Source organism: Abrus precatorius, unplaced genomic scaffold, assembly GCF_003935025.1.
Source record: "Abrus precatorius isolate BTA unplaced genomic scaffold, Abrus_2018 Scaffold4, whole genome shotgun sequence".
In the NCBI taxonomy this organism is placed as follows: Eukaryota; Viridiplantae; Streptophyta; class Magnoliopsida; order Fabales; family Fabaceae; genus Abrus; species Abrus precatorius.
This window is the reverse complement of record NW_020874384.1, coordinates 1,475,737-1,617,534: the sequence shown is the minus strand read 5'-3', so window position 1 is coordinate 1,617,534 and position 141,798 is coordinate 1,475,737. Positions and strand designations below refer to the sequence as shown.

The 141,798-nt window shown below is 32.5% G+C and overlaps 17 protein-coding genes and 1 non-coding gene across 30 annotated transcripts in view; 9 read left to right on the top strand and 9 right to left on the bottom strand.

Moving 5' to 3' along the window:
• The window catches only part of LOC113864354 (GTPase Der), a 6,130-nt gene extending 3,398 nt beyond the window's left edge, over positions 1-2,732 (bottom strand). The window contains exons 1-5 of one of the 2 annotated variants that reach the window (XM_027497964.1): positions 2,280-2,731; positions 2,113-2,183; positions 1,575-1,658; positions 1,137-1,430; positions 581-720 (exon numbers count right to left, since the gene is read on the bottom strand). In XM_027497964.1, the coding sequence (XP_027353765.1) occupies positions 581-720; positions 1,137-1,430; positions 1,575-1,658; positions 2,113-2,183; positions 2,280-2,589 (899 nt within the window). In that variant the 5' untranslated portion in view covers positions 2,590-2,731. Of the gene's footprint in view, positions 1-580; positions 721-1,136; positions 1,431-1,574; positions 1,659-2,112; positions 2,184-2,279 lie in introns of both variants that reach the window. The other variant, XM_027497965.1, reaches the window with a different exon arrangement.
• A 574-nt stretch (positions 2,733-3,306) lies between these two features.
• LOC113864355 (tRNA-specific 2-thiouridylase MnmA) lies at positions 3,307-6,993 on the bottom strand. Its single transcript, XM_027497966.1, has 10 exons — positions 6,596-6,993; positions 6,442-6,516; positions 6,311-6,364; positions 6,067-6,145; positions 5,839-5,966; positions 5,532-5,615; positions 4,918-5,001; positions 4,497-4,648; positions 4,031-4,181; positions 3,307-3,946 (listed from the first exon to the last, which is right to left on the bottom strand). Exons 1-10 carry the CDS (start codon positions 6,923-6,925, stop codon positions 3,614-3,616), a joined length of 1,470 nt encoding a protein of 489 aa, XP_027353767.1. The 5' UTR covers positions 6,926-6,993; the 3' UTR covers positions 3,307-3,613.
• A 5,927-nt stretch (positions 6,994-12,920) lies between these two features.
• Positions 12,921-15,430, top strand: LOC113865397 (transcription factor MYB46-like). Its single transcript, XM_027499904.1, has 2 exons — positions 12,921-13,238; positions 14,434-15,430. The coding sequence occupies exons 1-2, from the start codon at positions 12,964-12,966 to the stop codon at positions 15,104-15,106; spliced, it is 948 nt and encodes a 315-aa protein (XP_027355705.1). The 5' UTR covers positions 12,921-12,963; the 3' UTR covers positions 15,107-15,430.
• A 9,739-nt stretch (positions 15,431-25,169) lies between these two features.
• LOC113865319 (dicarboxylate transporter 1, chloroplastic) lies at positions 25,170-28,657 on the top strand. 2 transcript variants are annotated; one of them, XM_027499783.1, is made up of 4 exons: positions 25,213-26,503; positions 26,670-26,891; positions 27,850-28,208; positions 28,308-28,600. In XM_027499783.1, coding segments are annotated over exons 1-4 (1,665 nt in total). In that variant the 5' UTR covers positions 25,213-25,420; the 3' UTR covers positions 28,309-28,600. The 2 variants fall into 2 exon arrangements, with proteins under 2 accessions (XP_027355583.1, XP_027355584.1); XM_027499782.1 differs by having other exon boundaries at positions 25,170-26,503; positions 27,850-28,657.
• A 3,533-nt stretch (positions 28,658-32,190) lies between these two features.
• LOC113865217 (serine/threonine-protein kinase BSK5-like) lies at positions 32,191-36,268 on the bottom strand. Its single transcript, XM_027499626.1, has 10 exons — positions 35,929-36,268; positions 35,590-35,813; positions 35,345-35,480; positions 34,950-35,083; positions 34,755-34,860; positions 34,518-34,603; positions 34,165-34,353; positions 33,842-34,006; positions 33,087-33,200; positions 32,191-32,658 (listed from the first exon to the last, which is right to left on the bottom strand). Exons 1-10 carry the CDS (start codon positions 36,008-36,010, stop codon positions 32,416-32,418), a joined length of 1,479 nt encoding a protein of 492 aa, XP_027355427.1. The 5' UTR covers positions 36,011-36,268; the 3' UTR covers positions 32,191-32,415.
• A 13,247-nt stretch (positions 36,269-49,515) lies between these two features.
• LOC113864824 lies at positions 49,516-54,105 on the bottom strand. 3 transcript variants are annotated; one of them, XM_027498975.1, is made up of 4 exons: positions 53,746-53,989; positions 50,303-52,825; positions 50,008-50,212; positions 49,576-49,929 (listed from the first exon to the last, which is right to left on the bottom strand). In XM_027498975.1, the coding sequence occupies exons 2-4, from the start codon at positions 52,730-52,732 to the stop codon at positions 49,919-49,921; spliced, it is 2,646 nt and encodes an 881-aa protein (XP_027354776.1). In that variant the 5' UTR covers positions 52,733-52,825; positions 53,746-53,989; the 3' UTR covers positions 49,576-49,918. The 3 variants fall into 3 exon arrangements, with proteins under 3 accessions (XP_027354775.1, XP_027354776.1, XP_027354774.1); XM_027498974.1 differs by having other exon boundaries at positions 49,516-50,212; positions 53,746-54,105; XM_027498973.1 differs by lacking the exon at positions 53,746-53,989 and having other exon boundaries at positions 49,577-50,212; positions 50,303-53,069.
• A 3,396-nt stretch (positions 54,106-57,501) lies between these two features.
• LOC113865839 (18.5 kDa class I heat shock protein-like) lies at positions 57,502-58,974 on the top strand. The gene has a single exon (XM_027500612.1). It carries the CDS (start codon positions 57,568-57,570, stop codon positions 58,015-58,017), a length of 450 nt encoding a protein of 149 aa, XP_027356413.1. The 5' UTR covers positions 57,502-57,567; the 3' UTR covers positions 58,018-58,974.
• Positions 58,975-60,861: 1,887 nt separating this feature from the next.
• On the bottom strand, positions 60,862-62,595 carry LOC113865138 (UDP-glucose iridoid glucosyltransferase-like). Its single transcript, XM_027499518.1, has 2 exons — positions 62,087-62,595; positions 60,862-61,745 (listed from the first exon to the last, which is right to left on the bottom strand). Exons 1-2 carry the CDS (start codon positions 62,562-62,564, stop codon positions 60,862-60,864), a joined length of 1,362 nt encoding a protein of 453 aa, XP_027355319.1. The 5' UTR covers positions 62,565-62,595.
• Positions 62,596-67,848: 5,253 nt separating this feature from the next.
• On the top strand, positions 67,849-68,523 carry LOC113865984 (copper transporter 6-like). The gene has a single exon (XM_027500831.1). The coding sequence runs from the start codon at positions 67,926-67,928 to the stop codon at positions 68,385-68,387; it is 462 nt and encodes a 153-aa protein (XP_027356632.1). The 5' UTR covers positions 67,849-67,925; the 3' UTR covers positions 68,388-68,523.
• A 7,009-nt stretch (positions 68,524-75,532) lies between these two features.
• Positions 75,533-77,604, bottom strand: LOC113865891. The gene is made up of 5 exons (XM_027500685.1): positions 77,267-77,604; positions 76,962-77,162; positions 76,575-76,869; positions 76,104-76,211; positions 75,533-75,653 (listed from the first exon to the last, which is right to left on the bottom strand). The coding sequence occupies exons 1-4, from the start codon at positions 77,423-77,425 to the stop codon at positions 76,168-76,170; spliced, it is 699 nt and encodes a 232-aa protein (XP_027356486.1). The 5' UTR covers positions 77,426-77,604; the 3' UTR covers positions 75,533-75,653; positions 76,104-76,167.
• A 3,429-nt stretch (positions 77,605-81,033) lies between these two features.
• On the top strand, positions 81,034-83,039 carry LOC113865061 (universal stress protein PHOS34-like). The gene is made up of 4 exons (XM_027499415.1): positions 81,034-81,378; positions 81,510-81,619; positions 81,734-81,852; positions 82,225-83,039. Exons 1-4 carry the CDS (start codon positions 81,204-81,206, stop codon positions 82,313-82,315), a joined length of 495 nt encoding a protein of 164 aa, XP_027355216.1. The 5' UTR covers positions 81,034-81,203; the 3' UTR covers positions 82,316-83,039.
• Positions 83,040-83,643: 604 nt separating this feature from the next.
• TRNAD-GUC lies at positions 83,644-83,715 on the top strand. Its single transcript has one exon. It is a non-coding gene; the product is annotated as a tRNA-Asp (tRNA).
• Positions 83,716-83,925: 210 nt separating this feature from the next.
• LOC113866004 lies at positions 83,926-84,545 on the top strand. Its single transcript, XM_027500865.1, has one exon. The coding sequence runs from the start codon at positions 83,967-83,969 to the stop codon at positions 84,543-84,545; it is 579 nt and encodes a 192-aa protein (XP_027356666.1). The 5' UTR covers positions 83,926-83,966.
• A 2,335-nt stretch (positions 84,546-86,880) lies between these two features.
• LOC113865699 (protein THYLAKOID ASSEMBLY 8-like, chloroplastic) lies at positions 86,881-88,953 on the bottom strand. Of its 2 annotated transcripts, none has more exons than XM_027500420.1 (3): positions 88,483-88,953; positions 87,888-88,278; positions 86,881-87,227 (listed from the first exon to the last, which is right to left on the bottom strand). In XM_027500420.1, exons 1-2 carry the CDS (start codon positions 88,855-88,857, stop codon positions 87,889-87,891), a joined length of 765 nt encoding a protein of 254 aa, XP_027356221.1. In that variant the 5' UTR covers positions 88,858-88,953; the 3' UTR covers positions 86,881-87,227; position 87,888. The 2 variants fall into 2 exon arrangements, with proteins under 2 accessions (XP_027356221.1, XP_027356220.1); XM_027500419.1 differs by having other exon boundaries at positions 86,885-87,227; positions 88,465-88,953.
• Positions 88,954-94,698: 5,745 nt separating this feature from the next.
• Positions 94,699-96,671, top strand: LOC113864431 (ras-related protein Rab11C). 2 transcript variants are annotated; one of them, XM_027498118.1, is made up of 3 exons: positions 94,699-94,898; positions 95,009-95,201; positions 95,794-96,590. In XM_027498118.1, exons 2-3 carry the CDS (start codon positions 95,037-95,039, stop codon positions 96,277-96,279), a joined length of 651 nt encoding a protein of 216 aa, XP_027353919.1. In that variant the 5' UTR covers positions 94,699-94,898; positions 95,009-95,036; the 3' UTR covers positions 96,280-96,590. The 2 variants fall into 2 exon arrangements, with proteins under 2 accessions (XP_027353919.1, XP_027353920.1); XM_027498119.1 differs by having other exon boundaries at positions 94,699-95,201; positions 95,794-96,671.
• Positions 96,672-97,880: 1,209 nt separating this feature from the next.
• Positions 97,881-100,127, bottom strand: LOC113864430 (metal tolerance protein B). The gene is made up of 2 exons (XM_027498117.1): positions 99,874-100,127; positions 97,881-99,188 (listed from the first exon to the last, which is right to left on the bottom strand). The coding sequence occupies exon 2, from the start codon at positions 99,167-99,169 to the stop codon at positions 98,027-98,029; it is 1,143 nt and encodes a 380-aa protein (XP_027353918.1). The 5' UTR covers positions 99,170-99,188; positions 99,874-100,127; the 3' UTR covers positions 97,881-98,026.
• A 2,507-nt stretch (positions 100,128-102,634) lies between these two features.
• Positions 102,635-107,337, top strand: LOC113864358 (elongation factor 2). Of its 3 annotated transcripts, XR_003504828.1 has the most exons (5): positions 102,656-102,789; positions 103,549-103,592; positions 103,687-103,774; positions 104,062-106,588; positions 106,843-107,313. XR_003504828.1 is itself a non-coding variant. In XM_027497973.1 (4 exons), exons 2-4 carry the CDS (start codon positions 103,590-103,592, stop codon positions 106,500-106,502), a joined length of 2,532 nt encoding a protein of 843 aa, XP_027353774.1. In that variant the 5' UTR covers positions 102,635-102,789; positions 103,549-103,589; the 3' UTR covers positions 106,503-107,337. The 3 variants fall into 3 exon arrangements, 2 of the variants coding, with proteins under 2 accessions (XP_027353774.1, XP_027353775.1); XM_027497973.1 differs by having other exon boundaries at positions 102,635-102,789; positions 104,062-107,337; XM_027497974.1 differs by lacking the exon at positions 106,843-107,313 and having other exon boundaries at positions 102,719-103,592; positions 104,062-106,795.
• Positions 107,338-108,172: 835 nt separating this feature from the next.
• LOC113865555 (tropinone reductase-like) lies at positions 108,173-125,922 on the bottom strand. Of its 5 annotated transcripts, XM_027500201.1 has the most exons (6): positions 119,077-119,156; positions 118,509-118,716; positions 117,587-117,806; positions 117,391-117,497; positions 117,114-117,287; positions 108,173-108,425 (listed from the first exon to the last, which is right to left on the bottom strand). In XM_027500201.1, exons 1-6 carry the CDS (start codon positions 119,154-119,156, stop codon positions 108,240-108,242), a joined length of 975 nt encoding a protein of 324 aa, XP_027356002.1. In that variant the 3' UTR covers positions 108,173-108,239. The 5 variants fall into 5 exon arrangements, 2 of the variants coding, with proteins under 2 accessions (XP_027356002.1, XP_027356003.1); XM_027500202.1 differs by lacking the exons at positions 108,173-108,425; positions 117,114-117,287; positions 117,391-117,497; ... (1 more) ...; positions 118,509-118,716; positions 119,077-119,156 and adding exons at positions 124,478-124,648; positions 124,736-124,842; positions 124,924-125,143; positions 125,302-125,509; positions 125,843-125,922; XR_003504999.1 differs by lacking the exons at positions 108,173-108,425; positions 117,114-117,287; positions 117,391-117,497; ... (1 more) ...; positions 118,509-118,716; positions 119,077-119,156 and adding exons at positions 108,772-108,791; positions 108,876-109,092; positions 125,302-125,397.
• Between the last annotated feature and the right edge of the window lie 15,876 nt (positions 125,923-141,798).

Here is a 141,798-nt window from a genome sequence, read left to right as displayed (position 1 = left end):
CCTTATAATTACACGTGCGAACTAATAAGAGGGAACATGAAGTTACACGTCAAAAACAAAGTAAATTGCAACAAACAAGGAGATTCTGTCATATCTGTTTTGAATTTACACATTTAAGTAGAAATGACCAAACTTGGTTTAACAACTAACAACATCACATCATAATTAAAATAATTGCTTACCACTGGAACTAGCTATTTATTGATAAATTAACCACTTGTACTCATGTTAACCACAAATTTTAACCTGATTCCCTTCAATGTCAAATAAGATTAAATGTTGATAAAGTCAAATTAAGTATCAATCCCACCTTTGACCTCAATTGTAACTTAGAAGCAGTACACAAACTATTAATGCTTGCTGAGACACATTCAAATTCATACCTACAAATTTGACACCAAAACCAAACATAACATCAAGTTCTAGTCCTAGATATTCATGTCAAGAAAACATCAGATTAAGAACATTATTTACTAAACCAGTTAATTATCATGACCATTTTCCACTGTGTTTTGCCACTCCTTAGGCATGTAAGCTACCTACCCATTCAGGGGAGTGCATTGTCACAGAAATAGCTTACCCAAGGGACCAAAATTCAGACACCTGCATAATTCTTTTTCGTGGAGATTCACACTTGTTAACTGCAAGAAGGACACATTTATCTGAGTAGTTTTTACGTAGCCAGTCAGCAATCTCCACATCAGCTGCTGTTAGACCTGCCTGTTCAGCATAATCATCTTTACTGTCTTTGGGTCATGATTTGGAGTAGCTTCATGAAATAGTTGATAATATCATGCTTTTAAAATAAGTCTAGAAACAAAAAAATTTGATATCCCTTTTTAATGGTGTATAACTATGTTAAATAAATGTAGCCGGCTGATACTCAATGCAGTAAGTAAAATACAGTTAAAAGCTTCCAAGATTTGACTAGATTCCAGAATTACTAAAACTGTCTAATAATGCCAGGGGCCTGAGAGGAAAGGAAAACCCAGCCAATACTCAATACATGAAAATACCACTTTTTTACATAGCTTGTTATCCTTTTCTACATATTTATTATATTATAATAAAAATTAAGAAAAAAAAATCCTGGAGAAGGGAAATTACAAGATATTATATGCTAACATACACAGTACCTGACCATCAACCAGGAAAATAATAACAGATGATTCTTCCATAGCTGCAGTTGCTTGTCTCTCAATCATTGAGGGCATCCTGGCAACAGCTGCCTCTCTAGCGGCAAGTGGAATACCATCCATACCAACGGTAGTAGTAATAGCTAGCTCTTCCATAACATTATCTTGTGATTTTGAAACAGTGAGAACCCCCCCTGTGTCCACTACCATGAATTCACTCTCTCCCCAATATGATCGACCATATAAACGATCCCTGGTAACCCCAGGTTCATCCACCACAATTGCCCGGTTTCCCTACAATTTAAGCAGCAAGGAGACGACTATCATGCTGAATCAATTTCAACATTCAGATTTCAGACACGTTGAAATTTCCAACTAATTTCCCAAAAACATGAAAACATAAAATAAGAAATTAAAGTTGGAAGAAATATTCAATACCCCAACAAGACGATTAAATAGCGCTGATTTGCCAACATTTGGCCTTCCAACAATTGCAACCCTCGGGAGAAGATTGTCAGGAATCTGTCATTCAAATGAGAAAGGTTCAGCATGTGACCCTATTTACTTCAATTTCTTCCAAAGAAATGATTGAAGTTCCCCTAACTAGTATCAAACAATAAAGAAAAATTATCTGTCTAAAATAAGTGTTCCATGTTGTTGAGACGTGCACTTGAGCAGGAGAAAGTAGTTAATTCAAGTGTGGGTGATAAAGTCCCACATTGATTAGAAACGAGTTACTTAAGAATCCTATAACTGAAGGGAACCCATGGCTTCAAGACTTCTATTGTGATTTGACGCCTGATAAATTCATGGGAAGAATTGGTATCATAATTTATACACACTATTGTCATTTGTCGCTTGGCCTCATACATGCAACTTATCAACGTCCTGAATTCTTTCAGGTTGCATAGAATTGTAGAATTTGCCAAGTTGGTCAACGTAATACATATTTTACAAAACTGAATGTTATACTAACATTTTTTGTTCTACGCGCACTCCTCCTGCGGGTTTGAGCTGTTTCCTTGCGACCATTTTTCTCCCCATCTTCTGAAAATTGTCAAATATAGAATTTAAGACCAGCTTCAAAGAATCAAGATAAGCAAAAACTCAACAACTGCGAGCCTTGAATGAAGGAAGACTCACCAAGACTCAGAATTTGAGACAGAGAGCTTGCATAGGCTAGGACTGTGTCCTTTGCTTCTTGCTCGAGCGCGATGACATCAAGGTCCTCCAATTCCTCCGATCCTTCTTCATCGTCGACACTGCCAGAGAATTCGCCGGCGCTAAACCGGATGACGGAGCGTGACAGGCTCCGGTAAGGGAATGAGGTGAGCTTCGGGTGAGAAACCGAACAAAGGATTGAATGGGAGACGGGAAGGGTGTGGTGAAATGGAAAAATGGGGTTTAGGGTTTTAGTGAGAGTGTAAGAGATAGGGGTTAGAGCGCGTGCCATGTGTGAACTTACTATATCTCAATTCTCAAAGATTTGGCGGGTTTTATCTGTATTCTCGTTCTCTCACCAATTTGCCTTTTCCTCGCCGCATGCATAACAGTTTTTATTCGGTACGTTTCTAACAAATATCGGGGAAAAATCTTGTTGAGGCAACATAATGCATTTCATGTATCCTTTTCTTACCTTTGATAAGGTTTTAACGAGAATGTATGGTTCAGATTTCAAAAATATGTAAGCCTAACAGGAGAATTCAAATTTCAAAAACATGTCAGCTTAGAAGGAAACGATCCCAATACGGATCGAATATGATCACAAAAGCGTGTAAGTAATAATAATATTTATCACACATATTAGCATTTATTTATAAACTGACAAAGGTTTGTTATTATTGAAAAATAAGACTATAGAAGTGCTTATACAAAACATCATTAAGAGTGTTTTCGTCAGACAAAAATACAAGATAAAATTATTTTCGTATGATGTCCTTGTTGTACAGATAACAAATGATGGAATGTGAGCGAAAATTCTCGTTTTATCCTAACATAATGCAGTTTTCATGTCTATTTGTATTTATATTTCTCCAATTGTCCCTCTCATTTTCACAACAACCAGGGAAAGGCTAATCCATGACAAATTATCAACCTTTGCTCACAATACTCAGGCAACTGGCAAAATCTGGGAGCAATTCAATCGGTGAAAACTACAAATTATCCATATCACAACACTGGTTCTTTTTTTATTGATTAATTCCAAATTAAGAAATTCTTCATTTAATAATTATTATGGTTAGAAATGTATTACGTCTTAAGGTATATTGTCAATACACATTTAATTCAAAACACCGAAGAATGGAAGCTACTAATTTCCTACAGCCATCTACAAAAAGTACTTATGATTTCCCAGAACATGTATATAAAAAACGTTCCCGAACCAAAGATCAGAAAATCTACATGTATTGATCACGCTTGCCCATGTTTTTTTGTAGCCAATTGGAAGGGAATACGGAAGGGAATTTCTTATTTCCTTATGATGCCTTACTTGCTAACTCTGAAGAATCACACACTTCTTGCGGATTATCTGGTTTAACCTTTATCTTTACCGGATTCCCAATCTTTGATTTATCTTCAATTCTCGCAATTTCTAAAGCTTTTGTACATACTGGAAAACTCTGATCATCCCAGGACTCTAAAATCACACCCGAACCTATGCATGCTCTTCCCTCATAGAAGGCCGCAAACTGGCCAGCTGCTAGGCCTTGATCATCTTCAGATATGCGGACAACAACAGAGTGATCTTGGCCATCTTCTTCCATTTCCATTTCTAAGCTACAATCATAGAATCCAGGACCATGTCTCACCTGAAAAGGTTATGATACCAGAAGTTTATTTACTATTAAATGGAAAATATTTCTAATAACAGGGCAGGAAAACTGATGTCTCACCTTGCATTGGAGCTGACTTGTCTGGCTTGGGAGCAACCCACCAAGCCATTTTACAGAGCCAACACGGAATATGCGCCTTCTTTTGTCAAAGGAAAAGTAATTTCTTGACACAAAAACTACATTGTTTTTGACATCCTTCTCAACAACATACCTGCGTAAGATAACAAATGGGATTAATGTCTCTCTTTTTTTAACAAGGCCAAAGTTGACATCTGGGTAAGAATGCATTGAAAGAAAAGTTTCAAGTGACTCAAGGTGGAGAAAAAAATTAAGGAAAACAATTGCACCCTTCTAAGTGAATGATCAAAAGTTGTGAACTACAGCAAGCTAACACATTCATAATTTCATATTTCTGCACCTACATTGTGGATCTATCTTCAATACAAAAATGGAGTATATAACGACATGATTGGAAATTTATCAGATAAATACATTAATGTTAGAAAGCAATAGAGAGGCAACAAACCATGGACCTCCAGGTAGTCGTAAACCCTGGCGCTGACCAATAGTATAAAACCAGAACCCTCGATGTTTGCCAAGGAAATCTCCTGTTTCAGCTTCCAGTATGATACCTTCTCTCTCCCCAATATGTCTTGCAACAAATTCACTGAATCTTATCTGTAACTCAAAAAGTGAACAAAGTTAGAGAGAGAAATAAAAGAAATCTATCTTCAAGACTTGCTTCAAAACAAGAATGACAAAAGTTTAAAATAGAAAATTAAACAATGGTTATAATAATTCATAATGGACATTGCAATAAGTGTCATTTTCATTTAATCATTCACTTTTAGAACAGTCTGAAAGATCAAGAGTGATTTGTCATGAACCACATATTTCTCAACACATTGAAACCGATATGAATTAAAAGAACTGTTCATTATGCATACCTTGCCCAGAAAGCATATTCCCTGGGAATCCTTTCTATCCTTATTAGGTAGATCAAATCTTGTGGCAAGCTTGCGGACTTCATCCTGTAGATGAAGTGGCAGGAGATAAAAATTAGATTAAAAATATCTTCAAGACATCATTCAGTCTTCTGAAAAAAAAAAGGTCTTCATAAAGAAAAAAGATAATTCTATGGCCTTTATAAATGGTTTACTGCAAAACAGCGTCCAAGTAGCAACCTCAACCACAATTAAGGGCACTTATAAAATTATTTAACAAATATATTCTGAAAACATCCAACCTGAATTCTTGTGTCAGATCTCATATAAAAAATGGATAGTAAGTGATGTTTTAAAGGAAGAAAAGAATGCCGGGCACAAGATGAAACCAACAAAAATATCTTCAGTCACAGCAAGATATTTTGTTGGCCTGTACAAATTATTACTGCAGTGAAGCATCCAATTTTTAACCCAAACAACGACTAAAGGCAGTCAAAATTTTAACAAATATATTCAGAATGCATACTGCTGAGTAATGTTAGATGCCATAAAATTATTGAACCTTAGACAAACTAAACACAACTTCAGTATTGAAAATGGTGCTAGTCACAACAAACCTTGGGAATACAACCAAGTGGAAAAAGAAGTCGCTTCAGCTGGGATTGTGAGAGGTGGGAAAGGAAGTATGTTTGATCCTTTACCTAAAATTTCAAAACCACATTAGAAATTAACATAGACAATTTAAATTACCATTCGTCAAAGAAATAATTAAAACTTAAAACCACCATAAACAATTTATACAAGTTATTAGTTAATCAGCAAAGATCCTTCAGACAGAGCTGACAGTACAGATATATCACCTATATATAAATCACAAAGACAAACAAGGTCTTTTAATCATAAAAGTATATCCAATATTGGTACCATGTCTTGTGATAGTTCCAATACTGAAGGCTCATCCATCTGATCAGCACATGGGTGGATAACATTCGCATAATGCCCAGAGGCAACATAGTCAAAACTCATACTACTGATTGCATCCAAGAATGCACCTAATGAAAAAGAAATCATTAACGAAATAGAAAGAAAGAAAACAAATCACAAACTGGTTAGACTGAATTCATTGCATGTAACAGGATGACAGACTCATACCAAACTTTATTCTTGTATTGCAAAGAACATCAGGGTTAGGAGTTCGGCCACAACGATACTCTTCAATGATGTAAGAAACCTGATATGGAGATGAGCAAGTCAAAAATAGGAGAAATCAGAAACCTCAACTATTTCAATTTGGAATACATTAAATAACTTTAAAATCTGATTACACAACCAGGTACTTAAATAACAGGAAATGCAATTAGTCGAGTATAGAGGAAAAGTGAATAACCATGCATACCACATTGTTCCAGTATTCATCGGTCAAATGAACAACTTCTAATGGCACTTCAACCTGCAAATAGAAACACCGTTTTCAATTACATTGGTGGTCAAGATCATCTACAATAAGGATATTGATAAGAAAGTGACCTGATTACAAACAGCTTTGGCGTGCTTCAAATCCTCTTCCCACGGGCATTCCGACCAAAAGTTCTCGAAGTCTTCCTACAGAAAATCACGCGCGAAAAAGAAACAGCTACCATACGAATAACCTAATTTTGAGATGCAAAGAAAGAAGGCATACTTGGAACCATATCTTGAGGTAGAACGCGGTGCAGGAATGGCCGGCGGCGTGGAGTAGGCGGAGAGCGACGCTGCTATCGACACCGCCGCTAACGAGAACGGCAACTCGGAGTGATGACTTGTGCGGCAGGCAACAGCGGAGGTAGGGGTCCAAGTCGGTGGAGAGAGGAGGTGAGGTGTGCGTAAGAGGAGCAGAAGAAGAAGAAACGTTGAAGGAGGGTAATGGAGGGGTAGGGTTGAGGGTGTGGAAGTGTTTGTATGTGAAGCGAGTTAGAGGCAGAGAAGAAGCCATTGGCCTCCAATTCCATCGCACGGCCACCCTCAACATCATTTCCAAATTTCATTTCTCATCTCATCTAATCCATTTACAGTTAAACCACCAACATTATTTCTTAGTTCCTACCTTTCTTTCTGCTCAACATTTTCTTTTTTGGATAATCATTTTATACAATATACTGTATCTACGACTACTTCCTGATTTAAATTGTATATAAATAATTGTTTAGTTGCAGCTAGGTTTTACTTCTAAATTTCACTTTTTTTAATCAATTTTTGTACAAATTAAAATTTCTTCTACTAAAATTAATATAAAATAAAATAAAACTTTATTTTTTAATTCTAATTTTACATATTATAAAATATTAAATTTTTAAAATTTTAAAATTAATTTATATTCTTATTCTATGAAAAACTCCCCAATATTTTGAACAGAACAACTTTGAGGCTTTTAGTTGAAGAAAAATGACAAAGGAATAAATTTGTACAATTTGAAAATTTGAGAAGCTTAATCAGTTTGGAAAAATATGTTGAAAACCAAAATTATATATATATCCAAATGAGAGGGTTAAAGTGCAGTTAAACTAAAAGATTAGCTAACATTTTTGTTAGGCAAAATTTAGGCTTTTGTCATGTAATTTTTAATTTCATTATTTAATAATAAAAAGTTTTAATATATGGATATGGATAAAATTAAATTAGTTTAATATATAGTTTGTTATCTCATGTATTTGACACATAAGTTAAATTATATTAAATGCACACTCATTAAACGTATTAATTACTTAAATTTTAAATACTGTCATTTTTGTTTTAAATATTAGAAATATTTGTACTAAAAAAATATATGTTCATTTACTTGACTTATGAACCTATTTATAAAACAAAAATTTCTTAATAAACATTTGTCAACAATATAAGTAAAGATTATTTGAATTTTTTAATAATGGTTTTTAAAAATATTATGCCATAAATAATCTTGATCCATCTGTGGATAAATTATTTTTTATTATAAACACAATTTTATCTTATGTACATTATTTTTTCTTACAATTATACATTTTTAATAAAATATAATTTAATATATTATATATTTTTCTTTTTTTGTTTATTTTATGATATTGGTTTGTTTCATATAGTAATTTTATAAGAAGGGGGTTTTTTTTGCATTAAATCATATCCTAATTTTCATATTCAATAATAAAAAAATTGTTATCCAAAAAAATGAAAATATGTTTAATTCATGTTAATTTTGTAATTAATCATATCATTGGATGAGATTGAATTGGGCCAGATTGGGCTCTTGGGGATTGCAACTCACGAAGCCTTCCCTCCTTCAACCTAAAACCCTTACAGGCTGATGCAAAACGAGGCCTTGTTTGACACAATCCTCACCAACGCTGTGGACCGAAGATATGCAATTATACGCTTCTTCAATTGTATATGCGTAAAAGTTATTATAACCAAAGTTTCAACTTTTTTATTATCAGTGTAAAAGTTATTTATATATTTAAATTTTTTTACTTATTCAAATAATTAAAATTCAATAAAATTATACTTTTCTCTAAATAACATATTTTTACATCTTATTTTTATTCTATTTTTTACTCAATTATTTTTTTTCTTTTTTTTACTCTTATTTTAACAAAATGTTAAAGTGAGATTCAAGTTTCATATCTTATAATTAGATATTAACTTAGCGTTAGAGTTTATGTCATAAGAAATATAAAATATCTATTAATAAAAATGATGTATTTTGATTTTATAATTTAAAATTTTCATTCTCTTTTTTAGGCTTTTTAATATAATATAATATCAATTATTAATAGTAAAAATAAATATTAAATTAATATAAATGGTTTCAACTTAACCTATAATTTTAAATTTCAATAAATATATTTATATTAAATACTTAAAAAAATTATACTCATAATAATTTTACTCGACTTAAATAAGATTATCTTTGATAAAAGATTATTATAGTTTAAGAAAAAAATATTTACTTTAATTTTTGCTTAATTATTAATAACTTGTATATGAATTAAAAAAATACTTGTACTGTATATACAAGAAATTTGTTAATTACTGTCGTAGTTATTATTTATAATGTATTCAGGTTTAGAATGTAACTTAATATGTTTTGTATATTTTTTTAATCGTAAATTAGTCATAATGGTAATATCATTAAACGGAATAAATATATATTATAACTAATAATTATCTTGCATAATTTTAAAAAAACTATTCTATCATTTAATTATGGCTTTCATTATTTAAATACTAGATAATTATTATTATATATAATATTATACATAATCATCTTTATAAAATAAAAATACAGTGACAGTGTAATAAACTTTGACACTGTCATCTAATTTTTATTTGACATATTACCAAACATCATTAAACTTTATGATATTTAAATTAAAAATTATATTTAAGCGTGCTCTAATTAGTTAATAGTGTAATTTTTTTATACTAACATTACACATAAAATTAAACTTCATTTTGTATACATAAACGCACATCTTTGAAATACATCTCAAAACTGAAAGAGACAATATGTTGTCATCCTATATATAAAACATTTTCAATCAATTACATATAAGTTCTCACGTGATAAATCGTTAATTTGATGCCAACTTGTTTTTTTTAAAATGAGGCAAATATAAGCTTTTTAATAACTAATTTTTATAAGCACAGAACTTAGAACATTTCATTGTTCCCTTCCTCTAAGATTTAATGTACGAAAAAGAATATATATTGTAAAATTCTTGAAAAGAAAAAAAAGTTTATATATACAACTACTTTATAATTGCGTATCTAGGTCGTTGAGCTTTACACTGTTGAAGTGCATCTGAGACAAATACTGATTTTCAAATATATACACATTCATAATTCATAATCATACCTACCACATAATCTTTTTCCACGTCGTGTTTCAAGCTGTTTTATCAGAATCATGTATACTAAGAAAACGTTCCCCGTATCATATGCCCAATGGCTTTGGAGATAGCTAGGCCGTTACTATGGTGGTTGCACTTTCTTAATTTATTGCTAGGTTTCTAATGGAAAGTTGTTGTTGGTAGGACCCCTCTCATCTAACTAAAGTCATGCTTGCTTATGTCTGAGGTAATCAACTTAAATAGGGCTAAACTTTGGCAAGAGAACATGCAGTACATAGAAAGCATAGAAAAGATGAAGCTTTAGGAGTTTGGAAGTTTTATGACTAATTTTATCTAGCTAGCTAGTGTTATCCCATAGATGTACGTATATGGAAGCTAATTCAAACACGGATTAAGACATTCCATGCTCATGTTTATGCTTGTTTCTTTCTCTACTTTCATAATACCTTTCTACCCTTTAATTTTTATTGATTAAGGATGCATTTCGAAGCAACTTAAAAAATGGGTCAATTCTTATTATGTCATTTTGTGTGAAGGATTTAGGATTTGTAGTGGACACGAATCCTTCCACACACATATTCTCTTGAGCATACAGTAATTGCGATTAATCATTATATTATTTGAAGTCAAAGCAATATGATGTGTTGTTAACGACATAAATTGGAACTCTGAGGTGGACAAAGTGGTGTTTTTTTCTTCCCTTTAATTTTTTTTTTCTAACTTAACCTAAGCAAATATCCCCTGCCACAATTCTTACACCCAAACAAATCTGCAGCCACTTTCATAGTTCCTTAAACACATGATTCTATGAAAGAATATATCATCCACCCTCCCCTTATGCCCACTTGGTCCCTCTGAAGAGATCCTTGCCAATTTATTAAATTGATTGCTTCTTTTAACTTTTTCTTGTAGTGTATTGCAACTTTTTGACAATCCTTCTAACCTTTTGAGTTTGTAGAACATGTATAAGGTGTTGGTTACAATGAAAAAAAATCATAATAAATATCTATAGAATAACCATGGAAAGTGCACCCATTATCCTTATTCAAATCTAGTCTCCTTTTTACTTGGGAAACAGTGGGTCTCTACTTTATTCCTTATTAAAAAGATTTTGGATGTTTTATTTTGACACATTCCAATTAACTTAGTGCACACCAGTTACGCAGAAATGGAGGGTCCTTTTATGGTTTCTCCAATAATCCAATGCGCTTTTGAGAAGTGTTTAGGCTCTACATCCTCCACTTTAACTACCACAAGTCCTCTAGGGATAGTTTTGAAATAAGGAAAATAATTTAACCCTCATCGCTAAGATATTATCATAAGTACGTCAGCAGAATGTGTTAACCTCCAAATTCAAACAAACTGAAGTTGGGACTCTTCATTTCAACTTGTTTTGGAGATTGTAATGTTGGTTGATTACATAAGGAAACTGCAATTGTCCATATATATATTGTCCTTGCTTTAAAAAGATGGTCCGAAAAGTCAATTATCTGTTGCACCATTTCTTTCTTCTTTTTCTAGCATGATTCACCTTTGTGTGGAAAAGAATATGCATGACTAAATCAAAGAAGGCTTAAAGTGAATCACTTCCTTCAATCGCAATTTACTAAACTCGATCTTTTCGTTTACAATTTATGAAAGTCAGCATTAATTCCTCTGCAAAACCACACCATCCGAGAATACGTAGTTATATACGTACCCTACCCTTGGACCTGACCTTCATGTACCCTAGCTAGGAGTAAATAAATAAAATTGATAGAAACAACGTATAATACATAATTAACGAATCTTTATTTCTATTTGGTTCGTGAAAGTAACAGCTTCATTAACGCATAATTGGCTTAACCTAGTCAATTTATAACACCGAAGTCACTTCTATCAGACATCAAACGGTAGTGATTGCGCTAAAAATTCCCTCTCATTGTCACTACCTGCTGATGATCATGGTAGCACGAAATGCGTATATACACACACACACACACAGAGGGAGGGGTGTACATACACATATATTTGAGTGTTTTAACAAATTAAAGTTACAAGTTACTAAAATACTCTTCTAAAAATTAAATCAGAATATATTAATACATGTAAGTGCTAATATTATCTATTGAGATATGATATTCTTATAAAAGCTTTTAAATTGATATAAAAAATCATTATCTATTTTATTCATTAAAAAAATGTATTAAAAATTATGAGCTATTTTATCGTTTTATACTTTTGTACATGTTGCCATAAATAACTTTTGTAAGAATATTATATTTATATATGTTTATATAGAGAGAGGGGGGAACCTCCAAATCTCTTCTTTTGTCACTTTTCATGAATGATGAGAGGAGGCGTATATAATATATGTTCATACATTTATTGAGTCTGTTTTACTTCATTTTATGTGATGAAGGTTAAGCATGTAGATCTTATGTGCAAAAAGTACTCAGCAATGTAACCTACATAAATTATTGACCAGGATATGCCGTCATAACTTTATTATCTTTTATATATATGTTCAATATCTTAAACTACACGTGTGGGGGTAGAGAGGAAGGGATTATGTGAAGTGGAAGCAAATAACTTGTCTTGGTTATAAAACAAGCTCATATGTTTACAATATATATATATATATATAATCTATTTTTAATATAATTTTTTAACATTTCTAATTATTTATTAAAAATTATAAAAAAGATTACATGAATTATGCTCTTAATTCATTTATTCTTTCACATAGTTTTAATTAATAATAAAGAATATATAAAAAAATTGCACTTAAGAACGTATTTAACGCTTCCTCACATATATATATTCGTGTGTACCCTTTGATGATTCACGTATATGATTAGCTTGAGAGGGAAGAAAAAAATAGAAAATAAAAAAGACAAGTGTCATGGAGTCAAAGACAAGAAGACACCTATCTTTCTCAATCCCTCGAGTCCCTCTCCAAACCGTTTTCCACTAGACTCATCAACCAATTCTCTCTCTCTCTCTCTCTCTCTCTCTCTCACTCTTCCCTATTTTGTAAGCAAACCCCACAACCATCACCATCATTATCATCATCATTCCCACCCTATGAAGCTTCTTTGTTATCTTTCTCTCACTATAAATCCTTCTCTTATCTACATCGGACCAGTTGGGAGAGGAAATTGGCCATCAGGGTAATACTCGGGTCCGGATCAGGCTGTACTGTACAATGAGGAAGCCTGAGCCATCTGGAAAAAACAACTCCAATAACAAGCTTAGAAAGGGGTTGTGGTCACCAGAAGAAGATGACAAGCTCATGAACTACATGCTAAACAGTGGACAAGGTTGTTGGAGCGATGTGGCCAGAAATGCCGGCCTTCAAAGGTGTGGCAAAAGTTGTCGGCTTCGATGGATCAATTACTTGAGGCCTGATCTTAAACGAGGTGCATTCTCACCACAAGAAGAGGAACTCATCATCCATTTGCATTCCCTTCTTGGAAACAGGTCCACACCTAGCCATCTTTTCTACCTACATATATTTGCATGTTCTCTCCCACAAATTTATCCATTTTATTTTATACCATATTTGGATCCTTGCATCATTAACAATACCGAGTACTGGTAATTAATTGACAGAATACTATAATGTTTTCTAAACTTAATTCTATATGATCTTTAAGAACTCTTCCCCTTGCACGTGTGTATTATTCATTTGTAAACCTAAGTATGCGCGCGCGCGTGCCGTATCTCTTATATCTCTAATTCACATATAAGTGTACCGGACATCTCTAACATCCACTAGCCCCTTCTAACATGTATATCCATCATCTTTATCTGAAAAAGTGAAAGGGTGTTAGATGCATGAATTGTGTTTGAAATTAAAGAAAAATGAATGAATCTTATTTAATACCATTTCAAAAGAATAATGTTGTTCCCTGTACAATTTAAGTGGGCCAACTTTAGTTTTCCTCTTGGATTTTAATATTTTTTTAAAACTTATATATATATATATATGTGTGTGTGTGTTTTCAAAGAATGAAATTGGATTCAATATTATATATTAGTTACGGGTGTGGTAATGAAAAGTGTATGAATAATTTGCAAGAGGTCTCAATTTCTATGTGTGCCATCATTTTCCTATATCTAGAAGTGTACAAGAAAGTTCAGAGACACACTATGCTCAAGTAATTATATATATATATATATATATATATATATATATATATGCATATATATACCAAAGTACTTATTCTAAGATACCTTGCATTTACAAAAATCAGACAAAATTTTGAAAAAGATTTTGTTACAAGTCTTTGGATGTCAAAATCTGGCTCTCCTAGTCTAAGATACGGCACATAATTCAAAATTAAAAAATACATGCACAACGTGCATTAAATATTATATATACTATATTACGTCTAGGCGGCTACTTGTAGAGGACAAGAGGACTAACTGAAAACAACATATATAGGCATTGTGATTCGTCTGTATTTGGACTTCGAATTGAAGACAACCCATTATCTGAATTGTTTAAAAAACCTTATTCGCTTCCATGCAAAGCATGCATTATTTTTCTGTCACAGAATCGACAGACAATGATATTAACTGACAAAATTAATTTAATTAGTCACCCACCAAACTCGATTAATTTTTGCTGTGCTAAGCTGACAAAAACATTCAATGGTGTTTCATTTTTAAGATGGTCTCAAATAGCGGCGCGCTTACCTGGGCGAACAGACAATGAAATTAAGAACTTTTGGAACTCAACAATAAAGAAAAGACTCAAGAACTTGTCTTCCACAACCTCACCAAACGCAAGCGAGTCTTCATATGAGCCTAAGTTTACTACTTGTACGCAAGATCATCATGCTGATTTTATGCCTATGTTCAGTTCATCATCTCCATCATCATCAATGCATGCCACAGTTCTCAATTCCATAATTGACAGGTTGCCCATGCTAGAGCATGGACTAAACATGCCAGTTCCTGCTAGTACTGGATTCTTCAACGCTACTGGGCCATGCTTCTCACACAGTAGTGGAGTTGACAACAAAGGTTTTTATATGGAAAAAGGAGGAGTATTTGGAAGTGGGGCAGAAGGGGATATGTATATTCCTCCTCTAGAGAGTGTTAGCACTTTTTCTGACCATAACCTTAAAGTGGAGAGTACATGCAACACAGATACTAACAATAGTTACTTTGATGACATAAATAGTATCGTTAATAATTGCAACGTTAGCAACAATAAGAAAGGTGAGAATAGAGCTGGGGTGGAAAATTTATTTCAAGAAGAGTTAACCATGGGAGAGTGGGACTTGGAGGAGTTGATGAAAGATGTTTCATCGTTTCCTTTTCTTGATTTTTCAAACTGATGATCCAATCAGTGCTCTCCCTTTAATTTCCCTTTTAAAGTCTTCCGAGGTACCATTGGCTGCTTGCATATCATTATTGGAACGTTCAGCACCACCACCACCACCATATATATCCTATGCATCTTATTAGGTACATTTGGTGATCTCCTTAAAACCTTGTAATATTAATTTGTATTTTTTTTCCATTATACTAGAGGAGCAAATTATTCACTGATTAACAAGGTAGGTCTGAAATAAAAGTCAATCATATGTATATCTGGATTGGCGATCATGTAATTAGTCTTGCAAATTTGTCATCATGATGAAATTGAGGTCACTTTGTATCCCGGATGCCAATGTAGTTAGAATCTGTCATACTTGTAAAATTAGATGTGAATAGATTGTTAAACATTATTTTCGGTACAACTATTGGTGGATACTTCAAGATATTGTTTACAATTCTGTCATTTTTTTTATCTATACAAATCTCAAAAATACATTCTAAATATAAAGAAAGCATTTAAAAGTATATATTCCTCCTTTATTGTTTAATATATTACCCTGGGATGTACAAAAATTGTTGGTAAGTTTGCATTGCAGTACTTTTTGAACCCCTTTATTCAAATTAAATGGACTGCCACCAATAAGATCATAATGTTGAATGATTCTATCTTAGAACTTTGCAAGCACCTATCAGATTTGCGTTCATAAAATATGTCCACCATGGCGATGAATGAATCACGGTTAATGGGTACCTAGTCGAATTAGTTTTTAATTGGTGTGTGGATTTTCATATCATATTAAGCTGAGCCGTTGAATTCTAGGAGTAATTATAACTCCAGCTTTGGTTTTCAACTTAAAGATAGCTAAATGTTATTGGTAATGATCAGTGCAACGAGAAATTTGCTATTGTGAATGGAATAGTTATCATGAAGTGAATTTAAAGCAACTTAATATGAAATGACAAGTTGGCTTATCGAAGGGGAGATAGGTAAGAGAGAGTGCCTTACGATATCATTTCCCATTGGAATATTAACTCTCCATGCCATAATCATCACGTGTGTTTCAGAATTGTTTTAACCTACAAAACACAATCAATTAAAATCAATCATCATAACGAACCAGAGCTGGGTACGGTACACGAACCGCATTGGAAGTGCTCTTGCTTTTGAGTTCAAATCTTCCTCTTTTATTATTAAAATTATTACAATGTAAATTTTATTTTCAAATGTTTTAATAAACTAATAAATTTTATTTATTTACTTTTTAAGAAATGTATCCATTCTACTTTCTTATCAATCATGAATCATGACTCACGGCAAAAGCGAGTAGGACCAAATTCTAGATTCTTTTTTACCTAGAAATTAACAAAAGGAAAATTTAGGCATGTAATTAATTGAGAAACTGAAAATTAAGAAAAGAGTAGTAAAAAATTAGTACAATATAATAATCTCTCATTTTAATGTTACTCAATAAATCATTAATTTACTTTTATTTTTCTTTTATATTAGAAGAATAATTAAAATTACCAAGATTAATATAAACTAGCCGTATTTCGTATTTGATATCATTCAGTTTGAAACATTATATAACATTAAAATTTTCATCTCTACTTAATTCCACCTATAAATACCTGCTCAAATATCAAAATATAAATGAACGCTAAATGATTTTTGCTAGGGGATTGGAACCTGTTATGAGGGTGATTTTTATTAGACTGAGTCTTATAAATTTATACTCACATTCTTCATACTCAGCGTGTAATTATTGAATTAGACTTTGCTTATGGTCGATGTGACGACTCACACATTCAATAGCTGCTTGTGCATAGACGAGAGAATAGTCCGAATGTGGAAAGTAGCATTAATGATTCACCTTTTATTTAATTCCTAACAAGATATTCAGGTTGGTAACGTAACATTGTTTTCAAGCAACTATGGTCCATTAAATTAGCACATATATACATATATAAAGAATTTTTATGTTAAAACTTAAAAACATATGTTTAATGTTTATTTTAAAAAAAAATATTTAATGTAATTATTAAATGTTTCTGTATCAATATTTTTTAAACAGAAAGCAATGTCTACATAATTTTACTGAACATGTTGTCTCATATTTAAGCATGTGATGAAGGTACAGAAAAAATGACTGAGTACAAAATTATGTAACTATAATGATATGTACAAAATTAGGTTGATATTCAATAGCCGCTTGTGCAATATGAGAGAATAGTCCGAATGTAGAGTAGCATTAATAATGACTTTTTGTTTATAATTGCTAGGAGGATATTAAGGTTTGTAACGTGACATTGTTTTCAAGCAACTTTGGCCTATTAAATTAATACACAAAATATATTTAAAAAAAAAAAAACCTCACAATCATGGACCTTCGTCCTCTATAAAATTTGAAGCTAATTTTATTTTAAAAAAACTGTTAATCTTAATCTTTAGATTTGATTTTAAGAACTGAAAATAGTAAAATTTTATTTAAAAAATATATTATGCTTTTGTATCTTTAAATATAATAAATATTTTTAATAAAAAAAGGTACTAATTTTAAATACTTAGATACAATTTTATAACTATAACACTGTTATGTACTAAAAATGAAAGAACAATGAATGCTAAATAATTTTCTTAAGATTAAGAATACAAAAGCAAAAAATATTTAGCAGAAAATAATTGTTTTGTGTTGAGATTTTAAAATATAAAATATATTTAATATAATCATCGAATGTTTCTGTATAAAAAATTTGTAAACTCTTATTAATAATATTTGACATAATATTATTGAACATATTACCTGCTATTTAAAAGTACTTGACGAACGTGGAAGAAAAAAAAAATGGGTACTTACAAAACACACCGTCGCCTGAGATATTCGAATTCTCGCGGGGAAACCCCATGTACTTAGCAGGCACACGCCTTAACCACTCGGCCAAAGCGACTTTGTTGAGCATCAAATTAATATAAATAAAATTTAAAATATTCTATTTCGAAATCTAGCTTAAAAGACTAAAATTGATATGGTTACTTTCACTTAATCTTAATTTTTCCAAACATTTTCCCTCGTTCGCAAAATAGATATTTGATAATTGTCCCTCTCAAACCCATTGATTATTTTGGGTCTACAAAGTTCAATAATGTGTATTTAATTATTATATCATTGGCGTGTTTATTTTGTCTGCACATATTCCCATTTGATTCCACCACTTTGCAAATTGCTTTCTCATCATTCTTTATTGTTATGTTCAATATATGCTCTGATTGAAGTATCTCAAGATTGCAACATTATCAAGGATGTATGTAGGTAGCTATCATTATTCCTCGTCAACTCTCATAATGCATTTAGAAAGAAATAGATTGAATAATGGAAAATGAAATTGCATATGATCGAAAATAGTACAAGTTCCACTTGCGTTGCATGGATCTTTTATTGAGTTTTAGTACATTTTTTTCACAAACTATTTCAAAAAACGAATACTAAACATAGTTAATTAATATTAAGGGATATCAAACTTGTATTCGAAACCGGAAAATTGAGGTATTGGTTAATTTGTTATTGATTAAATTTTTTTATAAATTACAAAAATGACTTGAATCTCCCTCCTAATTTAACTGTTTTCATTTATATTTTTACTTTTTGAATAAGTTTCAATAAATAAACAAGTACATGTATTAAGAATGTGGTCACTCTTCTTAAGTACTTTTAGTAAACACAATCTACAAGATGCATATTTTACTTCTAAACCAAGAAGAATGTCAAGCGTAATAACTAAAAAGTTTATGAGAGTTCAATGATTATCCTTAATTTCTAGTTGCCTCCGTTTTGTTTTTCGTCTGGAAAAAAAAAATAGAAGATAAAAATCAGGAAAAACATTGTCTTTTTTCTTCTGTCATTTAAAAAATGCACATTCTCTTTGTTGAAAAACGTTATCAAATATTTGCATCTCAACCAGGCTCTCGTAGACCTAGGCCCAATTACTTTTCGCATAGATCTGAAGTAATGACGTGTATGATAACAGGCCATGTAGCCCAACTATTGAAAAATGGATTAAGCTCAATAAAATGGAGAATTTCTTGACCCAAAAAAAAGGGGAGGGGGGGGGGGGGGGGGGATTATGTGGGTAATATGTATTTCTTTTAACTAATGTTTTCAAAAGCCAACTATGAGTTTATTGATTATACTAAATGTATGATACATAGCTTCAATTATAAAGTGTGTTATGGATATCTTTACATGTCAAATAAAATGCTATGGGAAGAAAAATATATAACCTGTCAATTTCCTAGACATTGTGACAAAAATAACGTATATATAGTTTAAAATAACTTAAAACATGTTCCGTTGGGAAAATCCATAAAAACCAACATAAATTTCTCATGAAAATAATAACTTTTGTAGCATAAATATAAAAGAGAAATGTAAACGATGCAAAGTAAGAAAGTAATGATTTTTATATATCATTAATTTAAATTTAAATATTTTATAAATATAACTAATTTTAAAATAAAAAAAATTATTACTTTTTCACTTTACACAAATCTTCATCCTAGAAGAAGCAATTCTCAAACTAAATAACAATTACATGTTTTTTTGTAATTTTTTAAAATCATAATTATAAATTTAGAGGACAAATAAAGTGGATTTGTATTAACTGCAATCATGATTTGCTATAATCACTCTAGTTAGTCATGACTCAACCATTAGACCAACCTAACTATTAGGATTAGAGGATAAGAAAAACACGAGTAAAATTTATGTAGTTCAGTCAAGTTGAGCTACATCCACGAGTGACAGTAATTTCTTTTGTTATTTAGTTGAAAAAAAAATGGAATTTGATTACAAAGGATGAGAGGTTGCTATTTATAGGTATAGCACCATCAACTGAAAATAACAGCTTTTTCAATTAAAAAAAAATATCAACTAACTTTAACTAACTAATTAACTTGAGGCCCACAAGCTTGATCTAGAATGAGGAATCAAAGCTAATTATTAATGGTTCCAAGGCATATTAACCAATAATCCTCTACCTTGAGCTTAAACCATCATGCACTGAGATGAAGAACTTTGTAGGACCTTCAAGTTATGTTGTGCTGTCATCCATCATAGAGGATTATCCCCACTTATCAACATTAATCAAGTCAAGGCAATGCATGAACTTGCTCTTGGGAACTGGTTTAGTGAACATCTCTGCAGGATTGTGAGCTGTGTGAATCTTTTGCACCTTAATCCTTTTCTCTATCTGAATGAAATGGTACCTCACATCTATGTGTTCGGTTCTTTCATGATGTACTTGGTCCTTGACAAGACATATGGCACTTAAGCTGTCACAAAAGATGAGAGCATACTTTTGAGTGATGCCTAAATCAAAGACCAGTCCTTTTAACTAGATTCCTTCTTTAGCTGCCTTAGTTAAGGCCATGTATTCTGCTTTTGTGGTAGAGAGAGCAACTGATGATTGCAAAGTTGTCTTCCAACTGACTAGACAACTTCTTAAAGTGAATGCATACCCTGTAGTTGACCTTCTTCCATCAAAATCTGCAGCATAGTCTGCATCAGAATATCCTACAATAATGCAGTTTGTGTTAGCTCCATAGATGAGATCAACATCTACAGTACCTCTCAAATACTTGAAGATTCTCTTTACTACTTGTCAATGCTTCTTTTGAGGTTGTTTGAGAAACCTGCTAACTATATTGACTGTATGAGTTAGGTTTGGCATTGTACACACCATGGTATACATTAGGCTACCTACTGCACTAGCATAGGGAACCTTGGACATGTATTTTTCATCTTCTTGAGATAGAGACTGAAAAATAGCTGATAGTTTCTCTTTTCCTGATAGGGGTGTGCTTAGGGCCTTGGCATTACTCATGCCAAACCTATTTAGAATCTTATTGATGTAATCCTTCTAAGACAAAAAATATTTTTTTCTAAATTTTGTTTCTGTAGATCTTCATACCTAAGATTTTTTTAGAAGAACCTAGGTCCTTTATATCAAATTCTCCACTGAGAAGTTTTTTCAAATTATGTATGGATGACATGACTTTAGAAGCTATAAGCATATCATCTACGTAGAGAAATAGATATATGACATTTCCATTATCTACCTTATTATGGTAGACACAACATTCATATGGACTTCTCTTGAACCCTAAGCTGGTCATAAAACTGTCAAATCTCTTGTACCATTGTCTTTGGGATTGCTTTAACTCATAGAAAGACCTTTAAAGTTGACACACATGATCCTCTTTCCCTTTAGCAGTGAAACCTTTAAGTTGAGACATTAGGATGTCTTCTTCAAGTCTTCCATATAAGAAGGCAATTTTAACATCTAACTACTCCAATTCCATATTTTGACATGCTACAAGAGCTAATAGAACTCTAATGGAGATGTGTCTTACAACTTGTAAGAACATTATAATCTATACCCTCTTTTTGACTAAACCCTTTTGCCATTAGCCGTGCTTTGTATTTTATTGGCTTAACATCTGTAATTCTAGCTTTGAGCTTGTATATCTACTTGCAGCCAACTATGTGTCTACCTTTAGGTTGTTTAATCAGTTTCCAAGTTTGATTTTTCAAGAGGGATTCCATTTCTTCTCTCATGGCTAGAATTCATTTGTCTAAATCTTTGTGATTAATGGCTTCTTTATAATTGGTAGGTTCTGATGAATCTACTTCTTCTACAATATATAGAGCATAGGCAACTATGTCTTCAAAGCCATATCTCACGAGGGGTTTGATTGTCCTTTTAGGCCTCTGAATGTTTTCAGATTCAGGTTGAGTAGATGAGTTTGTTTCTTGAGAATTTGTTGTTTCCTTTTTTTATTGTTCCAACTAAGTCTCTTCATCAGATTTAGTTGCCTGATTCTTGTCCTGATAAGTACTTGAGGAGTCCTCAATTTCAGTTATCTTAGCAATATCCTGATCTTTACTTGAAATTGTTAACTCCAATCACGGGTGAAACATATGAGTTTCATAAAAAATAATATCTCTACTAAGAATGATCTTTTTCTCAACAGGAGACCAAATTCTATAGCCCATTACCCCATCACCATAACTCATAAATTGACCTTTCTTAGATCTAGGTTCTAGTTTGCCCTCATTGAAATAATAATAAGCATTGCAACCAAAGATTCTAATATTTGAATAATTTGCAGGTTTGTGTGACCATACCTTAAAAGGTGTTTTACAACCTACGGCAGTGGAGGATGACATGTTGATTAAGCAGCAGGCCGTGTTTACTGCTGCAGCTCAAAAGTTTTTGCTGAGACCAGCATTGGACAACATGCACCTTACTTTTTCAAGTAAGGTTCTATTCATTCTTTCAGCTATCTCATTCTGCTGAGGTGTATTTCTAACTATATATTACCTTGAAACACCTTTCTCTTTATAGTAGTTTGTGAACTTAGTGAAGTAGAATTCTAGACCATTGTCTGTTCTTAACCTTTTCACTTTGTTCCCAATCTGATTCTCTATCAACACTTTCCATTCTTTGAAGAACTTGAATGCTTGAATGCTTGATTCTTGTGTTTCATTATATATATCTAAGTCATCCTTGAATAGTTATCAATGATAAGAGGAAATACCTACCACCACCAAGTGAGGGAACCCTGGATGGTCCCCAACAATCTGAATGCACATAATCCAAAGTGGATTTGGTGGTGTGTTGTGCTTTTGGAAACTTTATCCTATGCTGCTTTCCAAAAACACAGTGTTCATAAGACTTGAATTTTGTTAGTGTATGACTTCCTAACAGCCTTTGTTTGGTAAGAAACATCATCCCTTTCTCACTCATGTAGCCAAGTCTCATATGTCAGAGTAGTGTATGATCTGGTACTTATTTGTCAGCCACTGAGACAGATTATGAAGCTAGAACAATTGATCCTTGCAACATATAGAAATTTCTATGTTTGACACATCTCATGACAACATTAAACCCTTTTCTAATCTTCATAACTCTACCTTCAGTATTGCTTTTGAAATCCTTTGAATCAAGTACTCTTATTGATACTAGGTTCTTCCTCAAATCAGGTATATGTCTAACTTTTGTGAGAGTTTTGATTACTCCATCATGCATAATTTGAACCGTCTCAATACCACTAATCCTGCATTTCATATCATTTTCCATGAAAACACTTCCTCCTTATTTTCTTTCATATTTCAAGAACCAACTTCTATTGGGGCACATATGATAAGAACAGCATGAGTCCAATATCCATTGATCAGAAGAAGCTTGTGGCTTGTCATCAATGGATAGAACTAGATCACCTTTTGACGAGGAAGCTTCTTAAATAGTGACTGTAGATAGTTTCTGATTCTTCTTCTTGGACAGTCTTTCTTCCAATGACCAAGTTCCTTGCAATAATTACAGATATCTCTTGGATTCACACCCTTTGTATTTTGGTGGCCTTTCTTCTTATTCTTTTCTTTCTTTCTTCTTGCCATTCTTGGCTGTGTTAGAAACTGTTAGACCAACACCATTCCCTTTTTCTGCATTTGATGATGCCTTCAATTGAAATTCTCTTGAATAAAGGCTAGATTTCACTTCTCCCATATAAATGCATTCTTTTCTGACACTGAGAGAATTGACAAAACTCTTATACGATAGAGGAAGTGAAGCTAACAGAATCATGGCAGCATCCTCATCTTCAATTTTCACATCAATGTCACGAAGTTCCATCAAGATGATCTTTTAGAGGAGTACCTGCTTTTATGTGCAGACCAAACAGACATCTCTTTAACAAGAGTTTGTTGCAAATTGACTTTGTCATGTAGTGCTTTTCCAACTTTAACCATAAGCCACTTGCAGTTTCTTAATCTGTCACTTCATAAAGCACTTCATCTAACAGTGAAAGCAAGATTAAGGAATGAGTCTTTTCTTCTTGTTCAACTAAATCCTATTTTTTTTTTTTTTATAGAAACTCCTTTATCCTTTGAACTTTTTGATTCATCTTTCTTTACAGCTACAAAAGTCAAAGGAGTCCACACCCGTTGTTCCTTTAGCAATGCATGCATTTTGATACATCACAAGTTAAAGCTGTTTTTCCATTAAATTTCTCTATCTTGATGGTGTTAGACACGACTTTTGATTGTTCTTCTTAATCTAATCACAACAGCGGAAGTTTCAAAAGAACACACAAGCTTTAGATCAAGAAAAAAAAATGAAACCGCAATCTTTTGGGAAAAAAAAAAACACTAAGATTGAATTATTCCCAAATTGCAACCATTGCACTCTTAATACCAATTTGTTAAGATTAGCGGCAAGAAAAACATAAGCACGATTTACATGATTCACTCAAATTGAGCTACATCCACGGAGTGACAGTAATCTCTTTGTTATTTAGTTGAAAAAAAAGAGAGTCTAATTATAAAAGATGAGAGGTTGTTATTTATAGGTATAGCACCATCAACTAAAAATAACATTTTTCCAATAAAAAAAAATGTCAACTAATTTTAACTAACTAACTTAAAGCCCACAAGCTTGATCTAAAATGAAGGATCAAAGCTGACTATTGATGATTTCAAGGCATATTAACCAACATTAAGAATTAAAATTTTGTAAATATTATTATTAATAATGATACACAAGGTAATTAATTTAATTTTTTTTGGTGAAAACAATGTAAAAGGTTCGAAATGGATAAAAGAGTTAAAGGCTCCCATTAGCGTAAAACACACAAGGTATTGAGAGACTTGATGTTATGTTTTTTTGTTAACCATTGAAAGAGGCAAATTCTTCAGTATCGAAAAATAATAAATAATGGAACCATTGCCATTTTCTATTTCTGGGCACACAATCCACAGACATTCACAGTATTTGATTCAGAGCCAAAAATCTGAGATTCGCAGTGGTGACTTTTGACTTTTGAGAGTTGGGTTGGGTTCTTTAAAACTTTATGTGGCCTTTTATACACTGGAAAAGCCCCAAAGATGTTATTTCATTGATTGGGCCAATGAGCACGTGTTGAGGAGTCCATTTCACGCAAAAGCAACAATCCGACGTGGATACGCATCCATTGACTTAACGCCACGTGTTGCCTGCGTTTGAGCAGAAGAAGATCTCATTCATTTCGCTGACACAGAGAGTGTTTACAGTTGTGGCGGAGATATCGACATCTCAGACGGCAATCACAAAGCCGATAGGGCACACAAGCCACCAATTTCTCACCAACAAACAACGCCGCATATTCCAATCACAATCTCCACCGTCCGTTCCAAATCCGACGTCCCAAACTCAAACCCCTCTCCCACCACATCACATGCTGCTACTCTATTAAGCTTCCATCGTCACCACCTCACCAGATCCCAATCGCGCGCAACCCCATGGCCTCCATAGCGCTCACAGCCTCCGCCACCACCCTCCCCTCCCTCCGCCTCCGCCGCAATCCACCACCGCTACGCCATTCCACCACTCTCAAACCCATCAAACCAAACCCTTTCCCTTCCATTTCATCCATCTCATCATTCCCAGCTAAACCCTTTCATCGGAAACCCCTCACTCTCACCGTCAGAGCCTCAGCCTCAGCCGCTTCTATAACTCCGGCTCCGGCGCCGGTTCCACCTCCGGCTCAGCCATGGCAAGGTGCCGCCATAAAACCCCTATTAGCTTCCATAGCTACAGGAGTTATACTCTGGTTCGTTCCCGTTCCCGCCGGTGTTAACCGTAACGCGTGGCAATTGCTGGCGATTTTCTTAGGCACAATCGTCGGCATTATCACGCAACCGTTACCCCTCGGCGCCGTCGCCATATTAGGGTTGGGAGTTTCGGTTCTCACCAAAACCCTAACGTTCGTCGCGGCCTTCTCCGGCTTCGGCGACCCCATTCCCTGGCTCATTTGCCTCGCCTTCTTCTTCGCCAAGGGATTCATCAAAACCGGCCTCGGAAACCGCGTGGCTTACCAATTCGTCTCGCTCTTCGGAAGCTCCTCGTTAGGGTTAGGTTACAGCTTGGTTTTCAGCGAGGCGTTGTTGGCACCGGCTATTCCTTCGGTTTCGGCGAGAGCGGGTGGGATTTTTCTTCCGTTGGTGAAATCACTGTGTGTGGCTTGTGGCAGTAACGTCGGCGACGGAACGGAGAACAAATTGGGGTCGTGGTTGATGCTTACTTGCTTTCAGACTTCGGTGATTACATCGGCGATGTTTTTGACAGCAATGGCGGCGAATCCCCTCTGTGCGACTCTGACACTGAACTCGATCAACCAAACCATTGGGTGGTTGGATTGGGCGAAAGCGGCGATCGTGCCTGGGTTGGCTTCGTTGGTGTTGGTGCCGTTGATCTTGTATGTTATATACCCTCCTACCCTGAAAACAAGCCCTGATGCTCCCAAGCTTGCTAGGGAGAAGTTGGAGAAGATGGGGCCCATGACGGCCCATGAGAAGATCATGACCGCTACTCTGTTTCTCACGGTAATCAAATCAATTCAAATGGCATATTTTAGATTTATTGTGGATTAAGGTGAATTGAAACTAATCATTTTGGTAGTAGTTGAATAAGGTGAATACTTATGTGGTATTTTATTGACTGAGAGTGTGTTCAATTGTTTGGTAACTTGTTCTCTCTATTGATTACCAGGTTGGACTTTGGGTTTTTGGGGGGCTTCTTAACATTGATGCTGTATCTGCTGCAATTCTTGGATTAGCTGTACTTCTTGTTACTGGGGTTGTAACATGGAAGGAGTGCTTGGCTGAAGGAGTTGCTTGGGATACTCTTACATGGTTTGCTGCTCTCATTGCAATGGCTGGGTATTTGAACAAATATGGTCTCATTTCTTGGTTCAGTCAAACAGTAGTTAAGGTATTTTAACATAACTTATGCTGCTCCCAATATTTGATCTCTAGTTCTTTGGGCTTTTATCTGTTCTTTGGGTGAAATAGTGAATGCATGGTTTTTTCGTTTGATAATGTATTTAACTTTATCATTATCAAATTGTTCTAGTTGTTTCACCAAACCAACCAAACACTGGAACCTGTTTCATTTTTTGAAATGTGCAGAAGAAGCTAATCAACCTTTCAAACTGCATATGATTATTGGAAATACTTGTCTCTAGTATACAATGATTGATTTGTTTGTCTGGAGTTAATCTCTTGGAATAAAGTCTTCATTATGCATCTTGTTTCGTTTCTCTGTTTTATTCCTACTTCTTAGTTTATCAACATCACCTTCATGGTCAAAGCTTGATAAGTGCCACTGAAGAAAGGCTCTTTAATTATTATACTACTTCCGGTCCTATTTATAAGAAACAAGTAGCCAATTCATCAAAACTAATAAAAAGTCATTATATGTCATTAATTTATACTCTATTCCAAAAATACTAATTGTATTAAATGGTTAAATTAATGGATTATATATTAAATAAATGAATATATCCACTTTTATGAATAAAAGGTTAATACCTCATTGAATAAAAGGTTAATACCTCATTAACACAAATCTCATAATAAATAAAGGTATAAAAATAACTTAGTAAATAATGCATATGAAAAAGAATCTTTGTTTCTTATATTTAGGACAAGAAAATTAGTTATTGTTTCTTATAAATAGGACTTGAAGTAGTAATAATTTGCACACGTACCTTGTATCGTTGGTACCTTCCAGATTTGTGGTATGCATACTTGCCAGAAAATGCTCCAGCAAAAGAGAACTTACATTGTGCAATGTGTATAAATAATTTTCCATTTTGACAAATTATTAGAATAATTTATTATGTTCCTTGATTATTTTAATGAACGATTTGCTATCGTTATTTATACAGTTCGTTGGTGGATTGGGTCTATCATGGCAACTATCCTTTGGGATTCTAGTCCTTCTCTACTTCTACACCCATTACTTCTTTGCAAGTGGAGCTGCTCATATTGGTGCCATGTTTACTGCATTTTTGTCTGTTGCCACGGCTCTAGGGACCCCTCCATTCTTTGGAGCCATAGTACTGTCCTTCCTCTCCAACCTTATGGGCGGTCTTACTCATTATGGAATTGGATCAGCTCCTGTGTTTTTCGGTGCCAACTATGTTCCCCTTGCTAAATGGTGGGGTTATGGGTTCCTCATTAGTATTGTTAACATTATAATCTGGCTTGGGCTTGGAGGAGTTTGGTGGAAAGCCATTGGGTTGTGGTAAAGGACCCATTATATAAATTTGCCTACACAAATTTTCTAATTGAAGATTTTTGCACACATTCTTATATTAAATAATCATTTTCCGATTCTTTCTAGAAATAATTTTCGGGAGGTTTTGATGGAGATTTAGGCGGTACCTGGATACAGTTGATCATTTTAGATCTTGGGTAGAACATTTACATTATTTATGAAATGTAAGGACATCCTGCTATTCAGGATATGGTGGAATGTTGTAGTTGTATGCCTTGAATGGGTTTTTCCTTAATTTTGCCGAACAATTGTTATATTCTTGTTTGGGATGGCAATATGTAGCTGAAATTTGGCAGTTATCGCTATCTGTTTAGCAAATTCTTTTGGGATATCCCAACGTTCCATTTTGCCGTGAGGGAATGTTCCGCACTCCTCAGAGTTAAAAGTGAATTTTTCGTGCACTTGGTCGTCTTTTTCACACGTATTTTACTATGTTCGTTAGCCATGTCTTTATCAACGTTGCTGTACAGAGCGTGCTTTTCAATGCTGTTAATCTAATATGCGATTTTTGAACGTGTTCAAGGATATAATTATCGGTAGAAAGAATAACAAAATACTTTTAAAACAATGAAGTCGGTAGAGTAGAGAGAGAAAAGTTATTCGATAGTAATTTTTGAATGCATGAACATTTTTCTTTCTGAATACTATTTCGGAACTAGACGTACGTGGATAACATTGTTGATAATTTACGGGAATATTTTGGATGCGTAGGGTAGATAGTTTTAATATCCTCGACCTAAAAAAAACTGTTTAAATGATGAAGTAAATACCAGATGTCTTCCGGTTTAAAAGCAATTTTTCTCATAGAAGAAACGTATTTACGGAGAAGTTGAAAATTAAAAAAAAAAGTTGCTAGAGAATGATCAGCCATCTAATATTTAATGTTATTAATATATTTTTATTCTATTTAAAAAGATATTTTGTATATTAATGTATTTTATTTTATTTTTTGCTATTTGTATATTAATGTATTAACCACTTCGTTTAATAAAACTGTATTATTTAATAATATTCTTTTGTATAAACATTTTTATTTGAGCATTGAGAAGCACTAACACCATCATTATAATTAAAAAGCACTAAATATGGTCATAACCCCAAGTTGGCAATAACTAGACAACTTAAGTAACGACGACAACATAAGAAAATTGTGAAAGCAGCCAGAATGCACTTCCAAATCTCTCCAACATCAACAGTCAGTCACGAAAAGCTTCATTTTACTTTGCCTTACACAAGCATTAGGTGTTCATGATATCATTTTTCTCCCTTTCTTTGTTTCCTAGAGATGGTAGTGATTTTCTGGACACTATATGCAAGAGTTGGCACTGCCACTTTTGTCTAAACTGCCACATGTTCCACCTATGTATGACAAACAACAACTGTGGTAGCTAACGAAACTGCTTTCATGGACAACAAGTTATGGCAGCTTTTAGGACATAACAAACTGTCTATGCCATTGCTAGCCCAAAACTTTATCTACTTGTTATGTTCTAGTGTTCTTCTTCCTACCCCATGATCGCACGAATGTATTGGTATATGATGATATTTGCATGAGGCATGCTAGCTCTATAGCTTTTATTGCTGTTTCAGATCTCAAAGCAAACATTAAATGTTTCAGTGCGGTGTTTCAAAGCTAGAAAGTGCAAGTATATGACGTGACATGCAGCATTTGTATTGGATGCTGTCATAGGGAGAATCCGAAAGGCAATTAAGTATTAGTTGCTGTCATTCTTTGTCTTATTTGGAATTGCGGGTTGGTGATGGGTCTGTTACTCTCTTTTTCCAGTTTCCACTCAGACTGAGGTTTCGGTTTCAACCCTCAATCGTCCAACTTTTCTCCGTTTGAAAGATGTTTCAAAGGAAATTTCCTGTGAACTTTCTCTGAAAGTGAGATAGGTAATTTTTCTTCTTCCTTTTTTATTATATTATTTCATTGAATCGTTTCCAAAGTTTTGTTTTTATCCCAGTGGGTCTAGTTGAGATACATTCTAAGCACTTCTTAATCAACTTTTCGTCATTGTTGAGCTGATCACTCTTCCTTGACACGTATTCCCTTAAACTTTGACTTTCTGGCGGGTACCTAACAAAATAAATATGGAGAATTTATGGTTTTTCTGCAACTATTGAATTATGATATCTTAGCATTCAAGCAATCAATGTAAATAAAATAATCAATGCATTTTTTTAGCTATTGGAGCTCATTTAATATTCTTTCATTGTGGGATCATTGTTGTTCAGTGGATTCCTAGATATGGCTAGAAAAGATGGGTGAATTCCTTTATCAGATGGGAGGAGAATTCCCATTTTTCAATTTCTTTACAGATGCTAGGTGGGAGCTTCTTCTTCTTTCAATTCCAATTCCCCCTCCCTTGCCAGATCTTATTTATTAAGAGGAAAGCATTTTGTAGGGACTAGGGTGGCTTTAACCTCATTAATTTTAGTTTTTTATTCAGAGTAATCGTGTTTAATTGATATTCTTCTTATGCAATTGTCGATTTCCGTCTTATTGGCTATTGTTGTGTTGCTTCACTGGTTAACACAGCATTCATTGGTCAAATAGGTATTGTCTAGCATTACTTTACTAGCTTTGATGTTAGTATAGACAATGAACACCATAATCTACGTTTGTCATGTGAAATGGCAAGTGCCACCTATCTGTTGTTGAATATTACGAGGTCGGTATTATTGTTTGGCAACGGATTAATGTTTATAACTTATTTTTAACTAATGTAATATTATTATAAATGTAATATTACGCATGATAATAAATTAATATAATAAATTTTTATTAAAATATTAAAATATTAAAATTTTTATAAAAACTTATTATATATATTTGTATTATGTGTAATATTACATATATTAAAAAAATTATAATATTTATGGTGAAGTCCAAGTCCACAGTTAACTTTTGGGAATGTGCTAATAAAATTTTTAAAAAAATAATACTCCAAAAGCTATCTATTGTAGTTAGAGTTTCATAGCTTATACATTTTATGCTAGAATTTCATATTTCAAACATAAAAATCAAATTTCATACCTGATAATTAAGTTTTATCATGTACTAATCATCTCGTTTTCAGGCAAACATATAATAATTTAATTTTGACATATTGTCAACATAATAATTACATACATTGTTAGCTAATTAAAAATTATATAACTTTTAAAATAATTATTATAGAAGCCAATAATTTTTAATGATATAACAATTTATGATCAAATAACAGCGTAAAATATATCTATATTGTTAATATATTTCAAATAAATTCATTATATAAATAATTATGTTTTTCTAAAAAAAAAATTATATCTATTATTTTTGTAATATATTTGTTTCTTCTTCACAATGCTCTATTGCTTTTTAATTTGTTCCCCATGGTACTTAGGTTATAACCAAAGCAACTGCAAAATTTGAGTGTTATGCCGTGCTGTGAGATCGCCTCTGCCATCCTTCACCACTTAAATAAAAATTGAGTCCATTTTTACTAATCTTTATTGCTTACATTACATAATATCTGCCACAAAGTAAAATAACGTGTATGATTAGAAAATAGTTTTCGTAGAAAAGAAAATGAAACACCACCTTGTTTGAAACTTCTGAGAATAATAGTATCCAAGTTACACAATTATTCATCATAAAATGTCATATCACTAAAAAAAAGTCATGGATTAACTTGTAACCTTAAAGTTGGAAAGAATCTAAAATTTAGAACTTCTGATTTTTTTAATTCACTTTCTCTTGTATGTATATTTCATCTCTTAACCTCTTTCAATCACTCTTGTTTCTCCATCGCATCTCATTTTCATTCTTTATTTTTTCTCTCTTCTACCCATCTCACACACTCACCCCTAAAAAGGAGGGTATGAGATAAACATTATTGAAAATTTAATGTATTCATGAAATTGGTTAGATTAGAAATCATGTGAGTTGGGTAGGAGGGAATGGCTGAAGAGAAATGACATCTTTATAAGAATCTGAGGAATTTGAGATTCACAGCATTGGGCCAAAAATACGAGAGAATGCAGGGTGGCCATAGCTGTAGCAATCAGAGTCTGAAGCATATTGGAGATGCTAAGAAAAAGATAAATTACATACAGCTAATAGTAATATTTAAAAATTTTGCTAGATCAATGAGGGAGAAAGGAGAAGAAAGGAAAAGCCTATACAGTTTCAATTTCTATACTTCCTTGTTTCCAGTGTTGTGCCATCTTTAAGACTTTCCTGTGCATCATTGTCCATGCCAAGGCTGAAGAGAGCAGCTGCTTGAAGATAGTATGCAGTTGGCCATGTGGGAGATACCGATTGAGCTTGCATGGCGTCTCCAAGCGCTTCTTGTGCCATGTCATTCATCAGGTAGCATAAGCAGCGCCTGGCATACACAGTTGGTGATACCATGGTCCCACCATCGATGAACTACACAAAACAAGTATTGTGAAATTCTAACAAGAGAAGGTCAACATGGTGGTTAACCATTAAGTGCTAATCAATCTTTATTTACAATGATGGAGGGGAACATATGTTCTATGGTGTTGGTATGGTTTATTCTGGGCACTTGTAGATACATTTAAAACGGATCATAAACTTTAAATTTCAAAGGCTTATGGATCGTTGCATAGCAATGATCCCTTTACCAACCCATGATTCTTGTTGTAGACAAAAGGTTCAATCTAGTAAAAGAGCTTTGTCAAACATGACAATAAATATTTCATTAAATTGACATGGAAAAGTATTTATTTATTTTGCAGAATTGTAGAATTGCAATAGCATGACGTTACAAAGAATTGAAAGACATTTAATTATTTGTGCGGATAACCTATTCCTGGCATTTCTAGCTGACTTACTTGTGTATAACATTCAATGGCCATAGAGAAGTCTTTGGCATGAAAAGCAGAATCGCCTTGCTTCTTACAATTTAGAGTTTCTTGTATTTGATTTGTCCACATTTGGAAGGACAGCTGTGAAACAATGAAAGGAAACAACTCCATAAATATCATTTTACAAGGTTTAGGAAGGTCCAGCTTTGCTAAGAAACATTGAAGAATTAGAAAACAAGACATTCTTTTGCCGTATGCTACAGCATCATTTTTTTCCCCCGAAAGTGATAGTAATGGAAAATCAGAATCAGAACCACAAGATGGCATTTCCTAGAATGAAGAAACCAAAGGTATTAATTTGTCATGGATAAGATTTACAACACAATGCCTTTAGTTACCCCATGATCGATGTCATTTAGAAAGATCATGCCTGTCAGTAAACAAATGCAGATGGTGTTATAAGAATGTGTTTTTAACACAGAAAGAAACATCTAGCAGTTCATTAAACATTGACCTCAAAGAAACTGAGCCAACAGGAAATCCATAGTATAAAAAATTTAAGATAAGACTTCAAGGAGACAGTTAAAAAGTTTCACATTGAAAACTGAAAAATGGGATGTTAAACTCAATAGCATGTCACAATGTGTTTGTGTGTGTGTGACAACACAAAAACATCTAGCAGATTTCAAATTTTTTGTGAACAGACAAAAAAAGCCTCATACAGTTAACGGCATTCTCTGAAAGAAAGTCTAATAGAGGAAGAAATAGAAACAATGAATTACCTCATTTGCAACATCTTCATCATCCTTGTAGCCCACCTTTTCCAAAAGTTCATGTATTGCGGTCAGATCTCTTCTTGAACAAGCTTCACCAAAAGGCATCAATGAAACTGTTTCCTTTGATGACAGATTCCTATCTGGTATGCCCATTAAAACATATGATGGTACCTGCAAAATACCACAAGCTGTAAACCAAATATCAAATAAATTTATGTTTCCAACTGCTTCATCAATATGTACCAGTCAACCAAGTAAACTATGAATCTCGATTAACTTGTAATAGAACAACTTGAGACAAAATCAGAGAGTGAAAATGAAGAGCATACTGAAGTTTCTTTCTGAAGAGAGGTTAGAGCAGTCACAAGTGACTTAACATTTGGTCTCTCACGTGGTTCATATTGTAAACAACGTGAAGCTAATCGCACTAACTCAGTTCCATCATCATTTGAAAAATGACCTTCCAAACATGAGTCCATCAGCAACAGAAAATTTTTGCCTCGTATAAGGTCAAGTGCCTGCATGTAAAGGGATTATCATACCTATTCATTTATGTTCTATATATGCTATGATCATTTTAAGCCAAACCAGCATACAACATTGCAACAAGCCAAAGATTTACTGAACAAAATACCACCTTAAATTAAAATTAAGACAAGAAATGGGGGGAGGGAGGGTATACATGACTGGGTGGGATATGCTTTCCACTCAGAAGATCAAGCAATAGGGTACCAAAACTGTAAACTACACTTTCTGCGGTGATTCTTCCTGCCAAATACCAAACACAAGTTAGCTCAGTTAGGGAATTGAATAAATAAGAATGCACCAAGTTTTTGAAAAAAATTAAATCTATAACGCCAAGAGAAAGTAATTGAAAAATATGGTATACTTATACTTTTCTTGGCCTTAGCCACTTTACCTGTCCTTAAGTACTCGGGAGGAGTGAATGCTAAATTTGTACTATAGCTTCTGCCATCTCTACTGTTTTTCATGAGTCCAAAACAAGAGAGTCTAGGATTGCCTTCCTGTCCACCATTGGTACCATGTCAGAGATAGTTGATACTTGATAAAACATAAATAAGAAAGGCACAAAACCAGTTAAAAGCTGAAGTACCTGATCAAACAAAACTCTATAAGCATTAAGATCATGGTACAATGCCCTTCCTCTAATGCTGCAGTATTCTAAAGCTTGTGCTAAATACAAGGCCACTCTCAGCCTCATTGCCCATTTCATGGGCTGAGTTTCCCCTGCCAGAGCATTCATAAAAATCACAAAATCGGGGAATTTGTATGAGATAATATTTCACAAACTATGTTAACAAAAACGGGGATGAAATTGAGGAAGCAAATTACTCAGATTTAGCTCTTAATGTAACTTCTAAAGCTAAATGCCTTATCCATGTCAAGCATAGAGTTTCAAGTTTCAACAATGACAGCAAAATTAGATCTTTCTTCCTCGTTGACAATTACAGAAATGTAAGGTAGATAAATAAATGAATGGAAACTCACAATGAAAGAGATGTTTGGAGAGAGTTTCATTAGGCATGAACTCTGCAACAAGCAATCTCTCTTCTCCTTCACAGCAACACCCAACCAAGTTAGCTAATCTTTCATTCCTTAGCTGCCCCACTGCCCGTGCTTCCTCCTAAAACAAAACCAAGAAGTCCAAACCAAACCAAAAATCAAACATAAACTTGCACTCACAAAAACACAATCACACTCATGCAAGAAAAGCAAAAGAAAGCAGCACGAACTAGGAATTGTCGAGAATCAGGCCAAGCAGACTTGTTGAAGCGCTTCACAGCAACCAACCTATCATCTTCAAGCATTCCTCTGTAGACAACATTGGGAGCCTTCTCACCATGCTCTGAGACAATGTTGTCTGGTAAAAATCCTGAAGTGGCAACTTTCAGCTGATCCAAACTGTACTCAGTGAACACAGCCCAAGAATCTTTTTCATTCTTCTTCCCATCATCATCTGCACCCACAACCGAATCCTTGTCAAAAAAACAAAACTTTACACTGAAATCACCTTGCTTTTGTTCTTCTGTTCATAGAAAGTGACTAATGAAGTGAGAAAAAAAAATGGTCACCATTATCAGACAAGTCATGAAGGTTTGATTTGATATGAGATGGCCACCAACACAGGGAGAATTTAGAGCAACGAGCTCCCATTGGTGAAAATGCAATCCCACAACAAAAGAGAAACACTGAATGAGACCCTCTCTCTCTCTCTCTAACAGTTCTTCTCTTTCTCTCTGTCTGTCTGTCTGTCACTTTTATGAAGGATAGAGAGAAAAAAGATAAGATTTTAAAAAGAAAAAAAAAATGAAGAGAAGTATGGAACAGAGAAAAAGAAAGGAGAAAGCGAAATACGGCGGTGTTTGGGAAGAGAGAAAGTGGGTGGGAAAAAATATGGCTTTTTTGGGATCCAAAGGTTCTTTTTTTGTGTTTGCTTCAGTGAATGATATCAGTCACTTCTTCTCTTCCTCATTCTCTCTTCTCACCTCTGCACTTGCTTTCCTCTTTTCCTTTTTTTTTTTTTTTTTTTTTCATTTTTGCTACTTTTTAATAAATGTTAACCAATGCGTTTAATATATACCTTTTGAGTAAAAGTACAATTAACTAAAAATAAAATTTTGAAATTCCTAAAATATGATTTAATTTTTTCTTAACAAATAGTATCTTAAGAGAGTAATAGTCATAACATTTATTTAACAAATGCTGCGTTTTCTGGATTTTTACTTACCAATACATCACACATCAAGACAATCTTTGACAAGGAGCCAAGAATTGAGATTACATATCCTTGTTTATCTCTTTCCTTGATTTTCAAATTAACATACTTTCTTTTCATAAATAACAATTTTTTTACTATATCCGATTTTATTTACAAGACTTTTAAAACTAAATTATATAAATTAAAAAATTAACTATAAAAAGCTATATTATTATATTAATTATTAAAAAAAATTAAAAACTATTTATGAAAGTAAGTATAAAAAAAATCAATATTTTACACATTTATAAAATATTATATTAAAGACCATAAAAAGCCTTTGAGAGTCTCTTAAAAAAACGAATGGGGGTAAATTAATGATTTTTTTGTTAACATGTTTACCAGGTTGTATACCGTGTCATAGTTTTATTTTTCATCCACTTTCACTAAATTTTTTTTTTTCTTATTAATTATATTTTTAATAAATTCTTTAAAACAGTGATAACACTTTTTTTTTTCAAACTGTCCAAGTAATGCGTGAACAAGTGTGTGAGTAAATATAATTCTCATGTTGTTAAGTTTCGTGCTAAGGTTCGTTTCATTCAATAGTGATGAAAAATATTTTGTTTTCTAAACTTTTTCCTACCGTCAAATAATAAATAAGTAAATATATGTATATAAATTATTAAAACTCATTCTCATAGTATTTTCTAGATTGAAAATTAGCCTTAAGAGAATAAAAATAAAAACATACTAATATTATAATTTTTAAACAAGAAAGATATAACTATTTTTAGTATTTATATTTTTACATAAAAACTTAATTTTTCTTTTTTAATTGTTATTAAAAAATAAACTCACAAGTGATTTATGTTTTTTATTTATTTTGTATGATTATTAAAGGTAATAACTTAAAAAAAATACTATTAACATGACCATTAAATGTTAATGAATTTAGTTGACAATTATCAAAAAAATATAATTATAATTAAACTAAAAACAAATGTAAAAATTGTAAAAATAAAATTATATACCTTATGTCTTCTTCAATAGTTTAATAAAAAAAAGTATGTTATTTATTTACTTTGAATTACTTAATTTGGTCTCAGTTTAATTTTATTATACATCTTTTAAGTTTAAATAATTAAATTAAAATATTTTTTATATTTAAAAATAATTAAATGATATTTTAAGAACTTATTCTAAGCCATTTATTACTTTTCAATATCGAACCATATACAACAATTTTGTGATTAGGAAAAGAGTTTTTTTTATAATTGTTGTGTGAATGGTCACAATATTAGTGCCCTGGTGTTCATCTCTTAATTGTGAGTGGGCCAACATAGAGAGTTCGAATATGAATATGAATTGGCCATGGAACGAAATCTCTACCCTGAGCTGAGCCTGCTATGTAAAGGGTCAGCGTCAAAGAAAAACATAAGTAGCAAAATACCCATTACATGTTTTATTATGCTCAACTTGTACCCACACTTGCATTTATCACTCCCATCATAATTGTGCTGTCCCTTTCACCCTAATACTAAAGAGGCCTCTCAAGAAAATTTTCAATGGATTACCTTTAACTCATAATTATTTTAAGTCTCAAATTATCCCATCAAAGGTACAATTAGTAATGCTAATTAGTTAAGAACGTTTGATTTAAAACTCATCAAATAATCAATCATTCAAATTTACATCAACATTTTATAGTGACAAGTGAGTTACTATCACTTTTTTCTTTTTTACCTTTTTTATTTAGTACGTATAAATATTTTTAAACACTTCCTTTGACTAATTATCAATATCATGAAAGTTACAGAATCTGTCAATGCATACGCACAGACAAATAATAACAAACGTAGCAAAGTTGAAGTTCGCCTAACGCGGAGGCGTCACTATTATTATTATATTGTTATTTGAATCTTGCAAATTAGTGTGTTTAGAATATTAATTAAAATATTAAAAGTGAAAAATGTATTCAAAATAGCATTAATATGCCTTGTTTATTATTGTTATTGATTTTTTAATAAAATATATTTAATATTACTAATGCATTGAAATACATGAGTTTTACTAAAAAAATATTATATAAAATTGTTTCATTTGTTCTATATTAAAAATTATATTATTTTTAATAGAATATTTTATTGTGTTAATAAATGATTTAATATTTTATAATATATGAAATCAATGAAACAATGTGATAGTATATATTTAAATATAAGAATAAGACTTTTTTCAAATTATATTATTATTATTTTCCGTAAACATGTGGGCGTTCTCCTCATTCGAGACTTCGATGTCTCTAAGCATGTACGACCAAACTTGGAATCGAATTTTATTTAAAAATTATTTATATTTAAAACCTCAAAGCAAGCGAAAGACGACACAATTGCAATTAATTAGTGAGTAGTGTGTATATTTTTACGGTTAATATCAAGTAGACAAGTACTTTTTGTAATTTTAATATATTTTTTATCTCACTTGTTATTCTCACGTTATATATTTTTGTTTTGTTCCAGTTAAGTTCGAAATAGTCTTAAATTATTTAATGAAGTTAGCACAAAAATCTCTAATAAAAAATTGCTAATTAGTATTTTAAAGATATAGTTTAAAAAATTAAAGAGTCATTTTTATGAAAATACTGTTAATACAAATCTATAACAAATTTTAATATTTTTAACATATTTTTTAGAGATGTCAAAGCTAACTTCCACCCCTGTGCTAATTGGTTCACCACGATTTACTAAATTGGGTTTAAAATAATAATAACCTATGAATTACGCAGATTTTTATGATTTGACTCACCCACTCCATCCTTTAAAACGGGTTAATCTATGATACGTTGAATGAATTCGTGAGTTTTTTTTTAAAAAATTAATTTTTATAATATAAAAATTTTGATGGTTTGAAGATTAGTTAATAACTTAAAAGTGTTAGTTATTAAATGGTAAAAGAAAATATTATATATATATATATATATATAACTTTTTCCACTTTTTTTTTATGAGTCAAATTAGCAGGTTGTTGAACTGGGTAAAATTAGCAAAAACTTTTTTACTCGCCACAAAAATAATCAATCACCTTACTGTTGAGTCCAACTCGTAATAAACAAATTCAAATGAGTCGAAATAATTTATTTTGAAAGTTTTAATACTTTAACGTAAATTTTATTATCTTTTAAGTAGCAACGTGTTCAAGTATTAGCAATATACATATGACAATCCTTTCGTCTTGTAAAGGTAGGTCTAACATTATAATTAAATAATTAATCAACAAAGCTACAGTGCTTTTTAATTTATCTGAAAAAATGCAGTGCGAAGATTCACAGGTGGACATGACATCCGAATCCAGCTATAATGGTCACAATTGTTCTATCATGCATCATAAGTGGAGGGAAACTTGACACAAAGGGTCCATGATTTTCTTTGAACACTTCAACTTATAATGGAGGTCTTTGGGGAGACACGCCCTACCTGGTTAACCAAATATTGAATAAAGGGTCTTTTTCTTGATCAACCTTTCCAGCTCTCACTTCCTCACTGTATCCTCAAGCACTGACCCTGGTGGCCCTATTTCCCATTATATGCCATACAAACATTTTTATTTATTTTTTCACTCTTCTCTAATAGACTACACCAAAACCTTATGACAACTAACCAAATTAGCAAGCAAGGGTTTGTATGACTGGGAGGTTTTTTTTTTAATATAAAATTTTTCACGATTTCAACATGAACATTGAGGATGCACTTTGTGATCTGCTACGGAAATGTCCAACATGGTTCTGAACAAAATTCCTCCTTTCGCATGAGCCTAGGAAGAAGGGACCTCTATTTCTGAATCAAACACAAGCCCGAATGTTGATCATAAAAATTAGCATGGTGAAAGATACAACATGCAAAAACTAATAACATATGCTATGCCATTATATATATAATTTGTTATATGACACATAATATAATATGAATACCTAATAACTTTGCACTAAAACATTTTTTTAATGGGGGGGAAACCTGGCAAGTGGCAACTTTTTCTGATGGCTGATGGAGCTAGCAGCAATACCCAGGCTTGGGTTTCACCAAACAGAGTCTGGAAAGAAAAGTACACACGCATGTGTAATAATCTCTTGGTTTGACGCCTTTCTCATGTAATTTGAGTCTTTGTCATTGAAAGAGAAGGACAGAGGAAATGTCATGTTATTAATACAGATATAATATAAAAGGTAAAACAGCAATGACTTTTGACAGTAAAGTAAATCACTAAAGGTATGTGATGTAACAACGAGTCTCCTATCTCATGCATGCATGCTTCATCCCCATCCTACACCTACAAGAGAAGAAGAATTTATATGGAAACAAAGGCATCGGGAATATGGAAAGTAAGAGGTAGAATGATGGAGAAATAAAGAGTCAACATTATTAAATTAAGAACAATAATGTTTACATAATCTGCATTATTTTTACGATAAAAATAATACTTTTCAAAACACTTGTGTTTCTCAAACAAGTCAATGAAATAAAATAAGTATGTTCAATTGTTTTTTTTTTTTTACTTTGCATTATATGTGGTTTTGTTTTTAAGTTATATTTGAGTTAATTAAAAAAAATTATTTTTGTAAATTAAATAAATTTCACTTTTTCTTATTTTTTTACTTGAGATATTCATAAATTGAATTAATAAAATTGTTTTAAACCTTTTGTAAAAATTCATTACCAAAAATCTCAAATTTATCCATAACCAAAACATAAAAGCTTCTCCCTTCAAATTGTAATCTCACTTTCTTGAAACATTTATCACTAAATTTGACTTTTAAACTTTTAAGAAAATCCCCTGTTTGATTGGCTATTTTTTGTTTTTATTATTAATAAAAATAGAAAATAGAAAAAAATAGATTTAATTAAGTTTTATAAAATATTTTTCTTGAAAATATTTTCAAAATACAATCATATTTGAAAATGAAAAAAAAATTATTTTCAATATTTTCTTTAAAAATAAAAACACTTCAAGACTAGAAGAATAAAAACACTTGTAAATATTATTTATTTTTAATTAGACTATATTATATTCGTTAACTTACGTTTTATTTTATATTTTGTTTTTATGAGTGTACTTTTTTATTTTTTTTACTCACGTACTTGCTATAGATCATTCTTATATTCTTTTTTTTTTCTTATTTTTCTTCAAATTTGTTTCTTCTCCTTGTTCCTTTTTTCTCATAAATTTTATTTATTTTTTTACAAAATTTTTTACTCTCACCATTTTTTTGCAAGGTTGACTATTTTTTTTTTGTTTCTATTCCTTTTTTTCTTGTTAATTTTTGTATATATCTTGTCATTAAAATTTTGATGGACAATATATTTTTTTTATATTTTACATATGAATTTTTTTAATTTTCTTATAATTTTGATGTCATCCTCTCTCTTAAATTAGTGTTTAATTTTCGTATAATATGAATGTTATCCTCTACATGAGTTTTGCAAAAATAATAATTGTATTCATTGGCCTGTATATAAAATGTGTTAATAAAAATTAAAAAATATAAAAAATTACTTTCAATATTAGCAAGACTGTATTCAAAAGAAATTTGAAATATGTTGTTCTAATAATAAATTATCTCTTTGCTTTAAGGTTTTTATTTATTTAACACATTTATTTTTAAAATCAATTAATGATAATTTCTATTTTCATATACTTGATTAATATAAAGTTATTATGACAAAATGAGAAGAAGAAAAAAATGAGAAGTGAGAGATCATGAGATGAACAACTCAAAATAAAAAAAAAAACTCATTGACATAATTTATGAATGAGCAATAATAATTTAAAAATCTTGTAGTTGTTATTTAATTTTTTTTATATATATTTACATTTTAATAATAATTTTGAAATGTAGAAATATACATATGTATTATTATAATACTATAATTAAATAAGACAATATTAAAAAGAATAAATAATTTTAAATTTTTTAAAACCTATTTTTATTAAAATCAATGAATATATAAAAAATTAATAAATTTATATTTAAAAAGCATGTGCATTACATAAAGTCTAAATTATAGTTACATTTATATTATGTTTTATTATTTTTGGGTTTTAAGATGCAATAGTAATAATATTTAAATTTTTTTAAAAAGTAGTACAGTAAAATTAGCATTAGTAAAGATATATATGATAAATATTTTATTATGAAATATATTTATTAATAAAATATTAATATTTAATCTTAAACTTTATATTAATAAATAAATAAATAAATCTATTATAAAAAATAGTTAAACCAAACACATATTTTAAATTATGAAAATAAAATATATTTTTATAAAATAAAAATAGAAATTAAAGACACAAAATATTTTTTGGAACCAAACTGGCCTTAATACATTAAATTTGTAGTAACTTTCAAATGTTTAAATAAAAAAGAATTAAAATTTGATATAAATAATCAAAATAAAATACAGTTACAATTAACAATTGAATTAATTAAAAATATATTTTATATAAAATTATTAATTATATAAAAAATTAGGATAAAATTTATTTTATCTCCCCTGATTGAGAGAGTTTTGTATCTTTTATTACACATGAAATAACTATCACAGTTAATTTTAAATTAATAAATAATAAAGTTAATAGTTTAATTAAAAATTTGTTAATACTCTCTAATTTTTAAGAATTACAATCTTTAATATTAAGAAGATATAAAATACTTTTTTTCATCATTATTAAATCACATTAGTTTCTTTCTCTGGTTACAACACACTTCCCATCCCTAAGTGGGCAGACCCACGCCGCATCTTCCCAGACAAAAATAATATAGAAAATAAAAAAAGAAATCCTGATTTTTTTAAAGTATTTACTATAATACTTATAAATTTAAGAATGTATTTTATATTTTTTAAAATTAACTATTGTGATTTTTCAAATTAAAAGATATTTATATTTTTTTCAAATATCACTCATTCTTATTATTTATCTACATATTTAATATAAAATTAACAATAATAATTGTTTTACATATAAAAAAGTACAAAATATTCTCTTAATCGCACAATATAAATTACATTTTTGGAATTTAATTCTAAAGTTTAAATTATGAAAATCATAGTAATGACTTGACTGTGGGCTTTATGGCCTCATTATTTATTTTGAGTATTTTGTTTGGTCAATATTATTGATTTTGAGTCGAGTCTGGAGACTTTTAATCAGAGAGGTTAACACAGTTTAGGAGCCCAAATTGATTAGGAAACAAGGGAGTAGGGAGTGGGGAGTGTGTTATAGGCAATTATAAGTAGGGGTTATTTTTGTAAATTTTGTTAAGTAGGGGTTATTTTTGTAAATTCTGTTGTGTGGATACCCTATATATAGATGTTCACAACATAATTTAAGGCAGGAAATAACAAAACTTTCTGCACTATCATTCTTTTGTAATTCAAACCAAATTCATAAAGTGTTTCGAGTTCCATTCCAATTCCTGGAATCCCTATTATCCAAGTTCTTCGTTTCTCTAGATTCTTAGAACTGTTATAACAAGTGGTATCAGACTGTTACGTTCCAGTTACTTCATCAATGGCAGATTCAACACGCAATCGAGTGGTAGAACGCGACTTGGAGGATCGTTTGGAAACACGTCGTAGCTTGAAAATTGACACTAAATTCATGGACCTCGCCAATACGATGCAACAATCACTGCATGAGTCATTGACTCAATCTTTGGGCCAATTTTTGTCTCAACAACTTCATGAACAGTTGCAAGATCTTCGCAAGAATCAAAATCTTGGGTCAACTCACATGCCCCATTCTGGACATCCAAGTCGGGGTGAAAAATCTTCTGCTTATTCTTGTAACACCTGATTGGCTAGGCTAGAATTTTCAAGATTTAATAGCGATGCTTTGAAACAATGGATCCTGCAATGTGAGACTTTTTTCTCAATTGACAATACCTCGGATGATTACAAAGTACGTTTGGCTGTTGTTCATTTCGAAGGAAGAGCACTTCAATGGCACAGTGCTTATGTTAAAACCATCGGATTACCCAATTTACCTTCTTGGTCAGAATACACTAGTCTTTTGGTTGACAGGTTTGGCGACGTCTGTGATGATCCTATGGCCGAATTAATGAAACTATGACAACAAGGGTTAGTTACAGATTATCATGAGGCATTTGATTTTATTGTTGCTCGGCTGAGTTTACCTGTTGAACACAAACTGAGTTGTTTCCTTGGAGGGTTAAAACAAGAGGTTCAAATGATGGTATGCATGTTTCAACCTGATTCTGTGCAGAGAACATTTTCCTTAGCCAAACTATATGAATCCAGTACCAATTCCACCACAGTCTCAAAATCATTTTCTAAGCCATTTAAACCTATCCTTGCCAATAAATCCCCTATACTGCCTCACCCACCTAAATCTTTGGACACCTTCAAACCTAAACCACAAGTTACAAAAAGCCTTACCCCAGCTTATATGAGTGAGCGGCGTGCCAAGGGATTATGCTACTTTTGTGATGAACCCTTCACTATAGAACATAGTCTAATCCACAAAAAATTACAAATTCATGTTCTGGAAGTTGAAGAAATGACAGAAACCTTGGATGATTTGTCCCTTGCTGCAGAAATTGTGGAGCATGACACTGCTGACCCTGTAATATCGGTGAATGCTATGACTACTCTAACTAGCTTTAAGACTATGAGAATCACTGGTTATGTTGGCAAGAAACCTTTGCATGTGCTCATTGATAGTGGCAGCACTCATAACTTCTTGGACATTGAAGTACCTAAGAAGCTTGGCTGTAAAGTTTCCCCAGTGCAACCTCTGAATGTCACAGTTACGGATGGCACTAAAGTTACAGTCTCTTCTAAGATTACAGGATTCTCTTGGACAATTCAAAGTACTAAATTCCATTCTAATGTTATGTTAATTCCCCTAGGGTGCTGTGATTTGGTGTTAGGAATTGAATGGCTTGTGATATTAGGGGATATTACATGGAACTTTGATAAGTTGTCAATGCAGTTTTTTGTCCAAGGCAAGAAACATGTCCTAAGAGGGGCTACAACTAATGTTAAAACTGTGAGGAAACAGCAATTGTCCAAGGCCTTGGAAAGTAGTGTACATTTCTCCATGATACAACCTTGCAGCTCAGAAACTGGTTTACTGCATTCTTTGACAACACACGCTCCTTAAACTAATATCTCTAGCGATTTCGAGCAATTATTGCTGGAATTTGAAGATATTTTCCAAGAACCAACAGAACTGCCTCCTTCAAGAGATAGACATGACCACAGAATCCCACTTGTGCAAGGGGCCAATCCCATTAGTAAGCGACCTTACAGATATGGGAAACTACAGAAAGATGAAATTGATAGATGGTATTATATAGCACAGTAACAGTCCCTATGCAAATCCTGTAGTTTTGGTTGGAAAAAAAAGATGGGTTTTGAAGGCTATGTGTGGATTATAGGGACCTTAATAAAAATACAATCAAAGACAAATTTCCCATTCCTTTGGTGGATGATCTTTTAGATGAACTGCATGGATCTGTGATTTTTTCCAAGATCGATCTCAGAGCTAGATATAACCAAGTTCGAATGCATCCAATTGATGTGCATAAGACTGCTTTCAAGACACATGGAGGCCATTTTGAGTATTTAGTTATGCCATTTGGGCTAACCAATGCCCCTGCGACTTTTCAGGGATTGATGAATGATATCTTTCAGGAGTTTTTGAGGAAATTTCTCCTTGTCTTCTTCGATGATATATTGCTCTACAGTGCTAGTTTACAGGATCATTTGCTACACTTAAAACTGGTACCACGGGTGGAATATTTGGGCCATTTTATCTCAGCACAGGGAGTGTCAACTAATCCAGCTAAGGTTTCAGCGGTTACCCAGTGGCCATTACTGCAAAATCGAAAACAATTAAAGGGTTTTTTGGGACTCTCGGGTTATTACAGGAGGTTTGTTAAGGGATATGGTGTTATTACTACGCCATTAACTGACATGCTCAAGAAGGATAATTTTACTTGGACCCCTGCGACAAAATTAGCTTTTCAGTCTTTAAAGGAGAAACTTGTGGCAGCTCCTGTGTTAGCTTTGTCGGACTTCACAAAAAAATTTGTTGTTGAAGTGGATGCTTGTGGGTATGGTTTGGGGGCTGTGTTGATGCAAGATCACCATCCCTTGGCCTTCATTAGTAGGAGTTTGAATCTTCAGTAGCAATCACTCTCTACTTATGAAAAGGAGTTGTTGGTCGTGATATTTGCAGTTCAGAAATGGCGACATTATTTGTTGCCTAAGAAGTTCATTATCAGAACTGATCATAGGAGCCTAAAGTACATTCTTGACCAGAGATTAACTACTACCTTCCAGCAGAAGTGGCTTGTCAAGCTCTTGGAATTTGACTTTGATATTGAATATAAACAAGGAAGAGATAATGTAGTGGCAGACGCTCTTTCTAGATTGGATTTTGAGGATTCACTGGCATGCCAACCTATGCAGGTTCATCAGCCCGATTCCGACCTGCTGCAAAGAATAAAATTGTCTTGGCAAACTGACCATTCTCTACAGAAAGTAATTTCAGAAATCCAGCTTCTCATAAGCACTTTGAATGGAGGAGGGATGAGTTAAGAAGAAAGGGTAAGTTGGTGGTAGGCAAGGATGATGAATTAAGGAAGAATTTACTTCAATAGCTGCACGAATCAACTGTTGGTGGGCATTATGGAAGAGATGTTACCCTCAAAAGATTGAAGGCTGTCGTATATTGGCGAGGCCTCACTAAGGATGTTAAAACTTTCATCCAAGGATGCAGAATATGTCAAACTTGTAAACCAGATAATTCTCCCTACCCGGGCCTGCTGCAACCTCTTCCAATTCCAGATCATGTTTGGCAACATATCACCATGGATTTCATTGAGGGATTGCCCAACTCTTATGGTAGACAGGTCATTTTTGTTGTAGTTGACAGATTGAGCAAAGCGACCCATTTCATGGCCCTTTCTCATCCATTTTTTGCGTCGGATGTGGCCCAATCATTTTTGGATAATGTCTTTAAATTGCATGGCTTTCCAGACACGATCACTTCTGACAGGGATCCTATTTTTATTAGTAAGTTTTGGCAAGATCTTATGGCTTACCAAGGTGTAAAGGTTCAGTTATCCTCAGCTTACCATCCACAAACCGATGGTCAAACTGAGGTAGTGAATAGATGTGTAGAAACGTATCTGAGATGTATGTGTTCTGACAAACAAAAAGAGTGGTCTAAGTGGTTGGCACTTGCTGAGTGGTGGTATAACACTAGCTTTTATAGTAGTATTCAGGCCACTCCCTATGAAATTGTATTTGGCCAACCCTCTCCTGCATATCTTCCATATCTGCCAGGAGAGTCTAATATTGAGTTGGTAGATAGAAGCCTTTAAAAGAGGGAAGAGATGCTCCGATTATTGAAGTTCCACATGAAACGTGCTCAGGAGAGGATGAAGCAACTTGCTAACAAGCATTGGACCGACAGGAAATTTCAAGTTGGGGATAGGGTTTATGTGAAATTACAATCTTATCAGCAAGTTTCAGTGGCGTTTAGGAGTAGTGTTAAGCTAGCTCCTAAGTTTTATGGACCTTTTCTCATTATGGATTGTGTAGGACCAGTTGCATATAAATTAGAATTGTCAGCTCAATCTCAAATTCATAATGTTTTTCATGTTTCTCAACTGAAAAAACATGTCGGTAATGTCTCTGTGTCTGGTACAATACCATCTGCATCAGTGTTGGAAGATACTGCAAGAGAATCTAAAGCTATTTTGGATGGGATGACAGTGAAAAGAGGGAATTGGGCGGTGACCAAGGTACTTGTAAAATGGAAACATCAGTTACCCGAGGAAGCAACTTGGGAATTCTACTTTGATTTGAAACAGAAGTTTCCTCAGTTCAATTCTTGATGTCAAGAATGTTGTTAAGAGAGAGGATTTGTTATAGGCAATTATAAGTAGGAGTTATTTTTGTAAATCTTATTAAGTAGGGATTATTTTTATAAATTCTGTTGTGTGGATACCCTATATATAGATGTTCACAACAGAATTTAAGGCAGGAAATAACAAAACTTTCTGCACTATCATTCTTTTGTAATTTAAACCAAATTCATAAAATGTTTTGGGTTCCATTCCAATTCCTAAAATCCCTATTATCCAAGTTCTTCGTTTTTCTAGATTCCTAGAAATGCTATAAGAGAGTGGCTAAAGTACACATATATGTCCGTACAATTTCATGATCACCAAGGCAAGTAAATTAGGATTAGGTTTCATTGTCTATTTTTTATCTTCATATTTAGAATTACTTTTTTTTCAAATGTTTTAAGGCTTCTTTAATTTATGAATATTTGTTTAAAAAAAGAAAGAGGTTGCTAGTTGAAAGTAAAATATTCATGCTGCCCCTGCTTCGCATTTCATGAACAAAAACAGTACAAAAGGGAAATATAAATAAGGGCATTTTTTTTCAAGTGTCATTCTTTCGCCAGTTTTAAATTTCTGAATTTTCTGGGCTAACATCTTTATGGATGAATATTAAAAGATAAAAAGGCCGAAATTATGAAGAAAAAAAAATCCTCACACATTTTTATATATGTATATATCTGTTTCAGACATGCATTTTATGATTTTATATAATAGCTTTGATATTAAAGATAATATTTTTTTGGTACTTATCTTTTTAAATATTTACTAAAAGATTTACTATTTGATGAATCTTTTTATCAATTCAATATTATTTTAATGTATATTACAAAGTAACGTTATATGAATTAATCATATATAAACAATACAAAATATCCATTCATAACTACGCTAGTTTCAATTATGATCCAAATAAATCTTATCGCCCTTGTTAATGAGAAATATATGTAGCAATACAGCTATCTTCAGCTTTTATTCTTTTGCGGGTTCTGTTGACAATTAACCATAGTGATCCCATTATTAAATCTTGAGGATTTCTTTGTGCAATTGTATCCGATGTCCATGCAGGTGGAATTTAATTGTCCAGTCTAAATGCATGTTTTTATACAATGCTCAAACAAGTGTCAAGACAACTCTCTAAGCTTGACCAGAAAACAAAATACAACTGACTCTTACTATTCACACTTCAATTAATAGATATTTGAGAATGAGGGTTTATCACATGGTACATTTTGAATACGAATACTAACTTTTGTTGAAAAAACAAAAATTTAAAAACGCAAAAATGTACTAAGATCCTACTCCAATCTTATACTCCAGGTTGCCATGATGATTGTGTGGTGAATTTATAAGGGACTTACCAATATGCATCTGATATGAGTAACAGTTGCTAATCCCTGTGACAAGTCCCCATTACATGTTCATTTCAGGCCCTACCTACAGGAGAGAGAGGTGGATAAGAAACATAACTGGCTGGAATATCCTCCAATTTACCAAAAGCCTTTAGATCCTCACTTTGAACCAATAGTGTTTCCCTTGTGTTTTTTCCTTCAATGGAGTTTCTTGATCCAGAAAGCTCATAAGACATCTTGCTCTCTACTAACGCTATGCAAATGGAGAATGCTTGCAATAGTGAGAGTGAAGAATCAAAGGCTATTGAGTATATTCCATGCTTAAAGTGCGTAAAAGTGAATGCTGGTGGCAGCTCTTGTTCATTCCCCTATAATTAGCAAGGAAAGAGATAAATGGAGAACATTACTAATCAATCAATAATAATGCATGCAAAATAATTTTAACTAACGAAGGTTACCTGGACAAAAAGATCAAGTTGATCCACAAAATAAGCTTTGGATGATTTTGGTTTTCTACAGGCTTGATTTTCACTTGCAAGAATTTTCAGTTTGCAAGCTAAATCCCAACCACCGCAGTCACATGATCCACCTGATTTCCAGCGCTGGATCAGCGACGATGGTCCACCTTTACTTGGAAGACTATGAATCCCACCTGGGAGAACAACAGTTGCTTGGAGATGGTCTTGACCATCACTTTGGCAACTGCTCTGATGCTGATCATTGATGAAATTAATAGCTTTAGGAATTTTGACAACAATAGCAGCAAGTTCATCGTTCAGTTGATAGTCATTCCTTTGAGCATCATCCTGCTCTAGCTTTAGGGAAAACAAAACAAACTCTTTCACAGTAGAGGAGTCCATGCAGTTCCGGCTGGTTAAATCGTAGTTGTGTGAATCAGAAACCTTCATTTGGGCAACAACATGGGGAATGTAATCAGGACCTTTGCTTCTGCTCCTGCCTGCTTGATTCATCCAACTTCCATTCTTCTTCTTAACCTCTTTGAAGGTGAAAAAAGTATAGATACAGTTGCATTCATCTTTTTCCAAGGCACCTAAGTTCTTCACTGTGGCTGCAAGAATGTTGCTATCAGTGTGGTCAACAGCAAATGTGAAAAAGGGCATGCCATTCCTCACAGCAATTCTCAGCAGAGCTTGAGTCATTGATGGGACGCACTTCTTTTCCTTTAATGAATCAATGGTGTTAACTTGGCTGCAACCAACCCTATGTCCCTTGTCCACTTCTTTGTCTGGCTGTAGAGTTGATAATTTCCCATTGGCTGGCCTATAATCCTTCAGTAGCACTGAATCCTTTTGAGATAACTCCAAGGAGTGACGACTCTTTGCTGTCTTTGATTTCAGCAATGGATCCAGTAACCTCCTTAACGGGCTTGATCTGCTTCTGCCTGTGTCACTCAGTTTATCATTGCTTGAGTAAGCATAACCTCTCACATTTTCTGAACTAGATTTAAGTGCTGCTACAGAATTCTGATGAGGCAAATGCTCAACCTCTTTACTAGAAGAGCCTTTGCTTGAATAGCCAATGCTGAAGCTTAATCGATGAAAAGGTGAAGAGCTTCTTGACTTTTCAGATGTTACTTTCTGGTCTAATACAAGGAGTGGGCCATTTGCAGATGAATTTTTGGCAATGGCTTGTTTCCTTTCCTCATCTTTTCTACATCTGGATGGGCTTACTCCCATTTTGACTGATAGAGGTGATGATAAAGTAGACATGGGTGATGAAAAAGTAGAAGCAGGAAGTTTGATGCTTTCCAGATCCATAGAACTGCACCCTGACTCTTTACGCTGAGAATGATCACAGCTGAGTTCATCTAGAGGAAGAGAGGAGTGTGAAATATCATAATGGATGTCTCTAGGACATAGTTCCTTAGGCTTTTCTGTAAAACTCATTCGACTATAATTTTCTGCTGTCTGAACTAAAGATGTTCGGGAAGGAGGAACTCCACAATGACTATTTCGAGGGTGGTCTTTAAGAGTAGGGGTATGAGGAACTCCACAATGAGTATTCCGAGGGTGGTCTCTAGGAAAATAAACATCTGGCTTGCTTTTCCTGGGTGTTACGTGCACAACAGAACCAATATTTGGTTCTTTCAAAGTCTCCACTCTTTTTCCCAATGCACCATTTTGAGTGAAAATTCCCAGCCTAGCACATGATGCAGTCCCATGCATTTGATCATTTGGAAAGATGCCACTTTCCTTATCAACATATGGGTCCAAGTATTTCCTGTCACTTCTTTTCAGTTTACTCTTAGGCTGCTTAGGGGAAAGATGATCGTCTGGTCTAACATATTTGCTCTGTGTGTCAATATTACCATGGCTACCTCTGAAATTCTGACAATTGGCAACACTCTCTCTCGAGGATTTGAAGGCTTGGGAGTGGCCTTGCATTGGAGATGCCATCAAATGAGATTGCAGTGATGTATGGAATATTCTTTGATCAGAAGGATAACAACTACGACCTCTGCTAGCATTACCAGGTAACTCATCTGTCGAAACAGAAGATGATGTAGAATTCCTGCCACTTTTATGTGACACATGTTTATGACAGTATTGCCATTGTTCTAGACGCCCCCAATCAAGAACCCCCACATTTAAAACTTTCTCACGATTTGGTTTCCCCCTCTCCAAATAACATGGCAACTTTGACATGTACTTAACCAACTCATCTTCTTCATTTTCTCTGCCATAATTCCCATGCTTGTGCTGATTCCGATAAGATTTTAAAGTGCTGTCTTCCTCACTTCTTTTAATTTCACGAGAATGATCAGCATATGACAAAGAAAACTTCTCTGACTTTAACTGGTCATAAAGCTTCCTACTCATGCTGACAGATAGTTCGCTGAAAATTATTTCAGATTTGACAACTATCATCAATTTTCTGAGCTCCAGCCATTGGACCAATCCACCACCTTCTTATCTTTGAGAGAGATTGCAGCCTGAAAAATACTGTTGCTTGCTTTTCTTCTGCACAATTGGATTATATTAAAACATCAAACTTCCAATTCCAAAACCAAGTTAAATGAATTATTGCTTTTTGCGAAAGAGAAAAACATTCAGCGGAGTCTTACGTAAACCAAATACAAAATCAGTAAGTACTAAGTATCATAACTACAGCACAATCAGATTTATACGGTACTAAACTAGATCAAAGACTTGAAAAGCAAAAACCATGCTAAGAGTTCATAAGACAGAAAAACTTATGCTAAACAAAGCAGAATAAGGCCCTAAGAAAGATCCTCTCCGGACAAGTGGACAAATGCTCCCTCTTCCCTTACCTCTCATCTCTGTGCAGACAGAGATATTAAGGGGCAAAGGCTGTGGGGCTGAAGTAAAGCTATTTTCATCAATGCATGGTCTTTCTTCTTTCAATTGATTTTAATATTAAAACACGTGACTGAGGTGACATAACATAGTCTCAAGATGAGAAAAACTATAGAAGTTGTGCACGAAGGCAAAGAGTTATGTATGGAAAATAGACTAAAAGCTAAAACACAAGCCACAACCAAGAGGAAGTGGTCCATGCAAAATGACGCAAACCCATTTTGAAAATGTAAAAGATAAGTCACATGGACCCGTCTTAATCTGAAATCAAGGTGTCACAAAACTAACGGAAGAGACAAACATCCCCAGCTATTAAAAAACTCTTAGTTGCAGGCATCACAGTAGAACTTCAGAATCAAATTGCAGAACAAGTCTCCACCTTGAAAGGGAAAAAAAGATAAGATTGCACATGCCAAGGCTTTCACAACTTAAAAAAATCTTTTTTTGCCTAATTTTCTCAGTCCCAGTTACCAAACATTTACCAGAAAGTAGTGTAAATTATGCCCCGCAACAACACAAAGGTGAAATTAGCTGAAACCAAATTTGAAGGTGGGAAAACATACCTGAGGGGCAACGAAGGTGAAGAGTGCAGAGAAAGTGGTCAAGCTTGGAGGTGAAGCAAGTAGTGTCGGTGTTGCAAAAGAACATTGCATTTGGCAACAAAGATAATAATGGAAGAGATAAAGAAGATAATAATGTCGTGGATATACCAAAGACCTCCCTTTTCTTCCTCAGTTCAGAGAATATCACCTGAAACAAGACACCTAGCTCAAAGACGCGTACACACTTATAGAGAGAGAGAGAGAGAGAAGGAGTTGAAATGAGGTGATTTGTTTTTATGTGTGAATGAGTGTGTGCCACTGCTACTACCACTCCTAGTAGCTGTTTGAGACACTGACAAAGGTTAAACTGAAACCTCTTATGGGATGCTATGTTATGAAAAGTGGTAAATATAAAAAGGTTAAGCCTCTTAACTTTATTGTTTTGTTTAGTTTAGGGGAAACGTAAGTGAGACACTTTTTAATATATTTATAATTATTAATTAAAATTATAAAAGTTCCTCTTAATTTAGTTTAATTTAACATTTCTCTGTGATGCTCACATGCAAAAATTAACTCTATTTAACATGTGTAAGAGGAAAAGGAGGGGCCCATTGTTTTCCTCAATCCAAGGGCTAGAAGCTATGGGTAAAATAATCGGACGGTGATGCTATCACAATGTGACAGGCGCGGAGACTAAAGAGAGAGAGTGTGTTTCTAGGCCCCACGTGAAGCCTTATTTTATAGGCTTTGCCTTTGATTCTCTTTTGAGAAGAAGTTTTGATTAAACTCGTGGGCCCGTCTGCCGAAGGGAGTGAGTGGTGGGCCACGTGGGACCCACTTAAGTCCTCTCTCTCTCTCTCTCTCTCTGTCTCGTATCTGGGCCGTTAGATTGGGCTCGAGCTGGGCTAGAAGAGGCTTTGTCGTTTTCTGTTGTCCTTATTGAGATCAATTATGATCGCCTTTAACTCTTTCTTTCGTTTTCTTTATTTTGATAATAATTTCATCATTGCCAGTATTCGCGTTTTATTGGATTATTCTCTTCTTTTATCTTTGACGTTGGCTTCGGCCACTGCAAGATGTAGCTGGCTTTCATTTTGGGATCCATATTTTCTGCCCTTTTAGCATGAATTGGAACTTATAGTACATTTAAGTAAATTTAAATTTATTTAAATAAAATATATAAAAAGGAAATTTTACTTATATTTGTAAAATTTGCTTAAATAAAAAAAAATTACTTAAAAGAGAGAAAAGAACAAGAGAGAGGAAAAAGAGTGGAGAGAGGGGCTAGTTGGCAGCTAGAAGAGTGGGAGGAGAAAGGAAAAAGAAAACAAAGAAAGTGCACTTTTTTAAAATTAATTTAATAAAAAAAACGACAAATTCTGTCATTCATGTTAAAATTTCAAGTTTGTAAGTAATTACATATATTTCATTACAAAACACAAAGAAAAAACAGCTATTTGCTTGTGAGAATGGCATAATGTACATATATAACAGGATATTAAATATTAAACATACATTAACGTGACTTTGCCTATAAACTCGCAAAAGACTGAATGAGAAGGACTTCAGTTCAAAACTCTTAAAATTAAACTGGTTTATGTCATCTCTGTTTGCGTGATTATCACCCTTGCATGAACATATATCATGTAAACTTCTTGTGATGCATAAGACACTAGAACGTATGATGTGGAACCAAATTTGCACTTTTAGTTGCAAAGTGAAATTATCTTAATTATTATTAAAGATAGAGAGGGGGGAAATATTCCCCTTTCGAGGCCGCGCTTGAGATTAAAGTTGTTGGCATTATGGAAAACAAAACCAAAGGGAATAAGAAAACATAGGAAAAAAAGAGAGAAGATAATAAAGAAAACGACAGATAATATGAGATTTAAGCATTAATTATACGATGAAGAAAAGATGATGGTTCAAAGCCAGACATTATTATTACGAACGAGATCCAAAACTGCTCTTGCTTAAATAATTCAATTGCGTTCCAAAATAATACTAAGATAATAATACCAGCACGCTGCATACCAACTCTTTGCGCACCATATGATTCATCTTGTTCTTGACATATGAACGGAGAATTAAGTGGTTGTTTTGTGTTGAAAATAATGAAGGCTTAGTTACAGGGACATCTGTATTACACATTATTAATTTAATGTCATCAACCATTTGGTGGAAAAACTGCTTATTCTCACCTAATTGTTAATGTTGTGGGACTCAATGTCAACAGTTGGCAGACACATATTAACAGTTAACAGTGTCTGAGATATGCATAATTAAGTCCTTGGCACATGGAATACACGTAAAACGTTACTATACATAAAGGGAAAAAGTAGTTAATTAAACAAGATATAGACAGACAACGATCTGAACCATAGTTTATAATAATAGCAAGGAAAATATCTTAATAACTAGTGGATACCGGTTTACTTTCAAACCCAAAAGATATGACCAAAGAAGTCATAGCTGCAGACGTCTCGAGCCCAATTATTCACAGCACATTAACACAATGATTCTTATGAAATTTTTCTCAGGAAAAGCGAGGTCTACATCATCTTTGATATGACTATGGAAAACAACATTGAACTTTCATAATTCTACATATTGGTAATCATAGGATAAAAACTCAGGGCAATACTAGGATCAGCTTTTTATTATACATAATATATAATCAGCATCGTTAAATTTTATTTTTCTTTTAATAAGATCACATAACTACATCCTCCATTGACAACTTATTGTGTGTTTAATTTTTATTTTTAAAAAAAAGCCTAACGTGATTTGTTAGAAAGCAACTAGTTATTACTTTGTCGTTTGTTTGTTTAAGAATTCATGTTAAAAAACCAAACACATTCTTAATCTCATTAATTCGTCTTCCTATTCTCTCATTGTCCCACATAAACTTGCCCGTTTCTGCATTATTTGGAGCCACATGTGGCTCTTTTCCTGTTGCTCAACGCCTCTCTTCCATGTTTGCAACACTCTTTCACCATCATAATCTCTTTCCTTTGCCCGTAACAAAATAATAATGAACAAACATATCCAAATTTACGATATCCTTCCTCTCTCTCTCTCTCTCTCTCTCTCTCTCTCTCTCTCTTTCTTTTGCAGTCAATGCATATGCTGCACATTGCAGAATTTTCCTTATAAAAAGTGAATAACTATGGCACGAACATGTGGATCATGGGAGGGAAATTCTATACAATCATGTCAGAAATGCCTAATAATTAACTGTAGTTAAAAAAGAGAAGAAAAGTAAATTGAAATAAAACCTAATAATATCATTTGTGTTTTCTCTTTTACATAACGAGTTTTTTTTTTCATTTATTTATTTTTCACAATTGTGTTAACTTCAATCCTCAAACTGAGTTTAAGCATTTAAAATTGGTAAGTTTTTATTAAGAAAAAATGTATTGTTCGAATTAAAGTTATAAAACTATAATAAAATAATTTTTTAATAAAATTTATTATTATCAATTTCTTAAACTCAACCTTTACAACTGATGTTAACATTTTTTCAATATAAAATCTGACTGTTTTGGGAGGTTGTTTTCATTTTTGGGGTCCTTTTGGGAGGATCATATTTTCCTGACTTACATTCACTAACCCATATTTTCAGTCCAATAATATTTGGGCCTGATGCAATTGTTTCTTGATTTGTTTATTCGTTCATCTGTCCGAAAAAAGAACAAAGCCCAAGATACATTCACTTTCAAGAGAAAACGAGAGAGTATGAGTAGTCTCTCACTTTCCAGAAGATTCACGTTCGGCCGTACATAGACAAGGGTAAATACATTAGAAACTACCTAGGTTGCTTGAGAATCTGCAGAAGGAAGGATGTCAATAGTGCCTGTGAACCAGGGTAACGGCAGTGGCTCAAACTCCTCTGTGGATTTTTGGGATCCAAATGGCATGGCTCTCTGGGATCCATTCATGGACTTTCCTCTCCCTCCTTCCCTTTCCAATTTCTTCCCTGATTTGGGATTCGGGTCATCTGTAAACACCCGTTTGGATTGGAGGGAGACAGCAAGAGCGCACGTGTGGAAAGTGGTGCTTCCTGGCTTCACCAACGAAGATGTGTTGGTTGAGCTTCAAGACGATAGAGTTCTTCAAGTCAGCGTGGAGAGTGGCAACTTCTTGAGCAAGTTTAAGATCCCTGACGATGGCAACATCCAACAGCTCAAAGCCAACATGAATCATGGGGTTCTCATTGTCACTGTTCCCAAGTTTGATCAACCCGCTGCCAATAGGAACATAAGGATTGTTGAAATTGATGGCACTGGCTGAATCTATCAACAATCCCCACAGGGACTAGTGAGGAAACCCTATTCAATTGTTCCCTCTAATCGAAATCTAAACAAAACAATAACTGCTGTCTTTCTTGTAACCTTTAGTCATACCTATGTATGTGTCTGTTTGTTTCGTCTTTCTGATGTTGTGTACTTTGTTACCGTGTTCTGTTAAGTCAAACCAACGTGTATTATATATGTAATTATATAACTCTTATGTCCTAATATGGCTGAGCTGGCGGTTTTCAGTTTGAGTACTTGGGATGGATTTTAGACTTGTTTAATGTTGCTTAGTTTTGCGTAAATTATCTAATTGACATATTAGACGAAAAATGTGACCATGATTGTTCAGGTTCTTGTGGAAAAATGCTACCAAGTCAAGAACGATTGTTTGGAATGAACCCAAGTATCAGATCCCTTGAAACATTTAATCGCCTCTACTCGATATTCGAGTTGTTGTTAAATTTATAGGGCTTGGATCTTGTGGACTACGAGTCTGCAAATGATGTGGGACTCTTCAAATGCGGCAGCGTATATGATGGATGATGCAGAAAAACTTCACGGACTTGGACTTGCTCGTCTCCATCATTTGAAGTAGCAACCTCAGTGCTCTGAACCAGGTGGCAATTGTGAGGCCTCAAGAATCTCACCAAGATGAAGCTTGGCATGTATATGTATGATTCACACCGACGCTTCTTCAATGGCAAGGATCTAGTGCTAAAGTATCATGAATGGAAGAAATTATTGTATAGAATAACAAAGCTAATTTTTTAAGAATTTAAAAATATAGCTAATTTCATTTTGTGATTGACCAGGATTATGAACATGCATGGTTTCAAATCATATAGTAATTTCTCCATGATGGAGAACAAGAACAGAGCATTTTGTTTTAGGACAGGGCATATTTCTATTTGAGCAAACAAAGAACGGTGCTCACTTTTACTGTGAGTGTTATTTACTTAGAATTTTTCCGTTTTACAAAACGTTTAATTTATTTTTTGATTAATATTGTAAATTTGTGTTTATTTTAGTATCTTGTTTCCGCTTTTATCACCAGCAATGAGGATCAAATGAATGAAATTTCATGATATTTTGCAAATCAAGGATTAAAGTAAAAACTTACGGTCTAGGCGAGAATATTAGAGACTAACATATACATTCAGGTTTCAAATCCTCAGTTTGACACAAATGACAGGACGTCGTGGACTTCTCATATGGTGGGCACGACCCTAGTGGGCCTTCCCATCCCCTCCCTCAACGGCTAACTCAGCTCAAGAACAGTAAAAAAATCAGGTTCAGATCATGAACCACCCTCTAAAACCATGTTTTATAATATTTAGGGCTAGTTCACCTGGTTCGAGGAAAACATTTGCCTGTGTGAACTTATAGATTAATATTTTATTATTTAAAACACAAAAATAAATAAATAAATAAATATTTGTTTCATACATTTTCGTTTAAAATTGTCTTTTTATTTTCTTCCAAAACTTCACATTCTGCACCGAAGACTCTGAAATAATTGATGGCGTGTTTAGAGAAACTTTTATATCTAAAAATATAATCACTTAATTTAAAGATAATTTTTCTAATACATACAACAGTGTACATGATAAATAAGTTTTATTAAAAATCACAAAACTCAATACAATTTAATGTACTGATACTATTAAGTATTATAACTTTTTTTTTATCATGAATAAAGTTCGGCACGATAAAATATTATTTAAAAAAAATCTTCTAACAAAGATATTTATCTCTCGACAACTATGTAAAGCAATGGTGAAGCTCGAGCAGCATCTTAAAGCACCTAGCTTCCTCAAGGCAAAAGACAAAGACACCAAAAACTTAGCTTTGTAACAAAAACCAAGGTTACAAATAAAGCTAGCCACGCAAGAACCTGGCACAAATCACAATCACCTCTCTTAAAACTAAAAGGTCTATACAAATGACTTGACCACAGGAGCATCCAGAACCATCTACATTGAGTTTGGCATATCTTAAAGGGGGAAACGTGGATGGATATTGCAAAACTCTTAAGGAAAATCCAGTTACTGCTTTAACATGAACTACGAATAAATACTAGACGTTGTCTTATGTTCATATCAACGTCAGCAGACAATTATGGCAAAAATATATTATTCTTTTCCTTTGATTTGATAATGTGAAACGTGTAAAATCAAATCTCATCCAAGCTGAGTATTAATATCCGAGATTCGATTTTGCTCTCAGTTGCACTAATCCTCTTCCCCCACCCACTTCAACATAACATGCCAAACTAAAAATGTTTAGGCTGGAAGACTAAAAGACCCCTAAAGACTTCACATTTCTCTTATCTAAGTGGGTGCTTGTAGGCCCACTTTAACTTGATGGTGGCCCCAAGGCATTTGTAGCCCCTCATTTCCCCTTTATAATAGTTGGGAATTTCCTCAGCAGTGTGTTTCCAGTAAATATACAACGTGTTTGTTTGGTTTGAAGTCCATTTATATTGATGAATTCACGTTATTTTTATTTTCGTCGCTAGACGGAATAATATATAAAAATTGGACACTCGTTTTTGGAATTTTAATGTACAGTTTGTCATATGCTAATTACACTCACATGTTTAAATGATTTTTGCAAGTAAATCATATTTTAAATGTTGAATCAAGGCTTTCAACTTGAATAATCAAAGCAAGAAACATACCTCTCCATGACTACAAAACAACCTCAAGTTTTTTTTCCTTTCTTAAATATTTCATCAGTTTACAAGCTGCTGCTGCCTTTTTCTTTTGGGTGATTTTACATATATTCAAGTTATATCACATATCATATTCTAAGTATATATATTTTTTGGGCTAAGAAATCAGAGATTCACTGATAGGATACTCTTTACCAAGCCATTCAAGGCATCATAGGAAGAACCACCTTGCACGGCTAGCCTAATCTCATTCTTCAATTTTAATGCTCTCTGCCTCATCTCCTTCCCTTCTGAATCCTCCATAAGTCTTCTCACTGCACTTTCTATTTCATCCCTTTCTATGATATTGGACCATTCTAGACCTACCTTCCATACATGGCTCAACAACCTAGCATTTACCCCTTGATCCCCAAAATGAGGTTGGCAAATAATTGGCACTCCTTCACTCAAACTCTCCAAAGTAGAATTCCATCCACAATGGCTCCAAAACCCTCCCACAGCTTGGTGTGCCAAAACTTCACCTTGGGGTGCCCATTTCACTATGCAACCCTTTTTTGCTATTGCTCCTGTAACATCTTCAGGCAATGATTGAAGCCACTCTGAAACATCATCAATGGTCCCGGGTCTAATAACCCAAAGAAAATTTTGTTTGCTATTGGCTAAGCCCCAAGCCACTTCAGTTAGCTCTTTCTCATCCCAGCTAGCTATGCTTCCCAAACTTACATACAACACAGATTTTCTCGCTTGGTTGTTGAGCCATGCTATGCAGCTATAATCTTCTTCCACAAAGCTACTACTAGATGAATCTTCAGCAATCATGTGTAAAGGGCCTATAGGAAAGAGTCTTACTTTGTACACATGGCGTAGCTGATACAAGGATTGCTCTTCAAGGCAATCCACAGTGTTGAATATAAAGCCCAAAGAAGGCCTCACAGCAAGTGTTTTGACTAATTGCTGCTGCAAAACATCCGAGTTTGTCAATTTGAAAATTAGTAGATCTTTGAATCGGAGCGGTTCAAGTTCTGGCACCAACTCCAACGACTTAGAATCTGCATGCAACGTGTAAATTAGTGCCTGATTCTTAACCACATAAATCATGCGGTGGCCAAGAAAGAGAAAAGTTAAGTAGAATCTTTGATTGTAGAAAAGTGAAAGTTTAGATGTTGAAAGCTGTAAAATTATAAAACACTACATTTTGAAGCTTATAAGTAAATTTTAATTATTTTAAATATAATCACTTATTTTCAAACACAAATCAATTAATTATTTTAACATCTTTCTTTCATCAATAAATAAATATATATCCCTAGACTTTTATCATTGACTGTGAAAAATGTGAAGCATTATTATTTAATTATCATCTGACAAAGTAATGAGTTTAGAACAATACCTTGGAAGGGAAGGCAACCGGTGCGTTGAAGATGAACAAACGCATGATAATAGGTGAGTACATTAGTAGCACTGGTGGTTCTGAGGACCATGCTGGGTAGTTTTAGTTCTCTGGCCACGAGATCAATGGAATGCATTAATCCATCATAGATAACACAAGCAATCTTTTCATGGCTTATATTTGCTTTTGCAATCTGATCAACTAAAAACTCTTTAAGTGGAGACACACACTTGGTATTTAAGGTCGCGGAAATATCCACAATATTCTTGGAGGAGATGTGTGTGTCGGATAAACCATAGGACAAAGGTAGAAAAAGCAAGTTAGGGTGATTAGAAGGATCAGGGGAGTTGAAATGGGCGTGTGCCACAGTGATGGAGAACCCTTTTGATTGAAGGGTGTTGGCTAATTGAAGCATTGGAGTTAAGTGACCTTGAAATGGTGGCGGTATTAGAACCAAACGGTGCCTTTGATTTTCCATCAATCTCCTATAAAAAGAGTAGTTTTGTGCTATACTTAGTCTGTGAAGCAGGGGTAGTGAAAGATCACATGGTAGTGTCTCCTTAAAAATGAATTAATTCCTCCATTGCCAAGTGCATGTATCTTTCACATAATGAAGTTTTTCTCCTCCACGTTTCTGATGACTTGTAACCAACGACTTTTCCATTACATTATATATTAATTACTATTTCTGAGGATTTGCTTTCACACGCAACGCCTATTAGCTTGGTTTCAATGAGCCTATGGTATCAGGACGCACGACACCGAAAACTCATGTCCTTGGTTCATTAAAATTATTTGACCAAACAAAGTCCATTTGTTACTATCTACACGGGTACAAGTAGCATCATAAGTCATTTTCACCACTACCTCATTTGAGACGCTCTTCTGGCCATTAAAGTACTACTCACATTAGTTTTTACTTTGTCCCAATATTTGACCTTGTGTCTCCTGAGAGAAGTTTAGAAAACTAACTGTTTCATGGCCATTTCAGTACTTTAACAACATTACGTAACCTACTCGTCTAATTAAACCTATAGTTAATTTATATTCCAGCCTTGATGTAATTTTCATGACTGTCAAAGTATGAACTTGCTGATTTCAGCATTATTTGACATGTGGTTCTTTTCCATTTGTTCAACTCTCCTTTGTTTTGCAACACCCTTCACCAACTTGTACTTAGCCAGCTCATTTTCTTCATTTGCTATTCCATAATTACCTTGTTTGTGGTGATTCGCGTAAGAGTACCGTGTCCTTACTTTTGTTAATTTCCTTAATGATGATAAGCATATGATAAATAAAAAAAGACTTCTCTCTCTGACTTTAACTGGTCACAAAAAGCTTTCTATTCGTTCTGACAGAGACCGCAATCACCTTCAAATCATGGGTATAAAACTTTTTGACTTACATTTTATTTTATAATATAATTATAAAATTTATGAATAATGGCTAGGACGGTTGAAAATTCAACCGCAGAGAAACTTTAATGCACTGCTGTGTAGATAGTTTCATGAATTATATTCCGGATCTGACAACAAATCATCAATTTTCTGAGCTCCGGCCCTGGAACCTTATCTTTGAAAGAGATTGCATTCTGAAAATACTATTGCTTGTACTGAATTATTGCTTTTTTGTGAAAGAGGAAAGGGTATGTTTGGTTCTACCTTTAAAGTATAATTTTAGATTTAAAAAATGAAAACTAATTTTGTAATATTAATTAGGTGAAAGAAGTGAAAAGCAAAAATCATGGTAAGATTTCAAGAGACAGAAAATCTATGTATGAGCTGAAAAGGCAGAACAAGATCCTTTCAGGACAATTGCACCCTCTCCTCCTTGGCTAGGGACCCTGTGCATGAATAGTAATTAGGGGTAAAGATGGAGTGTTTCGAGTATGGCTATACATCAATGCACTATCCTCATTCTTTCAATTGACTTTAACATGACAACACGTGTGACTGAGGTGACTTAACATATGTGATAAACCAGAAAAGCTTTGCACCAAGGCAATGAGAAAAGTAGTAAAAGTGGAAGCCAAAGCACCAGTCACAACCAAGTGGAAGTGTTAACTTCAGCTCTAAATTTAATTATTTTTTTATAAAAATATATAATTATAATATTAAAGTTATAAAAATATAATAAATATTTTTTTAATATAATTTTATTATTATTAACTATTTAAACTCAACTTAAAAACTGAAATTAATAAAATTTAATAAAATATTTAAGGTAATATTATTTGGACAAAATTCAATCTAAACTAATGTACAAGATTGATAGAGAGGATCCAAACTATCTGATTGGATTTCCAACAGTGAAAATTGATTTCACCAAAGAATAATAAAACTTTTACAACCTATTTTTACATTAAAAATTATTAACAATTTGAAAAAAATTAAAAAGATAAACTTCATTTTCTCTTTATTTTTAAATTTAGTTATATTATTTGTAAACACATTTATAATATTATTATATATTTATTATAATATAATTCGTTTTGTTATATTTTTTTCTCACCTTTTCTTGTCTCTTTTAATTATAAAAGAAATAAAAGTATTGTACAAATAGAATTTTTCTTTTAAGTTTTATATTTATCTAACAAAACGCCTGCGTCAATGTTTAGGCCCGTTGTAAAGCTCGAGGAATACTAATAATGCATTTTTTTTAAATGTACTTTTTGACAAATTTTTATAATGGGTTCATTTAAAAAATAAATAAAATAATATTGATTTTTTAAAATTATTTTGGATTTATAAAAGATAAACAAATAACAATGAAAAAATATTTTTCTAATCCTTTTTTTATTATGCATTTTTAATAAAATTAAAATATATTTATCAAAATGCTGCATGAGACTCTTTGTCAGTATTAAGTACTAATAATGCTCATGTTTGGTCTGGAACATGAGAATTTAATAAAAAGAAAAGATAAAGAACGCGTAAATTCCAATATCTTCCCTGTGGTTTGGAACATTAAAAAAAAGAAAAGAATAAAAAGAACTTTATTAGCATGGGACTCATTCAAAATCCTTTATCCTCATACTTGCCGAAGAAGAAGAGGGAGAAAATAAAATAAAATAAAATATTTGTTTCTTTTCTATCCTTTATTTTGAGCCTCTTTAATTTTTTGAGGTACAATAATAGTCGGCTTCACAAACAAATTACATAATAGTAGAATAGCTAGGGTCCCTGTTTGCACATCATGCTATCTTATTTACTTTTAAAAAAATCCGGCCCATAGTTAATTCCCATGGACTTTTTTATTACCCAATTAAAAGTGGGCCTGATCCAAGAACACAATGTTTGATTTACCCATGGAACATCAGGGCCTTTGAGTGACCAAGAAAAATATTGATTGCACTAACTAATGATATGGAATCGCTTTCATCAATAAATTTAATTATTTTATTATGATTTTTTTTATAAACTTTAATTTTTTTATTAAAATTATTTATATTTGCCGATTGGACTGATAAACTTAATATGTAATATAATATTTAAAAAGAATACTTTATTTCTATCAATTTGATCCCGGTTCAACCAGTGAACCATCAATCAGTAATTTCAATAGTTTCATGACGAATCAGAATTTTAAAATATTAAATAAAAACATAAAAAATAATAAAATGTTACAATCAGATGTTCTGGTTCTTTTTATAAAAAATAAAAAATTAAATTACTAAATCAAGAAAAATAATTAAGTCTATTATACTTTTTTATAAATATAAATTCTATTTTAAAAATATATATGATATTAAATAGTGTAGTTAGTAATTTGTATATTTAATGATACTAATAAAAAATATAAAAAAATTTAACAATTAATACATGTTGAATCTATCATTTATTTTTTATAATAAGAACTAAAAAAATACTTTATTTTATTTTTTTATAAAAATAATTGAAGAGAATAATATTGTAAATTTAATAATCAATAAAATAAAATATTCAATACAATAAGCTGTATTTTTTTCAAAATAATTTAATTATTTTAATTATATTTTCACGTAAGATTTTTCATTTATTATGAATAATTGTTAAATATAGAGATTGGGTACTTAGAATGATTGTCGTGACATTATTATATACAGTATATTAGATATTATGTTTTTGATAAAAACAAGTTGAAAAATATGATATTATAATTTATAAATGTAAAATTTCTTTACATTTTATAATTCAAATATTCTATCAGTTAGATATTTTAATATTTTATATAAGTTTTGATAATGAATTTTTTATATTGGTCATCTAACAGAATATTAATTGCCTGCCAGAAAATGATTTTTTTAAGTGACAAAAAATTTCATAAATATATAATTGGGAAATAGTATTTGTGTAAGAAATATTTAATTTATTTTATTGTTATTTTTAATATAAATCATATTTTTACTTCAATAACTAATGAAAAACCATCAATTTTGATAATTATTATATAAATTATCATAACAAAAATTTAATATTGACAAAAAGTCTCATAAAATAATGGGTTGCAAATAAGTTTTTGTTAATTAGGTATGTCTTGATAAGAAGAAAAGGAAGTGAAAAAAAGCCTAGCTTATTTGAATCTGTTTGTTTTTTGAAATTATATTTTGTTAAGTATTTTTATTTTTAAAAACAAAATGTAGAAAAAATATATTATATCATTACATGATTTTAAAAATAAATAAAGCATGGTTGTTGGGTGAATAATGAAATGGTGAGAACAATGAAGGAGCGGTGGTGGACAATTAAATACGTACGAAAGAGAAATCATTGACTCAAAATTGGAAAATATTATTCAAAGTCCTGATTTTATTACAATTTTTTCATTGATAAAATGAGTAATTTACATATTTGTCACTATAAAGAAATAGCAATTCTAAAAAGCATTTTAAACTTCTTGGTATTTTTATTTTTGAAATAAAATTTTTAATTTAAATTCAAATACTTTTATTAATTTTATTGTTTGAATTGTCTTAAGGATACTACTAAAAACTAAAAAAATTATTTTAAAAATTTAAACACGTTAAAAATTATGAAAATATAATAATTATATTTTTAGTTTTTTATTTTATTTTAAACTTTTTAACATTATTTTACTTATAAAAAATATTAAAATGAGAAATTAAAGGAGCTCTTAATTTCGCTTGAATTGACTGTACCAGTACAAATACGGTACCATATATATTTTTAACAGGGTTGAAATTGTACTATCGTTTTGCCTTTGTACAGTTGCAATTTCATTAACTATGAAGCAGATAATTAATATCCACATAATTACGTATGGTAACCGATGACATGGTCCAATTGAAAAGTAGAAGTAAATTGTGTATAATTACTATTGTCAGATATATTATTAAAAAAACTGAATAAACATGAAAACTTTAATGTAAAGTTATAAATTAAAAAAATATTTATATAATGCTCTTATTTTCAGTAAAAATTTTAGATAATTTGTTATTTAATAGACATTGCATAAGCAATTTTATAACAGATTTTTTAATTTGTGCAACATTGTACATGATAAACTTTAGTTTTTAAATTATTTAACTAATAAAGAGAAAGTAAAAAAATAATTTTTTTAAAAAAATATAAAAAACAATTAATACATATTATTTAAGTAGAGTATTTATTATGGTTTATCTTGTGTAAAGCTGCGTAGTTTAAAAAACTCCATTTTATAAAGTTACTTTTAACTCTTTTTGTTAAAGAAAAAGAAGAAAAAAAAATCTCAACTTTTTATAACTGCCCACCACCCACCATCACGCACGTACATATCATATCATCATCTTGACATCTTCCTGAGATCAAATCAAAAAACATTTTCGTATACTCTGAGCAGCCATATACCATACGGCAGAGGCATGAACATGGACGAGCACATGCACGGAATGGGAGGGATGGGACCAACGCAGCCATCAACGAATGGGAGCATGACGATGCATCATAAGATGATGATGCACATGACCTTCTTCTGGGGAAAGGACGCGCAGATTCTCTTCTCAAGCTGGCCTGGAGGCAAATCTGGCATGTACGTGTTGGCCTTGGTCTGTGTGTTCGTGGTGGCTGTTTTCGTCGAGTTGCTCTCTCACACACGCTTCATCAAACCTGGTTTGAACCATGTGGTAGCAGGTTTGATTCAAACCTTGTTGCATGTCCTGAGGGTTGGTCTGGCTTACTTGGTCATGCTTGCACTCATGTCTTTCAATGGGGGTGTCTTCCTTGTTGCTTTGCTCGGTCATGCTTTGGGATTCTTCCTTTGTAGCATGGCCTTCAAAAAACCCCACCAAGATCAGGGATTTGATCTTCCCCCAATTTCATGTTAATCCTTTCCCTTTTTAATTTAGTTATAACAATTTAATCTTTTTTGGTATTTTGTGATGCTTGTTTTCAGTTGTAGATGTAGTTTATGCAATATGTTTTGGTTAATGTTGTGAGGATGAATCAATTAATTTGCTGTCTGTCTATTCATTTAAGCCAAACTCATTCGCCATTCAAAGGACTAACAATGAAGACAAATCTAACGGCGTCTTCACCACACCCGTGTGTTGACAATAATAAGGACAAAATTTTATCAGTACAATACATCTCAACCGTTCTTAGTCTACCCATCAATGGACCCATTAGTTATTTCACCGTTTCCACAACTATCTAACATTCCAATTCAGAGCTCCACTAATCAACTACTTTGAAGGCAACTTTACCCACGACTCCACGTTGCAATCGTAGATTAATGTTCGATTTGATCCACGAAGCATATGTTTGGTAAAATTAATTTTATTTTTTAAATAGTAGTTATTTTATAATTTTAAAGTATAATTAAAATCTTCTTTTTAAAATAATTACTATCTCAAAATTTATATTATATTTTATCTCTCTAATCATTTATTATATAGGTAAATTTTAAAATAGATATAACAAAAATTGTATAATATTTTTATAAAAATAATATAATTAATATGTTTCTTGATTCTTGGGTTACAATTTGAAATGACTATTTTGCATAGACAGCAAGAATAAATATTTCAAAAAAATCAAATACACATTTTGGAGTTTGAGTTGGGTTTATATTACAAGCAAAATAAAGTTTTTAGTAAAGCAAGTTTGTTTTCGTTTCTCCAGTAACAAACTGTAGACACTGACTAGTTATTACCTTTCCTTAACGTGGTTGGTGTCAATTAAAAATTAAGTTCATTCTTATATTTGGTAACTTTTGTCTTAGATTAAAATGTTTATGCATTTTATATAAATTTACCTTCAATAAAAAATAATTTATTTCAAACTTATTTTTAAATAAAATTTATCTTATAAAATTAAAATTATAAAAATTACATTTTTACGCACTCATTCAAGTACACCCCAAATGTATGCAGCTGTAGGCAGGTGGGTGTTATAAAGTTAGTGGATGAAATTATTACTTGTTGCAGCAATAGTAATGAATCTGTTAGAAATCTTGAGGGAATGATTTTAAATTTAAGAATATTTTTAAAGACGTTTTTAAATTTTATCATTAAAGTATCTATTGAAAATTGAAATATAAAAAAAAAAGTCAAAATAAATGGTAATAATTCTTAATTCAATTTTTGTAACTGAACACAAAATAAGAGTTTATATATATATATATATAAATTTTTTTATTAAAAGTTATATGATTCAATTTATTAATAATATTAAATACTATTTTTAATAAAAATTATTATTCATTATTTTTATTATATATTTTTAGATACAAATAAAAAAATTACTCTTCATTTAATTTTAATCATTTCAACAAAAAAATTATATATAAATAATTTTCTTTCTTATGCACCGTCAATTTTTTTATTAAGTTATGTTACATCCATAAGTAATAAATTGCGTTCAAAACCACAACCTCTGTATATGCTTAGATACAGGTTTACAGGAAGTATATGTATGTTTATAAATGACATATTTAAAAAATTATAAGATTACATTTAACTACATTTTATAAAAAAAATAATAATAAATTTAGCACTCGATTTTACCAATTGTGAAATTATGTATTCACTCTAACTCCAATGCCCAAATTAACTCTGTTTTTTTTTTTAAATATGTTTGACTGGATTCATGGAGTCCACAATTAGCCTACTATAGAAAATAAAATTCATACATGTGTATTAAGTAAGGGAATATCTTTGTTAATATTAATTAATATTATTTAATGTAAAAAATAAAATGTTTAAAAATAATTTTTTTAGAAATTAAAATGATAAAACTCTTAGAATGTGCAGTCTGTTCTTAATCATTTTGGATCTAAGCAAAACAGTAAATTGGAGTCTCTTTCAAAAATATAATAGAACTAAATAAAAACATATGCTAATAATTTTATTAAAATAATAATTTTTTTAAGTGAATACAATTTTTTAATAAAATTATAAAAAAAAATTCATTCAAACAATTCTTATGTCATCTTCAATTACAAAAATACAATACAAAAAATCATAAAAAATAAGTTCTACGAGTATTCTAAAATGTAAAATCATTAATGATAACATTAACATTAATGTTTTTCAAAAATTTCTTTTTATTGATAAAATTGCATGACCATTCAACCATTCTTGTAATATGATGACCTTAAGAAGGTTTTGATCATCTTTAACTTTGAAAAAAAATTTTCAGTTAATGTTATAGTCACTGAGACTGTAAAAAAAATTTTATAAGCAATTGAAACATTTGGATAATAATTTACAAATTTGACAAACTCAAAAATTTAAGTAGTTGACATTAATTCATTTGGTAAAGTAAATTGCAATACTTTCAATTATCTGTAAAAATCATTTAAATTAACATATCATGAATTACCATGAGAAAAAGTATAGTGGAAATTAGCATAACATTTTTTCAAATTTTTTTCATCCAATAACTTTAACTTGTTTGAATCAAATAAAAAACCAAAAATATTTTCAAAAGCTTTTAATTGCTTAAATCGGTTTTTCAAATAAGTAATTGTCATGTTTACAACAACTAAAAAATATTTAACTCTAAATAATTTTTCAACCAGTTGAATTTCTTTGTCATCTTAGGAATTTTCATCAAATTATTTTTTTCTAATAACACGGTGTTTTGTTGGAAGGGTAGGCTCTATATCCATACCAAGTGCAATACTTTTAGCAATATTCATACTAGAAGTAAAGTCGTAATCTCTATACTTTTTAAAATATGACAATATACCTTCTAATCGTTTTATGGTGGTGTCAATGCACATAAATTTAGATTGCAATTTTTTACTCACCATATTTACAGTAAATAAAATTTATTGCCAAATAACCATACCAAGTAAAATCTCAAAACTCCTAAGTACATTATACAAACTTTCGCTTCATTCGTTGACTTTACATATTTACAAGATTCATATAATTCTGACAAAGCTAAACTTAATTGGAGAGTTTGAAATTTAATAGCTTTAATACTTTTAATTTGGCTCCCCTGATGAGTATTAGATAAATATTTCACAAGAAATTCAAGAATATTGTCAAACAAAATTTTTCATTTTTTTGTAGAACTCAAAAATAACTTGTATTGAACAATTTTAAAAAATAAAATAGTTGTAATGCAAGAATATGCCATGTCGCTAAAAGTAAAATTTAAACTATGACAAGTACAAGGCATATATAATACTCGTGTTTATTTTAAGAAATCACTTTTGAACAGCTTGATGCTTCCTTTTCATATTGGAACTATAATTGTAATCTTAACCCCTTACTGTCAGGCTAGAGATTTATTATTGAGTAATCCATAATATTTTATACTTGTTCAATGTTAATTGAAGGATTATTTGGTATTGGAATAGATTTAGATAGAGTTTGAAATTATTTTTATATAAAAAAAAAAGTGAACAGTACCGTATGAACAGTGTCGGATGAACAGTAAAATCGCCTATGAACAGTGCAAACCGTGTATGAACAGTGCAAACCTCGTATGAACAGTGCAAACCGTGTATGTACAGTGACTGTTGACGTCACATACGCGTACAGTGCATGTACAGTATGCGTGCACAGTTTTCCAGCGTGAATAGTGCCCTAAACAGTGTTTCCGGCGTGAACAGTAAATTCTGGCGGTGAACAGTAAATTTCGAAAATTTTCTATAAAAAGGGGGCTTCACACGAAATTTTCATTTCTTCACCCCTATCCAAGGTTCTCAAAGGTTCTAAGGCCAAAAACCACCACTTCTCTCATACTAAACCTTCCTAAACTTAAATTTCTCTCCAGATCTGAGATTCTACGTCTATTCTAAAGGATTTGAAGTAAGTTTCTTTAAGTTTGAAGCTAGATTTACCGTTCGTTTCTCTTCTCCTTCTCTTTCTCATAGAAGTTCATGGTGTTCTTAGGAGAAACTTCGTTCTAAAGTCAAATCTTCGGTGAATCTTGCATTAAAACAAGTAATATTCGGTAGATCTAGTGTGAATCATCTTTCTGAGGTAAGGGGAGTTTACTTTAACCTATGAACTACATTTTGAACGGTTTAATATGCTATTTCAAGATGTTTTGATATGACTTTGTTAGATCTTTTGAATAAAAGCTATTTTCTAAGCTGTAACTGCTGTTAATTGATTTAAAATGCTGAGATTTTGGCTGATCTATTATAAACTTGCTTTAGTTGAGCTGTTAAAATAACTTTGGCAGTGTGCATCATGCTGAGATATATATTTTGCATCATTATAGAGCCGAGTTACATGTTTAGGTGGGTAGACATGTAACGGTAAGTTCATGCTGAGCTACTGTGCTGTGCTGTCTGGATCCAGATACCGGAATGGGTCGCTCCCGGACCGACTCGGTTCCTTCTGGATTACTTAGGCTGTGAAACCAGTTGGAAACCGTATTCATGCTGTGCATTAGATGGGCTGGAAATGCATGGGGTTATTGCTGTGAGAAATATTTTGCTCTATATATATGATTTTATTTTATTTTTGTAAGCTCACCCTTGCATTTCTTTCTATGTCGTTGTGTGCGTGTGTACTGCGATGATCGTACGGTGGTACGTGAGCAGATGTAGCAGGTGTTGCATCTACTTTACGGGCTGCGGGGCCAGTGGAGAAATGATAGAAGCTGAAGTCGAGTAATATTGCATTTAAGTCCTTTTTCCTTATATTTTAAGACCTCATGTAGAGGGAGATACGTAGTATAATTTTGGGTATTTTTGAATATTATGAATTAAATGTAATATTATGTTATTCTGTTGGATATTTGTTGTAAGAAACTCTGTTTTATTTTGAATGAGACGAGAATTTCATAATTATATTTTCTATACTTTATTTCAAATAAGTTTGTGATGTAGAAACAATGTTCTCGGTTCCTTATAAAAGGGGTCGTGACACTTACATCATTACATTAAGATTGAGAGACTTCAGAACATTTTGTAATTCATTAAAAATTTTCAATTTTATATTTTAGAACTCTAAAATTTTTCGTAAACTTTAATGTTAAGAATAGTAAAATTTAGGAATTAAAAGAAGTTTTGAGTCTTGAAAAGTCAAAGAGTTGACTACGTTTATAATAAGCGAAGTGTAAGAAATTAAATGATCTTTTTTATTTTTATTTATTTTTAACTACAATTGAGAGTTAAAAAAAAATTTCCACGTAAAAGAAAGCAAATTTTATTTTGGGCTCCTTTTAGGCCTGGGTTGTGAGTGACTGCACTCCTAGACTACATTTGGTGTGTTTAGATGAGATAATTCAAGTGAGTAATTTATTTTTTGAAAAAAATAAAAATTTTATGGATTAAAATTTGTTGTTTAAATAAAATTTGTTTTAAAATTTAAAATTAAAAAAATTTTAGTGAGAATTTTTAATTGACTAGAATAAAAGAATTTTAATAAAAAAAAGTGAGAATTTAAAATTTTTTCATTTATTGTGTGTTTCACTCATATTTTTATTTAATTATGGTTAACTTAATAATTTAAATTTCATTTTTTAATTAGTTTTGTCACATATAGTGATAATTTTTTTTAAAAAATAAGTAATTAATTATTTTTTCTAAACAAAAATATTTGAAATGAAAGAAATTCAATAACTCTATTCAAACAAAATATTTTAAAATAATAGAAATTTAAACAATGTAATTGAAATTTTTAAAAATTTAATTGTCTCATCCAATTATAACCTTAATCTTTTATGATCTACACATAATGATTCACTTTGATAAAAGATTTTTAATTATAAAAAAAAATTTAATTATGAAAAAATATATATTTATTTAATTTTTGAGTTTATATTAGTGAAAATACAGATTAATTGGTTAAAAAAATTCAACTTAATTTATAGTGGTCTTGAATTTGAATTTCATTGAATAAGATTGTATTAACTACTTAAAAGAAGTAATAATAAAATTTTTCAATTTAAAGGTGATCCACTCTCATAAAATATATATATATATATATATATATATATGTCATTTAAAGAGAGAGAGAGTTGATGACTTTTTACTAGTTTATTTATGTAATTCTATTAAAGTCCAAAAGCACAAGTAGTCTATGCAAAAGATCAGTGTCCGTATTTGATTAAAAGGTCTATGCGCATTGCAATCCATAACCAAGATCGGAAAGCCCAAATCACGGGTTTGACTGAATGATCGGACCCTTTTATGGGTCATTTATGGACGAGTCATGAAAACCAATTTGATTAACTCATGCGCACTCGTATTTCTACTTGAACAGCAACTATCCTCAGTTTCCTAGCTGTGGGGCACACTTCATACTTATCGCAAGGCCACGGGGACGTTGTAGTGGTACAAACACGGACCTTAATTATGTCGTCTACTAGCAATTTAATGCTTAAGGAGGCTTTAAAATCTATCCTTTCTGTTATCCCATGTGGTGTTATTCAAGGAAAGAGATGCTACTTTGTCATATTGGATTGACGTGTTTTACATTTTCTGGAATGTCAACGATGATCACTCACGAGGTTGTCTAGATGGATTCCTCTTTTACATTCATTATTCATTTATAAGAAACCAAAAGAACTGCTCCTTTACTAACCCCCCCCCCCCCCCCCCATGTTTTTTTTTCTTCAAACAAGTTATGGAACATGTATGCACATAACAAGTGATTGAGCCCACATTACTGAGATTGGTGCCCTTTTACATATACATTAGTTTATTTTTGTATGATCCTCGGTCACTAGCTAGAACTATATAGACTTATCCGTAAAAGAAGCAAAGCACAAAACAAGATTATATTTGTAATCCATATACATATATATGGGGGTGTAAAAATTTTTACACCCAATCTAAGCCTATCCATATATATATATAATTACTATCATTTAGTCATACAATCTCTGTAAAAGACTTCCCCATGTATTGATCCAATCTGAAGATGGAAATAGGAGTTCTTTTTTTATTCCTCATCAACCTTTCTTTCTTTCTTTTGCTTTGGCAGAAATTGCCAATGCAGCATTACTATTATGAATGTGTTAAAGCTAAAAAGAGAAGCAGCTAATGCACGTCCCTCTACTACTGCTTCAATAGGTCCACTCTTGAGGCAGAACCATCTCATTCTGAGCAGGTGCTGGTTTTTTCCGTGATTGGCGCTTTTGTAGCGAATACATGCCATCCCTGTTACTAACTAAAACATCTGCAAAAAAGTAAACAATAACATCGAAACTCAATTAGTTAGATGCATATTCCAATTACGTAGTCAACAACAGTGACATCTCGCCAGTTGCTGTATTTTCTAAATTTAAAGTGGGAAATGCACCAATTTTCAAAAGAAAAATGGGACAACCTAGTCCTTTCCCCTTTTCACAGAAGACTCGCAATCAAAATATAATTGAAAAATAAAAAATATTATAAGATAGAATGTAGAAAAAGTAATAATACCGAAAATACCAGAGAGAAAACAATATATAATTCGATTGAAATAAGATAACTTATACCGACACACTAAAAGTAATTTTTTGTTTTTTTAAAGATAAGCACTTTCATTATTAAATAATCACATTTATGTACACATTAAAACAAAACTAAATCAAAAGCCAAATATAACTGTTTTTGGCCACAAGAGGAATGTTGGATAATTAGGTACCATGTAAGGGAGGGAAAGCACCAGCTTTGGGTCCGGACATTTGGTCATAGTGGAGTTGCAAAGCCTATACTACTCTGGCGGGTATAAGAACTGTAGAGCAACCTTTACCTAATCAAACCACAGACAAAACATTAAGAGTCGGTAAAATTGTTCACAGTTGTTTATTTTACTTTAGCCAAAAGAAACACCCAAAAGCATCAAACATGTGTGCACCACATAGAAGGTGGAGTAGAGAAAATTGCGGTTGAAAGTCTATAGAATATTTGGTTAAATGAAGCACTCTAGCTAGATACTGGATCACAACAAATCCAATAGAGTTGAAAACTAATTATATATGGTATGGTTTTGGTTGATATTTCATATCAGAAGACAACTAATTCAACGACTAGCGAACTGACAACCGTAGGAAATGACTCAAAAAACGAACGAGCGCCGAAATCTTAAAGCGACTGAACCGGACCGAATTATTACCTGGTCTCTTCCGTGACTCGGATGGAACGTTTTTTCTGCCACGTGGCAAGAAAACACCGGTTCCACAATATGTGCCTCTTGAACCGGATGAACCCAGGAAAATGGCTGGCATCTCCGAACCGGGTTGCTGGTGTGAACGAGTGTGCCACGGTGGAGTCGTTCGTTTGTGATCGCACCCAACACCAACCCCTCTACCTTTGTTCTGAAATTGCTTCGATATCTGCACATGATTTTCCGTATATGCACTCAGTTTTTCCTTCATAGACAGAATCTGCTCTTGCCTGAGCTGAGACAACTGTAACAGGGAAACACGTGAGTTGAAGGCATGTTGTTGGAATTGAATTTAACGGTAGAAAAAGGGTGTTGCTGATGTTATTGTTGTCTTACTTGAATCTCTCGAATTTGTTCTTGAAGGAGAGATTGGTAAGAGCAAACTCCAACATCTTTTGAGGTCTCCAAGTTCTGAATCACATAGCCAGAACGGTGTTTGAAACTTTCTCTTTCGTTAAGCTTCATCTTCTCTAACATCCCCCCGACGTCGTAGGTGCTGTCCCAACAGGAGTCGTGGCTATTAGGCGAGTCCCATGGCTTCATCAGAAGAAAGAAGCAAGAGCAAAAAGACCTGATAAGGTGGTAGCAAGAAAAGAAACCAAGAAATAAAATGGAACACCAGTTATAAAACAAACTAGTACCGATTCCAAGTTATTAGAACCATTGCCTGAGAGTTTCCCCTGCATCTGTGGGTTGATGTTGAAGTAATTGAGGTGGCGTGGTTGTGGGAGAATATTCTTGTCATGGAGGAACTGATCATGAGGAAACAATGTGTCCCCAGTGTGTAGCTCAATTGCCATGTTATAATTATCTCGGAGGATGATGAATGATAATGATGAGATAGGTAGGGTGGGGCTTAATAAATTGCAATTATGGGTGTCACTGGCGAAAGGAGCTTCAATGATTACTTTGACAAGGGAAGAGGAGTGTAAATACACCCCAAATGGCACTCTCTTGGTTGCTATTGCTAATGCAATGTAGTAAGGTGCCAGAAAAAGTGGGTGATTTAAGGAACCAAGCAAGAGACAGCATTTAAGGAGGAAAAAAAAACATTGGTAAGAGCAAATGAAGAAGATCCTCAAGCACGGACAAATTGAGAGGGGCCCAAGGTTAAAGCCCAAGAAAGGTGTCTTATGGGAGCCCTTTCAAGTTTCAAGCTGAAAGGTCGGCTAATATTAGTTGAACCTTAGTTTTAACCAGTTGTATCTCACTTGCCAATTGTTGCCCTCAGTAGAAGTTGCGACCACTTCATGCGAACTACTTCAACAGTATAAAATGAATAATTTTATAAAATAAATTCAACGCCGGTTGTTAACTTATTAATCTATTTTCTTGTAGGAGATTAGAGGGAACACCTACGAGGTGCTGTGGACGTTAGAGATTAATAAATAAGAAAACCTCAGTTAATAAATGTTACAATGCGTGTTCTCCCTTCCCTTTCCATCCCTCCTCTCATCAACCTGAAGATGTAGCAGAGATTGATAAATGCTACTTTTTGTGGACCCATTCGTGTATGAGATTGGTGCGGATTTCAACGGGATGCTCAAGCATAAGTAAAACTCATTTCTCATTTTACCCATCTTCCTATCATTCAATCTTCTTCCTTAATAAATTATTTACATTGATCCTAATCATAATTGCCATAGGAGATGAATAAACCTAACGATGGCTGGTGAAAATATTTGCTATAATTAGAATGTGCAAAGAAGTCATTTTCAAAATGTAAAAAATATGTATTTCTAAGTTACACAGCTTTAACTTGGGATTTGGAAAAATGTATTTGTAACTAATATTTTTGGTATTGAAATATTTCAACAGTAAATACTATGAATAAGTTAATAAGGTTCTCATATTAGTCACAATCACAAAAGTTTTGATTCTATTTTCACTTATAAATTTATATCTAAAATCTTGAATAAGGATCTTGAACATGCTTCATGAGCTTTATATACTAAAATGGTTAGAACTGAGTAATTTGAATGTTATAACTAATATTAAATAAAGATTACTATGAAACATTGTCAACATGTTAGTCATTCATGTTAATTCTCAAAGAAAATCGCAATCCCGTGGGTCATTTGCCGGGAGCACTCAAAGTCAAGAAGTGGACGAACGTTAACATTTGGCAATTACTAGGCTCCAACTCTGGTCAATGTCTCCTAGACACTAATTGCTGACCATAATCGTTAGTCTTATAAAACTAAAAATATATATTATATACAATTGTTTATATATAACCTTTGCCATTTAATTAATTACAAAGAAAAAAGTGCTCGAGTTACCACAAGGATGTTGTGATGTGGGTGACAAAATAAGAATCTCGTTGAGTTGTCTTCTTGTATTTCAAGCATGAATTAAGTCTTATTTCAATGTTTAGAAGTAAATTAATGGTAAACTTCATTAAGCGTAAATTATATATATTTCGCGATGTAATCTAGCTAAACTTTTTGTTTAATTAAATAAATAAGTTTAAATTTAAAATTAAATTCAAGTATTTAAATGAGTAATTATTATTATTATTATTGTGTATGTATTATTTATTTAATTTTAATTTTTAAAAGTTGTATTTTAAATATGCGACTATAATTTTAAAGAAATACTATTTTTATAATGAAAAATATTTTTAATCTTAAGTCATATTTATGTAAATAAGAACATTTTCTTTATTAAAAATATTCATTAAAATTAAATTAATAAAAAAACTTTAAAATTTATTTAAAAATTATAAACAAATTAATGAATTAAGTTCAACTTTCAAAATTATTAATTAAGTCAAACTTAAATTAAAATTATTTTTTAAATAAATGAATAAAACTTAATTATTATTATTATTATTATTATTTACAAACTTTAAAAAATGAGCTTGCTTCAATTTATTTATACCCTACACACGAGGCGTGAGAGGAGACAAAATGAACCACGGAAGGCAAGGCACAGAAAGCATGGGGTGCCCGAAAATTCTATCGCAAAGGTGAAATTAACGGATCTGGATTGAGTGCAGTTGCTACCAAATTTTTTTTTATGTATTTTTGTATTTTCGCTTAAGTCTATATATTTTTATTTAAGCAAAAATGTAAATTTTTACCTAAATTTACGATACAGTTTCAGCGGGAACTGCAGTGGATCTGGGTCCGAAATTAACATTCTACGAAACTCTTCTAATTTACGAAGCAATTTCCCAAATAATCTTGAAAACGTGTTTTAGGGTTGTGTTGTGAACTCCTCTGTAAGTTGTTGTAATGCTTCTCTTTCCAGTCATTTCAATTCTCGTCACCAATTACTGTGTATAGTAAATAAAAATTGACGAACCAATTATATATCATCACTATTCTTTTATTTGAACTGATTGGAATGAAAAAGTAGCTTCGTCAAATTTATTTAGCATTGTTCAAAAGTAAAATATCTATAAAATTACCGAAAACAATTCATTCGTCTTTGTATTCACGAATTATTTTAGTGATATTTATCATTTTTTTAGATAAATCGATAAGACAAGACCCTTTGAAATAATTAAATTAATTTGATTTCAATTCTTAAAGGAAAAATACTTATTAGTTTCATATAATAGGTAATTCCCATTTATACTTTGGTTTATTTTAACATTCATAATATTATATGACAGTAGATATGTATTTTAATTAAAATACATGATATAATAGAAAATGTTAAATAATGAAAAAAATATGATAATTATTGATTAAGAAAGAATCATAATCAAATGAGGTCTAAGCATCTTTTTTAATGATATTTACTAAGGAAGAGAAAATTTTCTTGAAAACAAAAGGAGGAAAAAATTAACAGAGTAGTGTTTCACTCCTACGAGCTTTACTAAATTTTACACATAAAAGTGGGTTAGTAAATAGTAAGTAGCTAACTGAAACTTAATTTATTTTTCCGTGCACATTTTTTTTTTAATAATTTGCACATATTAACATTACCAAGAAAATAAACATTGATATTACCTAAATGAAAAAATATTAAACTTAAATCCCCTTAAAATAATAACTTGTTCTTTTTTCCTACACCTTTAAAATTGCAGGATTTCCGATTAATTTGGAGAAATAATAATGTAGTTCTAACAAAGTTTTTCAATTACGAATCTAATCATTTAAAAATGTAATATCTCTAGATAGTCCAATTGATTGTTTTAAGTTATAAAATAAGATATTTATTAGCTTGACTTGGGCACACTAAACAAAATTTAATGGATTCTACAAATGAAAAAAAAAAGTAATTTTCATATATTATTAGAATAAAATATTTTACGTTAATAATTAATTAAAACATATATTAAATATAATTTTCCAATAAAAAATAATTTTTTTATGAATATAGTAATTTATAATTAAATTATAAAACGATAATCACATTCTAATTAAATTTATATATAAAAAACACATTTCTGACCAGACAAAAGAAAAGAAAAGATATCACAAACTTGCTTCTGCTTCACAACAGTGAAGCTCCACCCCCCTGACAACAGTGAACACTTGCAAAGCTCGTGAAGAGTGAATTGAGGATTTGGTGGAAGAAGTTGCATACTGAGAAACAAGGAATCGAGAGAAAGGAAGCGAAACTATGAGCAGTGATAGGAAAATTGGGGTCGCCTTGGACTTCTCTAAGGGAAGCAAGATTGCTCTCAATTGGGCTATTCACAATCTTCTCCGTAACGGTGACACCCTTTTCATCATCCACATCAAGCCTTCCCAAGGCGATGAATCCCGAAATCTTCTCTGGTCCACCACTGGTTCACGTAAGCTCCGTTCCTTCATTTCCCAACTCTCCCCTTATCATCAAAATCCTTTTTTTAAAAATTATTTCCATCATGTTGTCGAATACGGATCTTGGATTCTGAATATGGTGATGTGGGTTTTTGGGATGAAGCTCTGATCCCGTTGTCGGAGTTTCGTGAGAAGGAGGTGATGCATCATTATGAGGTGGACACTGATGCCGAGGTTTTGGACCTACTTGACACCGCTTCTAGGCAGATTCAGGTTTTCAACTTTACTACCTTGATTATCTTGTGTTTTTTTTAGCCTTTGATTTTTTGTTAAGTTAATGTTTGTTTGATTGCATGTTCAGACTGACTTAACTTGCATTGAATATAGGTGACGGTGGTGGCAAAGCTATACTGGGGTGATGCAAGAGAGAAGATTTGTGCAGCTGTTGGGGATTTGAAGCTTGATTCTTTGGTCATGGGTAGCAGAGGCTTGGGCGCCATACAGAGGTACTTTTTTCTTATCATGTAACCCTCTAGAGATAAGTTTATGCTTCAAAATAAGATTAGTATACTGAAAAATGCACCTTGACTTATGTCCTTATTGAGATGGGATTTGGTTAGAGTTCTAGATTCCTAATTTGTAGGAGTGAAGTTTTGGATACAAAGGAAATGATAGAATAGTATAAATTTAATGTCTTGTTCTATTATTTATTTTTATGAACAATATGTAATTTTTTAAGCTTAAAAAGGAAAAAAAAATGTTTTTAAAACCCCACCTTCCAACACAGAAAATGAAACACAAAATCAACAACTTGTAATATATTTTGATTATATAGAGTTAATTTCATGATGCTGTTCATATTAATTGGTCGATTGTAGGGTATTGTTGGGGAGCGTGACCAGCTATGTCACCACAAATGCGAGTTGCCCCGTAACAATTGTGAAAGACTCTTCCCCTTCAACCATCTGATTCGCCACTGAATTTGATTGGCCTATGCAACCTGTTCTTTCATGTTCACCAGTGACCTGGGTGTTTCCCTCCGTTCTTGCTGCTAATATATGCTTAGTAATGATTTGTGAAGAATAAGGTATAGAGTTAAGAGTCTCTTTTTAAGTGTTTGGCAATAGCCAAAAGTGTGCCTAATTACCAATAAATAAGCTTTCTGCTGGATCTGTTTCAAACTTAGTACTGAACATGATGCAGTGACGTGAGATGTTTAATAGTTGGTTTGATTCTCACTGTCTTTGTTGTTTCACATAATTATCAACCTGTTGCTTTTGAGGGTATTCTTACACCGTTTCCTTGATGGAAATTTCTCTTCCTTCTCTTAAGCTACTTTACATACTTTGGAGAATCACCTGTTTTTTCTTCCTCTGTTATTTTCCCTTCTTATATACGGTTCACTCCCTCTCTCTAACCTGTGTTCCAATTTCCAAAAGGGGTAAGGATTGTTTTTTCATGTAGCACAAGCCTCATTTGAATTGAATGTATCCTTGAATCATTACCCAATATTTAAGGTTGTGTTACTGTGTTACACAATATCATTACACAGTTTTTGCCTAAGCATTATGTCAAGCGTTGCCATAGAATTTTCACTTGAAACAAAGTCGCCCGTTCTTTATTCTTTGGATTCATGGGTCATCAATTATTTGTACTTGCGCTATAATTACATGCTATTGATTGAATTAAGAATCAATTATGTTGTTATTTTGCTTTGTGCATTTGTATACCAGTAAGTTTTTGGGTAAAACAATTCTTCATTTTTTGTACAGTGTGTTAAAATAAATTTACAAAACTAATATGCAGGTGTGGAAAGAGAAACTTCTTTTTATTGATAGTCCCTGTTGGACAGACATAGGGTTTTGTAAATAAAAAAAGGATTTGCATCCGCGTAATTGAAAGTCTTTAGAGAGAAAATGAGATTATTGCTGATGATCGAAAATATTTCAAGATGATTTAGTTAAGTATCCTATTGCATTTTTTAACATTTGTTTATGTTTTATTTTATTTTTTCTAATTTTGTACAATAGTAGTGAATAGGGGTGTGAATGATTTTAATTTGGATTGATTTTTAAATAAATAAATTTGGACGTAAAAAAAATTTGGTTAAATCTGAATGCAATATCAAATTCAATTTCAGTCCAATACAAATTATATCAGGTAAGACAGATATTAACAAATTCATATTCTATTCTCCATCACTAGTGAGTTCAAAGACTCTCATCCATTTCTTGTAGTGGACCAGCTTCATATTCTTAGATAGTTCTTATAATTATATACAGCGAACAAAACCAGAGGTCGTTGTAGTATAGTGGTGAGTATTCCCGCCTGTCACGCGGGTGACCCGGGTTCGATCCCCGGCAACGGCGAAAAATTTTAAATTTTATTTTCGATTTCGTTTACGATTGATTACCATATTGAGAAGAAAACAAGTTAACAGAGTTGGTTCCATTCCAAACGTAAGCTTATACGCGACTCTGTCACACACACACACAATTGTTATTTGTTGTTGCTTGCAAGCAATACAAAAGGCTGAACCTCAAAAAACAACCCACATTGCCAAACCCAACATTATTACATTAATGCTACCTTCCTTCTTTCTTTTGTTTCACCACCGGAAATGTCTGACGTGTCTCGCCGGAAACTAACGACTACCAGAATTCACATAATGGCCTTAGACGGCATCGTGAACGTGAATTCCCTCTTCACCTTAGCACTCTTTCTGGGCATCACAACCACCAACACCAACAACACCCTCATTGATGGCAACGCCGCTTGCGCCGCCGGAACCTCCATTTCCGAAGGTCTGATCGCCTTCCACGTCTACTCCTTCAGCTCCTTCCTCTTCTCAAGCCTCGTCGCTTTGGCTCTCAAAAACGTCATCAACCTCAGCAAGGACGTGGACGATGGGGATAGTGACACTCTGGATAGGGACATAGCTACCATCAACAACTGGGTGCACGGTGTTGTGAAGATTAACATGGTAGTTTTGAGATTGGGGACTCTGGTTTCGGCTTTTGGGTCGGTTTTTGGATGTGGGTTTTTGGTGATGGCTCTTGTGGATTTGGTACAGATCAAGTTGGGGACTTTGGCTTGTGGTAGTCGTTATACTTTGGCTGCTATAGCTCCTTTGCTTGTTCTTGTTCCCACTGCGTTACTTATATATGTTGTTCTTGTGCTCTATGCCTTTACTCGTTAAGGTTATTATTGCATGGTTGATAAAAAAATGATTATTTAATTGTGTTTATTTAACGAGTCAAAATAGATGATGTTATCATTGTCAACGATTAAGGAATCGAGGATGTCTGAAAGGGTGAATGAAGAGACTGGGTCCAAAGTATAGAGTTCAATTTTATTTTATATTTTAACCAGGAAATTGTATCATTTGAGTTTTATTGTATATATGAAAATTTATATTTTTAGGAATGTTTATGTTCATAGAAGCAGGCAACAGCAACGGTTGCTGAAATTTTGTTCTCCTGCAGATTATCAAATTCTGAGATTTTCTTGCGCTGAGGAGTGGAGAGCACGTGATTAGGTTTCTTCATTTTACTTGCTTCTAACCTCCTGCATGTGATTAAGTCTCTTACTTTGAAAGTTACCTAAAGTTCTTCCTCATCTGCACCTTGCCAGAAAAAGCTATGACACATATCTTTCATAGTTCTTCCCAAAGTTCCTCTCTCTCTCTCTCTCTAAATAAAATAAAGTTGAAATTTGTCTGAGAAATCAGTTTTTTTTATAGTTTATTACTTAAGAAGATGCTTCCCCAATAGAGTTTAAGGCAGAATTTTTAGTTGTTGAGTCGCGGCTTTCATCCTCACATGTCCATACTGTAAAAGTTGCTTTGGGATATTGTACCTTAATCTCATGATTTTGTTCTTTCTTGCTGGGTTATTGCCATGGTTTGCTACATATTCTAGCCGCAAAGTTGTGGAACTGTTGTATTGGAGATAATTTAACAAGAGTCCTTTTCCTTTGCATGATAAATTTTTTTTAATGTCTATAGTGATAAATCTTAAAAATTTAGAAATTATAAAATCTTAAATTATCTTGTGACTACTTGGAATGGCCTGAGCTTACAATGATTTAGCCTGTGTTTGGAACGCCATCCAATTTCTAAAATACGTGCGTTCAGTGAATGCTACTCAGTGAATACTACTTGGAATTTGTCCTCAGTTATAATTATTATTATTTATTAAAAGCCAATATAAACTCAGCTATTATTTTAAACTCCAAAATACAATCTCATATATGGTTCATCAGTACAATATACACCCCACTGAAAAGGCTAACAAGTGTTCAAATTTTCACATACTGGTATTCGAAAGCACATGCATTTAAGGGTCACATACTGGCATAACAGAACATATGAGAACATCATGAAGATTTGCGATGCCATGGATAGGAAAAGCGAAGGGAAATGATTCAGTAAAGAACTGAATAATTCAAGACAACGATTGCAAATGACACGGGGGTGGATTTGAGCTATATGTTGAAGTTATCAAATTGATATTCAGTCCTGAATCATTAAGCTAATTTTTTAAACTGCGAATCATAATTTGTACAAAATCGTAAGATACATAGACAATACAAATAACTTCAAATATATCATATAAATGATTCAGTGTTGGAACAAATTAACCATAAGTCTCACAAAACAAAATTATCATTCATAACTGATTTTGAACCCTCTGTTTTGGAAGAACGAAAATAGATCAATGAAACAACTAATAGAGTGCATACATTGAATGAACGAGTAACAAATAGAATAGTAAAATAACCAAAAATAATTAATTTAATATGCTCGAGTAATTCCTTTTTATTTAACAACTTAAGCTTATATAACTTATCAATTTCTTTCATAAAAATTGGTGGGCGAAAAAAAGAAAAAATAAAAAATCGTTAAATTGTGTAATTTGTAACGATGATGCAAAACTGTTCTGATTCATTCGTATATTGGAAGATTCAAAATCATTTGAGATTCATCATATGAAGCAAACCGTTGGCTATCCTATCGATACCTATATTTAGTTACCTTTTCCTTATTTTCCCTTAATAAGTAAAAAAGCTGTGTAATGCTTATCGATAATATTGATATTAAATGAAGATGGCATTTTTTTTATTGCTAGGAAAATGACCCAGCAGTGAGTTGATATTGATTTTTGAAATTGCTATAGTGGTTCATGATGGTTTCTTTGACCCATTCATTCTTGTGTTTGCGTTCTGTTGGTTTTGTTGACAGGTGCACCTGAGAGTTTTAAGAGAAAAAAGGTTTTGCAGGATAAGAATGAAGTAGCATCACGACAATCATCTACTGCCTATATCAATGTTAGTTTAATTTGGAGCATTGCGCACATTTTTCTTCGTTTTAATGAAGATTTGTTAAGTATATATTTTACTGGCCCACATGATACCCCACACGACTTGTCAAATATTAAGTCTGAAACCAACAACTAATAAAGGTTAACAACATAAAATGGATGAGTACAAGGATATAATAGCAACTCCCCCACTCCTCACCTTCGTTAAGCAGGGTAACATACATCCATCAAAAGACTGTTGGGCAAAAATACTAATGCGAATTTCTTTTCCTTTGATGACAATTTGTACATTGTTGACATGGATGATGGAAGAGCATTAAGATCTTTTCAACCGGGTGAATTTCAATCAGTTTCAATACCAAAAACTTATCTTCCTTGAGAGAAGACTCGTAGATAGTAAACAGTAAGTCTAAACCCTCAATAAATTACCTAACCGGCCATAAACATGCAATGCATATAGAGTTCGAAAATGATCGCAGCACCCCAATCCTCAACTCGTACTTCTGCAGTCATTTTATAATCCAGCTCCTTCCAAAATGTACCATGGTGCCCAGGAGAAGCTATTTATACAACAGAGGTTAATAGAATTTTCATAAGCATTACTATACTGATATCTGACTTGGTGAGTTATTAGTCCAGGGGAACATGATAAGTATGCAAAATTATAGGCTAATTTCTTGTCACACGAAAGAAAAAGACAAATGGTTGAAACCCTTTTATCTTTAACAAAACTAGTTTCATCCTTAAAGGTGGATAGGCGCTACTTAGCAACATAGTCTAAACATCAAAAGTAGCAAAATGACATACAAGAGTTCTTCATGACTCCAATACGACCAAATCACACATCAGAGGATGACATGGGGAACTTAATGGCATTGTCATATTTCTAGTTTCTAATGACATATCATGATAAGTTTAAAATCTTATAACTATAATACATTCCTCATTGTTGACTTTTTCCGGTAAATTTTCCTTCAATAAGCAAGCCTAGTGCTATCAAACTTGACTATCTTCTTATCTTTTTGATGGAGAAAATTCACTATCTGATTATTTCAAGGCCCACAAGCATATCGGGTTTATTCCAGAGCTTGCGATTCTTTTAAATTAAACTCATTAACATTGTAATTTGTGCTTAAATGCGTTCATGAGTACAACAAAACACAGTTTATTTAAAACCAAACTTTTGAACAGAGTGAAGGGAAAGGATAAAGTGTTCAAACCTTAGCGTGCGCCAAATATCTCTTGCGGTGGATCAAAGATACTTGCGTCAGGAAAAATCTCCTCGAAATCCTGTTTCACTTTATTTCTCAAAAGAGGATGCGGCAGAAGTCCTTTCAACAAAATTCTGAAGGGCAACTCCTCCGGTGGATCAGGAGAATTCTTCATGTCCTCATACACATTCATCGCGTCCGCAGGAGATCCATATTTCAAGAAGCCCCTTATAACTTCAGTATAAGTCTGAGAATCAGGGTACAGATTCTCCTTTCTCATATTTTCCCACAATTGCAACACTTCATCCATTTTTCTAGACCTTGCCAATGCAATAATCAAGTCCTTATAAATGTATGCATCAGGCTTGTACCAATCTTGCTTTTGCATCACCTTAAACATCTGAGAATTCATTAAAATTACTCGTAAGCCCAAAATTACGAGTAGAGTGACAATAATCCACACCAATCACAATCAAACATTATAACAAACAAGTTGTGACACAGAAGCATTATAACAAATAGGTTACAGGTAACTAACATAATAACAAAAGATTAACAGAATTAGAGTAAGAGAATGAGAAAAAACCATAAGAGCCAGAGAAACTTGCTCTTGGCGTTCGAGTTCAGTGAGAACAGCGATCATGTCCATCTTCAAGAGCCTGAAAACATGAGTTTTGATGAATTTGTGAAGCTTATCTTCGTCGTCCTTAAACCTCTTCAACCCCAATATCACAAAGAGCGCTTCTTTGCCAATGAGCTTCTTTCCCTTCCAAAGGGGACCTCTGGGCCTTCCGTCGTGGTACTGTCTCAAACACGACGTCGTTTTGAACGAGTTACATTCTGACACCGCAATGGAGGGTCTCAGAGGCAATGAAGTTGAAGCGTGTTTTACGGGATTGCTGATTCTCATAAAATCTCCCACCATTACCGAAGCCAAATGACGGATTTTCCATGCTTTTGCGAAGGAACGACACGCCATCACACTTCACTCTACTTCAGAAATTCATAAGCATGGGGGCTGGGGCACGGTACTAAATATGGCACTGTTTGGAAAGAAATGTCACAAAATTTTCAATACAAAAAAGGAAAGAAAAAAAATGCAAATGACAGAGACACTGCGGTCTTATTGGGAGGGGAATCGTTGGTTTGGGTTTAATATTGGGCCTGGGGCCTTTTCTTTGTTCTGCTTTGATTACCCCACCAAAAATTAGAAAATAAAAATATAATTAGTCTCACCTCACAATACAGCTCAAGTAATAAGAGCTAATAGATTAAATGAATAATGATAAGAGTTCGAATTTTGAGTCTTAAAGTTTTTTACATTAACTTCTCTCTTCCCCAATCCTCCTCCTCTAATGACAAAAAATTAATATTAATAATAACAATAATTGGTCTTTGACCAAAGAGATCCATAATTGGTCTGTGTCATGCCAGTGCCTTTGTTTTTCAATTTGCGTATACATCATATACGCTTTGATTTGCTTTACACTTTACAACCAAATTATGGGTAAAAATATCATAGTTAAATAGAGTCCTGGCTACATCATTCTTGTTCTTGAACTATTTTTTGTTAAAAACTTTTCGTACTGTCTAGCTAGTAATCTTTAGTAGAAAGAATTCGTGACATTATAGCGCACAGCTGGTTATCTTTACATCATCATCCTTGCGTTACTCAAAATCAAAGCAACATAAATGCTCAATTATGTTAGTTTTGCAATATTTTCCCGTTCTCTCCCAGCAGAAAGAGTATACGAGTTATAAATCGGTATAATTTAGGTAGCTAACATAATTTAGTTTGTTTAACGAGCTTTGAACTTACTCAAATTTCTTCAATGACCAAAATGAATATTATTGGAAGAAATCTGAGTCTGCTTTTGACCAGAGTAACATGTTCATAAAAAATTAAAAAAATACTTTTTTAAACTCTCGATCTTATTAAAAGATATGCTGAGTAATTAAAAGTGAAATAACATGGCCACCGATAAAAATAAACATGAAAATTTAAGAATTATGATCCTTACATAACAGAAGGATTAAAAATCACTAATACTGATTTTTGTGGTAGCGAAACACCAACAGTTAAACTAGTAGGACAATGGAAGATGACAGAATCCTTGTGATATGATATGATGGGTTCACATTAAGGCAGGACAAAGGTAGGCACAGGTGCTATTCAAACTATTCCATACCATGCTTATTGTTCAGTGTTGCCATACACAATATTGATCCCCACTCTTTATCCAACAAAGCTCTACATTCTTTTCATGTTTCGCAATCCAACCACGTTAGACTTCCCGCTTCGTACAAAAACATTATCAAATCCTCCCAAATGGAAACAAACAATGCGTTGCGTACCAGAGACCAAAGTAAGGAGTGAATGATTGAGAGGATTTTATACCGTGCTCCCTGCCTATAGGTTAAGATATCCCACCTGGGATAAGAATAATACAGCCAGAATACTGCTGGCTAAGATAGTCCTCTTCCAAGCTAACTTTTAAAACTAAGTTAACATTATTAACATAATATCAAAGCTTATTCACTTAAAAATAGAAATAGAAACTGAGGTAAACTCCACTTTGGTTCTTGAAACATGTAATTTGACCAAAATTACTCATTGATAACATTAAGTAACATTAATATCAAAGAAATTTTGAACTACATAAAACTATTATATATAATATCACTTTTATTAAATTGATCATGATTAGTTGTTTATTCATAGATTTGAGACTTGAATTTAGTAATGCAAGTTAAAAAACTTAAGATAAAGAACTTTTACAATGCAAATATTTAAAAGAAAAAAGAAAATATCATAAAAGAAAATAGTGTAGAAGGAATAAAGAAAGTCTTTATTGTTTAAAAATATTAAAAGTTATAGATAAAAATAAAATATTTTTAAATAATTTTAAAATAATATTCTTTTGTATTTAGAATAAATTCACACGTGTCTTTTAACATAGTAAATTATTATTCTGTTATTTAATTTTAACATCTCTTAATACTATTAACTATTATGATTAATAATTGTTAAGTTCATAAACTAAAATTTTAAATTTCAAATTTAAAAGGTTAATCTAAAAAATGTTATATATATTTTAAAAGATAAAGTGAAAGTTTACTTTAAAATTAAGTTAAATTAATCATGTTCTTGTAAGCTAACTTTTAATTAGACTTGAATTTCTTTATCAATATAATTAATTAATTACATTTCACATTTAATTATATTTTTAAGTAAATCCATAATTTTTAATAACATAAATTTCTAAAATATAGAAGGCAATAATTATACAATAGTTCAAAAATCACGATCACATTTGGATTATATTGAAAGTTTGAAACAGCTTACATTTACTGTTTTAGGAAGTATAACAACTAAACATTCTCATATTGAAGAGCAGCCAAAGAGAGTATGGAAACGGCCAACTGGCATCAATTTTAACTTATTTTTACAATTGATGTTCTACCACACTCCAATGGTTCCTTCCTTTAATTAGCGATGTTTAGCAAAAACTATCAAATCCATTCAACATTTAAAAACTAAACCATTAAAGGCCAGGGCCTACAAAAGATCCATGAAACACGTACGAGATACACGGAGGAACTGGAAAATAAAACTAGGAATGCAAAAAGTGGGGATTCAATGATGAGATAAAGTGATCAACGTCAATATTATGAATTTATGACAAGGAAAGGCAGAAAAGAACATAAGAATTGCAAACCAATGAGACAATAACTGACCTTGAGCTTAATTTACAGAAAACACACAGCATATGAAACGTTATACAAAATCCCTTCAACGGAGAACCAAATTCCACAAACATCAATACTTGAACAACCAAACAGAATCACACAATTACCTACCAAGTAAGCTATAAAGAGACCCGTATATTTAATAATAATATCCAAAAACTAAAACATCAACATTAATTTCTAGAAACAGTTCAACTAAAATCCCTCCCTTTACAAATTTACTTCACCGACTCTTCCTTCTTCATCTTCCTTCTCCGTGTCGTTCAACCGTACTCATCACGAAAATTCCAAATTCCATTTTCTTATGTTTGACGGAAGCCATGGACCCACCAACTTCTGTATGCATACGGAGGATCCCACTTTTCTGTTAGTGTCACGGGGCACAGATCAATGCACAAAAATACGATTTTCAATGCATAAATTTATGGACCAAAAATATACTTGTAAAACTAAAGTATGAGTACACTTTCATTCTTGCTCATTAGTGAAGAAAATTTCCAATTGCTTGGCATGATTGGATCTAGACTAGTCTAGGGGTATCGTAAATATTATATTTTTCCCCATAAAAATGGATCCTCTTTATTTATTTTTTTAAATTGACAACCATTCAAAAATTTAAAACAGCGAAGATCTGAACTACTTTTTCTAACATCACTTCACCCCCTTCCAAAAAAATAAAATAAAAAACACGTTCATTCATTCGATGCAAATTTGTATTGCGACAAGTTGTGTTTGATTTAGTCAATAATTAACGCAAGTATATGAATATATATTCGTAATTTATACAACGACCAAAACTATAATATGACATTCATATAAGGACAGATAAGACGGTATAACTGGTGAATGTCTGGTCTTCGATTTTAAAAACAACAATTCCCAAGTTTGATTCCTTTTTCTATGATTTGTTTCATGTAACTGCCAGCAGGGTCTACAGGTATATCAAGTCGCTTCTTGGTGGCCTAAAGCCTAATTTATACAGGAACTTAACTTAAGTTAGGATCACTTTATATATATATTATTATATTAAAATTATAGAGTGTGATAAAAGTTTCTTTCTTATATATAAAATTTTACTATTTTAAAATACTTAACCCAACTTCAAGAATTAAATTTAACATTTTTTTTATTAAAAATGTCACGTCAGTAGTATAATAATAATAATAATACCAAATATGTTTTTGTTAATTTTGGCAGTTTTTATCGCTATAATTGATAAAAAAGGATAAATTAGAATAAAAATAAAATTAAAGAATTATATTACTAAATATGTTTATTATTATTATTTTTAATTTAATAGAACTAAATAAAGAGATAAATGATCAAAGTAAAAAAGAAAACCAAATTGGAATAAAAACTAAGTACTAATCTTGTTTTTTTAAGTATTGATTTAATATTTTAAGATTATATATCTATTTTATTCAAAAGCATAAGCACATTGACTTACATATAAGTTCAAGCCACTATTCTATTTAGATGTAATTTTTTTAACCTATTTAATGGATCTTATTATAAAATAGGCTGTCAAATAAATTTATAGATAAATCTTAAAAAATACTAATATTAAATAAATAGTTAGACTTATATCTTAAATTCAAAAAATTAAGTTAAACTTAAACTGTATAAAATTTAACTTGACTCGACATAATCTTATAGTCCTAGGTGCTATTGCTACACATATTTTTTATTACTAAAATTGTTCAACTTAATGTTTTTGTTTTAGTGAAAATTTGTTATTTCCGTGGCAAAAAAAAAGTATTGCCATTTTAACTTATAATAAAAAAATGTCTTTTGAATCCTACCATAAACTATATTTTAACCTTAATGTTCATTCATATTTCACTAATAATAAAGTTAAATGTTGTGACCTAAGAGAAATACATCGCGTTATTTTAATAATAAAACTATAATTTTTTATAGAATTGTCAAATCTCTCATATGTTTAATTTTTAGCTTCAATAATCACATTACCATCTTTAAAAAAAATATACACAAATTTAAATACAATATTTTGCGTTTTTTTAATGTCATTTAACCAAAGTTAAAATTTTGTTTTAATAAATTTCATAAAAAATGAAATATTTAAAAATGATAATAATTATCAATATAAATATCAAATTTAAATTAAAAATAATACCAAAAATATAAAATACCACATTGTAAAAAAATTTAAATACCATTTAAATAAATTACTTTAAAAAGAATAATTATACTCTCACATAATCAAAATACAATATTATAGTATCTTTTACAACAATGATAAAAAAATAATGCAACAAAAAACAAAATAAAAAAAATATTAATTTCTTGTTTTAAAGCTGAATTTAAGTATTTACTAAAAGAAAGATATACTATTTTATTTTTTTATCTTAGTAAGAGATAAGATTAACCAAATTAATAAAAAATATAAAAAAAGATATACTATGATGAAAAAAACATTATTTCTCTATAAATAAGGCTAAAAAAACAACATAGCAGTTTGCGCTTCCTTGATCTTTTCCTTACCCTTTTTATTTTTTTTCCTAATCTCAATTTTAAAGATAATTTTAAATGTTAAAACTTAGTAAATTTTTATTTTAAAAAATATTTTTATTACATCAAAATTATAAAAATATATATTTTTAAATTACTATTATTAATTATTTAACTTTAATTCTAAAAACAAAAAAATATTAGTAATTACTTAAATTCAGTTCTGAAAACTATGATAAATATATTTGATTAGTATTTTGATTCATATTTTATTATTTTTGATCTACCTGAATCCTGATGGTGATACAAAATTAAAAACGATGGTGGTGAAATAGTTGCATTCCCTTTGTGATTCCCCTCATTAAATTTGATAAACGTGACAGGAAAGGAGAAGAGGAACAAAGAAAAGCGTGGCAAGGGCACTTTGTCCTTAATGCATCACACTGAGTCCACCCTCTACCCTCTACCCTCAACCCAGCTTCCTTGTCCCATTCTTCAACACGACACCGTTCCTCCGCAACAATTTTAAATTATTATTTTATTTTTTGGGTACTAAAAAAACGAACCTTATTTATTTGCCGTTCGAATTGCTTTCTCACTCATCGATATTTCCGTTCTCCCATTGGCCAATTCGGCCACTCTCCCCTGAAAAAGCCTCCACCTCTGTTCCCCTCCCCTCCGGTTCGTTCGGTTACACCAACCGTTCCCTACCGCCGTCTCTCAGGTTCCATACTTCGCTGAGCTAACAACTCAAAACTTCACCCAACGCATTTCATTTCTCCATCAATCCATCCCACGGTGAGTTCTTTACCTTTCCGATTTTCTCAAAACTTCCTGGTTTTGACGTGCGTGCGGTTCCGATGGTGCGCGTTTGGATCTGATTGAATATTGCGTCTTGGATCTGGCAGGTTGGAGAGATCGGAGAGGGGAGGAGCTATGGCGCATAGAGTGGACCACGAGTATGACTATCTGTTCAAGATCGTGTTGATCGGAGACTCAGGTGTGGGCAAATCCAACATTCTCTCAAGGTTTACTCGAAACGAGTTCTGCTTAGAGTCCAAATCTACTATCGGAGTTGAGTTCGCCACCAGGACTCTTCAGGTACTTCTATTTCCTTTCTCTTTCATTGTTTTTCCATATTCGTGTGATTCTGTGAACACGTGTGCCTTTGCCGATTGATCCTTTGCATTTTAGATTTCTAGAGCGTGTCCTTCTGCTTGAATTTGAATTTCTGCTAGTTAATTGCATATATAGGTATTCGAGTATCGTTCTGTTGGTATTTTTTGTTCCAAAGCATTGACTGATTAGCTTATAGTTCAGATCCTCTTCTGAGGAACATCCAGTGTGGATAGATGTCTTGGGGGAATGATTTTAGCTTCACTTGATGTGATCAAGTGGAGAAGGACTCGGATTTGTTGTATATTTTAAAAAAATTATTCAAGTCTTAGCCTGATTTATCATACCTTCAGATGGATTGTTGCTTCTTAGTTAAAAATTCAGATTTTGTGCGTGAATATATCAGTAACCAAATTATTATGAATGCGTTGATCTTGAATGCTGGAGCTTAAAAATAATATTATAGGGTGGAGATTGATTTTTTTTGGTTGTTGAAGTTGTTTTGAATTTGATGATACTGCAGAGATGGTTTGATTATGAGCACTGTTAATGGTTGTTTCTTTGTCTTCCCCTACAGGTAGAGGGAAAGACTGTGAAAGCGCAGATCTGGGATACAGCAGGTCAGGAGCGGTACCGTGCCATTACCAGTGCTTATTATAGAGGAGCTGTTGGTGCTCTGCTTGTCTATGACATAACTAAGAGGCAAACCTTTGACAATGTCCAGAGGTGGTTGCGCGAATTGAGGGACCATGCAGATTCTAACATAGTTATCATGATGGCTGGAAATAAATCAGATTTGAACCATCTTAGAGCTGTTTCAGAGGATGATGGTCAAGCATTGGCAGAGAAGGAAGGTCTCTCATTTCTTGAGACATCTGCACTGGAAGCAACCAACGTTGAGAAGGCATTCCAAACCATTTTGACAGAGATCTATCATATTGTTAGCAAAAAGGCACTTGCAGCTCAGGAAGCAGCTGTTGGCAACTCACTTCCTGGTCAAGGAACCACCATCAATGTTGCTGATGCATCTGGAAACACAAAGAGAGGCTGCTGTTCTACTTAAATGTGACATTTGAGGAAAAAGTGTTGCTAGCAGATAGTATTTTTTTCTTCTTCCAATTCTGTTTTGCCCCTTTCTCCTTTTTTTTCCTTCTTCTTTATGAGTGAGAGAGAAACATGTAGAGTACATTTTCTTCATTGAGTTGCTGACGACAATGTGAAATCTAAAAAAAATAGAGTTGCTAGTTTCTTTGCATTATCTTTCCATCTTGTGATAGTTTCTCATGAATTGGTGTAATATTGAAACTGACAGATATTGATGATATAGCATGGTTAATGGGAATCTGACATTTCAGAGAGGCCATGTAAGATTATACGTAGCTTCTGTTTTTGTTGATTCATTGTTGTTACAAGGCTACTTTGAGACCTGGTAAACGGAATGTATGATCTCTTCTGCAAGCTCTTCTTTTTCCCATGTAAACCAGCCCGTTGGTTACTTCTGGAGGTAAAATCAAGAACCTCATTTGCAAATAGATGATTATAAATTCAATTTAAGTTTAAACTGACAAAACTAAAGGTAGCCCAATTTATAAAGTATGAGGAGAGCATTTCTTTGTCAAGATTGTAAGAGATGCATTTTGTTAAGGACAAAACTTAGGTGTAATATCACAATATTAACATTATTTTTAATTAAAATCAGAGTATTACAATACTTCATTAACTCATAACAAAGAATTAGAAAATAACGCTGAAAGTACAAATAATACTATATCAAAGTTTTGTTCGTTGGTAGTTAAAGAGGTAGGACCTTGAAGCCTTCGCATTTTCTTGTATTTTGGTTGTTTAGAGTGTTCATTGCAAAATTGAGGGACACTTGAGGTTGACGTGCAGTACAAGCAGTTTAGTGTTGCATTCTGTTTGATAAGTAAGCATCGGGTCCAACCATACAAAGTTCACTATAATATTTGTTTTACAATAAAAAGATAATACAATTTTTTGATATTTTAAAATTTTTTTTGAACATTTATCATTTAATTTTTTTCACACTCTAGTCCTAACCCTTAATATATAACATGTCATTGGCCTTTATAACAGACCAAATGTAATGTTTCGAGTGTACACTTGCCTTCATTGGGCAAAGATGGCAACTAACATCTTCCTTGTATGTACCCTTCCAATGTATACTTGTTTCTCAATGCCTAGTGTATCTTACTCCTATCAATATTCCATACCCGAAAGCCAAAACTATTCTCTTCGAACCCAACCGGTGCCTGCACCTTTCACAGTTGACCGTCCGACACGAGCATCGGTAGTCTCCCCCAACTCGACAAACTTAAGGCCAGAAATCTTCATCTTTGGGGTGTTGTTACTCTAAATGCATGACAGCGATACCTTCAAATTCATCCACATTATGCTCCTCAGCGTAGTGGAGGTATTCTCTGTCTTTGAGTGTCTCAGAGAACAAGGGAACATAAGACGGGGGAAGAGAATTGAGGGACATGGCTTTGAGAAGAGGGATATGAATGAGAGAGGAACAAAGGGTTGAGTGTTTTGATCTTTCGGATGGTGTTGTGCATGAGATAAGTTGTCTTTTAAGTAACAAATTTTTGAAATGTTGTCCCACGTTTATCATTTTCAAAATCAAACATGAAATGTGTTTTTTATGTTGTCTAATCCTTCATCTTTTGAGCATGTCAACTCACTCTTAAGTCAAAAACATAAAAGAAATTACACGTCTGGTGATTCTTTAGGACGATGCATCTGCTAATATTTAATAAGGAGAGAATAAAGGAGGGGAAAACAGTGTAGCATTACTCAATTTGTATGGTTACATGTTGTATTTGGAATGTTTTTTGACAGTAATACTTAATCACGCCACGTAGATCAATGTGACTGATGCCAGGCTCAGCCACTACATGGCAACATAGAACATTTTTTCCAACAGTTATAGCCCAGACGTGCAAATCATGAACATCCTGCACTCCCTTGATACTTCTGAGGCCTTTTTCCAGCTTACTGATGTTGATTTCACTGGGTGTCCCTTCCATTAGGATACTATAAATATTCCTAAGCATGGGCAAAGTAGTACTTAAAGATAAAACAGAAAATATAAGAGTGCATATAAGGTCAACTATAAACCACTCTGGTTCAGCCCATATTATGGCTCCCGCAATCATCACTCCAATAGATTGAATCATATCAGCCATGACATGCAAATATGCCCCTTGGATATTTATGTTCAATACAGTAGCCTCTCTATGACTGCTTGATACCAGGGTAAGGTTCTCCTCATCAGTTATGTTAGTTATGTCCTCCTTCCCATGATCATGATCAGTCTGGCACTGATGATGACTATGATCATGATCACAGCCATGATGATGACGACTATGATCATGACCAAGCCATGCAACCATGATAGAGTTTAGGACAAACCCAAATGCTGCAATTGCAAACATTAGTTTTCCATTCACCTTGGCATTTCGGAGAACGAGTCTACCAACTGCTTCATATATCAAAAAACCAGATATCAACCAAATTAACTGCACAGATAAGAGAGCACCCAAAACCTCAAGACGATTGTATCCAAAAGATTGATATGGAGTTGCTTCCCAACGGGAAGCCCACACTGCAAAGAGAGAGATGGAGAATCCAGCAATATCAGAAAGCAAGTGTGCTGCATCACTAATAACAGCTAAACTGTGAGCTTTTATACCACCAATAATTTCCACAACCATAACAATAGCATAGAAAAAAATGAGTCCACAAAGTTTCTTTGCCGACTTTAATGACTCTTCTGATGACACAGCACTGTTTTCATGCCCAGAAAAAGGACAGACACAACTGCAAGATCTCTCCACTGTCATTGGAGGAACATCAAGTCTATCAGAGACAATGGGTATCTCAATTTCCTGCATGGATCTAGCTTCCAAGATGAGGGCTTTCTCCTGTTCCATTTGCTTCTGCAAGCTGAGTCTTTATATAAGAGAAAAAAAACAAGAACAATCATTTAGAGAAGTCATGCCAAAGGCTTAGTCCAAGAGCAGTCAAAATGAAAATACATTCAAAAGGCCGTGTTTTGGTGAATTGTCTCGCTTGACAATTTCAAACTGAAGTGAGACACAGTAATTGGCATAAAATAAGAAAATTTTTGACATTAGGTTATAGTTGGCTGGTTAAAGACAACCTAGACTACTTCAAATTGAAGGGAAAAAAAAAGTTTGTAACCAACATAAAATAAGTGGAGATGGAATTAAATTATAGGGTGGTTGGGAAAATCACAGAACGAGGCAAAGCTACAAGCTCAACATCATAAGAGGAATGGATCCCTTCTGATGAGATTTGGACACGTGGAAAAATTGCGTTTATCTTAAACTTCTATTGCCTTAGAAAAAGCCAACTTGCACCCCTGCCAAACTTAATCATATATATAATATATATTTCACTGACGGAACAAAGAAATGATGATCAAAATTCAGAACCAAAAGGCACAGAAGCTAAAAGGTTTGATCCTGCTTTATGGATGGGTAAGGTTGATACAGCTAGATCACAATTTAGCATATAAGAAGAAGAAAAAAGAAAGTTTGTCTTTGAATAATAAACAGTAAAGAATCAATATGCAGACAAAGAAAAGGACAAGAAACAATAAAATAAATGTTACCAGTAGAAACAAAGGTGGAGAGCAGAAAATAGATTGAGAAGCAAAAAGGTGTATAAGTGAATTGGAATTTGAGAATTGTCGTAGGTGAAGTGGAAAGGAGGGGCTAGGTTTGAGATTGGAAGGAAAAAGAATATATGGTACTGAGTTAAAGATGTGTTGTTGGGGTGAACATGATATTGTACTGAGACACATCCATCGCCGGAGAGGTAGCAGCTAACTACTTAGTACGAACAAATCGTGTTCTTATATTATATGCATTTCCGTCCGAAATTAAGGGCCAAATAAACTTTACTCTCTTCTCTGCTGTAACATATTTCGGGTCAATCCTGCATGATACATACTCGTATCACAGTACAATACGGCACGTTCTTTTATTTTATATAAATTATAATTTTTGGCGTTTTAGTTTAATTATTTCACCTGTTTCAAATTATGAGATATCAAAATTTTATAAAACCATTTTTAAATCATTTAATATTATATATAATAATAATAATATTTGTTTTTATAAACTATGGTGTTTAATAATATAAATGTATTTAATTTTAAATAAAAAAATTATTTCATAGAATGTTGCACAAATTAAAAAATATTTATAAAACGGTAGTTATTAAATAATTTGGATTTTTTAAAATAAAATTTACTTTGTATAAAAAGTGATGAATCTTAATAATTAAATGAACGAAAGGCGACGACTAAGATATCAATAAATGTTTACTCGTTTAGAACAAAATATAAAGTTATTTAAATTTATTCTGTTGGTATTTCATAAACTACGATTAAGATATCTATAATGTTTGCTTGTTTAGGACAAAATAAAAAAAATTAAAAATTTATTCTCTTGATATTTTAACCATTTATATTTGGAACCTTTAAATTCTTCTTATTATTAGATATTTTATGGTTTTTAACAATTACATTGGTATCAAGTAAATATTTAATAATATTATTATACAATATAAATAATTAATATTATAAAAATAATAAATCTATTATAAATCCGTATACCATGAGTATAAAATCCTGTTGTATTCTTAAGTGAAACATTTAAAGCATTATATTCTTCTTATTTTTCTTATTAATATTCCTTGATCATCTCTAATTACTTTGCCGTATGTTATTACTTGATTTGATTTATTGTATAATTGACAATAGAAGTGTTGATGATCATCTTACCAATGTAGGCCATGTGAAGAATATGCAGAATTCTTCCTTGTGTTTTGTTTTTGGTCATCATGTTTAAGAAACAATGCTGAAAAGCTGTTTATTTTCTTGATCTTATTTTCGTTATAAAATAAGTGGTTTTTAAAATAAAATACATTTAAAACTTGGCTACACGAACCAAAATTAAACTTAACTTTAATTGGTGTAAATATTGATATTCAAATTTAAAAACAAATTTGAAATCGAATTGCTTTTATAATTTTTTCTATATCAGTTATGGTGAGTTAATCAGTTACCTAATCTGGTACGTGGAGTTATAACGTGGTGGACTTTTTATTTTCTTTGAGATATATTAGGTGGTGGACTTTACTTTTTACTTGCAAAAGTGAAATACTAAAAAGTAACACTATTTTACTTACTATTTTTCAAAATTTTATGTACCTTGATTATTTGGATTGACGTTAAATCTAGGAAAATTCTGTGCATTATATAAATATTATAAAATTAAAATAATTTATTATTTTTGTGTATTATATATTATTAAATTATATTTTAAATCAGAATTATATATACACATACACACACTTACAAGAATAAAAAATAACAAAGAAATAGATGCTCAATTCAGTAAAAGATAGTTTAATAACAAGAAAGATAATAGCTTTTAGCAACATTTTCATTTAAAAATAGCAACTTAGGTTTAATATATAGAGGTAAAGTTTTTCGAACAATTTTTTTAATATGTTGTATGATTGCTTTTAAATTTTAAAACATAATAATAATAATAATAATAATAATAATAATATTATTATTATTATTATTATTATATGATATGAATTTAAACTAAATTAGAAAGATAATGTTTTTAAAATGAGAAATAAATTTAAAAAATCCAATTTAAATTAAATTCAAATATGTTTTTCATTTTTATTAATGTGGTGTATAAGAAATTTTAAAATAAAAATTAAACTCGAATTACGATCAGTTAAGGTTACATTAATCTTAAATTTCTGTTTAGGACAAAAATATATTCAATTTAATATAATATATTAAATTTGAAAATTTCAATAATGTTAAATTTAAATTGAAAAAGAGAGATGACGAGTTTAAAAAATTAACCAAAAATATAAATATTCCAGAAGGCAAGTGGCATAATAAAAATCAAAACACCTGATAAAGACTGCACAAAGATAGTTTTGTATAATTTATTATGATTTGATTTAAAATAATTAGATAAAATATCCTTGTTAACTGTGCATGCATTTAAAATAATTAAACGATCGAATTCTTAATTGCCATTCCAAATCAATTAATCCATACTAAGTACTAACAACAATTTGTGAGTTGATTACAACATTCTCATGTTTTGATTACAACAATAAAAACTGAAATAGTTTATATTTAAAATTTTATATGCAATGTTTGAAAAATATTTTAGAACGAGACAAAACATAACATGAGATAAAAAGGGTAAATTTTATTCCAGTTGAAAAGGGCAAAATAGGAATAACAGAACAAAATAGAAAGAAATAGGTTGAAGAAACACTAAGCCCAATGTTTTGAAGTCACTATAGTAGCAGTTAAAGCCCAGCCCAGTATAACGAAAAACCCTAGTTTTGCAGAATCAATTAGCATATACCCTATTGATCTTATTATCGCATCGTATCACTCACTACATAGCAACCACAGAGTGAAGAAGCTGCGCTTTCCTTGCGGCCTCTGTCTCTCTGTCTGTCTGTCTCTCTCTCTAAGGTTTGTTTTCTCTCTCTTAAACTCCTTCTTTGTCACATCTTCACGATGTTATGGTCGTTTTACGTTGCACCTTAATCGTAATTTGAAAAAAAAAAACTGATTCAGCTTGTTTTTACCAGAGAATTCTGATAGTGTCTTTGCAAGTGTGTTTTAGCTTTTTCATGATATTAATATTAGTTTAGTTGTTTTTGTGATACTCGTGTATTCGAATCGGTTGTTATTTAGTTTGTGTTTGATTGAATAGTTGGAAATTGGGGACCTAGAAAAAGTGGATGGAATGTGTAACGTGATATTCATTCCAAGTGTAACCAGGTGGAGTAATAGAGTAAACTACTACCTCTTAGGTTAGAGAGCTGTCATTCTTTGTAAAGTGCGCGTATTGGGTCTAGATGTAGCAGCTCTCCTGTATTTTGTTACACTGGATTTTGTTATATGGGTATATGAAATTTGGTTTTTCTTTTGGTCAAATTGAAGCACCTTTCTTGGATTTTGAAAAGTTTAGCCGGCTTGAAACAAACACATTGAAAGGCTTTAGCAAACGAATTTTCTGATTTGGTTGACTTTACTTGTTAGGATACCAAGTACAAACTTGATTAACCTTGAATCCCAAATATTCGTTTGTTAGAATTAGTACTATTTAACCTATTGACATTATTGCTAATTTTTAGTGTATTATGTAGTCAAGCAGATTATCGTCGTACTCTTCTCCTTTCTGTATTTGGGCTAATATTTTTATATATATTTTTTATTCTTTTGCAGTCACATATTGAAGCTAGTTTTTGGTGCAAGGGAAAGTCAAGATGGTAAGTCAAGAATCATTGCTTAAATGCCTTGGTTTTAGGCGTATGTTCTTTACCTATCCATCATGTTTAACTGTGACCCCTTCAATTTGAGCAGGTCAAGTTTACAGCTGACGAGCTTCGTCGCATCATGGACTTCAAGCACAACATTCGTAATATGTCTGTTATTGCGCATGTTGACCATGGTATGGATTAAGCTGGTGCTATATTTTTGTTTTGGTTGTCACTTTTCTCGGACATGCCTTCTGGATGTAAATGCAATAAAGTGATTTGGTCTTTGTTCCTTATATGATAACATGGTTATAATTGTATTGTGTTTTGGTTTAAAAGTTTCTTTGGCATTAGTTATTATAAGAGATTTTGTAATGCATCTATTTTCTGCTTATCATTGTGCTACTACAGTTATTTGTCATAATAAGAAATTTGTTTTTTTTTTGTCTAAACAATGCTTTCTTGTTCTATCTATATGCAGGAAAATCTACTCTTACCGATTCTTTAGTGGCTGCTGCTGGTATTATTGCACAAGAAGTTGCAGGAGATGTACGGATGACTGATACCCGACAGGATGAAGCTGAGCGTGGTATCACAATCAAGTCCACTGGTATATCTCTATACTATGAAATGTCTGAAGATGCTCTCAAGAACTTCAAGGGAGAACGCAATGGGAATGAATACCTCATCAACCTCATTGACTCCCCTGGGCATGTGGACTTCTCTTCTGAGGTTACAGCTGCCCTCCGTATTACTGATGGGGCACTTGTGGTGGTGGATTGTGTCGAAGGTGTCTGTGTCCAAACTGAAACAGTTCTCCGTCAGGCTCTTGGTGAAAGGATCAGGCCTGTTTTAACTGTTAACAAGATGGATAGGTGTTTCCTTGAGCTTCAGGTGGATGGAGAAGAGGCTTACCAGACATTTCAAAGGGTTATTGAGAATGCTAATGTGATTATGGCTACATATGAAGATCCCCTTCTTGGTGATGTTCAGGTCTACCCAGAGAAAGGAACTGTTGCCTTTTCTGCTGGTTTGCATGGCTGGGCTTTCACTCTGACCAACTTTGCTAAAATGTATGCCTCAAAGTTTGGAGTTGATGAGTCAAAGATGATGGAAAGGCTCTGGGGTGAGAATTTCTTTGATCCAGCCACCAAGAAATGGACCAACAAGAATACTGGTTCTCCTACATGCAAGCGTGGTTTTGTTCAGTTTTGTTATGAGCCTATCAAGCAGATAATTGCAACTTGTATGAATGATCAGAAGGATAAGCTGTGGCCTATGTTGCAAAAACTTGGAGTCACCATGAAATCTGAAGAGAAAGACCTGATGGGTAAAGCTCTAATGAAACGTGTTATGCAAACCTGGCTCCCAGCAAGTAATGCACTCCTAGAGATGATGATATTCCATCTTCCCTCCCCATCGAAGGCCCAAAAGTATCGTGTAGAGAACTTGTATGAGGGTCCCCTTGATGATCAATATGCAAATGCTATTAGGAATTGTGATCCTGATGGACCTTTAATGCTTTATGTCTCAAAGATGATTCCTGCATCTGACAAGGGTAGATTCTTTGCTTTTGGCCGTGTTTTCTCAGGTAAGGTCTCGACTGGTTTGAAAGTAAGAATTATGGGTCCTAATTATGTCCCTGGAGAGAAGAAAGACTTGTATGTGAAGAGTGTGCAAAGAACCGTCATTTGGATGGGAAAGAGGCAGGAAACTGTTGAGGACGTGCCTTGTGGTAACACTGTTGCTATGGTTGGATTGGACCAATTTATCACCAAGAATGCAACATTAACAAATGAGAAGGAAGTTGATGCACACCCAATTCGTGCTATGAAGTTTTCTGTCTCACCTGTTGTTCGTGTTGCCGTCCAGTGCAAGGTTGCATCAGACCTTCCTAAGCTAGTTGAAGGTCTTAAACGTTTGGCCAAATCTGATCCTATGGTTGTATGTACTATAGAAGAGTCTGGAGAGCATATTGTTGCTGGTGCTGGAGAACTCCACCTTGAGATCTGTTTGAAGGACTTGCAGGAAGACTTCATGGGTGGAGCTGAGATTATTAAGTCAGACCCTGTTGTATCCTTCCGGGAGACAGTCTTGGAGAGATCTTGCCGCACTGTGATGAGCAAGTCACCCAACAAGCACAACCGTCTTTACATGGAAGCCAGGCCCATGGAGGAGGGACTTGCAGAGGCTATCGATGATGGGCGTATTGGTCCAAGGGATGACCCCAAAATTCGTGCTAAAATTTTGTCTGAAGAATTTGGTTGGGATAAGGATCTTGCAAAGAAAATCTGGTGTTTTGGACCTGAGACCATGGGACCTAATATGGTGGTTGATATGTGTAAAGGTGTCCAATACTTGAATGAAATTAAAGACTCTGTGGTTGCTGGGTTCCAATGGGCATCAAAAGAAGGTGCATTGGCTGAAGAAAACATGAGGGCCATCTGCTTTGAAGTCTGTGATGTTGTTCTCCATGCTGATGCTATCCACAGAGGTGGTGGCCAGATCATTCCTACCGCTAGGAGAGTCTTCTATGCCTCCCAGTTGACTGCAAAGCCTAGACTTCTTGAGCCCGTTTACCTGGTCGAAATTCAGGCACCTGAGCAGGCTCTTGGTGGCATCTACAGTGTTCTTAACCAGAAACGTGGGCACGTCTTCGAGGAAATGCAGAGGCCTGGTACCCCATTATACAACATCAAGGCCTACCTCCCTGTCATTGAGTCCTTCGGGTTCTCGAGCACATTGAGGGCTGCAACATCGGGGCAAGCTTTTCCACAGTGTGTTTTTGATCACTGGGATATGATGTCCTCAGATCCATTGGAGGCTGGATCACAAGCTGCACAGCTTGTTGCTGACATTCGCAAGAGGAAAGGATTGAAGGAGCAGATGACACCACTTTCAGAATACGAGGACAAGCTTTAAATATTTTGACTTCCCGTTATGAATCTAGCTGATAATTTATGTAGAACCTTGGTACCGATGCTGTGTTTTTTAAAATTCAGATAATTGTGAGTTTTGTTCTGTTCTATTATCATTTAAATGTTTCTTTAAAAAAGCTTTTACTTCTCTGTTTAATTGGAAGTTATCCCCTTATGGGCTTGGTACTGTAGATAGTGACTCTGTTGCATTGACGTTGATTTAACTATTTATGGGAACTTTCAGTTAAAATTTAATTGTGTTTACTATTACTTACCTGGAAATTAAAATTTCAATGCTTTTATCAATCCTCTTTAGATTTGAATTATTTCTTTTATTTGGTCAGTGGGTTTGAATTATTTTTCGGTCCTGTCATTCGTGTTCTGTGACGGGCCGGTAGGGTCTACCATAAGCTCTTTTTGGCGTACGCGGTTCCAGTTCATTTGGAGAACCACAAACACTGTAATTTGGTCCTGTAATCTGAGTTCGTGCACGTAGAGCAGTTAATGGACCAAATGAATATGAATATAACTACGATTACCACAAGCAATCCTTGCCACTTTGGTGGAATCAGAGGTGCATCGAAAGGACAATATGGAGGTGAGTTGGATTTTGGTATATCCTAAATATTGTGAAGTGGATGGTGTTTGCCTTATCTTTCTCGATATTGCTTTCAATCAGCATTGAGCAGATCGTTTTTTCATTCTTAGCATTTTGTTGTTTCACTAGCTAGAAGAGGCAGAGGTTCTTTTTGCCTTGTAATGCGAACAATGATTTACTCTCTTTGTTTAAAAGCTTTTATCCGGATCATTTCAGTGCAAAAAAAAAATGTTATCAATTTTAAACATAATATATACCTCCGAGATAAAATGTTCATTCTGAAATAGAGATGTCGGTGCCAACCCAAAGGGAATATATTAAAAGGAGCGAAGCGTATGACCGCTTATTCCTTCAAAAATAAAACTCGAGCTTTCAAGGACCCTTTAAGAGTGGAGCTTGAAGGAAACATTAAAATGTTCTTAAAAGGGATTTCAATATCATCCCCATTTTAACTTTTTTTTGAAAAAGAAAATGAGTCAAATGAAAAATAAAACAATAAATAATGTCTAGACCGATGAAGAGCAAAAATACTTTCTATCCTATTTATAAGAAATATTAATTCGAATAAATTAATATTACTATTGTTCATTTTTAATATTTTAATATGCCTACTACTAAAAATTATATCACAAATTGATAAAGCTAATAAAATATTGTATAGTCAATATGTCAGTAACTAAGACTTATATAACTCATTGGATGTATATGCGCGTTTGGAACGGAAAAAAATTTTGCGGCGAGAATTATTCAAAAAAAGGACTTCAATTTTCTGCCTAACTTTCGCTTTTTTGAGCCATTACTTGCACTTTGATCATCAGTTTATGATGTACTTGGGACAAGTTAATCTTGAAGTGAGAAGTCCAAACAACAGCAACAGTTGAACTGAGATACGTCTAACGTATATAATAAAATGGTAACATCCAGCATTTATCATCACCATTAAACAAGACCAGCTACATTAATATACAAGGTCAATATTTATCAATACAAACTTCGTGATTATTTCTATTTCAACCTATAATTCTACTCGAATTTCCCCCCATCCACATAATATATAGATTGAACCTATGACACTTTATTCTTAACATCAATATAAAAAGGTAATACAAGAGTGTATCAGACCAAACACCGAAAGTGTTGCTTCTAAAGATGGCTTATATGGACACCATTCACTGTTAACCCACCATCAGCAGGAATTGTCTGTCCTGTAATGTAAGAGGCTGATGGTAAGCAGAGGAATGCCACCAAAGAAGACACCTCATTTGCCTCTCCTATCCTCCCAAGAGGGGTTCTTGAAATGAAAGCATTAAGAAGTTTTTCATCTTTAAAGTGCCGCAAGGAAATAGTAGTAATTCAGTCCAGAGAAAAGTAAAGAAATGACAAAAGAATACACCAAGACTAATTTGGTGGAAGTTGCTTAAAAACAAGTAACTATAGTATAATGAATTATATAGGGTAAAAGTTGTTGATATTAAAAAAAAATGAGTTTCAATCGAAAGACGCAATTGTTACATAACCAAAAAATAAAATAAAATGGGACACACACATTTATAAATTAAAAGCAAGAGAAAATTATATATATTTTTCTTTCTCTTCTAATTACAAGGATAAAAGTATTCTAACATCAACAATAGAAAATTACCTTCTCTTTGGCCCACTCACATGCCAAATTTTCAGTCAGTTGGTTGATTACTCCTGCATGTTAATTACATATTTGAAAATTACCAGTTGCATAACTCTTCCACAGGAAATATGATGAATTGATGATGAAACAATCACGTTTGGTTGCACCATATATGGATCCTACATTGATTGATACCACACCAGCAATGGAGGATACAAAAATGATGCTTGCAGTCTCTGAAGCTTATAGAAGAGGATGCACTAGCTGGCTTATGTGGAAAGCAGATTCAAGATTCGTATTGAGTAGAAATGATAATTCTTCCTCTGTAAAATCCACGGTCTGTTTATAAATGTTTGTTCCCACATTGTTGACCTAAATCCGTACACAATGTAAGCCTATATACTAAAAACATTAACCAAAACAATATACTGCAGAATATTTAGTTAACAAAATATTTATTAAGAAAAAGGTGGAAAAATTGATACAATTTCATGTCATCCAAATCAATTAATAACTCACAAGGATATTGAGTTTGGCATTAGACTTTAGTTAATAAATTCGACTCACTTTATTTGGTAAAATATGTATGTTTTTCTCCAACATAAATATGTTTTGTTACTCAGTACTATGTGACAATTCAAATATACTGTTTTCATAGGAGATACTTTTAGTTTTAGAAAAAATGTTATGTAATTATTCTAAAAATAATCAATTCTATTTTAAAAATATAAACTAACCACATAAAACTATTAATTACCTTGGAGATATATGAAAATTAATCATTAGAATACTTATCGTTCAAATTGTTGATGTATGCGCTTGTAATGCGGAGGAAAATACAGAGGAATAATATTCTTTTCTTTATTAATTTTTATAATATTTTTCATACTCATTTTGTTTTCTTAATTTTTTTTTCATTACATCACTTATCTAAAACCCGTAAATATTTTGCGTGTGTAACAATGCCACAAACACTTTGGCAGCAGGTTGCTGCTCTCAGAGATTGCTAAATGAGTCCCCATGTGCATCTGACGCTATAGGCAAATTGAGATCAAAACGCGGTCGCTTCGAAGAGCTGGCACCGTTGTCTCCGTTGGGGTGCAGAAAGCTATCTAACTAGAGTCTAGAGCTCCTCTAGGCCCAATAGACTGAGACATCCCCCGGATTTAACTCAGAGCTTAAAATCTCTGTTAAAAAGGAGGATAAGTGTGATAGTCATCATAATCAAAGTGAGTAAGACTTTTACAACTATAAATACAACCACAAACAATACCCAATCCTCTTCTACTGAAATTTTTTCTATTCTCTTAAACTCACCAATTTCATTACCAAAAAGTTGTGTCAGAATTTGTTAAGTCCACAGTGTTTTCAGAAGAAAAAAGTCTCTGGCCAACAAGATCAATTTGTTGATCCTCAGAAAACAGTCTCCCATTAAAGAGTATGTCAAATCTACCAGAATGGATCAATGTGAATTACCTGCCACTCAAAAGAGCAATATATTGATCTTGAGATCCCTAAGACATTTATAGATCACTGGAAGACTGAGGGATATACTGCTCTATACTTTGGAACAATCAGATTAGTCCTATCTCTGCATGGTAGGAAAAATCTTCTAGTTACTGTCAGAATTTCTCTTCTTGATACCACTTATATCCACTATGAGCATGCTGTTATAGCCACTTTGCTAACCACCCTTCATGCTGGAAGTGTGGTTCTCACTATTTTCTCAAACTACAATGTCTCTTTGAAAGACAAGACTCTCCCAACTAGGTTGAAGGTTCGAATTCAACTTACTGGAGCTGAGTAGATTGAAGAAGCTCTATCTGCAACTCTTCATCATCAAATGATTTACAGGCTATAGAATCATGCTTATGATCTTCCTCTTCCAGGAATGGTTAATGACAACCTTGTTGTTATTGCCAACAGAAATGAGGATGAAGTTCTTTCTATCATTCAAGTTCCCAGACAAATTCCTAGAGAAGAACTTCTCAAGCTAATTCCTCTTGAATGGACAACCAATTATGAGAAGATCAAGAAAAATAACAAACTAATTCAGTCCTTTGAAGCCACTTTCAGAAGATCTATAGCTGGTGGTGTTCGGACTATATTCAAAAAGTTAGAAGATGAACCTAGCCAGTTCTCCAATTGTTTTCAATCAATGATGGTTATTCCAGTTGAGGGAGAAGACATAATTCTATTATACAGTTTCAAATCTGATGGATCTTCTATCTTTTCAGATAAATTTGATGGTCATTTCATGTAGGATGTTGATTCTTCTAAGTGTGATCCTGACTATGATTGTTGGATGCATACTAGTGATACATCTGATGAAGAATCAGATGATGATGATGAAGAGAATTCAAAGAAGAAAAAAAAAAGAAACCTTGCAAACCACCTCCTCAACCTAGAAGGAGAGACCCTGGATTTACTCCATAGGTAGGAATAAGGAAAGAAAGAAAGCCTCCTCCTATTTATGAGGAAGCCCTTGAAATCCTGAAAAAAGAAGGACTTTTATCTAAGCCTCCTAGTGATGCTGATTTGATCACTTGGCCGCCTCCTCCAAGACTCTGCAATTCTTTCATCTCTTCTCCAGAAAAAGTTCAAAGTCTCATTCCTTGCATGATGTTTTCAAAATATGATGAAGAATTTCCTTCACTTGAAAGGAAAGTTGATCCTGTCACTAAGGTCAATACCAGGCCATTAGTGATACCCTCTGAAGTCCAATTTGATGGAGTTCTGAAAATTTCATCTTAGGCTGAAGAAGTTCTCAACTGGCAAACTGAGAATTCTCTAGCCCAAAACAAACTTTTGAAAAAGATAGATGGAAAAATAGACCAGATTGCTGAATCTGTCCACAAGAATGATAAAAAACTTCAATACCTTTATGATAAACTCAAAAAGTATTACAAAAAATCTCAAAACCAAATTGCTAGATTGAAGTTAGATATCTCAAAACTGACTAAAGAAAAGGCCATGTTTACAGGAGAATATCATAAAAAAGATAAAGAGATCAGGAGACTCAAAGAGCAGATCAAAGAAATGGATGAATTGATTTATGCAAAACAACAAAATAGGGATCATGAACTAAATCCCCTTTTTTGTACCATCTCCTGTTCAATCGACTTATTATTCTCCTTTCAGTCCATCTCTTTTTTACTCTAGGAAAACGTTCATAGCACCTTCATACTCTCTTCCTTCAGCTTATAGGCCAAAACCTTAAGTTCTTCAGATGATGATCAATCCCCTCTTCCAAAGAAATCCTCAAAAACTAGCCCATAAAAGACCTTTTTCCAAGGATTAGTAACTGAGAGAGAAAATATTACTGAAGAATCTGATTATAGCTTATCTGAAGAAGATACAACCACTGAATTCTCTAGAACTTCTAATCTTGATTCGTAGAGCAATTCAGAAATATTTGAAGAACCGTCTGAGACAATTTCGACAGAAACATCAGAAATATCAGAAAATAATTTCACTGACATTACTAGAATGATGATGGTTTATACTGCTGAGTCCAACAATGTTAAAGGATCTTTTTATAATTCTCAAGAAGATGAAGATGAAGAAGTAAATAAAAGAGATAAAAAAGGCTCCAAACTCAATGGAGGTCCTTATTTTACTCTTGATGATGTTTCTCCTCAGCATTGGAGGAAAAGATTACTCGATTTTGGTGCATGGCTTGATACAAAATTCATGAAGACGGATGTTGAACCATATAAAGTCATTGAAGAATTTTGTTGCAGAAGGATTGGCTCTCTGAAAGAGTGGTACCACAATCTTGGAAGTGTCAAACAAGACCAGTTTCATCAATTATCCAATACACGTTCTGTCCTTGGAGCGATACACCAAGAGTTTGTAGGAGATATGAATCTTTATGATAAGAAAGTCAGGCAAGATTATTTTGAGATAAAGTGTTGCTCATTAAAGAAAAGTCATCTGAACAAGCACCACAAAAGAATGGTGGAAAGTTTTTATCTTCTTAATGGATACAATGATACAAGTCTCAAAAACACCTATGTTGCTTCTCTTCCTTAGGAATTAAAACCTGAAATTCACAAAATGATTACGGCCCAAGGAATAGACTTAACTAATTTGAGTCTTGAACAAATCTACCAGATGACTATTGAAGCTTTTGATAAACTTTGCAGACAACATTTATTTTTTACAGATGTCATAAATCAAAGATCAAAATTCACAAAAGCCTACAAGAAGAATTATCTTGAGATCTGATGCAAAGACAAGAAATGTGTTTGTTCATCCAAAAAGAAAGGAAAGATCAAGAAGTTTTCGAAAAAGAAGAAGAAGAAAAATGAAATTTTTCGAAAAAAAATCAAAAAGGGGAAAGAATAAAGGCACCAGATGCTTCATATGTGACAAAAAAGGGCATTTCGCCAAAAAATGTCCCAATAAAGATGTCAAAGCTCAAAATTTGGTAAATTCTTTAGACCCTTTTGAAGGAGATATTGAATCAGAATATTCTGAACAAGAAGAAGCTGACCAAGACACTGTTTTTGCCATTCAAGACTCCTCTGATGATTCTTCAGAATCATCTGATAGAGAAAGTGGTTTTATACCTCTTTATTCGGCCTAAGAAGTCAATAGCCTTACTCTAACCTTATCACAACCTTGTGTTGAAGTTCAACTCCTTTCTTCAAAATTTGCTACACCCATCAAAGCTATTGTTTACATGGATCCTGAAGCACAAAGAAAAATGATAAATCCAGACATTCTTTCCAAAGAAGTCTAGAGAAAAGATTCCTCTTTATTTGTAACTGCTAATGGGAAACTTTTCAAAACCAATTTGGTCTCAAAGAAGCCAATTGGTATTAAACTTTTTCCAGACTGTTTAGTTTGGATGAAAGTTATAGGAAGCCATCTTCCTAACAAGGATATTCTTTTTGGTATGGATGCATACTATCCGATGGAAAAGCTTTAGATATTACCAAAAGGAATTAAATTCAAAAGAAACTTCAAGTCATACACTGATATACTGAAACTTTATTCTCTTGAAGAATGTCCAGAAGATTATGATGAAATAAAAGAGAAACTAAAAAAATTATATGTAGAAGGACATAATCCTGTTTGGCATAATCTAGAATTCTTTGTTTAGCTTCCTTTTAAACTCAATGAAGATATCAATCCTACAAAAGTCACTCATCCTGTAGTGAATCCTAGTGACCTCCATTTGTCTAGACAAGAATGCAATGAACTATTAAGGCAAGGATTGATTGAACCAACAAAGTCTGAATGAGCATGTCAAACATTCTATGTGGAGAAAAGGTCAGGAAAATTAAGAGAAAAAAAAAATTAGTAATTGACTACAAACCATTAAACCATTTCCTCAAAGATGATAAATTTTCTGTTCCAAAGACCTCTTCTCTTTCCACACTTATAAAAGAAGCCATGATTTTTTCAAAGTTTGATTTAAAATATGATTTTTGGCAATTGGGGATAGATTCAACAGATAGATACAAAACTGCTTTCTGTATTCTCAATGCTCAATATTAATGGAAAGTACTTTCATTTGATTTAAAGGTTGCACCGTCTTTATTCCAAAAGGCCATGACAAGAATCTTTGAGTCTATCTTAGACAGTATTCTCATTTACATTGATGAGGTACTCCTATTCTCCAAAGATAAAGAATCTCATAAGATTCTTCTGAATAAATTCTTTGAACTTGCTGATCATCATGGAATCATATTGTCTGAAAAGAAGATACAATTGGCTCAATCCTAGATAGATTTTTTGAGAATGCATTTTTCTAAGGGAAATTATCAACCTCAACCTTATATTGCAGAAGAATTGCTTAATTTTCCTGATGAAAATTTTACTGTCAAACAGATCCAACAATTTTTAGGGGTCTTGAATTATATTAGGGATTTTATTCCTAATGTTGCTAAATATACAAGTCATCTATCAAAGCTTTTAAGGAAAAACCCTTCACCAGACTGAAGCTGTTCGTCATTTGAAACAGATAGCTCAAAATCCTCCACCATTAAAAGTTCTTGGAGAAGGAAAAAGGATCTTACAAACTGATGCCAATGATCATTACTGGGGAGCTGTTCTGTTAGAAGAAATAAAGGGGAAAAAGGCTTATTGTGGACGTGCTAGTGGACAATTCAAAGAATCAGAGAAGCATTATCATACTACATTCAAAGAAGCTCTGGTAATAAAAAAATGAAATCCAAAAATTTGATTTCTATTTAAGAGGACACAATTTTGAAGTTCAAATGGATAATTCCTCTTTTCTAGCTCTTCTTGAGTTCAACAACAAAATGTCTCCTGATCCTCAAATTCTTAGGCTTAAGAATTAGTTCTCCAGGTATGATTTTACTGTTAAACATATCAAAGGAGAAAAGAATATTGTCCCTGATCTATTATACAAACCAAAAAAGCCTATCTCCATTATCACCTCTGCACATAGTTATCCACTAATATTCCCACTCAACATAACTGAAGCAAGTACAAGTTACCAACCTCTTTAGGTCTTTCCACCTGAGTTGAATAATGATTATTTCCTCACCATAGAATACATCAAAGATTTTGCTCGAAATCATATGTTCCATTACCTAGCTCTTTCTCTTCATAACCATGGTGTCAAACCAAAATCTTCATGGTTCCATCCTGATGCTCCTTATCTAAATATTTTTGCTTTATTAATGGAGTTTCCTATGATTGAAGAAGAACTTTGGTATTTATAGTGTGTCACTCTCTTATTTCATTATCTCATAGTTTTTCCCACATTCAAGATGTTTGAATTTCTTAATAATCCTCAGCCTGGGTCATCCCTGTTATGGAAATTCTTGACCTGGTTCCAACCTATTCAGTATTGGAAGAAAAGATATTCAGTCTGAAATGGAAGGAGTCTGTATTTGGAAAGAAATTAATTTACCTCCTCTTGAGTTTTCAAAAAATATTACTGTGGTAATTATTCATAGACCTTATTTCAAATATCCAGTTTCCAAATTAATATATACTTAAAATCAAGTTAGATTTTGAAACACTTATGGAAGTATAAGGGATATAGCAGAACTAGAAAGACCACCATTTCATCAGGCTGATGTGATTACTCATCTCCATGTTGAAAATGGAGCCTAGGAGGAAATGATTAAAGTAAACTCCACATGTACAAAGTTAAAATCTATGGATATTATCTGCCTTCCAGATCCTTGTGATCAAAATATGTGGAACAAAGTCTAATAAGTAATTCCACCTTTGATCTCTTCCAGCATTACTTTTGAAAATTGAGAAAGAGAAAGTCATGTCATAATTAGTGGTGGAGCTGAATCATCACATGCTATTGATACAATAATAGACTCTCAGGATCCATACGAATCTGTAATGGATCCGGAAGGATGGGGAACTAATGATGACCCAAATTTGTCTCCAAGCCATGAGCCTATCTGCAAGGACTGAAAAATATCCAAAAAGTAACTTTATGTAATAAAGCATCTTTATGTATTATGTTTTTAGTGTAACTTATATGTACTAAAAGTTTTCTTCTTTGTTTGCTTGCTCAAAGGCACTTTATAAAAGGTTGGATTCTTATCCAAACCTGTCTCTTATAATAATTATGTTTGTTTTCATCCTCTATATATTGAAGAACTCTTGCCCTTTAGTGGCAGACCGAATTGAAAATAAAACTTGTGTTTTCATATGTCATGAGTTCTTTTTAAATTTCTTTCTGAAAGCTTTGCTTATGATGACTATCCTCTAGTCCCTGACTAGAAGTAAGTATGCTTTGATAGATTAAATTGGCATGAGTATAAAAAAAATGCATGTAGATTTACTTAAAGTATTAGAAAGTGCCATAGAATTTTATTTCTGTTATTATATTGAAGGCTTTCGATTACTTGTACGTTAATATTCAATTTAACAGTTTTTTATAACAAGTTAGAATCTGTTTACTCTATCATTAAAATTGACTTTACAAAAAGTCAAACATGATTGTAACAGTCTATTATTTTAATTTGCGTAAAAATAACTTTATAATTGTATTCAAATCAATCTTGAAATGAGAAGTATATATAAACGATGAAAGTTGAACTGATATACGTCTACCATATAAAAATAGACGTATTTTAATTATCTATACTTAAGTTTTATTATATATATATATATATATATATATATATATATATATATATATATATATTCTCTTTTTATACATCATATCAAAACCAAAAAAACAAAGCTCTCCGGTGTCCAAACACGATTTTTGTATTTATGCATGGCCAACTACATATTACATACCCATAAAGAAAAAACATGTTACACACGGTCAATAATATTAAGACAAACTTCAATTTATTCTTATCATTGATATAAAAGCAAACTCAAGTGGGAGCGTAATGCACCAAGCACCGAAAATCTTGCTTCGAAGCCTAGCTTATATAGATAGTATTCACTGTTAACCCGCCATCAACACAGATTGTTTGTCCTGTAATGTAAGAGGCTGCTGGTAAGCATAGGAATGCCACCAAGGAAGACACCTCGTTTGAATCTCCAATCCTCCCAAGAGGGGTTCTTGAAGTGAAAGCATTATTAAGTTTTTCGTCTTTGAAGTGCTACAAAGAAATAATGACAAAATACCCTTAGTCCCGAATCAAGTAAACAAATGACAAATAAGTAATACAAATACATACACTAACATTAACAATAGAAAATTACCTTGTCACCTGTAGGGGTTCGGATTGCCCCTGGTGCAACACAATTAGTCCTTATATTATCTTTGGCCCATTCACATGCCAAATTTTTGGTCATTTGGTTCATTGCTCCTGCATGTCAATAATGTGTACTTTAATTACTTATCTACTTCTTCTTAGGCTCTTACCCTCTAACTCTTTCCCAGGAAATAAACAATTACCTTTTGTTGCACTATACACAACGGATCCTACATTTATGGATGCCACACCAGCAATGGAGGATATGAAAATGATGCTTGCAGTTTCTGAAGCTTTTAGCAAAGGATGTGCTAGCTGGCTTATATGGAAAGCGGATTCAAGATTTGTATTCACCAGAAATGAGAAATCTTCCCCTGTGTATTCCATGGTCGGTTTCTGAATGTTCGTTCCCACATTGTTCACCTAAATCCGTACGTAAATGTAAGCTCAATACGGAAAAAAAAAAACAGATAAAATAATAAAAAATAGATTCCGAATTAATGTTTGAAAAATGTTTCATGTAACACTAAAAGTAGTCATGTTTAAATATTTTATTTTATATTAAGGGTACGTTTTTCTCCTGCATATATGTATATATAAAAAATTAAGGTTTTAATGTATTTTTAGATCATATTTTAACAACTTTTTTATCTTATTTTTTCAAACAACTTTTTTTATGTTTTAATTTTAAATTTTTATGATTTTTTTTTGTCTTTAACTCTTATTTTTTATTTGATTAAGTAAGATGCTGTCATTTTTTTTTTATTGAACTATATTAATTATAGAAAATAAAAATAAAAATTTATTAAAATATTAGAATTTAAAAAATATTTAGAATGACTAAAAAAAAATTAACTAAAAGGTAAGACGAAAAATATATTTAAGAAAAAAAAAAATAAAGTAAGTACAAGATAAACCTATTTAATATCCATTTCTATATCGAATTTTAGTTGTTTAAACAGTGGAACTGTTAATCCTAAATCTTATCTTCTTACATTCAATTCCATACCATTATACTATAGGCAGAAGAGAAAATTTGAACAAAAGAGGGAAAAAATAATAATAAAAGGTAAATATAATAAATATAAGAGTAAAAGTATAAACAATGTTAAACGAATTTCTCACTAGGATATCGAGTTTGCCATTAAACTCAGATGAGACTCTAGTTATGAGCTCCTCTCTGTTTGCACGAGATGACACGTCACAAACTGAACCCATAACTTTGTATCCTTTTGTAGCCCATTCATGTAATGATTCATTGAGTTGAGAATGATTCCGAGAGCAAGTGTAAACAGTGGCCCCAAGCTGTGCCAGCTCCTCCACAATAGCATATCTAGTAAGAACAAATTGGAGGAACGGTGAGAAACATGTCTAATGCAAGACCCACATTTTTTAAATGTTGTTCATATATTGTCGTTGGCTGACTAAAGAGTGTTGTAAAAATATTGAATGGAAATAGAATTATCATAACATGTTAGCTGTGTAGTTTATACAAATTACCCAACAATTTATAAGCCTTATATGTCCTAGATCTAGCTTTGTTGTTAATTGATACTTGACAAATTAACCAAATTAACGGGCACATATTTCAGTAACAACTTTCAGAATTTACTATATATATATATATATATATATATAGCAGGAACAAAAAAATAATCAACAAAAAGAAGGTAGAAGAGTGGAAGAGAGTAACCCTATTCCTTGAGATCCCCCAGTGACCAAAGCTGTCATCCCCTGTAAAGACCACCTGCTACCTATGTTTGCCTCAGCCATTTATCCTTAATTTCTCTGCAATTTACTATTGGCCTCTAAAATATCTGATACTTCACATATGTACCTTCCCAAATGTCATATATATAGTTTTTCAGAGAGTTAAAACGGGGGGCTATCTTAGTGGTTTTCATATGATATATTTTTAACATAAACTTTTGGAATCAAAATTAAAATGAAAAATTATTATTGGACCATCTATTAATAAGTTGCATTTACTTTTGAAAAGTTATATACTTTTCTTAAAATGAAAATTTTATCATTGTCTTTAGCACACTCCTTTATCTTTCGTTCAAAAAGCATTCAGCATCTAACCATATTGGTAGTAAAATTTTCACTAGGAACTTGCTTTCTGGCTAGGGCATCTAAAACAAAAACAAACACAGGATGTATGTTGACATTACAACGAATGATGATGAGGTGGGAAGGCTTAAATTATCTTTTGTCAGTCGCCAGTCGTCATTGATGATCAAACTTTAGGTAATGTGTAGGATAAGAGATCTTACATTTTGAATTAAAATTATTTTGAAATAAATTGTTAAGAATAAGACTTTGGTAAAGGTTTATTAATATTTAACTTTTTAGAAGTATATAATTTATTTGCAATCAATTGTTATAAAAAAAAGGTTTAGCAATTTTACAGCAGTCAATTACTATAAAAGAGTTCACTTCTACTTATGAAGGTAAAAAAAATTATTCTTATTATCGCAAAGAAAAATGTTAACGGTTAAGAAATTAAATATAATACTTTTATTAAAAATATTATTCATGTACTTTATTATTATTTTTGTTATACTTTTAATATTTTATTTTTAATCAAAATTTTTATAATAATGTAAGGTTAGTAAGATCCATTCACAAATCAATATTTTTAATACTCTTTTATGCTTATAATATTTTTATCAAGCATGGGAAACTTTTATTCTTGTGTCATGTTTTTTTACAAAGAAAATGCCTTAGAAAATCCCACTGTCATGTTTTATACTTTGATGATATATCAAAATAAATGTAAATGATTTTAGAAAATAAAAATAGAAATTAAAATATGTATCAATATATTTTCCTCTCTACAAAAAAAAAAAGGATCAATATAACTCTTTTGTTTCAATTTTATGATTTAATTACTATTATAATTAAACTTTATTAAATTCAAATTAATTTAGAAGGCTTTATTATATTACTGAATTCTACCCCTCAAGGAAATATAAATTTTCTTTTCAAATTAGAGACGGCTGTGGTATTACTATAGATAGTGAATGGTTTTTCTTTTGCCACTGAATATAGACATATGAATCATTACTAACGTTGTATTTTCGAACAATTCAAACTCGACTGCTCTTTACCTAGGACGTGACATTGATGCTTACATGATAATGTTTATAACTTATACTTTAAGAACAGTTTAGATTCCTTTTATGATAACAACTAACAAGTAATTAATATACCAGACAAAGTTACATCTGGCTGCGCCTCGTTGCAATACCAATAAACACAATTGAATGATGTCATATTATTGTATATTTTCTGAATTTTTTATAATTTTTTAAAACAAAATTATATATAATAATATATCCAATTGCCTTCGAGATTGACATCAGATTACTCTTTACTCGGTAAATCTGACTTAACTTGACTATATACAAAGATATAAAATGAGTGAAGATTAAATTAGGTGTGTAATTTAAAAGATTATTGAATAACTCATAGGCTAATAAACTAATTTATTTGACAGAAATAAGCTATTATAAGTGTTTAGTTAGTGTGCTTTAACGTCCCAACTTAAAAATTCTAACTTGATAAGCTATTGAATGATTGAATTAATAAAATAAAAGGTTTAATACGCGTTATTTTACTATATATATATAATGCAACAGCTTAGAGTCAATCTCAAAGTGAGAAAAGATGTATAAACCAGAAAAGTTGAACTGATAGACGTCTACATTGTATAAATGATACTACATCAGATATTTATTCAATATCAACTACATATTATACACGGTCAATAATATTACAAAAACAAACTTCAATATTTTTAGTATAGGAAATTTCAACCATCCAAATGATATAAATTGAACCTAGGAGACTACGCTCTTTATTAATTTATTCTTAACAATGATATAGAAGCAAATTCAGACCAAACACCAAAAGTCTTGCTCTTAAGCCTAAATACCATTCATTATTAACCCGCCAAAAGTCTGCACCTTATGTAAGATGCTGCTGGCAAGAAGAGGAATGCCTCCAAAGAAGACACTTCATTTAGTTCTTGATAAATATGTAATTAGACTCCTTTTTTACAGCAATTATGATTGACATTTATTTTAATTGAGTTTTATAATAATTTATATATTAATTATGTAGTTTATTATAAAGAGACCAAAAGTAAATTTTAAGTGCATTTTAAATCCAAAATCGATGAAAAATTAAAACTTTGTAGGAGTCAACATGTTTAGGCTCTTTTATCAAGCACAACAGTGTTTCGAACCCATACACGACTGTGCTTAAAGCTTTGTATGGTCATGTTTATTTTGAGAAGTTTAATTATATAAAGAGCTTTTAGGATTTTCAAACCTTATAAAAGAGGGACATTAGACATCTTGTTTTGACACCGTTGACATTTTATCTTTTATTCTTCGATACATCTTTCATTTCGTTTTTCTTACACGAGATTGATAACATATTTTTACAGAATTTGACGCTTCAAGCGATCGTACTTAAAGACTGAAAAATCATCTTTTTCTAATTTACTTTTCTTTATAACTTTGTTTACGATTATTTTAGTTTTTGAATATTTGTTCCCACATTACCTAAATCCATATGAAAATGTAAGTCTAATATGACAACAAATCCTAATTAAAAAATAGATTTTGAATTAATACTTGGAAAATGTTTCATGTAATTAACAAACTAAAGTGGATACCTTTTGATATTCCTTTTATGTTTTAAGGGAATATTTTTAGGGTGCATAAATACAAATAAATAAAAAATAAAAATAATGATATATAATATCACATACCATATTAATTATTAATGTTTTAAATAGTGAAATTGCTAATTCTCAGTCCTAACTTTCTTACACTTATATTTAACCCAACATTTATCTTACTCTTATGAAAAATAAAAATAATGATAGAAGAGTGGAAGATAGTACCCTATTCCTTGAGATCCCCCAGTGACCAAAGCTGTCATCCCCTATAAAGAGCACCTGTTACCTATGTTTGCCTCAGCCATTTCTCCTTAATTTCTCTGCAATTTACTTTTGGCCAATAAAAGATTTGATACTTCACTCTTCTACCTTTCCAATGGATTATATGTAGTGTGTTTGGGGAGAGAGTACAGAGTTAATAGGGGAACTGCTATCTTAGTGATCTTCATATGACATTTTTAACATAAACATGTGGAATATAAATGAAAATGAAAATTAGTTTGGAACCTTCTAATAACAAGTTGTATTTACTTTTGAAAATGTTATATACAATACTTAAAATGAAAATGTTATCATTATCTTTTTCACCTTTTGATCTTTCGTTTAAAATCATACATCCAATCATAATGTTTAGGTAACAAATCTTTCATTTTTAATTAAAACTATTTTGAAACGGAATTGTTAAGAATAAGACTTTTGGAAAAAAAGTTTATAAACTATATTAGCTACTATTTACTTTTTAGTAGTATTTAAATTATTTACAATCAATTGTTTATATACTTTGATGATATATAAAAATAAATGTTAATAATTTTAGAAAATCAAAATATGTATCAAAATAAATTTGTGATTTTATAATTTAATTACCATTATAATTAAACTTTATTTAATTCAAATTAATGCTGCATTACTAAATTCCATCTTTAACTTGGGGAAATATAGAATTTTTCTTTTCAAATTTAGACGGCTGTATTACTATCGATAGTGAATTATTTTTCTTTTGCAGTGTATATAGACTTAGGAATCATCTTCGACCACTCTCGACTAACATTATATTTTCGAACAATTCAAAGTCGATTTCTCTTTTACCTGGACATGACATTGATCCTTACAGAATAATGTTTACAACTTTTACTTTAAGAACAATTCAAATTCCTCTTCCTTTTATGATAACAACTCAGTGTTTACAGAAAAAGTTACATTTGACTGTGCCTAAAACAATTGAATGATGTCCATCACACTATTTTCTCCGATTTTTTCATAATCATTTAAATTAAACTATACATATTTATAGACCCAATTACTTTCAAGTTAGACATTAGAATTTTCATTTTACAACTTGATGAACCTTTGCAGATAAATCAATATATTTCATATAAATTAATAGGCACCATTAAGAAAAAATTAGAATACATACCCGTTTCCTAAATCTAAACCAATTGATTTATGATGGGTTGATTGGTTTAGGACATATGTGAAAAATAATAACTTAACTCAACTCTCTGTATTAATTTTAATTGCATTCAAGCAATTTTTTCATCCATATCAACGTAACGTGTAAAACCGCCCCTAGACTATTTCTTTTATGACAAATATACTATCGAAATGAATGTATTATCATTCATAATAATATACTGAAATTATTTAAAATTCTATCTAACATGATTTTATCCTGTTTTTGTGTATGTGTTAATTAAGATCAATGACACCTAATGATAATACATTTAATATTTTTTTTTATTAAAACTAAATTTTATCAATTCAATTATTTATTCTTGTAATATTATCATAAAATGTACACATAAAATTTTATATAATTTAGACATTTATAAATATAAAACTTAATTATAACTATTTGTTTATATTTTAAATGATATATCTTCTATTAAAATATATTAAACCACAATATATTAATTAATATTTAAAAATAGTGTAAAATTTTATAAACATAGTTTATTTTACAAGAATTTTATGATTGAATCAATAAAGTTAAATTTTAATTACAAAAAATATTAAAAATTTCATTTAACACGCGCGCGTGCGGGGTTGACAAAATTTGCCGGTTATAATAGCATTCTGGTGATCAGTGTGGGTAGATAAACGTCTATCTTATATAAATGGAAGCATCTAATATTTATATAAACTTCATCGTTCATGCAATCATGCATGGCAACAACATAATTATTACTCGCTCATCAAAAAAGAAAAACATGTTACACACGATCAATAATATTACAAAGACAAATTCTTTTTAAACCCGAGATTTCAACCATCCAAATTAAAAGACATAAATTGAACCTAGAAGACTACACTCCTTACTAATTTATTCTTAACAACGATACAAATGCAACTTCAAGTGGAGTGTAACAGACCAAACACACCAAAAGTCTTGCTCCTAAGCCTATATACCGTTCACTGTTAACCCGCCATCGACGCAGATTGTTTGTCCTGTAATGTAAGAGGCTGCTGGTAAGCATAGGAATGCCACCAAGGAAGACACCTCGTTTGGCTCCCCAATTCCAAGAGGGGTTCTTGACATGAAAGCATTGTAAAGTTTTTCTTCTTTAAAATGCTACAAAGAAATAATGACAAAATACCCTTAGTCCAGAATCAAGTCAAAATAGTAATACATACATTAAAAATAACGATAGAAGATTACCTTGTCACCCAAAGGGGTTCTGATTGGCCCTGGTGCAACACTATTAGTCCTTATATTATCTTTGGCCCATTCACATGCCAAATTTTTGGTCATTTGGTTCATTGCTCCTGCATGTCAATAACGTGTACTTTGATTACTTAACTTCTTCATCTTACCCTCTAAGTCTTTCCTAGGAAATGAACAATTACCTTTTGTAGCACCATATACAACGGATCCTACACCTATTGATACCACACCAGCAACGGAGGATATGAAAACGATGCTTGCAGCTCCGGAAGCTTTAAGGAGAGGATGTGCTAACTGGCTTATGTGGAAAGCTGATTCAAGATTCGTATTTACTAGAGATGAGAAATCTTCCCCAGTGAAATCCAAGGTCGGTTTCTGAATGTTTGTTCCCACGTTGTTTACCTATATTCGTACACAAATGTGTAAGCCTAATATGGCAAACTTTAACAGAAAAAGAATTTTCCTAATTAAAAAATGGATTCCGAATTAAACCTCAATCTTAACTCAAGAAAAGGTGGGAAAATAACTTCAATTTCACGTCATTTAAACGAATTACTCACAAGGATATTGAGTTTGCCGTTGAATTGAGAGGAGACTCTAGTTATGAGCTCCTCTCTGTTTGCACGAGATGACACGTCACAAACTGAACCCGTAACTTTGTATCCTTTTGTAGTCCATTGATGTAACGATTCATTGAGTTGAGATTGATTCCGCGAGCAAGTGTGAACAGTAGCCCCAAGCTGTGCCAACTCCTCCACAATAGCATATCTAGAAAGAACATATAGGAGGAACGGTGAGAAACACATCTCATGGAAGACCCACATATTTTATACTTTTTTCTCTCTTAAATTGTAAGAGTGTTGTAAACCTATTTCGTGGAAACATAATTATCATAACATGTTTACTTCGTAGTTCATACAAATTACCAAACAATTCATTAGCTTTGTGTCCACTAACTTTGTTGTTAATTGGTACTTGACAAACAGGTATATATTTCAGTAACCATTTTCATAATTAACTATATATTATCTAGGAGGAATGAAAAATTAAATAAACTAATAATGTGCAAGAAGGAAAGGGAGAGGAGTGGAAGATAGTAACCCGATTCCTTGGGATCCTCCAGTGACCAGAGCTGTCATCCCCTGCAAAGACCACCTGCTACCAATGTTTGTCTCAGCCATTTCTTCACAACTTTGCTATTGGCCTCTAAAATATTTGATACTTCACACTTCTACCTTCCCAATGGTTGGGTTGTACTCGTATATATAGAATTTAGGGAGGGTTTGTTTAAAGTGAAAACTGGGGGTGCTATCTTAGTGGTTTTCTCGAGATATTTTTAACATAAAGTATTAAATATACCTAATGTTTATTAAAAATATAAATTAAACACGTAAAGTTATTAGTTATTTTGCGTAATATGAAAAATAAACAACTTTATAAGAACACTTGTCGATCGATATGTTGAATAAATAAATAAATATTATGTTAAAAGATCATTAAGAAAATTATAGGAAGAATATAGTATTATACTAGTTAATAAAAAATATTATTTTAATTTTTTAACTAATGTATTAAAAGTGTTAGTTAATAATTTTTAAAATTTTATTGTAAAATAAAAATTAAAATGAAAAATATTATGTAGGCTTCTAAGAACCAGTTGCATTTACTTTTCAAATTATCATAATTAGATATTAAATTTTGAACAAGTAACTTGCTTTCTGATTATTAGGGCACTTAAAACAAAAGCAACAGAGGATGGATGTTGACAATTGATGTGACAAATTGACAATTAGGCAGGGCAGGCGTAAAATTATCCTTGGTAGTCGCCAGACGGGATTGATGATTAGGTAGTGTTTAGGATAAGAAATCTTTTAATTAAAATAATTAGCTTGAAACGAAAATTTAAGAATAAGTTTTTCTTTGTAAGAATTTATAAAAATATATTTATTTATTATTTATGTATTTTATATATTATTTATTTATAATCAATTATTATATGAAAAGTTAGCAATTTTACAATTAATTACTATAAAGTGTTATTTCTATGACGATCAAAATGTTTTATTCATATTTAAAAAAATTGTGATTAATGTTCCGAAAATACTGATTAAAAATTAAATATAATTTTTTATAAAATTTTATTCATGAATTTTTACTGTAATTTTTAATAACTTTTTATTCTATAAACAATATTCTTAAGGTATTGATTACTAAAATTCATTCACAAACTAATATTTTAAAAATTTTATTTTCTTTTATTAAATATGACAAACTTTTATTTGTGTCAAACAAATTTTTTAACAAAAAATAACTTTAGAAACCTATTTCATCGTTTTAAAATTTGCTGATATATAAAAAAAATGAAAAATGTTAATAATTTTAAGAAGTAAGAATAGAAATTAAAAAATATTTATTTTAATGTAATTTTAATTTATATTTTAATTGCTATTCTAATTGAATTTGATTAAATTCATGTTAAGACGGCTGTATTACTAAATCGAAAAGTATTTGATTTACTGTTAGGGTATACCTATATATATATATAAATAAAATTGAAATTGGTGAAATCAAAATTCCATCTCATGTTCAAAGTTTGGTCCACCAATGTCGTATTTTCGAACAATTCAAAGTCAACTTTTCATTTACCAGGATATGACATAGATGCTTACCGAAAAAGTTACACTAGGCTGCGGGTATAACAACCGACAAAAATTTAATTAACTAAGTAAATTAAAGATTATATCAATGAAAAAAAAAATAGAGTAAAAAAATTATTATTAAGATGTAAAGCTGTCAAAATGATAGTCCAGCTCAACTTGGTACGTGTAACGAGTTCAAATGGGTCAAATTTATTTAGTTCAAGATAAAAATAAACTTACATTTTTATTATTCAAACTCAATCTTATACATTCTACATGTTTATATGAGTTGATTTGATAGTTTGAATAATTATTTTTATTTTTATAACAATAAGTTACTATTTTTTTTTACTATTTTCTATTTTTGCATCAGGTCATTTTAAGTTATTTTTGTAACAACTTATATATATATATATATATATATATATATATATATATTATGGTAATCCATCGATATTTTGGTCCTCTTCCAAGCTTTATTATAATAGAGCTACTGCTCCTGATCTTATTTTAAAAGAAAAACAAGATTTTATTCAAAGTTTTAATTCTAATGATATTTATATTTGGAATATCGATGGATTATCTGAATATAATATCATTGCCAAACTTCAAAATATGTCGGTTGTCGCTATGGGCTATTTTACTAACCAAAATATGCCTGAAGACACCATTGTCTATATTCTTGTTGCTGGTTTTACTGGCCAACTCAAAGGTTGGTGGGATAATTATCTCACTGAAGCTGACAGAGATAACATTCTTTCTGCAGTTAAAATTAATGATAAAGGGAAAACCATTGTCAGTGACAATGAGCATCTCCCTGATGCTGTGTATACGTTATTATACACAATATCCCAACATTTCCTGGGTGATCCTTCTCTTTGGAGGGAAAGATCTGGTGAGTTACTTTCAAAACTCAAATGTGATTCCTTAGAACATTTCAAGTGGTATAAAGATACCTTTATGTCTAGGGTCCTTACTAGGGAAGATTGCAACCAAGCCTATTGGAAAGAAAAATATCTTGATGGTCTTCCTAAAGCATTCGGAGATCTTATTAGAAGTAAACTCCGAAGTCGTTCTCCTACTGGAGAAATCAATTATGATAATTATGATTATGGTCAACTTACTGCTATCATTATCCATAGCGGTATTAAAGTTTGCCAGAAAGATAAACTCCAAAACCAACTTGCTAAAGAAAAAGCTTTGAGCAAAAAAGAATTAGGGTCATTCTGCGAACAGTTTGGTCTTCCATCCTGCTCTCCCAAAAGGAAGAAACATGCCCCTAAGAAAGAGGCTGTAGAACCTTACAAAAAGCCCTATAAGCGCAGGTACAATAGAAAACCCAGTCCTAAGAAACAAGGGGATAATGTCATCCCCACCAATATTCCCAAAAAACCCAGAACAGGCGTAACCTGTTACAATTGTGGTAAACCTGGCCATATTAGTAAGTATTGCAGGCTAAAGAAAAAGATTAGTAGCCTCAATCTAGAGCCTTCTTTAGAGGACCAAATCAATAATCTCCTGGCTAATACCTCTGATGAAGAGGAAGATTCTAATAAAGAATCTGAAGAAGAGGTCAACCAAATTCAAAATGATGACCAAGCTTCTTCTTCTGACAGTGATGAAACTCCAGAAATCAATGTTTTGACAAAAGAACAAGATCTTCTTTTTGAAGCTATAAGCTCTATTTCGGATTTTCAAGAAAGAAAAGAATTTTTAAACAAATTCAAAGAGGTTTTAGAAAATAAACCTAAACCTAAAGAATATTTTACTACAAACAAATTCGATATTACAGATATTTTCAAAAGATTAGAAAAGAATTCTAATATTAAACCAACCACTATTTAAGATCTCCAGATTGAGATAAATAATCTCAAGAAAGAAATCAGAGAAATTAAAGATCAACAACAAATTCACCAAGTTATTCTTTCTCAGTTAGATGATGATTCTGACATTGAGAAAGTAGAACTTCCTGAGGATAATGATTCTGTAAAGGTTGACTCTGGTAATCCAGAAGAAACTTTTATGTGTTTGATCAACAAGGTCAAAATACAAAAATTTTACATTAATATCAGAATCGTTATTGATGATTTTGTTCTTGACACTTTGGCCCTTTTTGATACAGGTGCTGATTCAAATTGTATTTTAGAAGGTTTAATTCCTACAAAATATTTTGAAAAAACCTCTGAAAAACTCAGCACTGCTAGTGGTTCAAAACTGAAAATTAATTATAAGTTTTCTAAAGCTGTAATTGAAAATCAAGAACTTAAGATTGAAACAAACTTTCTTCTTGTTAAAAATTTAAAAAATGAAGTAATTTTGGGAACACCTTTCATAAAAGCTCTTTTCCCTTTGCAAATTTCGAAAGATGGTATATCCACTCGACATTTAGGGAAACAAATAACCTTCAAATTTTCTAATAAGCCCTTTACAAAAAATATTAATTTTATTCAAAACAAAGTTAATCAGATTAACTTTTTAAAAGAAGAAGTTTCTTTTGCTAATATTGAAAAACAATTAGGTAATTTCTCACTTCAAAAGAAAATCCAATCTCTTTTAAACAAAATCCAAACTTCTATATGTTCTGACCTACCCAGCGCTTTCTGGAATAGGAAAAAACATATTGTCAGTCTCCCTTATGAATCAGGATTCAAAGATACCCAAATTCCCACTAAAGCCAGACCAATTCAGATGAATGAAGAACTCCTCCATTATTGTCAGAAAGAGATTACAGATCTCTTAGACAAAAATCTTATTAGGAAAAGCAAGAGTCCTTGGTCTTGCTCTGCTTTTTATGTTAATAAACCTGCTGAGATTGAAAGAGGTACTCCCAGACTTGTTATCAATTACAAACCCCTCAATCAAGCCCTTCAATGGATTAGGCATCCTATCCCCAATAAAAAAGATCTTCTTAACAGACTCAATTCTGCTAAGATCTTTTCAAAATTCGATATGAAATCGGGATTTTGGCAAATCCAAATTTGCGAAAATGATAGGTACAAGACTGCCTTTACTGTTCCCTTTGGGCATTACGAATGGAATGTTATGCCCTTTGGTCTAAAAAATGCTCCTTCTGAATTTCAAAAAATCATGAATGACATTTTCAATCCTTATTCAAAATTTGTCATTGTCTACATTGACGATGTTTTAATTTTTTCTCAATCCATTGATCAACATTTTAAACATATAAATGTTTTTATCAATGTTATTAAACAAAACAGTCTTGCCGTTTCAAAATCAAAAATTAGTCTCTTTCAAACCAATATCAGATTCCTTGGACATAATATCCACCAAGGTACCATTATCCCTATCAGTAGGTCCATTGAATTTGCTGATAAATTTCCTGACAGGATCCTTGATAAAACCCAATTACAGAGATTTTTGGGATGTCTCAATTACGTTGGGGATTTCATCCCCCACCTAAATAACATCATGATAGGCTTAAGAAAAATCCTCCTCCTTGGACTGATGTCCATACTAATGTCGTTAAAGAAATCAAAAACAAAGTCAGGAAGATAAATTGCCTATATCTTCCCATCCCCCAAGCCTTCAAAATCGTTGAAACTGATGCCTCAGACATAGGTTATGGAGGTATTCTTAAACAAAAAATCAAGTCTCATGAGCATATCATTGCATACACTTCAAAACATTGGAATTCTGCACAACAGAATTATTCTACTGTTAAAAAGGAAGTTTTGGCAATTGTTTTATGCGTTTCAAAATTCCAATCTGATTTATTAAACCAAAAATTTTTAATTAGGGTAGACTGCAAGTCTGCCAAAGAAATTTTACAAAAGGATGTTAAAAATCTTGCCTCAAAACAAATTTTTGCGAGATGGCAAGCAATTTTAAGTGTTTTTGATTTCGACATAAAATATCTCAAAGGCACTTCAAACTCCCTTCCTGATTATCTTACCCGTGAATATTTACAGGATAAGTAAGATGCCTAGAAAGGCAGTTACCCCTTCTAGGGGAGGAACCACCAGAGGCGGAAAAGTCAGATTAGCTCTGACTCTAAATAAACCAAGACCACAATCTGCTTCAGCAGATTCAAAAACCTCTTCTTCTGGGTCATCGACCCCCATTGAGTCATCGACTCAAAAGGCAATCCAAGTTGTTGAGTCATCAACTCAGCAATCTGGAACTCCAAAAGAATCCTTCAAAAAGACTGATTCTGTTGTCAAAACCACCAAACAAACCAAAACAGACTATGTTCTCCCAATTAGTACGCTTTTAGCTATCCAACAAGGAAGCTTGAGTAGCCTACCAAATAAATCTTGGGCAGACATTGCCTCTGAAGAAGATATGGAATTAGATTTAGCAAGCCTAAACACTATACTCCAGACCTTCAACCAAACCCAAAAAATAATAACCAATAAAACAGAAGGGACCCTTGACCTTCAAAAGGGAAAACAAAAAACTTCAAACCCAAGCCATTATGTAGCCAAAGGAAAATTCTCCTCAGTCATACAAATGGAACCTGAATTTTGGGACAAAAACCCATACAAGGCAATTACTAAAGTCTTCCCACCAGGATTTCATTTCAGACCATATCAGGCTAATAAAACCAGACAGTTTTATGAGTTTATCTTAGTGGATTCAGATTCTGTTTCCATTAAGCATTACAAGGACCACAAGGATCCGTCAGTTACAACCCATTCAACAATACAAATCCTGAAAGTCTTAACTCCAAAGGCTTTTGGAAAAAATTTAAATTCTTATAAAAAGTTTTCCCAACCATTTGATCCAGTGGGATATAATTATTGGGACTACATTGACGCGTGGACAAGAACTTTCTGGTTCCAAAATAAACTTAACCGACATTCTTGGCTAATATATTTTAAAAAGAATCAGAATTATAACTTTCCAAATTGGTTCCTCCAATGGTGGGATTATTTTGGACCAATAGAAGAAATCCTTCCCACTCCTGTCAAAGAAGGATACAAAATTTACAAAGGCAGATATCTGCGAGAATCAAGAATTCCAGCAGATCTTAAATACTTCTCTGATTTTGCCCTGGCATGGGTATTCTCATGGCAATACAGATATGACAAGACAGAAAATGAAGACACTCTCCCATTGTTACACAGGTATTCCTTTGTAAAATGGTGGAATCAATTCAATGCGGAACATGCCGGACCAGAAGGAGTTGCTGAATATTTTGGGAAAAATCCCAAATTATTAAATCTTGCTGACCCAGCAACATTCCAATTCCTTAATCAGAAATCCAAAATTGCAGCATTCTTATCAGGATGCGATACCAAAGAGAAAATGAAGAAAAATCTTCAAGATGTTCTCCTGTTATTGCAAAACCAAGAAGAAGGAGAATCTTCTAACCAAAATGACAATATTGAAGAAAATCAAAATGAAGATGATTGTTTTGGTATTGACATTCAGGATCTTTAGAAACCGGTACTATAGTTAATAGTTCCAGTCACCAACCGGAACTGTAGAAATAGTACTTTAAGATTTTCTATATAAGGAGGCCTCGACTATATTGTGAGGTACCCTTTCATTTTAGCAAGATAAGAGAGATTTAAGAGAGAGAAGCTCTGAGAGAAAAACTTCTTGTAAGCCTTCTTCTTCTTTGAGATCTTTCAATAAAATTTGCTGTTTCTAATTATTTTCCTCTCTTCTCCCTCTTAGCCGGTCCTGTTCGGACTACCGTCGCTCCGGCTTTCTTCTCTTCTCCCTTCACTAGATCTGTGTTGGTTATACCACCGTTCTAGTTTCTTTATGAGCTAACTGTTTTACATACTGCATTTTTAATTTCTGCATATCATTTAGTAGTCCTGCTACTGCCTACTTTCCTTTCAGTCTTTTAATCTACATATTTTTGTTTCCTTGATCCACTACTAGAATCTGTGGTACTAATAACATCTTCTTGCCAGGGATAATTAATATTATTTCGAATGGTATAAGCATGATACCAATCAAAGAATGGAATATTTTGTTTGACTTTTTCGAGAAATTGATAGAATTTCTCTTGGATAGCAGACCTGTCTTTTCCCCTATAATTTTGAAAGAACCACTCTCTTTGAGGTTTCCATTCCTCAGAGTAAAAATCTTTCCTAAGGGTTTCCTTATCTATAATGAATTTATGAGATAACATCATAAGACTCATTAAGGGAAGAGTAAGTTGGAGATTGGATACTCTGATTTTCTTTTTCTTTTTCAGAAGTCTGATAAACATTTCTAGGAATCCTAGAAGAAGTGTCTAAACCTTGAAGATTTAGAGAGGGGTCATGATTAACAGACCTAGGAATATCAGGTCTAACATAAGATCTAGAAGAAAAAGATCTCTTTTTCTTTAGCCTGCAATACTTACTAATATGGCCAGGTTTACCACAATTGTAACAGGTTACGCCTGTTCTGGGTTTTTTAGGATATGACATAGATCTTACTACTTTCCTTTCAGTCTTTTAACCAACTTGCTAAAGAAAAAGCTTTGAGCAAAAAAGAATTAGGGTCATTCTGCGAACAGTTTGGTCTTCCATCCTGCTCTCCCAAAAGGAAGAAACATGCCCCTAAGAAAGAGGCTGTAGAACCTTACAAAAAGCCCTATAAGCGCAGGTACAATAGAAAACTCAGTCCTAAGAAACAAGGGGATAATGTCATCCCCACCAATATTCCTAAAAAACCCAGAACAGGCGTAACCTGTTACAATTGTGGTAAACCTGGCCATATTAGTAAGTATTGCAGGCTAAAGAAAAAGAGATCTTTTTCTTCTAGATCTTATGTTAGACCTGATATTCCTAGGTCTGTTAATCATGACCCCTCTCTAAATCTTCAAGGTTTAGACACTTCTTCTAGGATTCCTAGAAATGTTTATCAGACTTCTGAAAAAGAAAAAGAAAATCAGAGTATCCAATCTCCAACTTACTCTTCCCTTAATGAGTCTTATGATGTTATCTCATAAATTCATTATAGATAAGGAAACCCTTAGGAAAGATTTTTACTCTGAGGAATGGAAACCTCAAAGAGAGTGGTTCTTTCAAAATTATAGGGGAAAAGACAGGTCTGCTATCCAAGAGAAATTCTATCAATTTCTCGAAAAAGTCAAACAAAATATTCCATTCTTTGATTGGTATCATGCTTATACCATTCGAAATAATATTAATTATCCCTAGCAAGAAGATGTTATTAGTACCACAGATTCTAGTAGTGGATCAAGGAAACAAAAATATGTAGATTAAAAGACTGAAAGGAAAGTAGGCAGTAGCAGGACTACTAAATGATATGCAGAAATTAAAAATGCAGTATGTAAAATAGTTAGCTCATAAAGAAACTAGAACGGTGGTATAACCAACACAGATCTAGTGAAGGGAGAAGAGAAGAAAGCCGGAGCGACGGTAGTCCGAACAGGACCGGCTAAGAGGGAGAAGAGAGGAAAATAATTAGAAACAGCAAATTTTATTGAAAGATCTCAAAGAAGAAGAAGGCTTACAAGAAGTTTTTCTCTCAGAGCTTCTCTCTCTTAAATCTCTCTTATCTTGCTAAAATGAAAGGGTACCTCACAATATAGTCGAGGCCTCCTTATATAGAAAATCTTAAAGTACTATTTCTACAGTTCCGGTTGGTGACTGGAACTATTAACTATAGTACCGGTTTCTAAAGATCCTGAATGTCAATACCAAAACAATTATCTTCATTTTGATTTTCTTCAATATTGTCATTTTGGTTAGAAGATTCTCCTTCTTCTTGGTTTTGCAATAACAGGAGAACATCTTGAAAATTTTTCTTCATTTTCTCTTTGGTATCGCATCCTGATAAGAATGCTGCAATTTTGGATTTCTGATTAAGGAATTGGAATGTTGCTGGGTCAGCAAGATTTAATAATTTGGGATTTTTCCCAAAATATTCAGCAACTCCTTCTGGTCCGGCATGTTCCGCATTGAATTGATTCCACCATTTTACAAAGGAATACCTGTGTAACAATGGGAGAGTGTCTTCATTTTCTGTCTTGCCATATCTGTATTGCCATGAGAATACCCATGCCAGGGCAAAATCAGAGAAGTATTTAAGATCTGCTGGAATTCTTGATTCTCGCAGATATCTGCCTTTGTAAATTTTGTATCCTTCTTTGACAGGAGTGGGAAGGATTTCTTCTATTGGTCCAAAATAATCCCACCATTGGAAGAACCAATTTGGAAAGTTATAATTCTGATTCTTTTTAAAATATATTAGCCAAGAATGTCGGTTAAGTTTATTTTGGAACCAGAAAGTTCTTGTCCACGCGTCAATGTAGTCCCAATAATTATATCCCACTGGATCAAATGGTTGGGAAAACTTTTTATAAGAATTTAAATTTTTTCCAAAAGCCTTTGGAGTTAAGACTTTCAGGATTTGTATTGTTGAATGGGTTGTAACTGACGGATCCTTGTGGTCCTTGTAATGCTTAATGGAAACAGAATCTGAATCCACTAAGATAAACTCATAAAACTGTCTGGTTTTATTAGCCTGATATGGTCTGAAATGAAATCCTGGTGGGAAGACTTTAGTAATTGCCTTGTATGGGTTTTTGTCCCAAAATTCAGGTTCCATTTGTATGACTGAGGAGAATTTTCCTTTGGCTACATAATGGCTTGGGTTTGAAGTTTTTTGTTTTCCCTTTTGAAGGTCAAGGGTCCCTTCTGTTTTATTGGTTATTGTTTTTTGGGTTTGGTTGAAGGTCTGGAGTATAGTGTTTAGGCTTGCTAAATCTAATTCCATATCTTCTTCAGAGGCAATGTCTGCCCAAGATTTATTTGGTAGGCTACTCAAGCTTCCTTGTTGGATAGCTAAAAGCGTACTAATTGGGAGAACATAGTCTGTTTTGGTTTGTTTGGTGGTTTTGACAACAGAATCAGTCTTTTTGAAGGATTCTTTTGGAGTTCCAGATTGCTGAGTTGATGACTCAACAACTTGGATTGCCTTTTGAGTCGATGACTCAATGGGGGTCGATGACCCAGAAGAAGAGGTTTTTGAATCTGCTGAAGCAGATTGTGGTCTTGGTTTATTTAGAGTCAGAGCTAATCTGACTTTGCCGCCTCTGGTGGTTCCTCCCCTAGAAGGGGTAACTGCCTTTCTAGGCATCTTACTTATCCTGTAAATATTCACGGGTAAGATAATCAGGAAGGGAGTTTGAAGTGCCTTTGAGATATTCTATGTCAAAATCAAAAACACTTAAAATTGCTTGCCACCTCGCAAAAATTTGTTTTGAGGCAAGATTTTTAACATCCTTTTGTAAAATTTCTTTGGCAGACTTGCAGTCTACCCTTATTAAAAATTTTTGGTTTAATAAATCAGATTGGAATTTTGAAACGCATAAAACAATTGCCAAAACTTCCTTTTTAACAGTAGAATAATTCTGTTGTGCAGAATTCCAATGTTTTGAAGTGTATGCAATGATATGCTCATGAGACTTGATTTTTTGTTTAAGAATACCTCCATAACCTATGTCTGAGGCATCAGTTTCAACGATTTTGAAGGCTTGGGGGATGGGAAGATATAGGCAATTTATCTTCCTGACTTTGTTTTTGATTTCTTTAACGACATTAGTATGGACATCAGTCCAAGGGGGAGGATTTTTCCTAAGCCTATCATGTAAAGGCTTGATGATGTTATTTAGGTGGGGGATGAAATCCCCAACGTAATTGAGACATCCCAAAAATCTCTGTAATTGGGTTTTATCAAGGATCCTGTCAGGAAATTTATCAGCAAATTCAATGGACCTACTGATAGGGATAATGGTACCTTGGTGGATATTATGTCCAAGGAATCTGATATTGGTTTGAAAGAGACTAATTTTTGATTTTGAAACGGCAAGACTGTTTTGTTTAATAACATTGATAAAAACATTTATATGTTTAAAATGTTGATCAATGGATTGAGAAAAAATTAAAACATCGTCAATGTAGACAATGACAAATTTTGAATAAGGATTGAAAATGTCATTCATGATTTTTTGAAATTCAGAAGGAGCATTTTTTAGACCAAAGGGCATAACATTCCATTCGTAATGCCCAAAGGGAACAGTAAAGGCAGTCTTGTACCTATCATTTTCGCAAATTTGGATTTGCCAAAATCCCGATTTCATATCGAATTTTGAAAAGATCTTAGCAGAATTGAGTCTGTTAAGAAGATCTTTTTTATTGGGGATAGGATGCCTAATCCATTGAAGGGCTTGATTGAGGGGTTTGTAATTGATAACAAGTCTGGGAGTACCTCTTTCAATCTCAGCAGGTTTATTAACATAAAAAGCAGAGCAAGACCAAGGACTCTTGCTTTTCCTAATAAGATTTTTGTCTAAGAGATCTGTAATCTCTTTCTGACAATAATGGAGGAGTTCTTCATTCATCTGAATTGGTCTGGCTTTAGTGGGAATTTGGGTATCTTTGAATCCTGATTCATAAGGGAGACTGACAATATGTTTTTTCCTATTCCAGAAAGCGCTGGGTAGGTCAGAACATATAGAAGTTTGGATTTTGTTTAAAAGAGATTGGATTTTCTTTTGAAGTGAGAAATTACCTAATTGTTTTTCAATATTAGCAAAAGAAACTTCTTCTTTTAAAAAGTTAATCTGATTAACTTTGTTTTGAATAAAATTAATATTTTTTGTAAAGGGCTTATTAGAAAATTTGAAGGTTATTTGTTTCCCTAAATGTCGAGTGGATATACCATCTTTCGAAATTTGCAAAGGGAAAAGAGCTTTTATGAAAGGTGTTCCCAAAATTACTTCATTTTTTAAATTTTTAACAAGAAGAAAGTTTGTTTCAATCTTAAGTTCTTGATTTTCAATTACAGCTTTAGAAAACTTATAATTAATTTTCAGTTTTGAACCACTAGCAGTGCTGAGTTTTTCAGAGGTTTTTTCAAAATATTTTGTAGGAATTAAACCTTCTAAAATACAATTTGAATCAGCACCTGTATCAAAAAGGGCCAAAGTGTCAAGAACAAAATCATCAATAACGATTCTGATATTAATGTAAAATTTTTGTATTTTGACCTTGTTGATCAAACACATAAAAGTTTCTTCTGGATTACCAGAGTCAACCTTTACAGAATCATTATCCTCAGGAAGTTCTACTTTCTCAATGTCAGAATCATCATCTAACTGAGAAAGAATAACTTGGTGAATTTGTTGTTGATCTTTAATTTCTCTGATTTCTTTCTTGAGATTATTTATCTCAATCTGGAGATCTTGAATAGTGGTTGGTTTAATATTAGAATTCTTTTCTAATCTTTTGAAAATATCTGTAATATCGAATTTGTTTGTAGTAAAATATTCTTTAGGTTTAGGTTTATTTTCTAAAACCTCTTTGAATTTGTTTAAAAATTCTTTTCTTTCTTGAAAATCCGAAATAGAGCTTATAGCTTCAAAAAGAAGATCTTGTTCTTTTGTCAAAACATTGATTTCTGGAGTTTCATCACTGTCAGAAGAAGAAGCTTGGTCATCATTTTGAATTTGGTTGACCTCTTCTTCAGATTCTTTATTAGAATCTTCCTCTTCATCAGAGGTATTAGCCAGGAGATTATTGATTTGGTCCTCTAAAGAAGGCTCTAGATTGAGGCTACTAATCTTTTTCTTTAGCCTGCAATACTTACTAATATGGCCAGGTTTACCACAATTGTAACAGGTTACGCCTGTTCTGGGTTTTTGGGAATATTGGTGGGGATGACATTATCCCTTGTTTCTTAGGACTGGGTTTTCTATTGTACCTGCGCTTATAGGGCTTTTTGTAAGGTTCTACAGCCTCTTTCTTAGGGGCATGTTTCTTCCTTTTGGGAGAGCAGGATGGAAGACCAAACTGTTCGCAGAATGACCCTAATTCTTTTTTGCTCAAAGCTTTTTCTTTAGCAAGTTGGTTTTGGAGTTTATCTTTCTGGCAAACTTTAATACCGCTATGGATAATGATAGCAGTAAGTTGACCATAATCATAATTATCATAATTGATTTCTCCAGTAGGAGAACGACTTCGGAGTTTACTTCTAATAAGATCTCCGAATGCTTTAGGAAGACCATCAAGATATTTTTCTTTCCAATAGGCTTGGTTGCAATCTTCCCTAGTAAGGACCCTAGACATAAAGGTATCTTTATACCACTTGAAATGTTCTAAGGAATCACATTTGAGTTTTGAAAGTAACTCACCAGATCTTTCCCTCCAAAGAGAAGGATCACCCAGGAAATGTTGGGATATTGTGTATAATAACGTATACACAGCATCAGGGAGATGCTCATTGTCACTGACAATGGTTTTCCCTTTATCATTAATTTTAACTGCAGAGAGAATGTTATCTCTGTCAGCTTCAGTGAGATAATTATCCCACCAACCTTTGAGTTGGCCAGTAAAACCAGCAACAAGAATATAGACAATGGTGTCTTCAGGCATATTTTGGTTAGTAAAATAGCCCATAGCGACAACCGACATATTTTGAAGTTTGGCAATGATATTATATTCAGATAATCCATCGATATTCCAAATATAAATATCATTAGAATTAAAACTTTGAATAAAATCTTGTTTTTCTTCTAAAATAAGATCAGGAGCAGTAGCTCTATTATAATAAAGCTTGGAAGAATTTTTCCAATTATTGATAGGATTAATAGCTAAGACAGAGTCTGTTTCAGAACAATGTTCTGAATCAGCCTTAGAGATGGCATTGATAGTTTTGGCAAGAGACCTAGTTCTGGGTTTAGCACTAGATTCTTCAGAAGGTTGAGGAGTGTCTGGAATGGTAGTGGGGAGACTAGTAATTTTACTAAGCAACTCATTTTGGTTTTCCTCATTTATTTTGGTTTTCTCTTTTTGCCTAAGTTCTAAGATTTTCTGCTTAGCTTTGGCGCTGATCTTAAAAGGTTTAAAAAGAGGTTTTTCTAGTTGTGGTTGGGAGGATGAAGAAGCAGTTTCTTCAATTTTCGTTTTGACAGGATTAACAGAGATTTTCTCTCCTAAAACCTGAAGGTATTTATTGGTATAATTGGCCTGTTCCATAAGGCCTTGGATGTCATGAGGAGTGATAGACTCATCAGCACTTTTAGACTTGAAAGGAGTGGCAGTAACAGGGTTACCGCCTTTGTCTTTCAAATTAGGCAATTGGTATTGAGATGTGGGCGGTAAATCACTTTGGACTATTTGTCCATCTTTGATTTGCCAGGTTATAACATTAGCAGAGGAGGTACTAATAACATCTTCTTGCCAGGGATAATTAATATTATTTCGAATGGTATAAGCATGATACCAATCAAAGAATGGAATATTTTGTTTGACTTTTTCGAGAAATTGATAGAATTTCTCTTGGATAGCAGACCTGTCTTTTCCCCTATAATTTTGAAAGAACCACTCTCTTTGAGGTTTCCATTCCTCAGAGTAAAAATCTTTCCTAAGGGTTTCCTTATCTATAATGAATTTATGAGATAACATCATAAGACTCATTAAGGGAAGAGTAAGTTGGAGATTGGATACTCTGATTTTCGTCTTCTTTTTCAGAAGTCTGATAAACATTTCTAGGAATCCTAGAAGAAGTGTTTAAACCTTGAAGATTTAGAGAGGGTCATGATTAACAGACCTAGGAATATCAGGTCTAACATAAGATCTAGAAGAAAAAGATCTCCTAGCAGAGACAAAATCAGATCGATTACTATAAGCATCGATCCTAGAGGAGAAAGAGTTTCTCCTATCAAAGGTTATTTCAACCTTTCCAGAATTGTCCTGTGAGATGTCCTGTATTTGAGGAGCAGGACGAGGAACACTAGGTGAGGCTTTATCCATCACCCATTTTTCTGGGAGAGTAACCTCATCCCATTTAATAATTCTAGGTAGAGAAACATTAGCCTTTGTCATATCAGTGATAAACAAAGTAGTTTCTCCCTTTTGAGGCTTGAGAAGGACTCTAGAGGCACAAGAATTCATGACCTTATACTGAATCCTATAGATTAATGCGGCGGGAATAGATCCCTCTTTCATGTCTAACCCATGAAAGCAAATATTAAGAAATAAGGAGTCTAGGATGTGTTCATCCATAAGACTCACAGTTTTGTTGGGAAAACAGTTAAAATAAATCAGACCTTGACCGAGACTGGTTTCAACTGTTCCTATGAGAGAATCATCAAATTTATTATGACGAATGTCTCTGAGACAAATTAAGACAGCAGCATCTATGCCTATGTCTATCAAAGGTTTAATTGCTACCTGAACACATCCTATGTGAAGATACTTGTACTTTCTTTTATGGTCATTGAGGGAGGATTTAGACAGGAGATGAAATTCTTCCCCTATACCTTTCCCTAAAGGGATATTATTTTCAACAGTCTTGATAATATAATCAGAACTGTTTTTCTTAGGTTGGTCTTCAGGAACATATAAGTATCCTGAGGAATGACTGGATGGTCCAGTCATCCATACTTTGGTTGATCTCTTCAAAACGAACTTCTTCGTCGAA

What these genes read in the sequence shown, in the direction of transcription:
- LOC113864355 (XM_027497966.1), bottom strand. Translation starts at nt 6,925, where the DNA reads ATGATGTTGAGGGTGGCCGTGCGATGGAATTGGAGGCCAATGGCTTCT. An exon ending in CCAAAGCTGTTTGTAATCAG is followed by an intron (nt 6,365 to 6,441) that starts GTCACTTTCTTA and finishes TTCTATTTGCAG; the next exon opens with GTTGAAGTGCCATTAGAAGT. An exon ending in CGACTACCTGGAGGTCCATG is followed by an intron (nt 4,182 to 4,496) that starts GTTTGTTGCCTC and finishes TATCTTACGCAG; the next exon opens with GTATGTTGTTGAGAAGGATG.
- LOC113865397 (XM_027499904.1), top strand. Translation starts at nt 12,964, where the DNA reads ATGAGGAAGCCTGAGCCATCTGGAAAAAACAACTCCAATAACAAGCTT. An exon ending in CATTCCCTTCTTGGAAACAG is followed by an intron (nt 13,239 to 14,433) that starts GTCCACACCTAG and finishes TTCATTTTTAAG; the next exon opens with ATGGTCTCAAATAGCGGCGC.
- LOC113865319 (XM_027499782.1), top strand. Translation starts at nt 25,421, where the DNA reads ATGGCCTCCATAGCGCTCACAGCCTCCGCCACCACCCTCCCCTCCCTC. An exon ending in CCGCTACTCTGTTTCTCACG is followed by an intron (nt 26,504 to 26,669) that starts GTAATCAAATCA and finishes ATTGATTACCAG; the next exon opens with GTTGGACTTTGGGTTTTTGG. An exon ending in TCAGTCAAACAGTAGTTAAG is followed by an intron (nt 26,892 to 27,849) that starts GTATTTTAACAT and finishes TTATTTATACAG; the next exon opens with TTCGTTGGTGGATTGGGTCT.
- LOC113865217 (XM_027499626.1), bottom strand. Translation starts at nt 36,010, where the DNA reads ATGGGAGCTCGTTGCTCTAAATTCTCCCTGTGTTGGTGGCCATCTCAT. An exon ending in CTGATTCTCGACAATTCCTA is followed by an intron (nt 35,481 to 35,589) that starts GTTCGTGCTGCT and finishes GTTTTGTTTTAG; the next exon opens with GAGGAAGCACGGGCAGTGGG. An exon ending in CTCTTCAGAAAGAAACTTCA is followed by an intron (nt 34,007 to 34,164) that starts GTATGCTCTTCA and finishes GGTATTTTGCAG; the next exon opens with GTACCATCATATGTTTTAAT.
- LOC113864824 (XM_027498974.1), bottom strand. Translation starts at nt 52,732, where the DNA reads ATGATAGTTGTCAAATCTGAAATAATTTTCAGCGAACTATCTGTCAGC. An exon ending in AACTTGATCTTTTTGTCCAG is followed by an intron (nt 50,213 to 50,302) that starts GTAACCTTCGTT and finishes TGCTAATTATAG; the next exon opens with GGGAATGAACAAGAGCTGCC.
- LOC113865839 (XM_027500612.1), top strand. Translation starts at nt 57,568, where the DNA reads ATGTCAATAGTGCCTGTGAACCAGGGTAACGGCAGTGGCTCAAACTCC.
- LOC113865138 (XM_027499518.1), bottom strand. Translation starts at nt 62,564, where the DNA reads ATGGAAAATCAAAGGCACCGTTTGGTTCTAATACCGCCACCATTTCAA. An exon ending in CGGTTGCCTTCCCTTCCAAG is followed by an intron (nt 61,746 to 62,086) that starts GTATTGTTCTAA and finishes CGTTGCATGCAG; the next exon opens with ATTCTAAGTCGTTGGAGTTG.
- LOC113865984 (XM_027500831.1), top strand. Translation starts at nt 67,926, where the DNA reads ATGAACATGGACGAGCACATGCACGGAATGGGAGGGATGGGACCAACG.
- LOC113865891 (XM_027500685.1), bottom strand. Translation starts at nt 77,425, where the DNA reads ATGGCAATTGAGCTACACACTGGGGACACATTGTTTCCTCATGATCAG. An exon ending in AACAAATTCGAGAGATTCAA is followed by an intron (nt 76,870 to 76,961) that starts GTAAGACAACAA and finishes TCCCTGTTACAG; the next exon opens with TTGTCTCAGCTCAGGCAAGA. An exon ending in CGAGTCACGGAAGAGACCAG is followed by an intron (nt 76,212 to 76,574) that starts GTAATAATTCGG and finishes TGGTTTGATTAG; the next exon opens with GTAAAGGTTGCTCTACAGTT.
- LOC113865061 (XM_027499415.1), top strand. Translation starts at nt 81,204, where the DNA reads ATGAGCAGTGATAGGAAAATTGGGGTCGCCTTGGACTTCTCTAAGGGA. An exon ending in CTGGTCCACCACTGGTTCAC is followed by an intron (nt 81,379 to 81,509) that starts GTAAGCTCCGTT and finishes TTTGGGATGAAG; the next exon opens with CTCTGATCCCGTTGTCGGAG. An exon ending in CCGCTTCTAGGCAGATTCAG is followed by an intron (nt 81,620 to 81,733) that starts GTTTTCAACTTT and finishes CATTGAATATAG; the next exon opens with GTGACGGTGGTGGCAAAGCT.
- LOC113866004 (XM_027500865.1), top strand. Translation starts at nt 83,967, where the DNA reads ATGTCTGACGTGTCTCGCCGGAAACTAACGACTACCAGAATTCACATA.
- LOC113865699 (XM_027500419.1), bottom strand. Translation starts at nt 88,857, where the DNA reads ATGGCGTGTCGTTCCTTCGCAAAAGCATGGAAAATCCGTCATTTGGCT. An exon ending in AAGTTTCTCTGGCTCTTATG is followed by an intron (nt 88,279 to 88,464) that starts GTTTTTTCTCAT and finishes ATGAATTCTCAG; the next exon opens with ATGTTTAAGGTGATGCAAAA.
- LOC113864431 (XM_027498119.1), top strand. Translation starts at nt 95,037, where the DNA reads ATGGCGCATAGAGTGGACCACGAGTATGACTATCTGTTCAAGATCGTG. An exon ending in TCGCCACCAGGACTCTTCAG is followed by an intron (nt 95,202 to 95,793) that starts GTACTTCTATTT and finishes CTTCCCCTACAG; the next exon opens with GTAGAGGGAAAGACTGTGAA.
- LOC113864430 (XM_027498117.1), bottom strand. Translation starts at nt 99,169, where the DNA reads ATGGAACAGGAGAAAGCCCTCATCTTGGAAGCTAGATCCATGCAGGAA.
- LOC113864358 (XM_027497973.1), top strand. An exon ending in TATTGCGCATGTTGACCATG is followed by an intron (nt 103,775 to 104,061) that starts GTATGGATTAAG and finishes ATCTATATGCAG; the next exon opens with GAAAATCTACTCTTACCGAT.
- LOC113865555 (XM_027500201.1), bottom strand. Translation starts at nt 119,156, where the DNA reads ATGGCTGAGGCAAACATAGGTAGCAGGTGGTCTTTACAGGGGATGACA. An exon ending in GGGGGATCTCAAGGAATAGG is followed by an intron (nt 118,717 to 119,076) that starts GTTACTCTCTTC and finishes TGTTCTTACTAG; the next exon opens with ATATGCTATTGTGGAGGAGC. An exon ending in GAACCCCTACAGGTGACAAG is followed by an intron (nt 117,288 to 117,390) that starts GTAATTTTCTAT and finishes ATTTCTTTGTAG; the next exon opens with CACTTCAAAGACGAAAAACT.